At 32.9% G+C, this 137,479-nt stretch overlaps 7 protein-coding genes and 3 long non-coding RNA genes across 22 annotated transcripts; 6 read left to right on the top strand and 4 right to left on the bottom strand.

Moving 5' to 3' along the window:
• Positions 1-6,288: 6,288 nt before the first annotated feature.
• Positions 6,289-21,985, top strand: LOC118645718. The gene is made up of 2 exons (XR_004963403.1): positions 6,289-7,945; positions 15,774-21,985. It is a non-coding gene; the product is annotated as an uncharacterized LOC118645718 (long non-coding RNA).
• A 34,743-nt stretch (positions 21,986-56,728) lies between these two features.
• On the top strand, positions 56,729-60,478 carry LOC105831664 (mitochondrial inner membrane protein OXA1L). The gene is made up of 8 exons (XM_012671951.3): positions 56,729-56,972; positions 57,323-57,584; positions 57,682-57,858; positions 57,949-58,092; positions 58,174-58,259; positions 58,345-58,611; positions 59,197-59,359; positions 60,218-60,478. The coding sequence occupies exons 1-8, from the start codon at positions 56,907-56,909 to the stop codon at positions 60,376-60,378; spliced, it is 1,326 nt and encodes a 441-aa protein (XP_012527405.1). The 5' UTR covers positions 56,729-56,906; the 3' UTR covers positions 60,379-60,478.
• Positions 60,479-63,107: 2,629 nt separating this feature from the next.
• Positions 63,108-69,655, bottom strand: LOC105837020 (transcription initiation factor TFIID subunit 6). Its single transcript, XM_012681472.3, has 9 exons — positions 69,436-69,655; positions 68,867-69,091; positions 67,592-67,910; positions 66,413-66,816; positions 65,645-65,848; positions 65,117-65,299; positions 64,361-64,577; positions 63,929-64,299; positions 63,108-63,355 (listed from the first exon to the last, which is right to left on the bottom strand). The coding sequence occupies exons 2-9, from the start codon at positions 69,014-69,016 to the stop codon at positions 63,260-63,262; spliced, it is 1,944 nt and encodes a 647-aa protein (XP_012536926.1). The 5' UTR covers positions 69,017-69,091; positions 69,436-69,655; the 3' UTR covers positions 63,108-63,259.
• A 178-nt stretch (positions 69,656-69,833) lies between these two features.
• Positions 69,834-82,544, top strand: LOC105837002. Its single transcript, XM_036287521.1, has 11 exons — positions 69,834-70,889; positions 71,030-71,280; positions 77,133-77,454; positions 77,560-77,727; positions 77,832-78,050; positions 78,156-78,323; positions 79,774-80,012; positions 80,564-80,728; positions 81,043-81,214; positions 81,553-81,946; positions 82,144-82,544. Exons 1-11 carry the CDS (start codon positions 70,857-70,859, stop codon positions 82,299-82,301), a joined length of 2,289 nt encoding a protein of 762 aa, XP_036143414.1. The 5' UTR covers positions 69,834-70,856; the 3' UTR covers positions 82,302-82,544.
• LOC105837030 lies at positions 71,635-75,616 on the bottom strand. Of its 3 annotated transcripts, none has more exons than XR_001139116.3 (5): positions 75,433-75,616; positions 75,061-75,348; positions 74,772-74,938; positions 74,463-74,678; positions 71,635-72,787 (listed from the first exon to the last, which is right to left on the bottom strand). It is a non-coding gene; the product is annotated as an uncharacterized LOC105837030 (long non-coding RNA). The 3 variants fall into 3 exon arrangements; XR_001139115.3 differs by having other exon boundaries at positions 71,635-72,770; XR_001139117.3 differs by lacking the exon at positions 71,635-72,787 and adding an exon at positions 73,073-74,341.
• LOC118645547 lies at positions 78,335-79,291 on the top strand. The gene is made up of 2 exons (XM_036286848.1): positions 78,335-78,511; positions 78,700-79,291. The coding sequence occupies exons 1-2, from the start codon at positions 78,380-78,382 to the stop codon at positions 78,892-78,894; spliced, it is 327 nt and encodes a 108-aa protein (XP_036142741.1). The 5' UTR covers positions 78,335-78,379; the 3' UTR covers positions 78,895-79,291.
• A 147-nt stretch (positions 82,545-82,691) lies between the features above and the next one.
• Positions 82,692-90,671, bottom strand: LOC105837019. Of its 11 annotated transcripts, none has more exons than XM_036286843.1 (7): positions 90,288-90,671; positions 88,295-88,962; positions 85,779-86,083; positions 84,840-85,145; positions 83,844-84,033; positions 83,188-83,475; positions 82,692-83,028 (listed from the first exon to the last, which is right to left on the bottom strand). In XM_036286843.1, the coding sequence occupies exons 2-7, from the start codon at positions 88,655-88,657 to the stop codon at positions 82,828-82,830; spliced, it is 1,653 nt and encodes a 550-aa protein (XP_036142736.1). In that variant the 5' UTR covers positions 88,658-88,962; positions 90,288-90,671; the 3' UTR covers positions 82,692-82,827. The 11 variants fall into 11 exon arrangements, with proteins under 11 accessions (XP_036142736.1, XP_036142735.1, XP_012536919.1 ...); XM_036286842.1 differs by having other exon boundaries at positions 88,295-88,956; XM_012681465.3 differs by having other exon boundaries at positions 88,295-88,949.
• A 5,513-nt stretch (positions 90,672-96,184) lies between these two features.
• On the top strand, positions 96,185-107,101 carry LOC105837006. Its single transcript, XM_012681451.3, has 8 exons — positions 96,185-96,598; positions 99,302-99,586; positions 100,406-100,599; positions 100,972-101,231; positions 101,433-101,483; positions 102,086-102,207; positions 102,465-102,655; positions 103,671-107,101. Exons 2-8 carry the CDS (start codon positions 99,356-99,358, stop codon positions 103,741-103,743), a joined length of 1,122 nt encoding a protein of 373 aa, XP_012536905.1. The 5' UTR covers positions 96,185-96,598; positions 99,302-99,355; the 3' UTR covers positions 103,744-107,101.
• Positions 107,102-107,746: 645 nt separating this feature from the next.
• LOC105837018 (protein 60A) lies at positions 107,747-130,706 on the bottom strand. Its single transcript, XM_012681464.3, has 6 exons — positions 128,868-130,706; positions 122,428-122,614; positions 119,071-119,243; positions 111,842-112,030; positions 111,220-111,293; positions 107,747-111,022 (listed from the first exon to the last, which is right to left on the bottom strand). The coding sequence occupies exons 1-6, from the start codon at positions 129,304-129,306 to the stop codon at positions 110,762-110,764; spliced, it is 1,323 nt and encodes a 440-aa protein (XP_012536918.1). The 5' UTR covers positions 129,307-130,706; the 3' UTR covers positions 107,747-110,761.
• Positions 130,707-130,858: 152 nt separating this feature from the next.
• On the top strand, positions 130,859-132,948 carry LOC114254977. Its single transcript, XR_003626293.2, has 2 exons — positions 130,859-131,058; positions 131,436-132,948. It is a non-coding gene; the product is annotated as an uncharacterized LOC114254977 (long non-coding RNA).
• Positions 132,949-137,479: the final 4,531 nt, after the last annotated feature.

Below are 137,479 nucleotides of genomic sequence, written 5' to 3'. Positions count from 1 at the left end.
TCAACAGGGAGATCAATGCCTGCAAGCAATGCAATACGACGCCTAAAAGGTCGCACCTTGAGCTGCGGAAGGGACACCCGCTTTCCGCAGTCCGGCTGGCCAGTATTCTCCGGGTAGCCTGTAAGCTAAATGGTCCACCCAGTGGTCATTGTCGCCATTGTCTGCGGCCGCGGGCACGCGCGAATTTCGTGCGTGTAGAGAAGCAGGACGCGCGCGTGACAATGAGCGGTCGGGCCGGTTACACGCGGGGTCCACAACGAACCACAAGCGTTTACAATGAGCGGGACCTTATAAATGTTCGAAACGTAGTGAACATTCGCGCTCGGGGCACAAACGGAACTAAGGCGTGCACGTAGGACCCTCGATTTCTAGGTGACAGTTGCGACATAAATCTTCACATGTATCTTCATCTACAAATGAGTCGTATGTGAATACGACATTACCAATGCTACAAATTAGACGGACAGAAAAGGAAACAAATTCAGAAATGTAAGAATATTAGGAAATACTTTTTCTAAAAATTTATTACATTAAATATTTATTTCTTCGACACAAGAATCAATCGAGATACATTTTCTATAAATGTCTACTAAATGATTTGTTAATATTTAAGCAAAACTAGCAATGCATCAAATTATCTTATAGCAGTATATTTGCAAAATTAAATTTGCAAGAAAAGAGATTGTATAATAAAGAAAAAATATTTCAGTTGTATTATGTATATAAAATATTTAATATTATAATTATTATATAATATAAACGTGTTTAACAAAAATGCATAATTTATTATATTGTATAATATTCCGAATATTATAATATAAACATATTGCAACATAAAATATTACACATGTAGCATTGTAACATTTTAAATTAAAAATTAAATAGTTTTTTAAGTATCTATAAAATATTAACTTCAAACTTATCTGATTTTTTACAAGTATTATTTAGAAATTGTAATTCGACGAAATTGTTGCATTGTGGTGTGTCACCTTAACACAATTATTGCGAAATTTTCATTAATTCATGACGCCATTATTATGCAATATTAAAATATTTGGCTAACAAAATACACATATAATTTATGTTATTTGAATTTAACAATAAGACCAAATTTTAATTTCTTTTTCGAATAAAACAACTTTTTGCTATTCTTAGTGATAACATTTTTTTATATTGTGCACAATAAAAGAATAAATATATAGTAATATATAAATTAAATATATGTATATATAGGCACATTAGAGAGCGCTTCTGTACGAGCGGCAAAAGATACAAACGCGTTAATACGTAGGGGGCGACAATGATGTCACAATGGACGAGGCGCTCGTAAATGTCTAGCAAGAAAACACCGCTTGCCCATTGTGGTGGCCAACGATCAGAGAATGTTCCCGACAATCGGAAACGCGTGCTGCTGAATGGTCTCGGGGATTACATTCTCATTCAAGGCAGTGTAACATACTGTCGCCACTGCCGGCGCCGCCGCTGATCCTCACCGTTGATCCTCACGAGCACCTCTTTCACGAATTGAGGAATTTGGGAAAGAAAGCGACTTAGCACGAGCCTTCCTTTCGGGAGGATCACTGGGGATCAGTCGATTAACCATCGACTGATATTTCTACCTCTAAGCAAAACCCTACTGATTTTTCAGAACGGTTGCTATCCATTCGTGGTAGACTGCGCGTTTCAATCCTCATTGGTACCAAAACCAGGTACCAATAAAATGGTTGCTTTAAGTAGCGAGTTATTGTCCTTTTGAGGAATAATGTGTAAGCTGTGCAAAGTTGCTTTATGTCTTCAAAGAGAGCGTAAGCTGTACTCTGTTTTCCTTTTTTAATTGAAAGTACAGAGATGCGGACAAGCTGTTTCTATAATATTGTAATTTATGGGTTCCAGAACTTTCCGACTAGATTTATTTTTAAGCTGCCAATTTATCTAGAATCAGATCTTAATCTTGTATCCACACAAATTTTCTATTCCACACAGGAATACAAATGTTATAACTAACGTTACAACGGCATACTACACTGCTTTGAAACGTTTTGATTTTTCATGTCACGTTATACCTTGAACATTTTTATTTTGTTTATTCAACAATTATCATCGCGCGATATTTTTACCGAAATCTTGAATGCGAAACCAGAAGTGGTAAAATTTTCAACACCACATCGTAAATTATCCAAGTTGTGTAAACGCTTTTATTTTGCTTTATACAATTTTCGCCGTGCGACATCTTTAACCGAGGTCATGAAATAATCGAAATGTAAAACCAAAGGCGAAATCGGTCATTCTGTATGCCGTATTATTTGTAATAATACGTCACCCGGGCAACACTCACATCTCGTCTAACGCGGTCACTTTATTGGCGGGATTTCCAGGTCGTAGAGCAGCAGCGCGTGCCGATCAATGAGCGCTGTGTGGATTATGAGAGCTGGGTGATTCGTTGTCGAGGAGGCACGTGTTCCGCGGTAACACGTGCCTGCTCGACGACGGAATACACAAGGGAGTCCGACCGACTGACGGAATGGTTCTAAAGAGCCCCTTAGCCTCTTTAGCCCGGCGTATTTGACAGCCCTTACCCGGTTCATTTTTACGCGAATTTTGTTATCCATCAGTTTATAACAACGTTTGTTTACGAAAAGAACGGTACGTGTTTTACTTAAGTATGTTAGAATGTTAAAACTTTATGCAGCATTGCTCTCATCATAATTAATTATCTTGATGATCCAATAAAATTATTACTAGCTGATTTTCAAATGTTTTAGCAAACTTCGTTTCTTCATACTAATCGATTCATCTCATTTTTTCTGTATACTGCATAAATAAAAGTATTAAGATACATTTGTAAAAGAAATTTACCAGATATTTTATATCAAAATATATTAAAATATAAAATATCTCATAAACTACTAATTTTTCGATAACTCTACCCTAACACTTTTACATGCAAAACAATTAAAGAAATCACATAAAAAATCATACTAGAAAAAAAATAACGACCTTTCGTTTTCGATCTCTATATATATTCGAAAGAAAACCGGACAGCGCGCCCCTTCAATCGTTCGGCTCGATTGCCCGAAGCGTAAATCAATTCTCCAGCGTGCATTATACGCATCGTTCGCAAAGAGCTCCTCGAGAATTATCGATGCGGGAGCGGCGCTTCGCGTCTGGCGCCGTCCCGATACAAAATCTCTCGCTCGGGGCCGCCGCGCCGGTGCGGCCGTTCCGTCCACGAGTGTTCTCGAGAATGAACTCCGCGGGCGCGTCTATATTTGCGGAGACTTAATGCGCGCGATTCGTATGCGCCGGGTCCCGCAATTGCAATAAACTGCACGGCGAGCCGCGGTGCCGCTTTTGCGCGAGGGCCCCGGACAAAACGGCGGCGGCGGCGGCGAAAAAAATTGGAAATCTCGTCGGGCCACTCGCGCCGACAACGACGCGGACTCGACGCGCCGGCCGGCAGTTTACGAGAAATTAGTATGCGCGATCGTCTCGGGGCCTTTCTTTTTTGCCGGGCGCGCCGCTCTCGGCGGAGAGGATGAAAAAACCCGCGAGGGGAAAAAATCCGGCGAGAACCTGAATTGATTTCCGACGGGGGAGTTTAAGGTGCGCCTCGGAAATTTATGAAAATATTTTTTAAGACTTCCTCCCCTTTTTTTTCCTCGTTTGAGTATGTGAGAATAGAAATAAAAATTGTACGTATCGTGTTCTTTTTCTTTTTCTGGAGAGAGATTTTACGAGCTGCAAAAGATTTCGGGGGTGCTGAAACTGTTTGAAAGTTGAATCGGACGTTTGCACTTTTCGAAAAATATATTAAAATCTCTGAGAGTATCTTTTTCAATTTTATAGAAGATATTAAGATATTATTTAAAGAGGATCTGAAAACGCGTTTATTAAAGCGCTCCAAAAATTCGTGAAATCAGGAAATTGCGAGAAATTCCTTTTAACTATAAATGTGCCATTAAGAGGTCGGTCTCCATTAATAGAGGTTCATTTGACTATGAGGGATCGGGCCACCTGAGATTTTCGTAGCAATGTTAACGATTCCTTTCTCTCTCCCTCTCTTTCTCCCCCGCCCTCCTGTATCGAAAGCGTCGTCCTCTTAGGACGCTGCGGACGGATATCCTCTTACCGACACGTGGCTCGCACGTGCCCCTTTACCGGCTAGTTCCACGCCGACGTCGAAGGAGGGGTTCCTTCAACGCGATCCTATAAGGCTATTAATTAAGCGAGATTCGAGGCACGTCGGATTCGAAGATAGATTCGCGACTTCGGGGGCGTGCGTCACGTTTCCGCCATCGGCTTTGAAATCCGGCACGGGGCCAATTGACACGGCTCCGATCGCCTATTATTTCAGATTTAGCCCGGATTCTGCCTTACATATCCTCAAACTCGGATGTTTTCCCTCGTGTCGAATGCGTAGCTTCGATTTTCAGGCGAGACTGAAACGTAGAAGATGATTACTATCTCTGACATTACAAGATTATTAAAATTTTAATTCGTTAATTATTCGTTTTATAATTTGCGTCTCTCTGAATTTTCTGTTCTTCTTAATACATAGGGGGTTAAATTCAGGCTAGTAAAGTAAAGTCTTTGTTTTAATCTTAATCTAATCGTTTAAATTTTTACATTATAACTTTGATTTTCTAAAGTTCAAGTTATTCTCCAAATTTACAGCACAAGTGGCAAAATTTACAAATAAAATTAATAAATGGCATACAATTTGTTGATAATAAATCTGGGCAAAAATCAAAATAAAATAAAGATAAAAGAGCTAATGCTCGCAAAGCTATTTTATGTGACGCAAGCTGCTTGACGGTTAAATCCGCCGTGTAAAGTAACACGACACGTTGACGAGAGCTGATCTGACGTGTAAGGGATACTCGTAAAAAAATGGGTTCTACGCCCCTACCACAAGTTCACGTGCGCTATTATTGTGGGAAAAGCAGCAATATTCTGAGCACGATCTACCCTCGTACGATTTTTTTGAGAATACAGCTATTTGTAAGAAAGGCAAGCAGAAGGGGCACGAAAATGTACGCCACTTTGTAAATGTAATTTATACATCGTACATATGAAACACATAAAAAGAGATGCATTAAAGTTTATTGTAGCTATCAAAATTTGCAATGTGCAGTATTTTGTTCTCTAAAAATAATCAATTATATTGTGTGACAATACACTGTTTAATAAAAAAACGTACAATAAGTAACGGATATAATTTTTATAAATTTTGAGCGCTAAATAAGATCTTGTTCGCCAAATTACGTAATCGCACTACAATTTTAAGAAATTTAAAGTTGTAAAAACAGTAATTTTATACTTTGCCACGTTAGAACTATGATACGTAATATTCTGTATATAATGTCTAACATAATAAAAAGAATAATGATCAAATATGATTTAAGAACACTCTCTTGAAAAGCTCATGAAAAAAATTTGCTGCGTTAATGGCGATTAAAAAATTATTTATAATCAATATAAATGTATTTACCGCGTTACGACTTACATGAAATCCACCAAATATTTTTAAACTCAAACATAAGGATAAAATGTCAGAAAATATGTTTTTTTAATTATTCCTCTATAACTTATTCCGCGACAATTTGTCTAGCAATTCAGATCTGCAGCTAATTGCGGAACGCTTAGGTAAAAAAATGGGACATTTCCATGGCGTTTTATCATCCGGCTTATCGAGCGGAGGCGCGTGTGTATCCCCCAATATTTCACCTCTATAAAAATCTCATAAACAATGCGATCAGCCCGCGCGCGACAGGACGTGTGTCCTGAACCCCGTCCCGTTTCATATTACAGACTCGCAGGATTCATCCATCATACCGGAAAAAGCCCCGTCGCAATGAAACCGCCGGCATGGCAGCTCGTGATTGATAAAACATCAAATTAGTTAACCCAACCCCGACATCTTAAGCCGCACACTCTTGCGCAAAAAAAATGATATTTTGATATTGGTATGTAATAATAATCTAGTTAAATTCAAGAAAAATATTTATGTATTTCAATTTAAAAAATTCATCGTTTAGAAGATGGAACTCTTAAAAATATTTTTAATAATTTTGTGCATATTACAATAATTTTAAACTAAAGGATTTTCAACAAAAATCAAACAAGTGCATTAAAAAAAAATTTAAGTTATGACGTCAAGTTATTCTTTATCAGTACACGGAGAAAATTTTATAAAAATTACTATGGTGAATATGAAGCGCAGACCAAATGACAAATTATAAAAATTTTTACTATATTTTTATCAAATTATCGTATTATATTTACATTACTTATATTATAATTCTCTTAAAATTTCTTCTTACAGTCCAAAGCTATTTGCATGGTAATTTTTGATATAACATTTTTCCATGCGTCAGTTTGAATAATTTTATTAACATAGTTCGTATATATTCATGAAGCTCTTTTCTATATAAAATCTATTAATAACAAACCTTACTTACTCTTTATAGCAAATTTTTCTATATAGTCGCGCTACATATGTTTTATATTAAAGTAAAAAACTTTCAGGAATTCCTCGTATAAATATATTAACTTGTAAATATTTTGCAAGAAAAGAAAATGTAGCTTATCATGTCTGTTTTGGGCAATTTAAAATTTTTTGCAAATTCCTTGAGTTTTTGAACTTCGCTGCAAATACACTAAAACATATCATAAACAGAGGAAATAGCCAGTTTCAGGAAGATTTTCTGGTTTTCACCTGGGTTTTCGACAAAATGACAAGCGTTTGTACAGAAAGCGTGCGAGCCTCATCTTGCCTTTTGCGCCAGTAGAATGGCGCACGAGCTCAATGATTCCTCGCTGGGCGACACAGATTTTATTTTTAAATGAACGCTCGTGCTTTGTTAATTTGTGTGAAATCGTTCGTTTACATCCCGCGCGTTTAGCGGGTCGACACGCCCTTTTGTGCCGCTTTCAATCCTCGGCCATCCCTAAAAGATCCTTTCGGCATGCACCTGTGAGTCCTGGAGCCAGCTGTCATTCTTTACCTTCTCTCTAACTTCATTGTGTACAATTGTGTTCTCTCGCGGCGCTCTTCCACCCCCCATCTCGGAAACCCCCAAAAATCAAGTCCCGATGAAGATTGCTCATACAAAAGTTCAGAAACCTGAGAAAACAAAAACAATTTTCTACCATTTCCGAGATCGATCTTCCAAAAATCGTCAAGGTCTACATTCTTTCAGGTGATCTCCAACCTTTAGTGATACATAATTCACACAGCTTTACCTTCGTTTTATTTTCATCCACGCGAGCCAGCGTTAGCACGCAAATACAGCGAAAGAGGGTAAAAAAGAAAGAGGAGCTCGACGTGGTTCGCGCTGGTACCTTGTTCGATCTCTCTCTCTCTCTCTCTCTCTCTCTCTCTCTCTCTCTCTCTCTCTCTCTCTCTCTCTCTCTCTCTCTCTCTCTCTCTCTCGGGCACGGGTTTCGCGGGCGGACTTCGAAGTGGCCAGTTATTTATGGCTGTGTGTATTAGAGGTGGATATAAACGTCGGTTATTGCAAACACTTAACAGTCCGTATATCAATCAGACGCCAGCCTGATGCGCAGCCCCCTCGAGAAAGAGAATGAAGAGGGTGACGTTGCGCCGCACTTCTTCCCGACGCGCACCTCGCGAGGAGTGCATCATCGTCGGCGCAGTTGCAGCGACGCGTTCGATGCACTCGCTCGACCAAGCGTTACGTGAGTGTACGCAACACCGACGAAAATGCACGCAAACATCAACGATATCTCTCCCCGACGATGCTTGTTCACTTATTTATTTCTCGGTCAACTGGCCATCTCGAGATAACAGTCAGGATAATTTATGCGGGAAGCAATTCTCAACATATTAGTCGAATTAAATCAATAAAAAATTACGCATTTATAGAATAGACAAAAATAATTACTACTGTGCTCATTGGCGGAAAAGATTTCGTGTATGTGTGTAAGTGTTTTTATTTTTATAAAAACTAAACAAATTCGAAAAGTTAAATTTGTAGTCAGATTCAAAGTTACATCTTATGTGCATGTGACATCTTTTAATGAAAAAAAAATGTTTCTTTTATTCTGATTTCTTTGAAACTTCCTAATAGAATTATAAATCGCTGAATCCAAATCAGAAGTCAATATTTTAAAGCACAATTGTTGATGGAAGCTTCAAGTTCCATTTGGATTTTGATTGAAATTTTGATTTGGTGTAAAAGATTCTGTAATAAAAAATTTTTAATAAATATAATAAAAGTTTGCAAATTTCTAAAATACAAGATAACGAATCAAAATTTTACAAAAGTATTTTTTTATAAGCAACAACATTATAACATTTGTTAAATGTTTTATATTCGTAATCAATGATTTCAAAATTGGTTATATATCAAGTTTCAAATAATTGGGTCCATTTTTAATGCACATGTTGGATCCGCTATTCTTTATTTTTTAAATTTCTAGAATCCGGCTTTATATTTGTAACCAACGATCTTAAAAACCTTACTAAGTTTAAAGAAGTTTACATGTAAGGAAAAAGTGTATGCTTATTAATAATATATATATAGATGTAAAGAAATAATGTTTAAAATATAAAGCAATAATTTTTTCATAATAATAAACTAAGAAGTAGACTCTTAAGAAATTCAAACAATTATTAAAGGAAAAAATAAATTTAGCGCCAGATTAAAAAAAATTATGTTATTTTATTCTTGTGGGAAATTCTTTAATAGTACAGAACGCTAACGTAATCCTAATACATAATATACATCCCTAACTTAGTGTAGATATATCTCACAGTGAGTGAGACATAAAGTTTACAATGAACTCTGTATAATCGCTTATTTTACGGTTGACGCATTCCTCTAACTCGGGATTTATGATTTTTATCCCTGGTTCGACGAACATATAGAGTGCAATCGAGAACCGCGGCGATGCGCATCGATTGAACTATAAATGAGCATAACTGGAAACTCTCTCTCTCTCTCTCTCTCTCTCTCTCTCTCTCTCTCTCTCTCTCTCTTTCTCTCCCGCTCTCATTCAAAATCCACTGCTCAACCACTCGTATCGTAAAATGTTTTTTCGACACGTCGCCGACCCCAATAAAATGGCAGCTGCCCCGAGACTTTTCACGGTGGCATTATAACACCTGTCATCTGTGGAAAACCCAACGAGGCGTGTTCGTTTCCGCGCGTGTAACACGTGAAATACCTGTCGTCCGTTTTCAAAATACAAAAGATCCGAATAATTCCCCGCTTCTATTATGTTTACGTTTCCATCTCGCTATGGTAAATCGAATAATTGTAAAATTATTCGAAAAAATTGTGAAGATTGCGTGAAAAAAAAAATAGCAATGTAGAAATAAAGGTTCCTATTCTGACTGAGGTGTTATTTTTCGCAATAATTTCTTCAGTTTTTTAGAGCAGAATCTTATGCTTGATAGCATTAAGACTAAAACTGCTTGTAATATTATGTATTCAGATATTATGCCTTATATAAGAATTGTGTTTCAAGACCGACGAATATGTAGCGCGGAGGATTCGCACAATTATTATTCTATTTTATAGTAATTTTAATTATAATAAAATTATTATCAGTCACCAAGATCCCGTGAAGACAAATTAGCACTAAAAATAATTATAAATTACAATAATTATACTTCTTTCCTCTCGTATTTAAACATAGATTCTTATTTATTATAATAGCCATAGATTCCCTTTTTTCGCTTCTCAAAATCTTTGTTCCTTCTAAAATTAAATCCACCGTAATTCATAACTTTCTTTCTTGGTGATATATTCACGTATATTTACACAGAAGCGCACAATCCGGCTGCACGTTAGCCCGATGAAAGAATCATCCCAAGATGTAGCGATCTGATGTGTTGCGTGGCATTAAATTCCGCGGTTCAGCGTATACATGTATATCTCATAACCAAACTCTCAGCTCATCCGCCTCTCTAATCCGGCTCTAATCTCTCCCCGTAATCCGGTTCGGCGTCGATTTTCTCGATCTTGGACCACCGGTACGGCACCGAGAGAGAATCGGGAAGATCGGGAAGATCGTTCTCGGGGCATCGGCGCAGCTGCGCGCACGCTGCAGTCGCATAATTTATGGCATCGACGAGGAAGAAAAAACGGAAGGATAGGGTAGAGAGTGCGAGGAGGAAGGGGGGAGGAAGATTAACAGTAAGAGAGCGAGAAGAAGACAGGTCGACCGTACGGACATTAAGATACCAACGTTGAAGGGGGACAGGGTGAGACGCGGGGACAAGCATTCTCTATGCGCTTTATCGGCCTTATCAAACGGCCGGTAGTGATGTGACTTGAACAACTCGATGCCTCTTACTCAGCGTGTTCCCCTCTCGTCTCCTACCCTTTTCGCGCTGGAGCTGCCTGTTATTTATGAGCGTCACTGGAAAGTGTGTTTGAGAACTGGGGATTACCCCTCGCTAAACAAGGTTTATTGTACCAATGTCGCGTGCGCGCGCGTTTTAATGTTTCAACAGATGAACAGAATATAGCAGGCGAGCGTGTACCTGTTAAATGTTACATTTAGGACTTCACTTTTTAATTTCTGAACGAAACTTATGATATTACGAACGAGGAGAATCTTGAAAAGCAACGAAGAAAATGTATAATGAATAAGAAATGGAAGAAGAGAGAAATGTTGCTTCTCTAATATAAGATATGTTACACTGAGAAGGGGAGATCTGTATCTATGTATCTCGTAAATTTTGAGAAAATTCTATAAATAAATATAGGGATTGGTATCATAAAAGAAATATGTATTCAGGTGCCAATAAATCAAAACATTAAAATTACAAAATTTCAAAGTTTAGAATAAATTGTACGCGTGACAAACATAATAGCAAATAACTAAAGCTTCACAGAATCAGTCTATCTAAAGTGCCTAAGTATTAATTTTCTTAAACTTGCAGTTTTTATTAAAGAATGCAACATTAAAAAAACAATTTAATGTGTTTCAAATTGTTCAAAAAAAATTAATTTTGTTTAATTTTTATATTTTTCAAATAAATTTTAAATAATTGAATAAATTTCAAAAATATATGTTAAATTAAAACACGAGAAAAAGTTAATGTAAAAAAAAAAGAAATATTTGATTTTAAATGATAAAGAAAACAAAACTTGGTAACTCTGATTCATTGATACCCGAATATTACACATGTTACTTTTACATTATATGCAGTATCGATCTTTTCAAAATTCGTGAGACACACCTAGATTTCTTCGCTTCTAAGATATTTTACATCCTTTTGTAATAAATATAAACCTCTTATAGTATAAACACCTTTGCTGGGTTAAAATACCCTTTTCCCTACTTCTGTATCAACCCGTATAATCCATTATAAAAGTAGTAAAAGAGCATTCTAAAAATTTGAAGTATCCAAAATCTCGAATCCAGCTTTAAAAAAATAGGAGAAAAAAGTAAAAAGAGAATAGAATTTAACTTCTTTTATAACATAATCTACTTTTTTTCTCAATACAAAAGATCTGTAGTTGTTTCAGCTACATTTTCAGCTACCTGTAATACTGAAATGCAACTTTTATGACAACACAATAAACATGCATGACCAGTGGTCTTGTCAGTGACTATAACGTCTAAAACAGTATGTAAATTTAAGTCAAAACAGTATGTAAAGGAATAATTTAGATTATCCCCTAAATTCAACACAAAATGTACGAAATATCGTTAATTCCATAATCTTCATCTAGTCCATAACCACCTTCTCTCCTCTCTACTAAATAGTTCCAGTTTCCGCACATCGACGCACATCTCCGATTACGCGTCCTCTTCAGAGGACGTTCGACGACACCGAGGGGCGGCGAAAAAGTAAACCAGTCACAAGTGCTGACACAATTTTTTCGAGAGAGCGGCGCGACACACACGGACACGTGAGTTATTTACCGCGCGTAAATGAAGATATATCGTAGGGAAATCCTTTTTAACGACCGAGATCTTTCTCTCTCGCTCTTTTTCTTCTTCCCTACGTTTTTCTTTCTCTCACTCTTTCTCCTTTAACTCACTTGAAAGCCATTAACCGTCAACATATACATGTTCCTATGTTCTTAGGCCATATCATAGACTATGTGGATAATGAATGTCTATATTAAAATCACGCCGAGCCGCTCAAACAGTTTGCGTGCACGTGTCGCGAAGATCATTTTAACAAAAAATATTGAATCGTGAATTTGCAACTCGATCGAGTAAAATCCTATGAAGAAGAAAATCGTTGAATAAGTGAATATAGAAGTTTCTTGTCATGAAAATGACGGTAAAGTTCTTTCAGGAAACAATTCGAAAAAGCAAACAATACTGAATTAAAATGGACCGTTGAAAGTGAGATTGTGAATTCTTACTCGTGGAAATCAGATTACGGTAATTATTAGATTTCTTTTTATCGCTTCCTATTATTTTACCCCCTTTTTTCACATTTTTGTTTATAGAATTATATTATACATTTTGGTTATAAAATATCACGTAATTAAGAGCATAGTCAGTATAAAATCAATTTCAAATTGAAGGATTCGACTAACCAAAGAAAAGAATAATATTTATTCAATTATTATTTTCATATTACTCAGCTTTCAAAAATTTCATCAAGAAAATATATTACACAAAGGAAACTAAGTATGTTTATCTTAAATAATATTTTGATGTCAAAATGACAACTAATCAATCAAACGTCAGCTTATTATCTGGGTGGTACTTATTGTTCAAAAAGAAAAAGAATGTCAAAGAGTTGTGCTTCTTTTATCTGAGATTTCCTTATTTTCTAAAAGAAAAATGTAAAATAAGAACTATTTAACAATCTTCATATATAACATGGAACATAATTTCATAACGGTTTCGTTCTAATACAGATAAAGAATTTAAACAATTTCATATAATAATAATATATATAGAGGTCTGTCAAAGAAAAAGCAAGCAAATAAAATTACAAACTTTCGAAAAAACTAAAACATTGTTTAATAGAACATATATGTTAATAGTGTTGTAATGTTAATAGAACAAATAAATGTAATTATATATAATATTTTTTGTCAAGAATTGATAATTAAATCGCGAGAAATATAGAATTAGGATCATGTTTCAAGACAAATCACATTTCATCAAAATTCCTAATTTCTTAAAATAACGAAATCAAGTAATCGAATATCTAAAATAAATATCAATATTCGTCTATTAAATCGTATCACGTTTTAAAACTGGATTTAGCTGAGTTTCTCAGCGGAAATATGACTATAAATATGGCTCTAATATAAGAATAAAGCGTGCGCTAGCTTTGAAGAGACGTGCGATTATCTCGAGGCTGTCAAGACTTATCTACGTCTTTCGCGTCACAGATCATTGACTGAAGTATACCCGCGTATCTTTATAATTCAGATAACCGCGGGGTTGGAGAGAATTCTAGCCGTAAACGCATTTCCGTTCCCGGAAGCATATATCTTGAATGCATGTAGCAAATTGAATCAAGGCAAATGATGTCTTAATTATTTAAATATTAACATGAAAAAAAATCTTATTGATATTGAAAGGAGTAATTCATCCTTGAAAAATAAAAAAATTGATTAATTTAATATTCTAAATATGTAAAGTTAAATATTTTCCCGAGAAGTTTTATCGATATTTTATGATTTGATGACATTTAAGTATAGATGAAACAATAAAAGACGCATGCAAACCTTCCGCACTTGTAACACAATATACTATTAACAATATTGTAATAAAAAAATTTCATTATATTTCAAACGTCTTTAGGAGTTTATTTTTATAAAAAATTTTATGAACAATGTTCGAATGAAATCTTTTACCGTTAGAAAGAAATTGTAAAGACTTCTGTGAAACATAAATAAAACCTTTTTTACTAGAATATTGTTGAAAATATAATCTTTGATTAGACTTTTAACTCTTTACTTTCATGACAATTTTTGAAGAAAATATTAAACTTATTTAGAAATTTTCAAGTAGAGAAATATATATATATATATATATATATATATATATAATCAAAGAAAATAAATATTAATATCACAAATCTCTTTTTATTGTATGTAAATTAATAATATCTTTCGCAGATAATAATACACGATGCAATGCTCAGTTATAATTTAAAAGTGACTTTAATTTAATGCAATAATACATTATGCTTATCTGTTTACGAGTTTGATCAGCAGACAGGAAAGAGACAACGCTCGAAGGAGAAAAATTAGAGAGGAGCAGAAGCGTTTTAGTGAGGCGAAAATAAGCGGCAAGTATCGCGCGACCGGAATATAGATGGCCGACGATGATAAGGAAATGAATAATACAATGTTTCATTTGTTGCTCACACACACACACACACACACACACACACATACACACACACGAGGGACACGCGAAAGGGCGCATCGACAGATCTCGACGCGATTACATAAACCATCTCACCTCGTTATTGCGAAGCTACAAATGATTTTAGCACGGCTTCGCTTAAGTGATGAACGAGAAGTTGCGAACATCGCGTGATTCGCGTATTCACGATTAACTTGTTTGTCCAAGGATAATAAATAGAGACAAATTGAGCTCTCTGGGCGTTTGACAAATGGAAGGAGACGGCGTGTGAAAAAGAGAACGTAACGTTGTAATGAAAGTAAGCAATGTAAAATATTAAAATATTAATATTCAGAGAAATATTATATATATTACACCTTTTGACCGCGACGTCTGCAACAATACGGTGTTCTGCGTTTTAGTACATTCGATCTCTCAATTTGTTGAATTTTAAAAGTGTGTCCTCGGTATTCGTATGAAACAGATATTCGTGTTAGATCTCGCTATCACTCGAGATCCTGCGCGCAGCATATCGTACCGCGGCGATGAAAAATGTTAAGAGACACGCACAACGTCATTGTGTCGCCAGTAACGTGAAACCTCACGGGTTTTCTCCCTCTCTCCCTCTTTTCTTTCTCTCTCTCTCTCTCTCTCTCTCTCTCTCTCTCTCTCTCTCTCTCTCTCTCTCTCCTCCTTCTTGTCTCGTTCTTTCCTTCTCTGTCTCTTTCCGACATAATACAAAGTTCTCGCATAACGCATGGCACGAGTCCAGGGAACGAGTGTGATAAACATGTCAGCGTGACTGGACCCCCTGCAGCGGGCCCGGGTCCGCCGTCCGAGACCTGAGAGTTTGATGCCCCCGTTACCTGTGCATCTTAGCTTTAATGCTGACTCGTACGGGAATCACGCTTTTTTTCAACTTGTTTGAAATTTCGAGCCCGCTCGCTTGACCGAAAACAAACTATGAAGTTATGTTATGTAAAATTTTTATAGAACAATTTTTGTCAGGTACTTTGGTATTACGGTAATAGGATGATCAACTGTTTTGTGTTTTACGGATATCCTAATCTTCGGTACTTTCTGTGCTATTTTGCTCGTCCACTCATTCTTTCACCTTCTCGCGATTATTGTCAACAACTTCTAATCCGCGCTGTTTTGTTTGTTCTTTCGTTCCCTTACTCATTCTCTCACTCATTCACTCTCGACGCCGCTAAGCGTATCTGCAGTGTATTTATTTAATAAAAAGAATGTAAACTTACCAGGTCTTCTTTTATTACGTATTTTATGCATTTAAAAATTAAATGCAACTAAAATATTTAATAAAATGTTTCTTTGTTTATAAAAAAGGCTAAAAACATATTTTCTTTATGGATAAGGCAATATAAATATAATAGCTATATAATTTTATTTAAAACTTAATTGACTAATGAGATTAATAATTATTGTATTGCTTTGTCTTCCAGTAGATTCGCATTCGGGACTCGTCAACTGTAAGTCTGATTTTTACACTGACAATGAGCTATGCATAGATCATTGATCGCCATGATCATAAATGTTTCCACAAAAATTACGAAAATATTTGGAAGGCCAGAATTAATCACTCACTTCTTAGAAATTTCTTTCTTCATTTGTCTACCTGTATGTCCACCTATCTCTTTATCTTTACTTGTACGTATCTATCTCTTTATCTTTTATCTCTTTAATTTACGGGATTTAGTAAGCTTGATTATTTTTAGGTCCTCGGCTTCTTGCACCTACATTAATTGTCGCTTCAATATCAAGCAGGGGGAAACTTCTCGATTGCCACGGATCGCTATCAAGCCCGAGCGCGGCGAGTGCACAAATCACGACGTAACGCGCCGGTCTCTTCGGGGCCTCGTCGTATTTTTCGTCGACGTAATGTCCGATGACAGCCGTGGCAGTTAAACGTGCATCATCGTCGTATATCGACGCGGATGCCTCGTTGCCTCTGTATCTAACTTCACCGCTGGACGATAAGGCCTCTTATTAAATATCCCATAAAAAGCAGCCGTGTGTTTTCCCGTCCTCTCTCAGTCTCTCTCTCTCTCTCTCTCTCTCTCTCTCTCTCTCTCTCTCTCTCGTCTCTTCTCGCTTTTTTTCCTCTCCGTTTCTCTCTTTTTCCGTCTCTCTGACTTTCTCTGAAAGGAGGAGGAGGACAGCGATCATCCGTGATCGACATGGAGGGCCCCATAAACGCGCGGCACGGAATGTTGGTCATCGTGCCGTCCCGAGCACGGAATCGGAATCGGTGGCAGTACAGCAAATCAGACATTTTATTCAGCATAACCGCCAATCGGACCGACAGCTCTTCATATGGGTTATCTCTTTGCTGCAGTGCGTCGCCGCTCTAAATGCAGTCTTCAAATGCCGCGTCGAGTCCCGTAGTGGGAATGCGGTCCCAATAGCACAGTGATACTCAAATCGCGCGAACGTCGCCTGAATTTGGACATGGCGACACCAGCTGCGCGTGCAACCGCATAAAACTAAATTGCAAAAAAGTTTCCATTTAAAATCTTAAAGGTTTTAAAATCAGTAATCTTAAATTATACATTATATTAATCATAAATACACTTATAGGATGTCCTAGTAACTTGTTCTTTCCAAGAAGAAACTTAATTAATACAAAATTAATTTTTAGACAAAATACTTGAAAGCAGATTTAATTTCTCGATAGTGTCTTAATGTCATTTTTTCCCAAGAACTGTCTGCCAAATCGTTTTTACGCTGATCTAATTAAAGACCTCAAGATCGATCACAAGACGTACCACAAGGACCAGTTAGAATTCATAGAGTTAATTAGCTGTGCAGCAAGTATATCGATTTCCCCGATGTCGCCACTAGTTTTCTGTTCGTCAACACTCGCGAGCACGCTGGTTTGAGAAACGCTGAATGAGTCCGCCACATTTCGTCGCTGCCGCAATTATACGCCGCGGATGCAGCGCGCCATTTGTAAGCGGCAACTCCGATCCAAGTACGCGAACAACATATCGCCGGCGACATATTACACGAAGTGTTATACCGCGGATATATATTTTGCGCAGGAGAATTTTCAGCGGGACCATTGCCGCATGCCGATGACGGTCCTCGTCGAAGAATCGCACCGAAACGCTTCCTCGAACTTTCAAAAGACTGGAGACGCGTCTCGATCGTCAACTCCTTTTTATTTCTTTTGCTCTCTTTAAAGGAATGCTGGAGTGACGGTCAACTTGAACGCGGTCGATAATATAAAATTAATGCACATCATTAATAAAGTTGCAAATCTTTTATATCAAGCCAATATTAAGACGTGATAACTCTACACGCCATCTTTAACTAAGAAATGGTAAAAATACCGTGAATTATGTACCTGTCGTCAACATCTCCTTAAATCGGAGCGAAGAGACAAATAGTGTATAGGCAGATCAAAACCAAGAGAAGAAAGGTATTATCCATCGATAAAATCAAACTTTTCAAAATCCGCGAGTTACATACCTGGACACCACTTGTAAGAGCAATTATGATCATAATTAATCTAAGATCATAATTAATCATCATTTCTCTGCTATATCATCTGCTTAGCTATAAGTGTTAAGTCATAGCTTTGTTGTCATTTCCTTTCCGACGTTTATATTCGACGTCCAATCGTCCGGAAATCCCTCAACGCGACCCCATCGCCTCCTCGATCCGTCGCCGACAATAGCTCGCTGCTGGAAAAAGCTAATCGTACGATCGTTTGCGATTCGTTCGCGCCGCGAATTTACTCCCGTGCAGGATATACATCCGTACGCTTCCGCTGCAACCGCGGCGAGGATTTATCGTCTACAACCGCCTCGTTGCAGCTGTACCGTGAAATCTACGGAGCGCGTGTGTATATCGGTCGTTCGTTTTTTTTCGGCCGCCACGTGAGGAGGAGAAAAAAAACAGTTGGAAAGAAACATTTTTACGATCCTTCCGCGATAGAGGAGCGTCACCCTTGACTCTGCAGACGCAGTCCTTTCGCTTGTTCGCGGTAAAAATGCGAAATTCGAAAGACTAGGAACTTCATAAATCCCAGATGTGGGGTAACCCAAAAATCGGGTAGATCGTCGAACTGTTCGACGTAGAAAAGAGTTATAATGCAGGATGACGGTACGTTCAGAACTTTCCGGCTCCTCAAAAAGTCGGAATTCGTAAATATACACCTTCGTCGACAAAACGATTAACGCATCGCGCGGCGGTGCTTCCTCTCGTTACACGCGAATCGGAACGGTTACGTCCCCTTTTCGCCCATCCCGGTAGTCTGATTGTCTAAGCCATCCAGGGACTCTAGCAGATCTAAGCCGGACTTAAGCCGGTCGGGTCAGTGAACATTCACACGCGAACAGCACCGCGACGTTGGAAACAACGAGCAACGGAATCAGGGAGCCTTGGCTGGCTGGCTGGCTTCAGCTAGCGGTTCGTTCAGATCTAGATCCCAGATTTAACTGCAGATATTAATTAGGCGAGCACTGCTCGCGCGCGCGCGTTCGTGAATTCTAACGGCCTGCGTAACGGCCAAACGTACAAATTTCGTCTTCAGACCGAAAGGCGACTTCGCGTGCGAACGGTAGACTAACTCTCATAGTCTTAGATCTCTCTCTTTCTTCTTCTTCTCCTTCTCTTCTTTCCTTAGACAAGCGATTCATGTGAAATAAGCTCTTGGGCATTCAAAGTATTCATTCATATATCTCAGGTATTTGGTGTATTCATTGTACGAGGAGGGCATTTTAATCCTTAATCACCGGGGCGCTGTCTATAAATTTATAAGAATTTGCACGCTAAACCTCTCATTGCACGCTTCAGCCTTCATCAAGATCGGAAGCACGCCTCTGGTGCGCGTTCCTCAAAGGGACTTCCGGTGCACGTCAATCGGAGCAGACGCGCACCGCGTCCGTCGCATCATATTATCGCCCGGCGAAGGGAAAAGAGAGGGGGGGAGGGAGGAGGGAGTAGAGTCAAGAGGTGGGATGACTTTAAAGGGAGGAAGGTAATTTTCAGAGGTAATTTCCGAGCATGAACGCGAGAATGGGAAGCGCGGCTCGGGTGCGTCTACCGTGTTCCTGTCATCGACGGATCGCGCGCTTCGCTATCTGATGGTGATTATGCGAGAGCGGGGCGTGTGTACAGCTGTGTGTGCGCGCACAATGTATAATAATAAAAAGGCCGGCGTGTCTTAACGCACGGCCAACAAATATGCATTAGTTGCATTCGCGTGCACGTCCCGCGAACGCGCTATGTGAACGTATTGTGTTATACCGGGTGACTCCGGAGAATCTCGATATCGGTCGCAGGGATAGCATGTCCGTTAGAGACGAGCTGAGATTTGTCGGATTTTTCTCCGTTAACCTGATGCGGGATGCATTTCAAACGTTACATTAATTGCGAATGAACGTTTATATTTTAAAAATTAATTACACTGCCCAAAAATCTCAGTACACTAGAAATTTTCTCGCGTTTCATGAAAAACAAAGTATAATAAATCTTTAAAAATTATAGAAAAAATTTGTGCAAAAATCAAGCATGTTTAACATTCTTTTCGTTAAATTTTCTTTAGTTTCATAGTTAAGAACCATTTTATAAGAAATAAGTTTTTTCAGAAATCGATATCGTTGCAAGAAATCACACTTATTTTTAAGAAAAAAGCACTTTAAAGTTTAGATAAAAAGCTTCTTAAAACTAATTTTTTTAACTTTTATTCAATAATGTTCAATAATTTCATTAAATTCAAACAACACTTCAAAGTAAAAAGAATATTAAGAGTAAAAACACCAATTTTTTAACTCTATGTAATTTATTATAGAAACAAAAATATCGTAGAGAAAATAAAAGACAGATTCAAAGTTTTATCTTTCCTCTTTAAAATGCATTTTTAAAAAACTCCTCTGCGATTCTTTTAATCAAGATGCTTAACTCTTCGTAAGATAAGAAAAAAATTTCAAACGTGTTAAAACCTTTGAGCGATAATACATATCCTTTCTCTGTTTAAACACTCTTGATCTTTAATCAGGAAAAAGTCTTTTGAATTACAACAAATGAAATATTTCTGAATAGAAGTGAATCTTCCGTTGAACTTCTTTTTCAGAGAAAAACGTAAAAAATGAAACATGCTCTTGGTGATACACTCTACTTCTTTACGTTTCATTTTAAATTACAAATATCTCACTGATGGAAAGTACTGATTAAATTCTTTCGCCCTAAAAAAGGGAATGGAAAAAGAGGAAAGAGAAGTAGCAAAGTTGAATTTGAATTCTCATCGAAGAATGCATCTTGGCTATAAATTCTCATTTCGTCTTTCTAGCCACCCTGTATTTATCTTTCATAGGAAGTCGGCAGAAACTTTGTGGCGGGAATCAACCACGCGATAACCTGGCGTCTCTGATTAGTAATTAAACGCATGACAGCCGACCGCGTTTTCATCGCCTGCTTTTTCATGATTTTTCTATTCACTCTCTTTATCTCTTAGCCGAATCTCCTTTTCGGAATTAAAACTTTTACTGTAATTATTCCCGACAATTTGATTTAAGATTTAATTGCAATGCATTTAGCATAAAATCTCATACTGACCGCGATACCATCTTGCAATACGCACCTCGACCATTTAGACAGTTTTTTATTAATCTTTGTCTTACACTCGAATACAACATGTACATTCTTAATTTTGAATTATTAGATTTTTAATATGCTTTATACAGCAAATATAAAATTTGCCATTTTTTTAATAAGATAAAATGAATTTCTTACAAATTTCAAACCATTAGTTTTCTTTAAACCTCGTTTTTACTAATGTAATTTAATATAAGTTTAACTTACTTTTTACTCTTTTTAACTCTAAAAATCCTTAGAGCTAAAAAGATAGAAAGTAAGTCAAATCGAAATTTTAGAGTTGATCAGTAAAGGAGACAGAAGCTATATGGCATCATCACTTTAGTTTAAAACTTATTGAAAAGAAAACTACTAAAAATTAACAACGAATGCTATCCAGGAGTTTACAGAATAATCACGAATCTGCTTTCAGATTTTAAAATACAAAAAGCTGATTTAATATGGCGGAAAAACTTTTATGTTTTTCAATTAATTACTCTAAAGTTTTGATTTAGTAAGAGTTTGTAAGATCGCTCATTATAAATTATTTTCTTTCAAATTTCCAAAATAAAAAATAACAGATTTAATGCAACGAACATTGATATTTTTTAATTGCTTTTAAAACTTTGCTTTTACAGGTTTTTTAAGATTGCTGATTATGAATCTGCAATTAGAGTTTCAAAATTTAAAATGACGGATCCAATATAGCAGATAAAAGTAGCAAATTGAAAAATTACATCTTTTTACATGCTTTTTTATCATTTTGTAACGAGAAACCGCTCTGAGCGAAACCAAAATCACGACAAGAACATGCCGGTATTCAATCCCATTTTTTATTTTTCCTTGTTTTTTATTTTTTCTATTTTAAATTTTAAAATTGGAATTGCAAATTTAAATCATACATCAAAAACATTTATGGATAATTTCTGAACCTATTAAAATGTATCAAAATTTATCATTTTTGTCTGCTATATTGGATCCGCCATTTTGGAAATTTCAATAATAACCATACAGACGTAATTAAAGACCTCAAAAATTCGTATAACCAAAATTTCACAGATTTTTATAAAAAAAAGCTTCTTTACTGATTAATTTACAATAGTAGAAACAGGCCAAAGTAAACACTGTCAAATTTCCAGTTTGCTTGCTGCGTTTATGACTTCCGATTCTCCTTTAATAAATTGTTTTCCGCTTTCTGTGTGCGCTTAACGATGTTACCGTACGGCTAGACTTGAAAAGAGAGGGTTAACCGACGATAAATGAAACGGCGACGCGTAATTGCGAGAGCCACGGAACGCAACAAATTTATTCCGCTTCTCGGGAATCCGACACGCGTTGCTTATTATCGTTTACAAAAATGCCGCACGCTTCTCGCTTGGATGTCGGTATTTCCTTAATTGTTCTCTTTATCCAAAAGCGAGCAGCCGCGTGCTCATCGATCCCCAAAAAGTGGCTGGAGCGTGCAGGCCATTCACGACGGAACGAAGAGTAGGCTAAAATTTACATTTCCGATCGCGTTTCGCGTTTCCACTTGTTAGCGCAGTGCGAAATGTATGCAATAATAATTTAGATGCGATATAAAGTGTACAAATGTTTCCATTCATCTGATATAAAACTGTGACATATAGTTTTTATGATAACCTTAGAGAAAGAAAAAGAAGGGAAAGAAATTGGAGAGATTTTAAATTTGCACGACGAGATAATTTTGTCATAAAATTCACTCTCAGAATCATGATATTCATGAAATAATATAAAGAATATTATTAAAAATTTAAATTATAATAAATTAGACTGAATTTAATTAAAATTATAAAATTTTTTGAACTCATGTTGTTACTCTGTGATTCTGGAAGTAAATTCTAAAAAATTTAATGTATTTCCAATAAAATTGTTATTAAAATTTATTAAAATTATAGTAAATTTTACTAAACTGTTTTATTAAATCAGAAAAATTCTTTAAAGTTTATCCAACGCGTTATCCAACTTTACTTATTATAACAATTACAACAATTTTAAGTGTAAATTTTAAGGTAAAATTTAACAAAATTTTATTAAATTACACTAAATTTCATAAAAATTGTAGCCACATTTTATCAAAATTTGTACAACTGTTCCGTAATTACCCCAATTTTGAGGGTAAATTTTAAGAGAAAATTCTCTCTCTATAGAAATTTTAGTCAACTAGTACGTAATAAGCAACTCGAGATTTAAAGTCCCGAGATTTTTATTTCAGATTCACAGGTTCTGATATTTATGAAATACGTACGTACCCACACACCATCCAGGAGAAAACACTTGCGCTTCCATTTGTTAGAAAAATCCGCGCGGATTTCGCACGGGAGGCGCGCGTACATTAGCCGCTATCCGGACAGCGCCGTCCGACGCGCAACATATATAAAAGCATTACAAGCGATAACAATTACGTGTTTTCCCTAATTTTATGTGCGAGCCATCTTTCACGACCGCGGTGGCAATAAATACGTGCTGCCCGGAGTTACCGATCTAGTTTTGCGGCTTCCTATTAAACGGTAGTGTGAACCGTGTCCCTTGCGCCTTACGCGTTTGCATTTTATATACGTACGTTGAGCTTGTAATACGCGTTCATATAAATGCGAACGGGATGCCCGGCCGCGGAAGGTGTACATCAGCAACGGAATTCTTTTTCCCCCTCGAGGGGAATTCAAGAAGAGACATTTCTATAAAACACACGCTTCGGCGCTATCTTGGATTGGTATCTGGTATACCGAGGATATCCTGTTCATCTGATTGTACGAGGCGGTGATCGCTGTTGATAATATTCTCTACAAACTTTTTTTTCCCCTCCCCCGCAAAAGTCGTCGGTCGATCCTTCGTAATTTCTGCTTTTTCATAGGAATGCTTTTTCATAGGAGAAATTGAAGTGTCAGTTATAAATCTTGAAGTATTATTAATTTTATACCAATTATGTCACTTTAATTCCTTGATTAGGGCTTTTTAATCAACGTAAATGAATCTCACAGATTCAGAGAGCATGTCAGATAACTTGCATTATTACAAATTTCAACGTCAGTTTTGAAGGAATTAAAAATCTCCATATCTAACTAGGCATTGAAAATTGCAAACTATAAAAATTAAAATTCAACCAACTAATTCAATTCAAAATCTTCAATCTTCGGTAATTTGATGCAGGCTTTAGGACTATAATAAATGAAATAACGTATACAATAAGACTAATAAGACCTGCACTCAATATAACCTAGTGTATACCAATTAATATAACCAATATTTACCTAGTTTGACTCATCCACATTTTTAAATAGTTACACAACGAATTTTATAAATAATGTTAATATATCACTCAGGAAGTCAATATGATACATTTACGCACTGGTAAAAATCTGTTTTCTACGGTTTGTAATCACATTTTATTTAAATTGTGCTCTCCTAAATCTAAAATTTCAGAGGTAAGTAATTATAAATATCCGTTTACAAATTCATATTAATGTGATTTTTATTTATGCTTTTTAACACTATATTTACTTTGCATTTTTAAAACGTGTTGTTTATAATTAAAAAAGAAAACACTTTGTATAATGAAATTATTATAACCAGGAATTCTACAGGATAACAGAAAACATAATATATCTTAATAGTATACAAAAATTAAGATTCTGTTTATTTAGTGTTAAACTTTTGATTAATATTTCTTATCTTTCTGCAGTTAATTGGAGAATATTTTAAAAGTTAAGATAACGCCTTGTAGTAAATAAACACAGTTTTATATTTAATAAATAGTTGTATATATAATTTTTTTCCATAAATACATTAATAAATGCTTAATTAAATTTTAATTAATTTTATATTTTGCATTTCTTTAAAAATATTTAAAAAAGTCAAAAATATAAAAACAAGGAAAATATATAACTGGGCCATATTGCGTACATATGTAATCAACGTATGGCCAATTTTTTTAAACCTTTATATTTATATAAATACTTACATAAGTAATAAAAAATATTTTATATATTTTTGTTTCAAAAATAATTCCTAAACCATTACTATTTAATTTTGTATAATTCATCATAAAAATAGAAAAATTCCCAAAGCGCAGATGAGGTACAATATATTGTACAGGTACTTATAATAATTTTTTTACCTGCTAACTAGAACCGTGATAAACACAATATTGTAATAGCAAATTCAAGCTGTCAATTCCCTTATAGCTTTAGACTTACTATATATCTGTTAAAAGGACCCTAAAACTGGCACGCAGAAAGCTATAAGTGATACAACGTAAGACGTAAGTAAATCGATCAATCACAATGAAGCAGTAAGGCAATAGCATAATCAGTAGCAAATAAAAAATTTCAATTACCTTACTGCCTATGTTTTTCCACGTGTCACTAGCCCGACACAGGGAAGTCAATCCATTACACAGATATAACGTAGAAGAAGTTCAAGAATAAGAGTGAGAGTGATAGAGAAAGTAGAGAGGACGAAGAAGGACGAGGAGTAAAAGCGAGAAAGGTAATCGCTTCTCCTCTCCTCTTTACTTCTCCCTATACTAATTGCACAATTAGACGGGGAAAGTATCTGACTTACTCACCGTTTTTCACTATTAATATCCGCACGTCTCTAACGGAAGCGCGGTGTACATACAAGTCTACATAAACACATTGCAGTTCTCGTGGGGCTGCACGTATATACCTATTTACTCTTCGCAGATTCGCGGCCATCGTCGCATTTTCTCGCTCGCACGCCAAGCGTAAATTACACGGCGAGTATCATCCGCGGATCCCGCCCGCACTTCCTGCTACATTAAATCTCGAGCGGATCGGCGAATCCCATGGGGAAATTGCTGTGGGACACGCACGCGGTTGTCCATCCCTCGGCGTGTCAGCGCGTCGGGATCACGAAATCGCTCTGCTTGCTCGAGAGGGATACGTTGAACGGGATTACGTGGGTACGTGTATATAAGACCCGGGGGCTTTGCGAATCTCTCTTTTTCTCTCTCTCTCTCTCTCTCTCCTCTCCTCTCCTCGCTTCGCGCGGTCTCTTCCATGCCACCTGCGATCGCGATTAGCTCTCTATGGCCCGATGCAATTCCGCGCTACCTGCATGCGTTGCACGATTAACTGGCGCGACTAAGGAGCTACGCGCCGCATATTTGTTTCCTTTCCCGTGGGCGTCAAGATTCCATCTCGAGGACGCGAAAGTCGAGATAAGGGACGTACGCAGGAATATAGACACATTATCTGTTATATATCTGTTATAATTTAACGTATAACCAATGGACACGTTATCCAGTGTATTCTTGTTACAATATTTATAACCGGATTTAGCTACCTGGGTTCGTAGTGGCGATGAGCGTAACGCTCCTAATTTTCGGAGATAAGAATTGATTGGATGAAATTTGAAACTTTTGATTTTGTACCTTTAACTGCGAAGCGAGACAAACGAGAGAACCAATCAGCATCGCGGAAAAGAGGCTTCAAGGAATCGATATGAACGAAATTCACATAGGTGACACGGCTTTTTTAGAAAGGGATTACACTCTGATGAAATGTATTTCAAATGAATCGTAGTTCTTAAGCGTAATTATAATGTCTTGGAGTGTCGTTTTTTTTTTTTTTTTTTCTACGTTACATAACCACTTGCGATTCTTGCCGGCCATCCGCGGCGGGAGGATCGAGGAGTCGCGGAATTAGGCGCAAACACGTTGCGTCAAACGCACACTTAGGGCTATACGTTCCGGCCTGTATGGCGCTCATAATCTCGCATATTTACACTAACCGCCGTGAATAAAACTGTTATATTATGCTTCGGTATTTTCGCGCGCGCACATCGTTTTTTTATCATTCCCGGCATAAGCCGGACGTCGGTATAATACAGCGCGGTCCCTCTTTCTTCCCTCTTTTCTTTTCGTCCTACCGCTTACGCATGCCTCGCGATACGGTGGCCGTCCTCGACGCGAAATGCACGTGCAATTAAGCAAAGAAAAATGTAACAGGCGCCGCGTAAAGCGAGTGTGCGCGCGGCGCCCAGAAAGTGGCCTCAAGTATCCAAACGGCGGTTGCTTTAAATAAAGAGATAAGTCCCTCGCACATTACGATCGATAAAATAGTACATTTTCTTAATTCCCGCCTCTCTTTAATACATTACCTTGGTATTTTTTGTAAACCAAGCAATCTTTATGTGCACTTGCGCTTTCGTAAAAGTGTATCATATATTTACGGTGGCCATGTATTTTCTTAGAGAAAATAAAGAACATTGTCACAGCTTTACTATAGCTTTCAATTTTTTATACCTATTTACAATATAATTACTCTCTGTCTCGATCACTTTTTTCGTATAAATTGTAATTCGTAAGCTCTGTTGACAAAGAAAATAACCGATCGGCTCTCAAAGATATTTTTTTATTTCCTCAGAGATTTATTAGTCGTGAAAATTCATCAGACGACCATTGACACAAATATCTCTGCCACGACTTGCTTCATAAAACATGATTCGTGACGTATTCTCAATAACACGTAAGAATTTGTTCTAGTTAGAGAGAATAGCGATAACGCGAAAAACCATCTAGCTGATATTTAGGTCGGCCCGAAGTGCAGCAACACATCGCCTTGCGTTCGTTGATGTATAATAAAAAGTGAGCACAGGTAGCGTGCGTCTGACATGCATTAAGTGCGACTGGGCTCTATAACAAGTCTATCACACTGGCGAATGAATTACCCGTGTGGATTTTAAAATCCAAAATTTCCGCACTGAGAAACAAATATTGTTGATTTGACAAAATTTTCCAACTAAATTAAAATTTTGTCAGTTTAAGAATTTATGCATTTAACTTAAATGCACAAATTTCGATTCAAGTATTTATATAGTTAATTAAAATATATAAATATTTGAATAGACAAAATTTAATTTAGTGGGAAAATTTTGTCAAATTAACAACATTTTTTCTCAGTGCGGAAACACGGAAACGGAACTCGAAATGGCAGAACTGGGAAAATTCAAGAGTCCAGGATTCTGAAAGCTTTATTTGAGAAAAATTGAAGATCCACACTTTTCATCGTGACTTCTTCAAACTTTTCTTCGTATTCAAAATACGGAGGGAGACTTTAACACCGAGTACTCAACTTTTCCTATCTGATCTCTGCAAGAGTTCCACGTGTCTAAAATCCGAATTTCCGGAAATACGAAAGTCTCTCTAAACTCTGAAACTTGAATTTAAATTCTAGAATTTTGACATTCTGTGGAAATTCAAAGACTTCAAGGTTTATAATTTTAAATAAGAAAAATTTTGGATAAAAAATCTATAATTTTTTATCAAATTACTTCGAGTTTTATCTCGTATTCAAAATACGGAAAAAACATAATTAGAGCTCAATATTGTATATAAATACATATATAATTGTACTTTTTCTTTCTAATTTCTCCATTTATCTGGCTAAATAAGTCCCAGATAAAGTATATAATTTATATTGAAGAGGTTCAATAATATTTATAACCAAGTAACTCGGTTTATATAACGTCAAACAAGTAGAATATGGATTTGCACATCGAGATGTGAATCTAGAATGGGCCGGCATAGTAATTAAAACAGCATTTATTTCGGGAAATGAAGGAAAGGTCGGTGCACGCGGTGACTCGATAGAATGAATAGCGGGCATCAAAGAGAAATTGCCCGTATTAAGTGCCCCATAAAGGCTTCTATTAAAGACGGCTACGTGGACGGCTCGTTGACTGGCTCGGACCATGTACCACGTAGCGCATCGCGGGGCACCTGCCGCGCCGTGACGCACCGTGACGCGCCGTGATGAAGAAGCGATAGGTAGTGCACGCGTAATATCAACATGAAGCTGCACCGTCCGTCCCGGAGATCTGTCAAGCCACTTTTTACTTGTATACATTTCCGGAAGACCATAATCGCGAAATCGGTTGAAAAATGGAAGAAAACTCTGCGGAGCGATGCGGCGGACAACCAGAAATATTCAATCGTATCTCGCAATTTCAAGTTAGAAGATTAGCCTATTTGATGACATAAAAAAGATTTATGATTCTTCAGTCGCGTGATAAAAGTTGGTATCATTGAGTAAAACTGTGAGTCTTTATTATTTTGTTACATTTTGTTTTATAAGATGATAACAAGAGTTATCATCTTACACATCCTGGTAACACAATACATTAGCAGTATATATATTGATTGTATTGGCTAAACATTGGTGATATTGGGAATGCATTGGCCAATGTAACGCCAATATTTGTCATAAAATATTGGTTTTAAATTAGAATGCAATTAATGTCCAATATAAAAAATTAATTGGTTTAACATAGGCCCAATGTTGAACCAATATTGAACTAATCCCAAATAGCACACATAGCACAGAGAGTTCAAAAAGAACTCAATTGTATGTCACCAATTATGAATTCTTTTTAAAAGGCAAAAAGAATTATTTTTATAATTAGTTTTATAATTATTTGAATAATTAGTTTCGTGATTGCATGTAGCTGCTATGTCTTTTCGACTACAGTTCAGCGCAAACAGGTACGTTTAAGCAGAACACGAGGGTAAATTTCGCGCGCATTAATCGCGCTTTAGACGCGGTGGCCAACGGACGATACGCTTGTCGCGATGGGCACATACGGTGGACTTCATAATTATTCATTTGCACGGCGAACGAGATCAAGTTCCGGTCGCTGCGCGGAGATGTTTATCCGGTAGGTGAGTGGCAACCACCTGCCAAAACCGATACGCGATTAATACTAAACGATCAGGTAGCATGCGAGCCTTATACGCATACGTGAGTTCTTTGGAATCAACGGTCGTCCCGTTTCGCCCGTAAATTGCTCTTGCGGAAGGTACGACTAAATGACAAATATTAATAGCTCATTTAGCGCTAAAAGGAAGAGCATTGCGCGCAACTGAGCTTCGATGTCACTCCGGAATGAAGATAAATTTGTGAATAATTCAGTATTCCTGATGGGCTCAAGAATAGGTCAGGTCGGGTATCATGTAAAGATCGTATTAGATATGTGGCGCGTAATTTAATAGACGAAAATTTGAATAAATAATACGGCACGATCAGATTAAAGCGCCCGAGAGACGAATTTCCCCTTCTGGTCCGCTCCGTTCCCTAATCTTATTTTTTTTATTCCTTTATCTTCTCATCTAGATCTTGTTCTCTCCACACGCACACACGCACACACACACACACACACACACACACACACACACACACACACACACACACACACACACACACACACACACACACACACACACGGGCAGACTTTATAAACCTCAAAAACTTGTACTCGAGACTTTATTGCCAAGATATTTAATGCCGGATAGTGAAAATAGTGTGATTCCGGTGTGTACCGAGAGCGCTCACGGATGAGCTAGTAGCTGTTGATTAATTCAGGTATTGTTACGAAGCGCAGAACAAACGACTGTTCGACATGCTTTGCCGGATCGGTGCCACGGGAACTTAACAAGATCCCGGATTTTTAATGAATGCGGTTGGCACATCAGCGAGCTGGGAACGGGGAACTGCTTACATCCTGAGAACTAAATAACAGCCCCGCTTATGTACGCCCGGCTGTATCTGCCTCGCCGATCGATCATCATCGAGTACGGCCTGTATCACCTGCTTATGCGAATCGCTGTAGTTTGCACATCGCGTGAGACCGTGAAAAAAAGAATTGCATCGAAGCGTCGCTCGAGATGGTAGGAGTATGAGAAGATATCGGAGAGTGACCTTTATTCTTTACTTTCAAATTCGACTCTGCATTCGCTAATGCTTGCAAAAGTCAATTAAGGATATGATACCCATACAGCTTCAACAAAGTAAATTAAAATTAAAAATGTATTGTTATTTACATGTTACAAGTATGCGTGTAAAAGTAAATAATGTTATATTTTATTTAAACGAAACACATTTATATAGTGTGTTTATTTATATTTTTAGTGTCATTATTAAAAATTATTTTAAAACACAATGACAAAATCTCAAACCTTTTTGTATAAATATTCAAAAAATTCTGAGACTGATTGGTCTTTGTAAATAAATAGATAAATAATATTTTTCATTTATAGAAAAATTTTTCTTTGCATCGCATAGTAATATTCTAAAAAGTAACAAAAGCTAAATTTAAAGTATTGATAAAAAATCAAAAGTTTTACAAAATAGTAAATTAAAAATACTCATTTCTAGAATTATATGTCGGCACAGTAATTAGTTTATTATATATTTCATAGAAATAAGAAGTGAAAGACTTATAGACTAAGTCTCCCTAAACTTACTTTCATAAAATATTTTTTACCTGAAAATTATTTTTTTTTAATTGCTCTTAGATAAAAGCGTTAAATAAAATAAAATTTTATTATATTTTTTAAATCCTAATTCTTTAAGACATAGTTAGACCAGTAGGATTAACAAAAAAACAACAGTCAAAAATATAACCAAAGCGTGCAAGAATATTTATGATATAAAAGAATATTACGAATTTCAATTTTGCAATAAATTATTAAATATTAACTGTTTTACTGTTTATCAACCTTTTTATATATTTAATATTTAATAATACATATAACATATAATATTTATTGCAAATTGTCATATTGTATGTGTCATTTTGAATTTTGATATATTTAAAATCGACGATTTCAAAAAACTCTCTATCGACATTTCCATATGCATTCAAGATTAATCTTTGTATTAGTTTCAACATTATAAAACACCAATCTATTATTTTATTGCACATTGTAATGAAACTTTACCTAAATGATTTCGAATGCTTAAAGCAGTTATATAAAAGAATTTAATCACTGTTTCTTAATTATATTTTTATTAGAGCACATTTTCACTTCTTAAAAATAATTTTAATTTAGACTTTAATTCAAGATTGTTATCAAATCTTTTTATTACTTTCCAATGCAATATTTTATTGCTTAGAATATAATCTAGATACATAATACATAATATAACTATATATATTATGTTGAATAATCTATAATTTGTTTCATTATTTTAAAAATATATGTAATATATTCTTAATAATTATTTTATTTTAATAAAATATATATCTTGGCATCTCTCTCTTTCTCTTTCTCCTCATAAAAAATAATCTGTACAAAAATAATAAATCCTTTGTCAAGAAAAAATTATATATATGATTAACAAATTCAGTCATTTTCTGCAAAATGTAATAATTTGGACACAATTAGAACACAAACTGGAAATAATAATTTGGATACAATTAGACAACTGGAAATAATCGAAGCATTAAACTATACAAATAAATAAATTCTCTGGTTTAACGGAATCTATATTGATAAATATGTTAAATATTACGTTACATGCAATTGTATCAAATTATTAATCATAGCGTAACACAGCGTAATACGATACATTCACGAGAAGACATGCATTTCAATATTTCAAATCTGGTATTGTATTCGTCAAATTTCTATTCAATCGATACGATTCATTGCTGATTAAGCACGTTCAGTTTAAAAAAATAGCAAAATAATCAATTACAAAATTTTAGTTTACATCATAATTAGTATTTTTACTAACGTTTATCATTATCAGATTCAGATTCTTTTCAATTCTTATACTTTTAGTATTCTTAAACATCAACTCCCTAAATTTTTAGATGTTTATCTCAAATACTGCATCATTTTTTGGTATCTAAACTACACTTATTACAAATCCTCTCAGATCCTCTTTGTTTCCTAAACATTCTTGAATATAAAAATTCTCAGGCTCTTCGATCTACAAGTCGCGAAGCAAACCAAGTAGAACAACAAGTCACGATCCAAATGACATTATAATAAGTCGTGACTGATCGAAAAGTGTCTTTTAATAATCACTTCAAAATTATTTTCGCTTTTGCTGTAACGGTAACTTTTTGCTCCATTTGGAGACTTCCTAATACAAGAACGTCGGAAAGTCAACATTCTCAAGGATTGTATGGTGCACTGCCCATACAGATGTGTAATTCTTCGCGAATCAAAAGATCAGAATTACGTGCCGCGGCTCTCATCCCCCTTCCGTTTACATTTTAACGGTTCTCCACTTCCTCCCGGTCTCGATCCACCGATTGCCCCGTTGCCTGGCGTTGCCATGCCGTGAAAATTGAGAATCGCGAGCAACGCGAGCGCGAGCGCGAACGCTCGCGAGCGCGCTCTCCACGTGGGATCCCAAGCAGAAAAAAATGGTCTGCCGGATCGATAAGATCGTCTACCCGAAGCCAAACAAACTATTCCATTAATTCGTGAAAGAAGTGAATTTTTCAGTGGCGGGGAAAATAGGCACGCTTGCGCGAGCGGGCGTTTTATCGCGCCTCTAATCGCTTTACCCTAAACATGCGCAGTCATCATCAGATAAGTATTAGTTAGTATTAGCAAAAGGACGGAGGGCGAAGGCGAGAGAGAGAAGAACTTTTATGAGAGATAGGAAAAGCTTGTCGTTTCGCCGGATACAAGCTACGCGGGGGCCTGCAACCCGCGGAAAGAGGAAGAGAGCGCAAGGCTCCTAATACGAGAGATCCCAATCTTCATATAATGTAGTTTATTATATTACGCCTTTACACGACGTGCGTGCCAGAAGTCGTTGTGACGGCGGGTGGAAATTTAATAAGCGAGGAAAAGGCACACTTTGCATACCGCCGCTCTAATCTCTAAAAAGAGGAAACACGATCGGTTCCGAAAGGCACGCACGGGAACATTCTCAATCCGGAACCACACGTCATGTCCTGGTCCACCTGGTAACATAATTAGAATCGAAAATCACCTCGACCTATTGATAAGCCACCCCCCCTCCCCCGACCGTCGGGTCTTCGCGAGAAGGTGGCCGCAACCTTCTATTTCCTCAGCGGCGGCAAGAGATTATCCGGGATCACACGAGTATATACCTCTCTCCGAAAGGACGAAGAGAGAACGAACCGCGCGCCGGCCACCAGGATAATGACATTTAAGCGGGACACATTTCCGTGGCTCAGCCTGCAAATGGTTGGATTAGGGAGATCTACGAGTGCTACCGTTATAACGACTGTCCTCGCGCTTAAAAGGAACACGGAACGCTCAAAGAAGTAGAAAAGACTAAAGGGACATCGTCTACTCGCCACCGTCGCAACTGATTTGCAACCCCTTGTGTGATGAAGCTGTGTCGCCACGGATTCGTGCATCCGCTCGCTCGTGCCGGCGGTTCCTTTATCGTTCACACACGCCTCTTGCTTTCAGAAAGCGAGGCGTTAAAGCTCTTCCCACGTTGGAATTTCCCGTCCAATTGTTACGCCCGCAGTTCAATTTACCGCAGATTTTTCGTGAGCGTTTCCTCCTTCTGTTTCGAAATGTTAGATTTTTCATCATTGATAAAATTAAGTTGCTCTTCAACAATCACAGTTCTAAAAGTCCTCGAGTTTTATATGTTTGTAAAAATCTTCAGTTCTCCTCTTGCCCCCCCGCTCAACCGTAAAAGTCGACGTCCGAATGGCCCAGATGAAACTCATCGTCAGCGTTCGGTCCGAGTGCGATGAGTGTTCCTCGCTCCTCCGAAAGAATGGAACAACACGAAGGCGAAGCTACAGACAGGGTCGTGGACGTAGGCGGAACGTAGACAGAGTGAAAGAGAGACGTGTCCTCCGTGTGCACGGCTTTCCCACAGTTAATAAAGCTATTAACTTTATCTCTCCGGTCCTGAAACTCATCCGGATAGGCACCGCCGCCGGTACCGGTGAATATATTTCAACCTTGCCTTATCCGGTCGGACATCTACGACCAGTGCGAACTATGGGCTTTTAGGTCGACGGGGAGGACTTGGCCCCACGGTCGCGTGGCGTTTTTACCTACGTTTACCATACGCGCACGTACGCGGTCGCGTTCCCGCCAAGTTGGCACGGGTGCTGCTGCCTCTTTGAGAGATTTCACCTCTCTAAGCGCTATCTGATGAGCCGTCCGCCCCAATAAGCCTCCCCGTTCGCCTTTGTGCGGTGTACCTATAAGTCCGGCGGAGGCCCAGGCAGGTATATATCGAGCGCCCAACACGACTCCGAGGGCAGATATATCTATGAAGGAAGGGATCGTGTGGGATCCGGAATCCAGTTTTCGAAAAGGTGACTTTGATGGTGGAAGCGAAACATGTAAAACGAGAGGTGACTCGGAACCTTTCCACGCAAGTTTCGGCCCTTTTGGACTTTTAAAAATGTATCAACAGCTATTTTATCCGTGAAGGCGCAACGCATCAAGTTTTAAGAACAATTTGTGGTTGACATCTTACGTAAAGGTAACTGGTTATTAAGACGATTTAAGAGAAGAGATGATGATTTCTGAGCGAAGTAAAATGCATTCCCTAAACCTGCATGCAGAAATATAAAGCTGCATATTCCTTCGTATTCTCAAAAAAGTTAATATAACATTATTATTAGTTTCTTTTACATTGCACCGATATAAGCAGGCGTAAATCACGGATGACTCCAAAGTGAATGAATTAAATATTTACTTTCGGCAAGAATTTATAATTAAATAGCCGTCGATGAAATCAATTACGGGAATCTCGATACGCAAATTTCGAAACCTCCGCCATTCCCACCGCTCCCGCAACCCCTACGTATCTTCTCGATCGCAGATGTCGATCGCCGATTGCCACCATTCGCCAAAATTCCGTATTGCAGAGAGCCTTTCGCGCTAACGAACCGATCAATCCTTTCATAGAACACATTCTCACCCCGGCTGAATGGGTCGGGCGCGCCGTTCCCTCTTTCTCACTTCTTCTTTTCTCTCCTTCTCCTTCCCTCCACGGGGCGCCTCTACCGATGAATCGATACGGCACGGGAGATCGAAGGGTGATCGGCACGATAGCGACGGATCGATCTTATCAGTTTTTGCGCGTAATTACGCATGTTGGGCACACAGAGGGTCCGCAACGCGTTGCAAGCGGGCTTACGATGTAAGTGGCCCTAACTCAGATATCGCGATGCAGCGGGCCCGCGGTGAAGCGAGGGGTGAGGGGAAGGGCAAAGTAGGAGGAGGACGAAGGGAATTCCCTGCCTACGCGGTGGAAAATCAACGCGACGCCGGGTCGTCATGGGGATATATGCGGCAGCTCTGATTGAATTTCCTGTAGCAATAATTCTCCTTTACACGGGCCGCTTGGCTGCGCAAGGGTAAAAAGGCGGATGCTGTTAACGGGGCAATTAATATCCGCGCGAAATCGTACGTCGCACCGGACGGCCGATCCGCATACTCCCTCGGAGTCGAACAAAAGAGCGGAATGAGGAGACCTGAGGATTTGCAAGGCGTATCTCACGCGAGAGAAAAAAGAACCCGATCGAGGGAGGGAAGTGGAAATTTTGCACTGTAGAGTTTACGTAAAGCGAACTTCTAAATGATCAATATTTGTTGCATAATATTATTAATCGTCCGCAAAGGCTGTAGAGGAGAATATTGAAGATTTGTGCAATATATTTGTGTCAGTCAAAAGTTATTTAAAATACATTGTGCAATCTATAAAATGTTGAACTGTCCGTCAGTATTATTGCTCATTAAAACGCCAATTTATAATATTCTTTTGATTTTTAGTATCAATAAATCAGAATTGGCATTGAATAAAAATATTGAATAGTTACTTTTGCTAGTTGTTTCACTTAATTCGGAAATAATAACAGTTTTTTTTTTTAGAGTAAATAATAACCTTGGATGATTTCTACATCTCACTTGTCAATTAAAAGTCATTGTTATTAACGTTTATTATTTCCAGCTAACAAAATATTAGTAGAATGTCGGCAACAGACTTGATCTGTTTAGAAATGCAACAGAGTTTTATTATTTTTTAAAACAGTGCCGACAGATATTATCAAATCTGTGTATATCTGTTGCATTTCTGGCATAATAATTTTACATAAAGCAATCTTGCCTTTGATACCTTATCACAAAATCTTACTTTAATGAGACTTGCTTAAAATAAACAAAATTGTAGTGTTTTAAAAAGATGTTAAAAAAGACCATAAGAATGTGCAATAAAAAATAGAGAAAAATTTATTTTAAAAAATTCTAAATAATCTTATCCTTGGCGCCATCCTAGTGTCATAAAACGGATAAGATCAATGAATAGATCTTTTTAAATTCTCTCTAAAACTTTTTATCTGAAACATCTTTTCAATAAAATTGATATTTTTCAAAATTCTTGGACATTAACATTGTTATACAATTATCTAGAAGAGTAAGTGTTTCCGAATTTATTTTCAAAACTTAAAATTATAAACATATTGTGTTTACACATAATTCCTATGTCGGAAAGAGAAAAAGAATTTGGAAATATGTTTTTCAAGCGGGTCCTTCGACAATTATTACAAGCACTGAATTACATCTTGATGCATATTTACGTTTTCCAATAAATCAGCTCCGATGAATCGGACGGATAGCGGCTGCGGTTTCAACGGATCACTTACGTGGTCTCGCCGTGCATGTAACAGCTCGTAAATCCCTCTTCCTTATTTCGCATGGCGCCCTACGAGTCAGTTTGTTAGCCGATCATTATTGTCGGGAAACAAAAAGACGAGAGAGCGCGTATATACGCGACGTGTCCCGTATAACACGAACGGACAAAACGCCGAAAGGCTGATCGTTTTATTGGTTTATGGCCGGACGAAATGCCGCTTCGAAATGCGCGTGCAGCGTCCGTGATGTGCGTTTCATGGCACCGTAACATTCCGCGGAATAATAACCCTGAATTTCGTATTGCCGTCGTAAATCTCGCCCGTGACGGACGGTTTACGAGATTCACAGAAACGCGGCCCCGGTAAGGGGACCGGCCATCAATTTCACCAAATTTCATTTTTAATTAAGAATAATGGAATATCCGTATGTGTATCTCATGGTAGATGCGCGATTGTATGCAAATGAGACGTAAGGTTTTCGTTCGACTTCTCCCGTCTTCTCGCATCGCTATCGGGGAGGAGAACGTGATCTTTGATTATGTTAAAATGTAATCATTCGTTTATCCAAGCATTGTGCGTCCCAATTAGTACGGATGATCGAAATTGCTAACTGCCGCGCGCTGCGTTTCACTTCCCCCTGGAACATCGGCTTACTACGGGGATGTACCAACCCCCGTCGTTTCAACTCCGTCGGGTGCTCTATCAGAGGAAGAGAGAGAGAGAGGAGGGGGGGGGGGGAGAGAGTCCCGTTTTCAAGGGGTTGCCCATATAATCACGTATTACAGTCGGCGACCCTCGCGACTGGTTCGCCTGGTATCTGACCGAATCGACGCAGCCAAGCATCAAACTGGCTTACGTTGCCCGTCAGGGCTGAACAAACATGACCGCAAACGTTTGTGCGCGCAGCGCTAACTTCGTCCCCGAAATAAACCTAGGCGATAATAAGGGGGTGGAAGAGAAGGGAGGGCTGGAGAATCTCCCGTTAGGATCGACGAGAGAGGGTGAGATCGCGAATTTAATACTCTCGTAAAATCCACTTGAAAACGGTATTATGCGTACTTCAAAAATAAGACATTGAAACGCGCACTGAGAGAAATCTGTTTTGACACGCGTAAGTATTATTGCATAATACAATAATTACGATTAGAAGCTCCATTTTCAGTTATCAATGTATAGCTACTATTATATTATTATAATTTGTAATAATAATCTTATATTTACGGTTTTATTGTATCATATGTAGATAATGAATTAAGTGTTAACTTCAAATTAATATAATAAAATATCAAGATACAAATGTGATAAAAATAGAATAAACAATTTTATGCTACTAAATAGATTTCCATGATTAGAAAACGAGATCAAACACAAATTCCTAGATTTATAAGGAAAGGCTTATTCCTATAAAGGAATATTGTTTTAATATTCGCTATTTACATAATAATAACTAATAGCTATAATTTGCATGATTAAAACTACTAATATACACTTGACGCCGAAAATAATTATAAATTACTGTTAAATTATACAGTAATTGCAGCCACTTTTTTTTCCTCTCGGTGTATCAAGAAAGAAATCTACTAGAGTGGTTAATACGCGGATCTGTCACCCGGTAAAGCACATAAATACCTACGGATATTTTTCTCGTGTGCGCGAGAAGACGATTGATTCCCGTATTAGATCTCCAGACTCCAGGTTCAAAGTAAACGAGTCGTGCCGGCTGATTTCTGAGTTTTTGTCGGCACGTCGGGCATCGAAAATCACGGAAAGAGCCGACGCTTTCTCTCCGGCGACACTCTCCGCTCGTTTGTAACACGTGTCCCTCGTCTCGGACGAGAGCCCCGGGAACGAGCGCCGACTTGACAAATCCGGCCCGCCTTCCTGTATTTATAAACACTCTCATGCTACATGAATCTGAGCCGTCGCGCGCGGTGACGAAGCGCCGCTCGTCTCTTCGTCCGGGCGCTTCTTACCGGCGCGGCGCGGCGCGTCGTCGACGCGAGTCCGTCGTTGCGCGTCGTCTTTCTTTCTCCGCGCGGATATAAATCACCCGGATTTCTCTCCGGGCCGTTTACAGTCTTAGTTACGAGATGATCGTCCGAGAAGCGTGGATACTCGGAGAAACCTTTTGCTCCAGAAAACACCGATCATCCGCGTGCGATCCGCGTACAGTCTGTCTAATAAGAGCCGTGACCGGCATAACTGTTGTTTATTGAAAAACATTACAGACAAAGAATTCCGATGGATCGGAGAAGCAAGACTCTCTCTACAATGCATTTCAAATGAAAGATCATTTATTGTACCATCTTTTTATGAGAAAATGTTGCCTGTCGTAAAACGATTCAAAACTGTATTTTTCTGAACCACAAAAAGATTAAAAATATGCGATATATACACAGAATTCTGGTTACACGATTATTTGCCAGAATTCTAGTTATAATCTCACCAGATATTTTTCTCAGTGTAATAAATCCTGCAGAAAATGTGGCTAGAAAAGTTTTCTTTTTCCTGAAAAGGAAATAATATAGAAGTTGAAACAATTGATTCGACAGGGATTACAACGCTATTGAGAGTCACAGATTTTAAAGACTTGAAAATCTGATGAACTCCTAAGAACATGATGAGATCCTCAGATCTTCTTTTCTCGTCCATATTTAAACGTGAACATTTTTATTATATACCACTGAAAAAAGAGTCTTGTTGAACTAATTGGAAATGTGGTGGGTTCAATCAGAATTCTGGTAGGTTCAATCAGAACCTGGTTGAACATACCACATTTCTAATTAGTTTAACGAGACTTTTTTTTTCAAGTACAGTTTTTGCACGTACAACATTTCGAATTTAACCAAGATAGTATTTCTTCCATTGAATGTATTTTGCAATAGTTTCTTCTCTATTTTGTATGTTCTTCGAATCCGATTACACCTTTGCGCTGGCGCTATCATAATCAAGTGGTCTCGGCGGATCGACAATGTCTGAATTATTTCTGTACATTCAAGCGTGTCGTGTATTCTTCGAGAGACGCGATGCCGCGTCTACCGATGTTCGCTTTGTGAAACACGATCGGGTGCGTTTTCGCGCGGATAGCGAAGAAAAAAAAAAGGGGACGAATGGAGACGGGAGAAGAAAAAAGGAATGCGGCGCTCGTTATGCTCAACGTGTCGGAAGATGTAGCGCGACGGAATTGACGGTTGCATCTGACTGAAGATATACAACTGAGGTCGAAGCTCGAATCCCATTGTGATAGATGTGACAGCGAACGTTAATTGTACGAAGTTCCTTTTTAAAAGGCATTTGAAAAATACGCGATAGCATGCGATAAATAACAAGTTTTTCGCTCAAAATTGTCGCGCGTGAAATGAGAAATGTCGGTCGTTTTACCGCAAGGAAAAAATTCACAGTCAGATTTCGACTCTGATTTTTTCGACCTTGTTGAAGAAATTCAACGTATTCACGAAGAAATGCCTTCGTAACACACATTCTTATTGGCTGTCCCGATCGAAATCTGTACGCAACAGTTCCGCTCGTTGAGTCTCTCTCTCTCTCTCTCTCCCCTCTCTCTCTTTCATATCAGCTTTCCATGCTACATCTCAGCCGTTTTTACGACGCTTTGAGTCGCGGGCGTCGCGGCGGAATGCGCTAATGAGGACTTGGCTACCGTCACACTTTCCCCCTTCATCGTCTCGTGCCACCCCAACTGTGCTGACGACGGTGGCTGCAGTTACAGTTACGGTTGAAACCTTTAGGCTCGACTGAACATCAGAAGCGAGAAATAAGCAGCCGGTGGGGAGGTGAAATTTCATTGACGAGAAGATTTCTTCAAGCTCGTTCCCTTTCTTCTTCTTTTTCTTCTTCTTCTTCGTGTTCTTTTTGACGATAACAGATAAGGTTCGGCGAATCATTCCTCACTCTAAAAACCATTATATCAATTCTCTGCAGGTGTAGTAACGACATTGTAACATCTTCGTACTATATTTACTGTATAAATTTGCATAACGCTGCTTCAATTTACAGTACTCGACTGTCGACAGCTGTTAACTGGGCAACACATTCTCCATATCTTCCTTAACCTTCCATACCATGCCGATAAGTTTTTGCTCCACCCGAGCTAATGTTTTATTAGCTCGAGAGATGTTTAGCTGATACAAGGGGCGAAATATATCCGCGTCTAAGGCACAGCGTTGCTAAATATTATCGAGGTTCAGCATCTTTAGGCATCAGGTGCATTTTCCAATTCCGCCGTAAATTTCTACGCCGTCGTCGCGTGGCGATTGAGAATGAACGAACGAACGGACGGACGAACGAACGCATAATAAAAACGAACGAGCTCGGCGCATTAAGCCGAGTAATGGGCGCCTTCGAAAGGAAGCGCCGCCGTGAAGCGGGCTTATCGGGCGCCGCTGCTGAGCGTAATACCCCATGACAAAGTGGCGCGTCTGGATCGTTGCGACGAGGACGCGCCTCGTCGGTATCCTTGACCATCATCCGGTCGCGATACCGAATGGAGAACGTCGCTGCGGCGATGATGCAAATGTACCTTCGATCCTATTTCAGATTTCTGCCTTACTTTACCCCTTGTACAGTACGCACGGGGAAAGAGTGCTTTGTTTTCTATTTATTACAAACTGCGTGCGTCTCGTATTTTGTATTTTACTTAAAGAAAAACTACACCAATACACACAAATAATTAATAACGTTTGCCTATAGATACGATTTCGCACGTCACTCAAACTAAAAAGAATCACGTGATAATTTTTGTCGCAGAATTATTCCAGTGACAACTGTTGTGCGTAGAGCAAGAAACAATGAATTTGACAGTTAAATGATTGATTTTGCGTTTTATATATCATTTACATTATTTTCTAAACGATCCTTATTCCGAATTCCTTGTGTCTTCTTTTATAATGTTTTTTACAAGGTTCTAAACAAACTATCTTTTAAATTAAAGATTAAATCAAGATTTGGAAAGTTATAATTTGTCTAACTAAATTAAATTAAAGTTAATGCTTACAAAATTAATTTAATTATGTTAAAAGTTGCATAATTAAAAAACTCAGTTAAAAGTTACATTAAAATCTAATAAACTTAAACTAAAAGTAAATTTTAAAAAATATTATTTATATTAAATTAAAATATTGTAAACTTTTAAATTTAGATTACTACAAATAGTAAAACAATATTGTTATTTTAATTGTAAATTATATTCATATAAACTAAAATAGAAATATTGTTTTCTAAATAAGAATATAGTATATATTTTTTCTTTTACAAATAAGTTTTTAACTTGAAAAAAAAGCTAATAAATTAAAGTTCATATGCATTTAAAAATAACTAGTTACAATAATAAAATAACTCACTTTTAATTAAGTTGAATTTAAAGTGCTTAACTTTCAACTTTTTAAATGCTCAGTCCTGGATTAGTTTATATAGGTTTTGTGTTTTTATCGCGGTCATCACGGTCAACACGGTACAGCAGCACTGTGCTTTCTACAAAATTTCAGTCGCTGGAGTAAGAGCGACTCGTGAAATCGTAACCTTACATGAAATATCTACTATAATGTTTGCTTCCTTTATTATACACTATCATTTATAAGTTTAGAAGCAAAATATGAATATAAGTAAAACCAAAATTAAAAAACTTAAAAAATGCACATTTCAAATGCATTTTCCTTTTCCCTTTAAAATGCATTTTTCAAAACTCTATTTTTTTTACCTAGATGTCCTAGAACTTTTCATAATATATCAGACAGAGAAAATTACAAGCAATTGTATAAACAATATCCTTTGGTACTAAATTTATTTCCATGGCATCACAAATAAAATCTAAATCTGAATTAAAATTGACTTGAGAGGGAAAATTGATATCTAAAACAATACGCTTTTCAATTGTTATTTCCGATTGCATCAGACCAAAATTTCTATTTCACCGAGTCATCTTACGTCACTCCACGCGTGTCGTATTTTTTCCTTGAAAGTCGCTCATTCAATTTAATCACTAAATTAAATCCCGTTTTCCCGCATATTGCTTTGGGAAAACTTGTCGGATGCAATTTGCATTCTGCCCATTATCTCGAGGAGAGTAAAAAACGCGGGGGAAAAGGAGAAGAGGTGCCGCTTGCATCCGATCGAGTATTACGCGGCCCGAGTCAAGGCCGCGCGTTATTGCGAGGCAGCCGATGGTATCTCCGGTGACTGCCCGGGCAACGTGGTGCGTGCCCATCTCGATGGCCGCGCGCGGTGCCTTTATCATCGCCTGCCCATCGATCCGTGGCGCGATACGCGTGCCCATCCACCAGGACGATCGACGTTAATCGAGTAACGCCGCGTTTACAGCTCGGCGACATGCAACTAGTGTCTGCCCAGCGACTTCAACAGCGACTCGCCGACGAAAGGGGAAGGACAAGGAGGAGGAGGAGAAGGCAGCGAGAAGGAGGAGAGGGCAGCGAGAAGGAGGACGGCTGAAAGAAGGTGCATGCCGTCCTGATGCGCTCGACGCATGCAACCGGCAGACCCTCGGCTCCTCCAGGAAACAATGCTTATATGCTGATATGCTAATGGGTCTGCGTTGCCTTTTTATACGACCGGGGGCATGGGACCTCCGCGGGGCCCGTGAGGCTCCCCTGACCTGATAGCGACAACAGCATCGCGTGTGAACATATAGCTGCGCGGATTAGCGTATATTACACGGAAAGAGGGGCTGTGCTACAGTATTTAAAAATTTAGCCGCATACTAATCCAAAAATAACTTTTACCAACAAAATAATTTATGTAGATACACAAAGAGAAAGATTTCTCTAAATTTAATAAACCGTTTTGTTCGACTATTCTGAAGCATATATTTCTTTGTTTCTAATAAATTTTACTAAATCTAAAGAAATGTGTACAAAATTTATTAAAACTAAAGAAATATATATGTGCTTTGGAATGGTCGAACAAAACTGTTTATTAAATTTAAAGAAATTTTTTTCTCTATGTAGCTCAAACTAGTTGCTAGAATACCATATGTTGACAGCATTGCTCATTATGTTTGTCCTATACGTAATTACTTTGAACGTCCAACTAAATTATTTTCCGATCAGTATGCCGATTAAATTTTGAAATACAATAGTTCAGCAAAATCATTCATCTCGCAGTATAGAGCGATTATCTTTTAATCACTTTATAAACCATGGTCAAATATGTAATTCGTTATTTTTTGTTCTCTATTAATTAATCTAATTCGATTAAGATTTGATCGGTCTTCTTTTAATTAACATTTAACGAGTATACGTTTGAAACTTTTTCTCCTTTACCTCTTCTTTTCTTCCCACTAATAAAAGATGACCTTTAAAGAAATAATATGTTTATTCCCAAGAAAAAGCAGTATTAATATTTTCGGCTATTTCTTTTTTTTGCCGATAAAGGGTTACCGCGAGTGTGCTGCAATCTGGGCGATCTTTCGATGTGTGTGTGTGTGTGTGTGCGTGCGTGCGTGTGGGGCGGGCAACGTTGCGATTCCTCGATACGTGCATCGATCTAGATCTGACGACCGGAAATGCACGTGTTTCTATGATACACGCCGCATCCGGCGCCACGCCCCCTCGCCTCACCTGCCGCACGATGTGCACGCCGTGTGTGCACTGACGATGATAATAATAATAATAAGGCGCGCGTTCGCATCGTCGCATTGACGCAGCGCGCCGGGGCCTCACGGGGGCCCCGGTCCGCGCCTCCCCCACCCCCGTCCCCTAGTTACTCTGCGCGTCGTGTTATAACGAGCGCAAACTAGATTAACTGCTGACGAGCGGGTTACTTAGTAACAGTAGTAGGTAACTGCTAACTAGCCGCGCCAACAACTGAATTAAACGATACGCGAAATGTTTGACTTGCATGAAAGTATTAAAAAAAGAAAGGAAGGAGAAGAAGAATGAATAGACGTCTTTCCGCGTGCGCGGTTAGACGACGTGGCTGTATTTAAACGAAATATTTTACTTGCATGGAGGAACATAAAGAGGCTTGAATGGACGTCTACATAACTTCACGTTATGCGTGAATCTTAACCAGCTCTTTCCGCAAACGGGCAACGCGGAATTAAGCAGGCGAATACGAGCGAAAAGTTCGGCGGAAAAAAGATTTTAAAAAGTTCATGGAATAATAAAAATTATACATTTATACGCTTTTAAGTTATTCGATATCTCAGAGTAATAAAAATTATGGTTTATTCGATCGATCTCAATATCATACTTTTTATAATAAAGGTCTCGAAATTTATTTGCTTTTTAAAATTCTAAAATTTCTTTACCCTCTTCTTTTGACGAAAAAATAACATATGTTGCACGTAATATATATTTCAATTAAAAGTACTTTTTTCAAATATTACAAAAAAATATTACAGTCCGCGCCACATTATTATAAAGTTCTATACCATTATAATATTATAAAATTAAAAATATAATTAAAGCGCAGAATGGAATTGAACAAAAGTAACCTGCATTTTTTTTTCGCAAATGAAAAATCGTGCTGCCTGTTAAAAATGGGATTTACACCGAGCGCAGCAGTTTGTCGTTCAAACTTGGAAAATTCGTCCGCCACCATTTTAACATCGTTACCGGATTTCACTGGTTCAGCATTCTCGCCGATAAACAACATTACGGCCGCTAACGATTGCTCCTATTTTCGATCGTTAATCCCGCGTTGCGTTCATCTGGCCGGAATATTTTCCGGCGGTTCGATCCGGCCGGGTTTTGCCAATTTGTGGGAATATTCTCGTCGATGCGTGCCGACGAGGTGACTCTCCTCTCTCCTCCATGCATCAGGTACAGCATAAAAGCAAACTTACACGATTCATTTTTAATCGGCGACGAAATAAAACTGTTTCGGCAGAAATGTTTGTTAATTTTTTTTTCTTCTGTTAAATCTGCAGCGATTGCTGAATTTAAACGGCTTACAAATTGAAAGTTTCTTTATTAATTTTATCTTCATCTCTGCATAATTGCATACTTGTGATAATGTAAATATTACAGTTTCCAAATGATACATGCCCTTTTTACTTTTATTATCACATAATTATTTTCCAAAACAAATTAAATATTTTTTGCTATTCATCATCCCCATGAAAAATAAGATGACAGACAAGGCTCTGAAAATCGAGTAAAAATGTGATCACGAGCTTTACAAAGGGACTTAATTGCCCCTTGTAGTAAATAAACACAGTTTCATTATTTAATGAATAGCTGTATGTGTAATTTTTTTATAAGTAAGTTAATAAATGCTTAATTAAACATGTTTATTTTGTCATTTCACATTTTATCAAAAGTATTTACGAGAAAGAGAAAAATACATAACTATGCTACATTCGGTATATATATGTAATCAATATATGGCCCAAGTGCTATCTTTTTTTTTTAATCTTTACTATACTTATATAAATAATTAAAAACACATATTTCATATATTTTTTTAGTTTCAGAATTGTTTTCTATTTTAAAACTGACCCTTACTTTTTAGTTTCGTATTCATCAAACAATTAGAAAAATCTTCAAAATTTAGAGGAAACATATTGGGTACAGGTACCTTAATTCAGGAATCATAATAACGTCGCAGTAGCCAACCGCGTAAGTAAGGCTTAATGTGCTGTCGAAGAGACAGAGAGAGAAAAAGGTCTTGTTGGTCTCACGAGAGCGCGTTATGCTAGTTACACGCGAACTCCTCGCGACGAGCATTAAGGAAGCATTATGATAACTACGCGGGGGCGAGTCCGCGTCCCCGGCTCTCACGGACCTTCCGCGGGTATCCAGCTACTCGCGCGCAATTTTCCCCGTCCGCGTTCCTGTCAACAACAGATAAAAAAAAATCCTGTTGATACATTTAATCCTTACAATCCTATACACGACTTCGAACTCCACAAAATATAATATAAGTATAATATATGATTTCTAAAATTCCCTATAGATGAGATTGTAAATATTATTTCTCAAAAATAAATTTATAATTAATTTGGCGAAAAAAAATGTTGAGAAATTTTTAAAAATTGTATTTCAAAGAAGATAAAGCTTTAAATCTGTCTCTTCGTCTCTACGATATTCTGTTCCTAAATTACATAAAAATAGAAATTAATGTTTTTCAGTATTTTTAATTTTAAAAGTGTTGTATGGAGGGCTTGATAAAAAAATTATTTTAAAGGCGTTCTAAGCTTTAAAATACTTGTTCAAAAAATTGGTACATCAATGATTTCTGATGACATCGAACTTTTTATATAAAAACTTATTTCTTATAAAATATTTTTTTAAAAACTTTAAAACAAAAGAACTTAAGAAGAAAAGATTAAAAAATGCTTGATTTATATGCTTGACTTTCGCATAAATTTTTTCAAACATTTTTAAAGACTCTTTTCACGCGAAAAAAAGTTCCAAGCGTACTGAAACTTTTATGTGCAAATAATTTATATATGTATAATATATTTACTATATTTGTATTTAAAAAATGGACAAAATAATTAAATAAGGTATTTTAACGTATTTTCACCTTTCTATTTCCATAAATTGACGATAAATCGAAATTACAGGATTTTATTCTTCATATACGGTACAATTTTCAACGAATTGTTTTTCTCACATGCAGACCTACGTGCAGACATACTCGCGCGCAGCCACGTTCAATGAGCGAGAGCGATCGATCTGCCCTTCTCGAGCGAGATTGGCTTCTGATGTGCGCAATCGCGAGCAGAAATCGTGCGACATTCCCGATGAAGAAACTACTGAATGAAAGGAAACTAGCGGCGGTTCACACGAGGCTGCCGCACGCATGCATGCACTCACGAACAAACGCACGCACGCACTCAGGCACGCACGCACGCACGCACGCACGCACGCATGCATGCTCGCGTCGAGCATTTACTTTAAAGTAAAGCGATTTCCTTTTACACATTATGATCCCACACCGTGCCGCTTGGTGAGCTATCTCCCAGATTATCCAACGCGCTGGTATCATTACCAGACACGCGAGCCGAAAAGAGCACAGGTTGTCAGCGACGAGGAAAAATTGCTTCCGATCATACCGAGATGGACAAAGATGAAGAATTTAATATACTGGTTAACCGTTTCCATATTTTGCTTAAAAGGAAGGGGGTAAAAAACCGCGGACATGAAATCGCTTTGAAATTGATTATTGTGATCAAATACTGCATTGAAAATCAAACGATCAAAATAATCGAAAAGGATTTAACAAAATAGAAATTAATCAGATGGAAAATTTGCTGTGTCTATAAAAAGAAGAGATTGATCTATTATAGAAACAATATTATCTATAATTAAAATCTAAAGAAAGCCAATAAAAGCATTATAGCAGAATCTGAACTCTCCTTAATAATACTTTTTATGTTATTTTATATACATTTTCTAGCGGTTCAAATCGCGCGCCGTTACTTTCGATCTTCAAACGCGGTTTTTAAGTTGAACCGAAATCATCGTAATATCATAATATTAAATTGGCAACCAAATCTAATTCCTGAATAAGATTTTATTAGAAACTAGTTTCAATTAATTCAATTATTTAAAAACACATATGTATATAACAAAATGACAAAATGTTTTAATCAGATTAGCAGCAAACTATAACATTACTAAGCGGAAAATTATTATATATTCAATTTTTAATATATTAACACATCTACAGGACCACGGCATGATAGATTAGTGATAATCTTCGTTGTTAATAGTGCGTGACAAACGTCGCACCTGATAGCAAAATTGCGACTTTCTACTTATAACTTGCGCGATTTGGGCAGCAATTTTTATAGAATAAAACACGATAATCGAAATTGTTGCAAGTTGCAATCTGCTTGACATGTCCCGGAAATGACGTTAGCCATCTTACCGGCTACTTTCAACTTTCAGAAAGCAACCGCCACTAATTCTTTGAATATAATAGTGTATGTACGTAATTGGCGCACAGCTATTGTTACTACTTAAAACATACGAGTAATGCAATAATAAATTTATGTAAATCGTCATCCACATAAAAGATATAAAAGTCCATAAAAAGATATGAAAAATTACAAATCTTTTAATTTTTAACTAATTTTACCAATATCGTGTAAGATAGATAAATCAGTATTTTGCTAATCATTTATTGGGATAGATAAAGATCTGATCAGATTTATATTTAACTTAATACGCGACACTAGAGAAAAGAAATTTAGGCCTCCTATAATTAATTACACTTTCCATCTGGTATTGGAAGGGTTAAGGAATCGGTGGTGTAGATATTGTACGATGATGCTAGGACAACGCTGACGCATCGATCGAAGCTCATCAAAGGCTCTCAAGAGTTAAAAATTGATGGGGTGCCGTTTCCTGGACAGGACTACTCACTTTACGCCTGACAGGTCAACCGGTAGATAATAGGTTCGACCCCTCCTCCGAGGGAGAAGTGGTGAAGTTGTCAGGGAAAAGGGATGACACTTCGGCCCGACTCATGTCAATGGTGCAGCGCACGCTCTTTGATCGCATCGATAAACCGGTGAAGGATTTTCGTGTTGTTGTTTCCATAGTAGGTAATCTGATTATAAATCAAGGTATCCACACGGCTTTTAAAAATTATAAAACAATTATTGATTTTGCAACTTGATACACCTGTCAAGAAATTGTCTCAATTTTAAAATATATTTACTTTCATATCGCAGAAGAATCAGTGAGAATTCTTTTTTCATTTTTTCGCTTTGGTTTGCAGATTTTTTTATTATTTATTAATTGACAAATATAAAAATATAAAATTATAACATTATTGCCCTAACATGAAAATAATCTTTTTCTTCCTATTTTGCAGAGTTGTATATTATAAAACTGCATGAATTTAATAATGTAAATTATTAGGTATATCTTTATTTTTATTTTTATGTTTAAAACATTTATCGGTCGAATATTTAACTTGCTATTGTATTATACATACACATTATCTAAAAAAGGACGTTCATTAAGATAAATTAATTAGTACAAAAAATAATATTCAGAAAATGTCTATACGGAATGCGGGGAGATCCAGGCAGATCCATTGAATCATGACAAAAGTATTTTTTGCAATAAATTATTTATTGTTTTTCGCGAAAGAGAATCTTGCAGATACTTCTGAGTATTTATATCTAGTAATTATATTTCAAGCCTGATTAAAGTATCGGCGTGCAAATCACGCGCACACACACACACACACACACACACACACACACACACACACACACACACACACACACACACACACACACACACACACACATACACACATACACACACACACACACAAATACACACACTAAAAATATTAAATTAAAACAGAAATTATATTGAGTACCAAGATCCGTTGCAGACTGAATAAGCAACCTTATCTCTAACTTTATATTTATCAGCCAAATATTTATTGTGAATTATTATAATTAAATAATACAATATAAAAAAAAGTTAATCCAGTAAGCAAATCATTAGCAAATTATCATCAAATTGGCAATTTGCTTAGAAATTGATAACAAATTTGATACGAGTGAGGTTTATGTTTTCTAATCGGAAGCTGCAGTCCAATATAAATAGTTAGTCTCAAAAATCTAGTTTACATGCACTATAAATTTTCAACACTGGCAATGATTTTTGGAACTCTGCCAGAATCTGCTGTGATTCATGTGATGACATGTGACAGCAGATTATTATTGCCAAAAATTACGCAAGATCTGCTAACAGAATTTGTCCATAGATTGGCAGCAAAAATTGTGCAGAATCTGTTATTTTTATTAATTAAGTATTTAAATTTTTTAATAACTATTAATCTATATAATGCCAATATCCACTACTTTTATTAAATTTTATATTTAAGTACCTCTTAAAAGGAAAATTAAAAGAAAAGTTAAAATATTCTTTTATTTTAAATATAGGAGTGCAAAATATACAATTATTAATAAACTTAACCACAGATTATTATTTACAGATAACGTGTAAAACATATTTTTATAGTTTACATTGAACACAAAAGAAATTTGATATTTAAACGCGCGGGGATTCATGTCGCAAAAGTCAGAAAGAAATAAAAAGAATAAAGATAATTTGTTCGTAATCACAACTGTTATAAGCTTTTATGTTACATTAATATTGTATTATAATTTTAGTTTTTTATATCGTTAATATTAACGAAATTATCATAAATTGAATCGATATCTCGATGCAGTAAATAGCACAATGGTGTATTATGACCTACATAAAATGATTATTATAGAGAATATAGTAGACTCAACGATTATTTCATGATACATAAATGTAAAATGATAGTAAAGGATGGTATATATTATAATAAAATACAAATACTTAGATACACCGGTATTCATAATCGATTCTTATTTCAAAATCGTCTTAAGCAATGCGTTAAGATGCTATGTAATTCGGCTTTGTAACTGCTTGATGATATCTTGAGACAGTACTTGAAAACATCTCAAATATAAGACTCAACTATGAATAGTTCTTATATTCTTTGCTTAATATCTTGTACGTCGCACTTGTTTGGACTATACGGTATTTTTAACGCGCGGGATTAATATATCGTAATGTGCTTTAAGAGGCAACACTTGTGCCTGCACAGAGCACACGTATCTACTGCTATCAACATATTAACCTCTTCAATATTGCATTATTATTGCTTGGTATATGTATTTTTATTATCTAATAAACTTTGTAAATACATTTTATAAATTGTGATGTTACTTAACGTCCTATTTATGGGCATTATTTGCAAATTATCTACGTGTCTTATGATACCTGAGTGACCATATATCCGATCTTTCCATGAAATGGATATACATATATGTGTAGCAAAAATACAAAAATTTTTTACAATTTTTTAAAGATAAAAAAATAAATATTTTAAATTTCGCATTTTTAATACTTTTTATAGCAATTAAAAAATAGATAAAACTTTTCTTTTTTTAACTGGTATAATTTATTTTCCTTAAATATAATAAACAATATGATAAATTAAGTTTTCGATAAGTGCAGTATATATACCAAAACTACCCTAATGGATTATAGGTTATTTATGCATTAACGTCAGATACTGCTATTTTCATCTGTGATATTTGTGAGACAAAAAAGGTAGAATTTTAATATGTATTTTCACATGAATTAATATAAGGAATTAATGTATTTCTTTGAACATCCCTTTTTATTGTCAATCTTTGTAAAGTCAATGATTTTTAAAATCAAGAAAAACCTGTAAAATAAATGGAGAAAAGAAAAAAGGAAGATGAAGAAAACATGAAAAAGTGTCATCATCTTTCTCTTTCTCACTCCTTCCGCCCCTGTCTTACTCTCTTTCTCTCTCTCAGGCCACTTTAAATGTCTTTATGAGTCCCGGCTGTTAACATGACCGTCGAAACAGACACGGCCTTTTTTCAGTGCCTGATTTCCCCGTATCTGCGGGATCTCAGGTGGCTAAGCGTTTATCTATGGAAGACTGATGAAGCTATGATCGGCCGGTTTAGTGAGGCCGAACAAGCACTGCCGCCCGTAGACTGTTGCACCACACCAAAGATTTGTGTCTCGGTTGACTTCGGCGATTTCTTTGGCGTGAGAAGTCATTTCGAAGATAATTGCGAACGTAGATTAAGTCTTTTTCCTTTCTGATGGATCCTCTTGAGTATTTTCACATATATATAATAAACCTCCACAGAATTTCCTCTTCTCACGTTTGCAATTATCTTCTGGAAGATAGTTTCTAGGTTTTTAACCATCTGTGTGTAGTTTCAAGCAAATCCGGCGAGTCATGCGAATAAAATCAAAATGTATTTTCGAGTCTTCCAAAACTTCCAGGTTTTGGCCTCTATCAATCAAATTTGGGTCATATAAATTATTATAATAATATCACTGTGCGCATATTGTAAATCCCCTTGAACGATAAACCGGCTTTGCGTGTGTATGTTGTGTGTGTGTGTGTGTGTGTGTGTGTGTGTGTGTGTGTGTGTGTGTGTGTGTGTGTGTGTGTGTGTGTGAATTTGTGAAAAATAACTCAAGTGAACTTTTTCGCGCAAGAAATCTGGAGATCTCAGAATTATCAAGTTTATTATATTTGTTTCGCGTACCAATTAATATTCACCACTTACATTATGAAATAATTTTATTTTAGTTTTATAAAATTGTATGTAGGCACATTGTGAAGTCCCTTGAATGACAAACTGGCTTTACATGTGTGTGTCCATGTGAATCTGTGGAAAATAACTCAAGTGAGCTTTTTCGCGCAAGAGATCTCAGAATTGAGTGTATCAATTTTAATCGGACTGGTCGCAATCGAAAGCTCACATCAATATTATATATATATAATAAAATTGCCATTAGATTTTTTATTATGATTTTAGTTTCTAAGATATTTTAACTGAAAGTAAATTTGATAGCTAAATTCCAGATAAAGCTAGCGGCGCAACATTTGTGCAGTGAAGTTTGCGTCATGCAACACGATTCTTTATGTACATACTTGGCGCGGGGACGTTACTAGGCAGTGCGCAGTATACGCTCTAGCGTAGAGCGCAAAATTTGAAAGGGCGCAAAATTTAGAGGGTGCTATGCAGCAATGCCAGTTCAGACGTTCACGTCAGCAGGACTGCACAAACGGTGGAAGATCTGTTGTCTTCCTCCTCTTCTGGGTAACGCTAAAAGCAGGGATTTTTTAGTTTTTTTGTATTTTCAACTTTGTATTAGGATGCACGATCGATTTTCAGCGTAGGGGCGTCTAAGTAATTCGTAACGGCCCCGACTTGGCGTCGTGCCACTACCGCGTCGCTTGATAAATAATTACAGATTGGTGGCCTGTATTAATTACAAATAATTAATCCAACGCGCGAATGATGGATGAATTATTTAATGCGATTAGATAAACGAGAAAGGGAAGACGAGAGAGATATACATATATCGAAGAGACGGAAGACGATAGAAATATATAATTAAACGTACTCGCGCGTACCGGTAGGAACGAATCGTAAAATGCTACTACAGCATGGTAGTGGAATAAATAATTAAGTGCTAGGAACGCGCGCGCAGTAGTTAACGATCACCTCACGACGCGATGTTCGCGCCCTTACGTTACAGAATCATTTCCGAGTTGAGGGATGGAGAAGAGGGCAAGTGGGAGGAGGGAGACGAGACTGACAGGCGGCGATGGTTAAGGAGGATTTAAGGGGGTTCCGGGACAATGCGAATCTGTAATTATAAGCACGCCGGTCTTGTGCTTTCGCTCCTTTTTTTCATATAAAATCTCTTACAGCCCCGTATTATCGCCTTAAATCAACAAAGCCGCTCCTCCGTTCGAAGGTGGTTCGGCGAAGGCACAGCATTCGGTAAGGAACGGGGATGTGGCAGAGAGGAAAGGAGGGAATTTAAAGTCGGGAGGGAGAGGAAGGGCGACCTGTAGCTACGGCTGGGCAGCAAGAGAAAGAGAGAGGACTTTAATAACAGGTCTCGCTTAATAACCCAAGTCCCGCACACGGCCCAAACTGAATGTCATTGCAGTAGATTCGATCACGTGACTCGGCATTGTTCGTACGGCAAGAACGCGTAGCGATCGACACGGTCGATTCTTACGTGATATAGTGCAGAATCGAAGAAGATATTCAACGATTTCCAATCGATTTAGTGATTGAGTTTACTCGTCATCGGTCAAAATATTGATGATTTATACAGATTTCTATACGTACACATATATACATATGTAAACAGTAGCATATAAAAATGCTCAGTTTAAAGTTTTTATTACTTATATTTTATAAAACTATTAATATCATGGATATTAAAAATACATAATCTATGCATATTAAAAGAATATAATTGTAGAAAAAATAAAATCCTTCGATACACAGGTAATAAAAAATATGGTGTGCAACACATGCGATTACCCTTTTCCATTTGTGATAAACGCACTATCCACACTCGTGCTAAAAAGGCCGACTTTCCACTCTTGTTACAAAACATAATATCTTTTGAAACATTTTCCAAAATTATTGTCGCAATAATTTATCTAATTTTAATCTGATTGACTCAAAATTATTAGAAGACATCATTCACAATATTTTTCTTTTTCGTTCTTTATCTTTGTAAAAATAATTTTTTAATTTCATTATAAGTTTATCAAAAATTAAATTTGTATAGATAAAAATTTTTTTTATTTTTTGCTTCAGATAACTTCTACATCTCAAATCATGAGAACAGTAAGTCAGTATTTTTTATGCATATATAGATTTACAAATAATTATTAAAAAATTTTTCTTAATGTTTCAGAAAAATTATTTTTTATTAAAAAAAACATTTAATTATTAAAGAATAAATTTTGCTTTAATTACAACGTTAAATTTATTTTGCATATTATCAATCAATTTGTTCATCGCAAAATAAAAAAATATCAATATGTCCAACTTTATAAAAATTACAAAAATTAAAACATTTTTAATATAAAAATATAATGTATTATTATGAACATCCATTATGTTGGTAAATAATCACATTGAACAACAAATATATGTAAACAAAATAAATGTCGCCCATTTTTTGTTTGTTGTACATATGTAATTTATTAATTTATATCAAATAAAAAATTTTATTGAAAATAAACGCATCTTGTTTTTCATTTTACGGAAAAAAATATTCTATTATAAATTGTAAAAAAATTTTGTAAAAAAATAATCATCAGATTTTTAACATGCTTCCATTTTTTGTAGTATGTATATATACAATTAATTAAGATATAAAGCTTGATAAAAATTTACTATAATAAAACTACTATAATAAAAATATATGTAATTATTACTATAGTAAAAAATATGTAATTATAATATTTAAAAAAGCGTTAAATTTGTTATTTTGTTATATATTTTATATTTCAGTACTAATTAAATATGTACGTTTACATTAATCTACAAAAAATAATTCTACAGTTATCATTATCAGTCGTTGTTCTAATAGAATATTATTAGATCAAGAAAGAGTATTACTTTTTATTTAAAAAAAAAACTTTTAATTGTAGATATATATTTTTTAAATTATTGATTTAATTAAAATTATATATTTTCTACGATTTATTTTCTACGGTTTTAATTTAGTGGTGCCATCTAAACTTAAGTATCGCAAACTTTAATGTCGATAACTTATCTAATATCGCACAGATAGAGAGAGGTTAGATTTCATTTTTGCATTTTTTGTAATTTTGTAACTAGACCTACAGACGCGCTATTAAACTTTTTGTTTTTTACCTTTTAAAAATAAATTGTAACGACGTTATCTTTAAAAAAATCTTGTTTCTCTCTCTCTCTCTCTCTCTCTCTCTCTCTCTCTCTCTCTCTCTCTTTTATTTTACTTTATTTTACTCTTTTTCGTAGTTTATCTTAACATATATTTCTAATTTTCTCTTTTTTTCTCTTTCTATTTCTTCTCCACACACCACACACACACACACACATACACGTATGTATGTATATACTGTGAAGTTTGCAACTGCTAAGTTTTATCCATTTTGTTCCACATGCGTGAGAGGTATTTGCGTACCTCGTAAGTAGAATTACAGTGACAATTCAGTTGACAAACGTAGAAATGTTGATGCGAGCTTCCACAATCGTTTACCGGCAAGTTCTGCTAAAATCAAGTGTATTTTCACAGGTATAGTAATGTTAGCGGCTTTTTAGAGGTTAGGCTTTTATCTGAATAAGAAAGATTCAAAGCGATAATCTCTATCCCAAAGAAAAAAAATAACAAAAAAAGAAAACGAGTTAATAACTGGTTTGAATGACGTTGAATTCTCGATAAAAGGAAATTCACAAGCATAGTGACAATTTCATGCTAAATATATCGATTTTATTGGGCATGTTAATGTATAGGATTTATATTTAACTTTCACTGTTAATCTTTTTTTATTTTTTGGTAAAATAATTTTGTGCTTAGAAGAGATATAGCTAATTGTATTTCAAAATATGGTCTTGCTTCAGAAATAATTTTCTTTTTCTTTCTAGGAAATTGTTACACATAGGCATATCCATTTAGTTGCTAAGGGACAGAACATTTTTAGAGGCAATATTTTACTGGATTTGCATAGGAACTGCAGAATTACAGGAATCTCTCTAATCCGCTATGCTAGCACGGATGAAACACCATTACTAACACCATTAAAAACACCATTGGAAACACCATTGGAAACACCACTGGAAATACCACCGCAAACAACATCAACACCAATACCACCATCACAGAATAATCCATACGATGAAATACCAGGTTTAAAGCATAATGCATCCTTGAAGCTTTATATTATAATCTTTATATCATAATATAAAAAATAAAAGTTGTCTGTTAATTTGTATTTTATGTGCAGATCCACCAACGCCAATTCAGGAAATTATAGAAAATATTGTGAAAGTACATCCGAATGGAGAACCGACATTTGAGAGCCTGGGATTGGGTGGTTGGACTCCAACAGGGATTGTAGAGAATTTATTAGAATTTCTGCACATAAGTTTAGATATGCCATGGTGGTTGACAATTGTTACAGGTATATACTTTCGTTTTGCAAAATTTATAGTTATTTATTTAATAAAACTTCTGGCATGATTAACATCACTTTAATATTGCTATGTTTCAGCTACTATTTGTGCAAGGATTCTTGTGTTTCCTTTAATAATAAAAGGGCAAAAAAATACGATTAAAGTTACAAATCACTTGCCAGTGATACAAGAGATGCAGATGAGATTGACACAAGCTAGAACTTCTGGTGATCATTTGGAAAGTATGTTAGAAGGGTTTGCATTAACAGAAACTGCTGATTAGAAAGTACAATACCTAATTTGTTTTTTTCTCTCCTGAACAGCTGCACAGGCTGCGACAGAAATGATGAAATACATGAAAGAGCACGACATTAGTATGTTTAAGAATATGATGACGCCATTAATTCAGGTAATCATTCTCTTATGCATTGATACACGCGTATAAAAAAATGATATTAAAAGAATTTTTTGATTGTACAATTCCAATATTTCAGGCGCCAGTGTTTATCTCCTTCTTTTTTGCACTGAGAAAAATAGCGAATTTACCTGTAGAAAGTTTGAAAGAAGGTGGTTTTTTGTGGCTAAAGGATCTCACGGTATATGATCCTTATTATATAATGCCGATAGTTACCAGTGTGACATTTTTTATCACAATCGAGCTTGGTACAGATGGTGTCAACCTTCAAGCAATGGGCTTGTTTCGATATGTCTTACGAGTTATGCCATTTATCATATTACCGTTTATGCTACACTTTCCTGGTGTAAGTATAATAATATTTCTTTTAAGGATATTTTCCAGTTTAATATAAGAGTATAATTTTACATTATCAAATTTGGAGGATAAATTTTCGATTAATATATAGACACCCATGAATTTGTTGACTACATTTTTTTAAATAACTTTTTAAAATAGCATTGAGAGAGGTGGGAGTTTTAATTTAATTGCAAAAATATATAAAAATTTGGAAAAATTATTCATAAAAAAATTTGCAATAAAAAATTAATTGTTTATCGTATTATTTTTGTATAAGAGTACGAAATGTTCATAAATTCTCTTCAAATTAAAGTATCAGTATCAATCATGTAACATTTGCCTGAAACATTTTTTCCGAGAATGCTTTATTTTCAAAATATTTGATCGTTCCGGATTTTTGTTACACACTGTATATGAAGTAAAAATTTATGTGATTTTTAAATTGGAAACTCTTCTTAATATAAAAACAATATCAAAAAGTATACTATAATATATAATATTTAATCTATAAACGCAAGCAATAACTATTTACCTATATAATTTTAAATACATATTTTCTCTTAAAAATTTTTTTATTTCTCTTTATTTGTAGACTGTTGTAACGTATTGGGCGACAACAAATGTTATTTCTCTGGTGCAAGCTAGTATTCTAAAACATCCACGTATAAGAAAAGCTCTCGATATGCCTACTATAGTACGGCGCCAAACTCCAGCACGTACTAATAACAAAACCTTCATCAAAGAATTCAAAGAATGTGAGTATGCGTATACACATATTATATATGTATACGTACATGCATATACACTATCACTCAGAGCTTCAACACGCTAGAGATTTTTCACAATTTATAATAATTAAATACAAAAGTCATTAGAAAATTTTGAAAAAATTTATATAAATTAAACACATTATTACAAACATTTTTTCTTTTTCTTGAATTTTATTAAAGTTACAAAATATTTTATAAGAAAGAAGTTTTTACACAAAAAGTTCGATATCATTACAAGTAATCATCACACTAATTTAGAAAAAAAACATTTTAAAGCTTTATAAAAATATTGGATTAAAATATTTGGTTAATTTATGCCCGATGGTGTTTATCAAGCATTATTATAGCGCTTCAAAAAAATATTTTAATTTGAAAAAATATAAATTTACAATATTATGTAAATTAAGAACAAAATATCCTAGAAACGAAACTAAAAGATATTAAAACGTTATTCTTCTTTTTTAAATGCATTTCAAAAATGTAATTTAAAGAGGATTTCTAATTTTTTCATCGAAATATAGTATTTAAACATTTTTTATGAGAAAGAATCTCAATCATTGAAACTCTTGAATAGTGTTTGTGTGTGCGTGTGTAACAGTATCATATATTCATATTATATCTGAATACATCATGATGCATTAGAGAACAATTAATACTTTGCAAAAATCTGTTACTATACAATGCGTATACCAACTATATAGTTAAATCCACACACTATTTAATAATTCAATTTCATACAGTGAAAATATAGTAAACAATATATATAGTCAATTGCATAAATAAAATAATATGAATATATGCATTTTGCAAAAATATAATAAATTGAATATATCTATATTTTAGCTTGGACAAACTTGAAGATAACGAAGCAATTAGCTGATAGAGAACGAGCAGATATAGTACAGTTTAATAGCGCTGGTAAGGGTCCCTTAGTGAAAACATTCAAATATGATCCAACAAAACAAAAGCAATCGGCAACAGTCCTTACGAAAAATAGAGAATAATTTATAATAAATGTGCCTGACTACGCATTGTACAGCACAATAAATCAATTTGCAATTATATATTATAACTATAATAAAGCCAGTCTTATTTTACATAAAATCTTTGTTTAACCCTTTAGTGCTTGGCATGCCACACTTAACATGTTCACTTTAGAATGCATTTTAGGTGTTTTCATCCATCAGCACCTTCATGTGCACATTAAACTATGTAGTTAAATATCTATGAATCCCGTAAGTAATATGCATGACTTTTTGGGTCTCTTTTATACTACGCCCACGTTTATTTGGTTCTGTTTCATGCTATACCCGTAAATTTTACAATTATATGCATTCATATTTTAAATCCGTTTTATGCAGATGTGCATAATCGTGTTCTATAAATGTGCAATACCATATATACATGATATAAATTCAAATAATTGATTTGATAAAAACTCACTCACTGATTGCTGTCGCTGCTCCTGCTGCTGATGCTGCTGCTGCTGCTGCTGCTGCTGCTGCTACTGCTACTGCTACATTAATTCCTTTTCCGGTTTTGATTCTGAAAATGTAATAAATATTATTCCTAAACTCAAACACAAAAGCAGGTAAAGAAATGTATCACTTGAAAAAATAGTATAATATTTAATACCGAGTCGCTCCATGGATGCCGCTTTCTGCTGACATCATCCTGCTATTTCGAATCGAACCGCACATTAATAACGATCGCCCGATACTTTATTCGGCAATCCCGATATTACGGATAATAGATCACACACGAGTAAAACGTAAACCGCACGCGAGAATTTCACTTGGCGCGACCGTTACATTTGAAAAAATACGTGAAAAGGACGGCTCGTCTGATTGGCGGCGAAAATCAACATAGCATGAAAGTGGCGTGACGTCACGTAACTTCGTGGAAACGCAGGGGCCGAGGAAAGCGGTGAGAAAACCGTTTGAATAAAAATTATGCGCCGAGATACAACGAACGGAGACATTCGTTTCGAGAATTTCGTATGCTCGACTAGTAGCACTTCACATAATTGGCACTCGCGATATTCTACCGAACGTATCCCCTTCGAGTAAACACTTTGCTCGAACGTGCACGATACCGCGCTTTACACATGAATACGATCTCTGTACGATCTCACATGGCTCGCGGCTCGCGGGTCGTGTGTTAGCGCGACGACACTCTCAACACAACACTACCTGCGCACAATGAATTCCGAACACGCGAGACACGCACGGAGTCAACAGAACGTCCGATGCGTCCGACCGGCGCTGGAGCGCGGAGCAACATGGCGGCGGTAGCGGCGTACGTGACTTGGCGCGCGGCGCGCGCAGGCGCAACAAGTCGATCGTCTAGCAACGCCGAGTGGCGCCGACTACCGTAGCGCCGCGAGTCACGTACGCCGCTGCCGCCGCCATGTTGCTCCGCACTTCAGCGCCAGTCGGACGCATCGGACGTTTTGTTGACTCCGTGTGTGTCTCGCGTGTGTTGCGTGTGTCTCGCGTTATCAGAATTCGAATTGTGCGCAGCTACGAAGTTGAGACTGTTGAGAGTGTCGTCGCAAGCGATGTGAGATCGTGCAGAACAGAGTATTCATGTGTGAAGCGCGGCATCGTTCGCCTTCGGTTTCGAGTGAAGTGTTTGCGTGCGCATTCGAGCAAAATGTGACTAGTCGTCGTGCGAGCATACGAAATTCTCGAAACGAATTTGTCTTCGTTGTATCTCGGCGCGTAATTTTCATTCAAACGGTTTTCTCACCGTTTTCCTCGGCCTGCGTTTCCACGAAGTTACCTTACGTCACGCCACTTTCGTGCCATGTTGATTTTCGCCGCCAATCAGACGAGCCGTACTTTTCACGTATTTTTTCAAATGTAACGGTCGCGCCAAGTGAAATTCTCGCGCGCGCGGTTTACGTTTTACTCGTGTCGTGTGTGATATATTATCCGTAATATCGGGAGTGCCGAATAAAGTATCGAGCGATCGTTATTAATGTGCAGTTCGAGAATATCAGGATGATGTCAGCAGAAAGCGGCATCCATGGAGCGACTCGGTATTAAATATACTATTTTTTCCAAGTGATACATTTCTTTACCTGCTTTTGTGTTGAGTTTAGGAATAATATTTATCGAATTTTCAGAATCAAAACCGGAAAAGGAATGTAGCAGTAGCAGTAGCAGTAGCAGTAGCAGCAGCAGCAGTAGCAGTAGCAGCATCAGCAGCAGGAGCAGCGACAGCAATCGGTGAGTGAATTTTTATCAAATCAATTATTTGAATTTATATCATGTATATGTGGTATTGCACATTTATAGAACACGATTGTGCACATCTGCATAAAATGGATTTAAAATATGAATGCATATAATTGTAAAATTTACGGGTATAGTATGAAACAGAACCAAATATACATGGACGTAGCATAAAAGAGACCCAAAAAATCATGCACATTACCTACGGGATTCATAGATATTTAACTACATAGTTTAATGTGCACATTTTGTGCACATAGAGATGCTGATAGATGAAAACACCTTAAACCGACACAATGATCGCTCTCAGGTTCCTCTGGTTTCAGACTTAAAGGATTAATAATATAAATAACTAAACATAATCGTTTATAATTTTCTTGATAAAAAACATATTGTGTTACATATATATATATATATATAAATTTGAAAAAAATCAAAACTGAATAAATAAATTAGTTAATTCATTGGATTTTGAAGATTAAAAATATACAAAGTTTTTGTCTTAGTCTTCATAAATCTTTATTTTTTATTTAGAAATATCTTCTCTTCTATTCTAAAAAATGTATTAACTGTATTAACTGTAAAAGGAAGTATTTGGAAGTTCTATTTTCATCTCTTGTCACTTATATACTTTATATATAGACTTTCACTGAAACGATTGTTCCTCCTCTGGACTGAGCGGCCTTTCAACACTCTGCTGCGCAACAAAGACACTTTGCGGTTTTGTTGTTAAATTCCCTTGCTAAAAAAAAGTAAATTTTTTAATTAATTTTTTAATAAACTATTACATATTTCTATTATTTTTTTACAAATATCCAAAAGCAAATTATTAACATTTTTGATGCATGTTAAGATATTTTTGAATTTACAGAATTGCAATATTTTTTTATACAATTAAACTATATAAAAAACGAAAAAAGCAAAGATCGATTTCATGTTAAAAAGTAAAAATTTATTTTGTATATCAGACTGATATATATTTTAAAAATTTATTTCGAAATTATATTTATTGTAACATGAAATTGAATTTGCTCCATTGTCTAAAGGACATAGGGACAATAACATTCACATACAATAGTCACACTGTTGTTAATACAGTAACATTGTTTATGAATCATGAATTAATGCTGGTTTCTAAATGTTTTCATCTTTAGATTCAAATCAATCCCGCGATTTATTTTTGTGTGTACTTTAAACGTGTAAAAAAATCCAATTTGTAAAGACAATTCGAAAAATTATGTACCTTGCAATATCGGTAATTAATCAGGATCAAAGTATGTACATAATTTGCATGAATAAATTGAAGATATTATACCTGCGTTATTGATGTTGTATTAGTATGACCGCTAGTGGCCATACACACTACAACTAACTTCGGTGTAGAACTTTGTACATGTGTTTTTTGTTGGTTGACGTTAGTTTGCGCTAGTTTAACTTGTTGCTGTTGCTGTTGTGGTTGTTGTGATTGTTGTGTTTGTGCCTGTGTCTGCTGCTGCTGCTGTTGCTGTTGCTGCTGTTGAACTGTACTTGTATTGATAGCGGTATTTATATTAGAAATAGGTGTTTGCGAGCGGGATTGTAAGATAACGAATTTCTGTCCACCGGTGGCGGAAGTTCCGGTAGCGCTTCTACTTGCGCCAAGCATGATTGTGCGGCCAGGTTGCTGACCCGAACTTGAATTGCTAACTGTAACATAACATACAATTACTTTATTTTTTTACAAAACTGTCGAGGATGATTCACGCACCTGTCTGCACGAGCGTTTTTCCTGTGCAATTGGAACCTTGTTGCTGATTCGTTGTGAGTGCTGTAGTTGTAGCTGTGGTTGTTAAAGCGGTCGGTTGTGTGCGAGCTTTCGCAACTGCAGTGCATAATGCAGGTCCTATATATCCATAATCTTGTTTGTACTCTTCTACGTAATCTGGTGGTGATCGTATTGTTTTCAGAACTGGTGCAACTGATTTCTAGAAACATTTTAAACAAATGTTTAATATTCAAATTGTGTGTGTGTGTGTATGCGCGCGCACGTGTATGTGTGTGTGTGTGTACGCATATATAGATGTCCCTACTTACGGGATTATTATTTACATAGAATATGTACATATATACACGTAATTTTATATATATATTGTGCATATATATACACATATGTATATTCACACACACACACACACACAGAGGAAAATAAAATAATTTTTTAAAAACTCGAAACTTTTCAATCTCGTAGAAAGGATTTATACTCTTCATAGTAACGCGTTCTATGTGAGAACGATCAACTTATAGTTTAGACTTTAGTTGAAAGTCTCGAATTCGGATTCCAATCTTCATCCTACATATTTATATCTTAATCTTATACGAGATTAATTGGAGTGTTAGAACTGTATAAAATGTAGATTAAAGTAGTATAAAGTGTGTGTGAATAATATAATCTATTTCGAAAATTTATTCATATTTTATTCTATATAGATCAAATACTAAAAGTATTTTTTTAAGTTGACTTTACCACAAGCAAAGTTTTAATATGTCCTGCTCCATTTTTGTCTACACTGGAGAGCCCTTGGCCTTCGATACATGATTCAATACGCTCAGAGACGGATTTAATTTTGGGGATAACCAAAGCTTTAATCACTTCTGGTCCTAGTTCACAAAGTCCTTCAATCGCTCCATATAGAGATGCTAATGGTGTCTACAAAAAAAGACAATCTCGTAAAATAATAAGCACTTCGGAATTTGAATTAGATAGCTACACAGAAGAAAACATTTTGTATTTAGTTATATTTTTCGCGTAGCGACGTTGCTGTGCCTTCGTATAAGTATCCGTATATCTTGTTGATAGCATAATTCATAAATACATCTGGGCATATGTAACATCATTTGCGTCATGCGAAAAATATTTACATAACTGTGTGCTATAAGATACGTTTGTACTCTACTAGTATAATTAAAGGTTAGTGAGACTGATCTAATCTATGCTATTCCTTAAAATTATTTCTTCTCAATTTTAGTTTTCCATTATTTATTCAGCTATTACCTGATTATTCTTCGCCAATGCTTGACTAAACATACGCGTGACTCTAGTTTGCACATTATTCGTCGAGGTGTTGAAATTTTTACATATCTGCGCCATCAGCCGGGAAGCAAAATCACGTAATGCCCAATGATTGTCTACCTCTGGTCTCATGCACAATTGTCGAGACACTATGCAAGTTGCAACCGACGGTATCAATTCATGAAGCTAAAAAAATTGAAATATTTAATTACATAAAAATAAAATTAACACATTTAGTTTATTATGGAGGTTCTCCAGCAGAAAAGAATTATATATATATGACTTTTTATTCATATGGATCTTTTGTATATATATCTTTTAACAAAGAGATTGCAAGTATTGCTATCTTTAAAGCAATAAAAAATTCTTATTTAAAAATATTTTTTTATAATATTAATGTGAAAAAAGTTGAAAAAAAATTATAATAATTTAAATAACGTCACATTTTCATTAGTACGTCATTTTTAAAGAGAATTTATTAATATTTTATACTTTTACATAAAAATAATAACATGGTAAAATTTCTTTCTTGTTTCAAAATGTTTTTTTAAACTATATACTAAACTATAATTTCTTTTATAAATATTTTTTCAAAGTTTTATTTTGTTTGAGATAAAATTACTTCGAATTCTTTAACTCCCCCACACAAAATTATTTAAAGAAAACTGTAAAAATGAAAATTTAGAAATGCGTTAATCGTATGAAAAGACTGGAAAACCTCTTTTACATAAAAAAAAAATTTTATTTTACATATTTCTCCAAGTAAAGACTTGGATTATCGAGTAAGGCTTTGACCATCCGCATGAGGTAAATGAGCAGCGCAAGATGATTCTGTACTACATTGACCCGCACACCCTCCGCGATGAAGGTGCACATACGTGCCAACATCTCGTGTAGACCCGGATCCGCTGAGAGTGACTGAAGAGCCTCGGCTCTACGAGCTTCGTCGGATCCCACGCACGCTTCTGTTATTTCTTTGTAGTACAATTGCTGTTCCACGCTAAGCTCGTGCGTCGCAAGTTGTTTCACATGAACAGTCTCGACGTTTCGTAACTTTTGGCTTTTGCCACCGCCGCCTGGTTTACCCACGCCTATATTTTGATTCTTGCTGGTGAGCTTAGTTGTTGGATCAACGCTCTCCAATTTCTGGACCTCTGTTAGAAATTAGCATGAAATTTTGAAGTTATTTGCAAACCGTACATCCAAATCTTTTTAAAATGAGTTTTTCGTATAATAACAAGAAAATATAACGAAAACTTCTTATAAAATTGAATTAAATTGATTTTCCCACAAAAAATAGAGGAAGTCCTTTTTTTAAATCTAGATTACAACATCAAATTATTCTTTATTGATAGTATCGCATCATAAACAGCAAGAACAGAAAACCAAAAATAAGTAGTACACAGAAAATTTCTGTATGAAACAAACAAGTACATTTTTTTTACTTTCTTCTTAATAAATTCTCAAAATATTAATCAATATCTAAAACTTTATTGCATGTATTATGTCTAGACAAAAATTATAATATTTATGTAAGAAGAGATATATTAATATATTTTGTTAAGAGCAATTTATATAAAATTTTGTAAATAAAAAGTAAATAATTATTATTATTTAGACTAAATAATGTTTCCGTTTTCACCAATATCACTATTGTTATAAAAATAAGTATTATAAAATAAATGATATAAAATTCCCGCAAAAACCAAACTGGGTGTGAAGTTTTTCACAAATGGATCCTCAAAATATTAATTAAAGCCTACAACTTTGTTCTTATACCTATTATATGTTCAGAAAAAAATTACTATTTTTATATAATAAATTGTTGAAAATAAAATATTTTATTTCCTGAAAATTTAACTTTTGCGATTTGTTAGGTTTTGAAAATTTTAATTGTATCCTGTAAAAATAAAGGAAATTAGATAAAACCTTTTGATACTGGTGGTGGATTTTCTGGTATAGTAGGTTGTACTCCGTCAATGCATAGCCAATGGGCTCGTAATGTAATTTCCAATGGGAGCTTTGGCCATGTCTGTCCACCAGCCATAGCTACAACCTCGTTAAGATCAATTTCCTTCTCTTCTACAAAATGTAATTCTCTACCTCCACCTGATGCAAAGCGGAATGGTATGTAATCCTTGGCAAAAAATCCATACGTTGGCTCAATGTTCTTAATCTTCAACGCATGATCTATGTCGTGTGCAGTCATTCGTTGGCGTTTCCCATGTCTCATGAATTTTGCAGCATCCTATAAGAAAATATTATGTATAACTTCATGAAAATAAAAATGAAAAGTTAACAAAGATATAATCTACATATAATAAATTTGAGATTAATCTTCTTTCAATGAAACTTTAACAGATTTATGCAGAGTGAGAAAAACAAACTGTTTCATTTTTAAAATTTTGATAACTACTTGTTATAATAAAATTTTCTACATATTTTTCATACATATGTATTAAAAAAATAAAATTTTTGAACTTAATATTTTTAATTTTTTAAGCTAAGCTGTTTCGGATATATGGTTATATAAAGTTTTTGTTCTGAATTAATTTGAGAAATCATTCTCTAAAATTTTTAGAATACTTAATGATAAAGTGAATACCCTTATGATAAAAGAAATATTATATAGGCCCCAAAAAACTAAAATTCTCAGAATAATAAGCAGATATCACACAAAATATAGATTTACTATGCGTTAGGTGTAGATATTTAAGTATTTCAAATTTCATGCACTTTTGTCTAAGATTGTATGTCCGATACACCCTTAAATTGCTAGTCAATTTAATTTGTAATATTACATATTTCAGTTAAGGATTGGATGTTTTATGACTGATGAATTTGTCAATGTACAGTTTGTATATGCTAATAATTGTAATTTTAGACAATAAATTATATACATAAACATTCTAGTTTTGGGTTGTTGTAGTAGTGGTTTTAAATATTTATATTTCTAATTTTAAAAGTAATGTTACATAAAAACATTTTTACAATACATAATTAACTTCAAAGGATTTTACTAATTAATCAAAGAATTTCACTAACTGATCAATCAAAAAAATGCTTTAAAATACCTGTAGTATCAAGTGCTTTAAAACATCATAGATCTAATAATAAAATATCTAAATTAAACATATTAGCAGTTAAAGTGTAGTCACTTGTAATTAAAATATAAAACAATATATTAGAAACTCGTTTACTAACCTGAATAATTTCTTTTAGCCTATAACTGACATCTTCAGCAAGATCTTTTGCAGCTTCATCTGGAAAGTTGCCAATGCCAATACTTTCCGCTATTACTTTGATAGACTCTTGGGACAAAGTTGTCCCATACATTGATTCATTTTCACTCATTTTAAAATTGTTTTGCAAATATTAGTAGACAAAGTTTTACTTTAAGATTACTGCTCAACTTTATTCAACAGCTTCCTATAAATAAATACAATGCAATTATAATATCGAGATACAGGTAATAGCACTGAGAAAAAATTAACAACATTAACATAAATAATTATAACTAATCTGCCAGTTTAGATATTAACAAGTAAAATATAAAATTTTATACACTTTTTTATAAATGAACAATGAACATGTTGTAAACAATGTATGTGCCAATTGCCTTGAAAAAATATAAATAATTTACAAGCAGTCCCTATAGGTTAAGAATGCAGAAATACAAAACAGTAATGTTGCAGATTAAAAATATTATAAATCTTTTGATGCAATTAGAGAACATATGCATTACAATCGCAATAATGAAAAAATAATCTCACATTATCTGCAAATGCCCGTTGACATGAAATGCAGTAAATCCTTGAAGGTTAAAATTATAGGGACAATACTCTTAATTCGTGTCTTTGACATAGTGAATACTTATTCACAATTATTCCGAGATTATCACGTTAAATTATACCACTTCGACTAATATTCAGATCATTTGGACTGTAAACCGTTCATTACAAACAGGTCAAAAGCCGCTGTATAACATTACACACGCGTAAATATCGCAAGCGGTACGTTGAGAGTGTTGATTGGTCGTTAGATAAGAAACTGTTCTTTTTCGCTGTACTAATAATTAAGGCTTCCGCACAGACTTTTGAATAACGCACAACATAAATGCATAAGAAATTCGATTGGTTGAATTTCCTATGCACTTGCTTATGACCAATCATTTGCTTATGTACATACGTTATGCGTTATGCAAAAGTGTGTGCGGGGGCCTTAACAATAGCAGAATTTATCTTCAAAAGTCCCTAGGAAACCAAGTTTCTTATTGGATATCTGTGACAAACGTCAGCTATAAAATCAGTTTCCACTGAGTGCGTCATCCGCGGCATAAGTTAATCAATCAAAATATCCCATTATTGTAATATCAAATGATACAATAAAATGTTCCAATAGAATAGATGACTCAATGTTGACGCGCATAGTAAAAACTCACAATTAGAATGGGAAATTTTTATTAGTTTAAGGATACAAGCTTTTTTTTAACGCATTACTAAATACTCCATAAAACTTAGAACTTAAAAATCAACTTAATTAAGTTAACGTAAAAAACTTAAAAAAACTTAAAAAATGTATGACTATTAAATTTTAAACAACCATTATAAAATAATTAAAATACGCTTAACACGCGACAAAATGACACAAATTGGTGTATCAACCATCAAATTAATTATTATTTTTAATATTTTTTATTTAAGAAAATGTTAATACATTATTAATAATAAATTATTTAATTATAAATAAAAAGTCTCTTAATTTCTTAAACAGAGAGTTCATGACAAATTTAAAATTTATATTACGTCTTTGTGGCAGTCTTTTTGTGACATGTAAAAATAAATGTTAAATACACATCACATAATCAGCCATACACATCATATAACCAATTATAATTAAATATTGACATCAAAATAACGATCTAAAAGGTATAAAATAATTTTTGAAAATTTTAAGTTACACATGAACAAGTCACAGACTTTTTAATTACATTTTTAAGTTTTTACGCGAAATACAAATAATTTCATAATTCTCTTAACTGTTGGCTAAGTTCATACAAATATGAAAACAAGCTAAAGGTATTAGTAAAAAATAAACTTTGAATAAATGTCTTTATATATTGAATGGTTTTTTAAAATCAGTCACTTTAGATATTGTCAACAGAATTATAATTAAATATTAATATTTTAATTAAATGTCATATATAATGCAACAACACGATTTAAAGGTAAAATGTAATTTTCTTATTATTTGGATTTAAAAACAAAATTATATAATCATGTATATAAAATTATACAATCTTCTCAAACAAGAACTGTAATATGAAAAAACATTTTATTACAAAATTTTGTATACTTACATATAAAGAACGATGGACAAGACGAAAAAGCAACAGAATCTTTTAAATACAGCCTATTCCGTTCTATCTCTGAAGCTAAAGATGCGAAAACAGCAGTATTGCTGTTACAATCTGCAGATAAGTCTATTTTATTGGCAATTGTAGAGGCCCTATCAAAGTATGCTAGTAAATCAAAAGACAATGCAAAAATACTTTTTAATTTCGGCGTCATAAACAATATTCTTCCCATTATTGAACATGAAGATACATATATTCGAAGGTTTGTTCAAAATTAGAAACTATAAATTTTAAGAATTAATATAATAATACTAAAGCTAGTGAATATTGTTTGTTGTATAGAAATTACAAGTAAAATTCATGTTATTAGTCAAGTAGACAGTTTGATAAACAATAACAGTGTCAGAATCTATGCGGCAATCTCATTGATATTTTTAACTGACTTTTCTCATAATATTCACATAGATATATTTCACAAATAAATTTCAAATTAAATATTAATTATTACGTATTCTATTTTAATTAACACTAAATAGGTATTTCTAAAATATTAAAAAAAACATTTTACTATTAAAACATATTATATTTATTTTAAATATATATTTATTTAAACACAATATAAAATATCTTAAAGAGAGAATTCAATTTTGGAGATTTATTTTCAGGAATCCTTTCTTTAAAACACGAGCAAAATACCATAGCAAAAGGCCATAAAATAATGTTGAACCTTTTATTTTATTTTATATTTTTATATACATGAGAAATATAGTTCTACTATATATGTTTATCTGTCGACAGGCCTGAGTACTATTACTATGTGGATTGCATTGAATAAAATCAATATGAATTTACTTACACGTGAATTCCCCGTTACTGTCTCCTATTTTTACCTTCGTTAAATTATATTAATGATATTAATATGCTTCATACGCGTTAATCATACATAAATTAAAATTGATATGAAATTGTCCATGTAGAATTCACGTTAAAAGGAACATTTAAATCTATCGATTTAGAAATGAAATCACAACGTTACATTCATGTGGACATTATATAATGATAAATTCCTGTCCACATTGTCCATATAACATGTGCATACAACTTGAAATGTATCTGTTCTCTTAGAGTAATCTCTGGAGAAAAAATTTCTTATGATTCTTCATATAATTTTTTAAAATTTTTATATTTTAATAATATATTAAGAAGAAAATTGCCAATAAGAGTCTGGAAATTTGTGTACAGAAACTTTATTTAAGATAATGTTAAACGCATTGCAAATTATCTGTAATTTCAATTTACTTTGTCCTCTAAATTAAAAGTGGATGTCTAAAATGTAAAACTGTTGCTCGTAGTCAATATTTGTTTTATATTTTAATTTCAGATTTTCTTAGAATACCTTTTGTGTAATTTTATAACTTTTTAAAAAATTGTAAGATTTTTTAATATGAATCAGATCATTGCACTAAGACATTGGTTTTTTGTGCACAAGATGTATTCATCCGCACAAGTGCAAAAGACCATGTAGCCTACTATATTTTTTGTTATCCGTGCGTCAATGTGTGGTCCTTTGAGTGTCTTAGTTCTCGCAAATTAACAAATTAGCCAAGATTAGGTTCGCAAAAGTGACGAAGCATCATTCAATTCTGCGAGAATTACATATGTGTCGCGAAACGATCACGCATGCGAATGTTGAAATGATCAAACGTGTTGAAAAAGTTGTGCTGGAATGTGTTTTGCTACAATTCACGCCATCTGTTAAAAGACAAAAACTGCAATAATGTTGAAATGCTGAAATCGACTTTAACACAAAAAATAATACGAAAGGGACCATTTTTTATCCACGCGAAACAAAAAAACTTTAAAAGTACTGAGAAAACTTAAATTCTTTTTACAACAGAATTTTACATAGAAAATTTTATATAAAAAGTAACACGTTACAAGTAATAAAAGTCACCGTTTTTATTTTTTTTATAATGATAATTTGACAATGCTTCCATAATTTTTTTTAAAGATAATAGTAACACCAAGATTGGAATAATTAGTTTTGACAAGTATATTCGTTATTTATTTATTGTAAAAAGTAACTTATTAGTTGACTTGTTACATAACAGTTATGAACTACTTATTAAAAGTGACTTTCCAAGCTTTATCATTACTATTATGAAAAATGAAAGATAAACATTGTTAAGATGTTCTTAACGTAATTACTACAGCCTTCTCTGCTAAAAACGACTAATTAAAACCAATTAAAAAAAATGAATCGGTTTCGATCCGGAATCCAGAAATCCCGGATTCGTGCCGATTGAAATGATTAAAATCGATTAGTGATATATGAAATAATTTTAATTGGTTTCTATTTGTTCGAGTACGATTAATTTTCAATCGTTTAAATTGTTTCTTATCCAGAAATACCGGATCAAGATTCCAGATTCAAACTGATTAATTTTTTAATTGTGTTCAATTGGGTGGGCACTTTAATCAGTTTTAATCATATTTAATTGTTTTAATTAATTATATCTATAATCATTTTTTAACGTTTTTAATTGGTTTCAATTGTTTTTATTTTACAATTTATTCTACTTATAAATACTTGATTGATTTCGATTAAATCCGATTATTTTACATATTAAAGCCTATTAAAAGAAGTTTTAATGTAATCGATTTTAATTGGTTTGAATCTAGAATTATTGTACTTTTATAATTATGTTTATTGTTCTTTTACAGTTATTGTTAATAAACCTATTTTTTTCGTGTTTTATTTAATGTTCTTAGAACATGTAATCATGTGCTGGCTTGTAATGGGAAACAAAAGCATGACTTTTACAGAAATTGTGAAGGTATTCTATGGCCTTTAAGTAACTTAGGCTATCACCAAAGTGATAGCTTAAGGGCCCCTGTACAAACTTTTGCATAACGCATAGTGCATGACGCATAAAAGAATTAATCAATCAGAGTCATCTATTTCCCTCCCCAGGATAGAAATAAAGATCACTGATTGATTAATTCTCTTATGCATTATGCATTTCGTGTTATGCAAAAGTCTGTGCAGGGGCCCTTAACAAGCTTGAGAAATTTCCATAAAACATTGACAAAATAGGTTAATTATCAATAACTGTAAAAGAACAATAAAAATAATTATAAATATACAATTACAATTTAACTACAAATTTAACTAAAAAATACCAGTAAATATATTAAACTGATGCAAAGAAAATAAAAAGTAAAATATGGAATGATGTGTCGTTCCATATTTGAGAAGTTGACTCCTAGTCTCTCCTCATTTTGTAGTCTTTTGTCTCATGTATGCCTCAATTTACCAAAAACTAAGTTTGAAAATCAAAAATATAAATAAAAATTTTGAATGTGATTTTTGTGAATGTATGAAGAGAATTGTATTAATTAGAATAAATTGTGTCGGGGACAACAAAGTACTTAAATACTTACTTTTTAGTTTTCGATTTGACTAAGAGCTTTATTGGTATATTTCTGTGCCATATATCTAGTTCACATAGAATGCATGATCCTTGGCATCCATATAAAATCTCTGATATTACAACCTGTGACCACATCATTGGTAGGCCAGTTGAGTGACATTATAGTCTGTATATTTGTTGTAATTGTTTCAAACAAGATTTCACACTTTTTACCTGTTTTAATAATCTAAAAAGAATGGTTGTATGATATCTTTAAAAACCATACAGTTGCAATATATTTTTTAAAATAAAATTATAACACTTGTAACTATTCTCTTACCTGGTCTGTCATAAGATAGTGACATACTTGAAGAACTAGAAAGTACACCTTCAGATAATTCTTTTGATGTGTATTGCCCTGTCAATTCTTTATATGATAGTTTGCTGCATTTAAAAGGGGATGAACCTCGGTAAACTTTTTATCTATCAACAACAGCATACACCACTCTAGAAGAGAATTTGGTGTAACAACCAATAATTTTTTATAATAAACTTTCTTACTGTTTCTTTTTAATATTCAAATAATAAATATAATAATAATAATAATAATAATAATATAATAATCTCACCAAATAGCTTGTTTTTTATAAATCTTTTGCAAAAAATTTCTCGGAACAAGTTAGATCTTGTAATACAAATACTTTCTGTCACAAATAAATTGTTTACTTCATCCTATCACTTTTTTGATAAAATTACTTTATTTGATATCTTCAAAGTCCACATATTTTGTCGGGCACATTGTAAATTCTGAGCTTTAACGTTAATTATATTTCTCTTTCCTTATTTCTCTTTCCTTTTTCTATTCTTCTACTTTAGATTCTAATAAAGCGTTTCTTGCTCTCTTTCTTTTAATATAGCTAAAAATAAAATATAACACAAGGTATTAATCTTGTCTCAGAATATTTATTCCATACAAAAAATGAAAATTTTGTGTAATTTACCTGATTATACGACGCATAGTGTTATACTAATGTTAAATTAGGCACAGCCGTATTTCTTCCTACGATGTGATCCACGATGTAATATGCAAATTATGCACAAAACTAATTCGCCGGTAATAATCTCGCACACATCATCACGTTACTAATCTCGAACTATCGGAACTCGACTACCAATCAAGATACGTAACTTCTGTAGCTTTTTGTGTCTGGATTTCGCTGGCGACATCTCGCGTAAAATAGAGGAAGCGGTGGTGTCTCGCTGTGCGTAGATTTTTTTATGAGTATAGTAGATGAACAGTCATATAGTTTACAAATCGATAGCACATCCGGTTAAAGTCAATTCGGAAAGATATTCAATCCAATTCAAGATTGTGCACATAATTCAACAACTAAAATAGATAGCGTCCAATCGAACTTAATTCAATAGCTATTTTGTAACTTTTAATGGTAATTTTTGAGATCATACGTTACATTGTTGTTGTATAATTTTTTTATTACATTTAATACTTGTACAATTATTAATCAATGTCAGTATTGTTATATATTAATATATAATAATACTGACATTGATACAGAATAGGGCTCTAAAAGCACTATTTCTCATATAAGATAGAGACTTCTATTAAAATAATTATGTTTAATATGTAAGCGCACGTCACCGAGAGCAACACTGAATCCAGTTCAAAATTGTAGGTATTTTAACAATTGATGCCAATTCGGAAACATCGTATTGATTCCAATTTAAGGTCATCTCAACAATTTAACCCAATGGCATCCGATTAAAATTAATCCGAAAGTATACTATAGAATCCATATACTATAGAATCCAATCTCAATTCATATTGAAACCGATTGAAATTCAATTGAGTGTTTGATTCAACCAATTCGCGTTGATAACAATTAAAATTTATGAATTTTAATGCGGTATTAATCGATTGGTTTTAATCGATATTTTTAGCAGAATTTATTACAAAAATGGTAATGGTTAGAGAACGTCCAGAATGGCCACGTTCGGATTGACCATAGCTATTCACAGATGAATGGTGCTATATATTTTTTCTCGTGTATCCATATCCACCAATTAGAACATTGTATTTTAAATTATTCAATCAATGAATGTGACCATTCTGGTGTCATCCTTTCCAAGATTTATAAAATTTTTTATTTTATTATTTTTAAAAAACTTAGTAAATTTAAAGAAATTTGAATAAATGTTCTATAAAAAAATAGCTTTTGAAGATAAACAATTATTTAATATGTTATTACATTTCTTAAATACGTGAATAAGTAATTAAATCTCGTTAAATTTCACGTTAAATTTACTTTGAAAATGATAAAAAATGAGAAATTAAAAAATTTTATAATATATATATGTATATATATGTATATTTCAAAATTTTAAAATACATATAAAATTTTAGAAAAAAATTATAGATTTTTTTATTATCTTTAAAAAATATTTTGTTTTATATAAAGAAATTTCGAGAAGTTACAAAATTGCACTTATAAAAAATTTAAAGTTTAAAGTATTTTTTAGAAATCTTTATAAATTTAAAATATTAAAATTTTTTAAAAATATAAGATATTAAGGACGCTTTTTTGCTAAGGATATTATAAACTTAGAATAAAAGCTAACATATAAAAACTATTCTATAGTAAATCAAACGTAATTGTTATCGCATATGCTTATTGCAATACAGATTTGCCGGAAAATTATTAACAGAAGTGATAGCAGTACCAAATGTGACAAGCTATTTCATCGAATCTGATTATGTAGAATATTTAGTCAAGCTATTAATGACCGAAAAAGATATCTTTATGCAAGAATATCTTTCTGCAATACTTGCACAGCTATCTAAAGATCCATGTGGTAATGTTCTTTTAATAAAATATTGCTCAAGCTTGAACCTTTTTTTTGAAGGATTACAATCACCAGATCCGGACATAAACAAGCATAATCTTGAGATTCTGCAAAATTTAATGCAGGATCCTGTAGGAGCGCGTGAAATTTCGAGAAACGAGGTATATTGCACACTATACACGATATCAATGAAGAATTTGAAATTAATTCATATTTTTTATTTCATATATTTTTTGGTTTTAATTTACAATTTTTATTGACTTTAGAAATTTAATTTCCCTTTATTGTATAAACACTGCAAATCAATATATCCAGAGATTCAATGTCTTGCGTTAGATATAATTATCGATGTGATTGCTAGGAACAAAGATGAAGATATACAATATTTATTTCTCGAAACAAACGGAGTTGAAGTGCTATTAGATTTTTTAAAAGTAAATGATATTTTATACAGCCAATTATATTCTTCAATAATAAATAATTTTAAGCTATTTTAACTTTAATTATTAATATTGATATTATTAATATTGTTATTCAGAATGATGATTGGAATAATTTACACATTAAAGTTCTAAAAATATTAAGTTTTGCTGCCGAAAATCCAGTTGTCGTAGATAAACTTATTGACAGCGAAAGTATTCCACAGATACTAAATTACATAAAGCGTGCAGAAAATCCGACATTTCTTGCAGAAGCACTTAGAATTATTGTACATGTCGCAAATACTTTCAGGGGAAGAAAAGTAATTTTGTGTAATATAGAACGTATACAAAATTAATGCATTTTTCTTAAAATTTAATAAAATATTATATTAAATTTGTACACAATTTATAATTAATATAATAATATAATGTTTTAATAGGTTTTACATTCTTATGAGATTACTGAATATTTAATAGGCACTTTACGAAAATCGATACAATCTGATGTTGTTGAAGTTACTTGTTATGCATTTGGAGAGATAATGTTCTTCAGTCCTGCTGCAAGAGAACTTACAAACACGGAATCTGTGGAAACTATTTTAGGTTGTGTAAATAAATAACACAGATAAGATTTATACAAAAAAGATGTATATAATTAAGAAAAATGACTGTTTTAGCCTTTCTGAAAAAAGAGGACTTGCAATGGTCTGCAAGATACGCTGCAAGTTTTGCAATTAAACGATTATTGATGAGTGATATTGAAAATTGCAATATCTTTTCACGTATCCATGGCCCAGTAATTATATTTTATAAATTATATTTTATTCTTTTTTGTAAAAATATAAATATCTTATAAATACTTATTCAGAGTAGACAGAATTTCTAAATAAAATGTAGAGAAAAGTACGTAAAATATTTCTAAAATATTTTTAAAAATGTGTATTACAGATTAATGTATAAATAATAATGAATTTGTTCTTTAAGGATTATCTGTGGCAATTGTTAAAACACTTTATAGAACAAGTTCCTATAGAAATTTGTACTGTTGCTCTTGAAGCTCTACTTGCCATGGCAAGACATTTAACTTTTAGAGAAACATTAATTAACTTTGAAACTATTGACACAATTTGCTTATTTTTAGAGGTAAAAATAAAGTTCATTACATTATCTTATAATTAATATACTGAATGCTGCGCTGATTTCGATTAATTGTTCACAAATTTGATTAAGCTTATATATCTTTAACAATGTTTTAGTTAATAAATTTTATTATATTTAAAACACTTTTTAAGATTTTATTTATATAAACAATTTCATGAATAATGTTCTAATGAAATCTTTTACTTTTAGAAAAAAATTGTAAAGACTTCCGAAACACAAATAAAACCTTCTTTATTAGAATATTGTTAAAAATATAATCTTTAATTGGACATGTAATTTTATACTTTTATAAAAATGTTTGAAGAAAATATTAGACTTATTCAGAAATTTTCAAGTAGAGGGAAATAGCTAATCTAGCATAGGCCTTTCAAAATAGCATTTTCTTATTTTGCAAAAAACAAATATTTTGCACTGTATTAATAATACTGATAAAATCATAAATGGCTTAGATAATTAAAGAAATAAAAATATAGTTTATACATTCGTGGCTTTTTTCTATATAAAATTTAAATCTGTTAAAAATAAATGTTTTAACAAAATTTGCATAATTTTTTTTGCAAGTTGCATAGTTTAAAGATTAGTAAGAATATTATTGGTAACATTAGATCACTTTACATGTTTGTAGTTTTCTAAACTATTTATATTTTCAAAGTTTTAAGATATGTTATCCAAAAACGAAGTGGTCATGCCAGTATTAACATTTCTCTATTTTTTTAACTGTAAAATAAACGTAATTTTTTAAACAAATATGTAACATATGTGTTGTTTTAAATTTAACTGATAAATTAAGTCCAATAGAAATTCAATTATTACAATGTCTATCTTTGACGATTCATGAAATTTATATAAAAATATTAAATTTCGAAATCCATACAATAAAAAGTATTTTTCTTTTAGTCAACTTATCCATTTATCGACGAATTCAAAATTGTTTGCTGCAATTTGCTTTCTATACTATGCTTAGAACAGAATGGAAGACATTATTTTCTCAAAGCAAATGGACTCCGAAGAATGTTCGCTCTTATTACTGATGCTCATTCAATTTCAGTAAGGAACGCTGCATTACAGTTTATGCAAGCAATTTCTACGGATTTAAATGTAGCAAAAGCCTTCGTAGAAAACAAATATCTTTCATAGTAAGTTTGGCTACTTCTTTAACAATTTTATGACTTTTATGTATTTTTTTAGGAGAGAGGGAAAAGAAAAGATAAAGATCTTTTTTTTAACGAGAAAAGAATGTAAATCTCCAAAATATACAATTTGGAATTATTATATTAAATTTTCATAATAATTATGCTTGTGAAAAAAGTCTTACAATATTTAACAAATTTTTTTAGAGATCTTAGATTTGTATATAAAAATTTTTGATAGAATTTTTAATCTCTTTTTAAAATTTTCTTTAGAAGTTCTAAAATCAAAACTTTTATTTTCAAATAAAAATTTCAAATATATTCAGAATTATAGTACAAATATAAACTTTCTTAACATTTTTTAAAAATATTCGAATTTGTATAAAAATTCTTTTCAGAAATTTTTTACAAAATTATAGAATTATATAAAAATTTAAAAAAATTGTATATTTTACGTAGAATTTCTAATAAATTACATAAAGAGAATTCTAAAAAAAATTGTCACTAAAAGATAATGTAATTACTTGATTGACTGTCACTAAAGATGTATTTTACAGCATGTTGAATAATCGTTCATTTTCAAGAACGATTATTTTATGGAATACTTGCATTGAGACTCTTCTTAAATCACATTTACCAATCAAATTTGCTCTTACGGGACGCTTGTCTCTACATGATCTTACTCAGGATGGATTTTACATCTCAAGAAAAAACATATACCCGTATGTAAATTTTTCCTACTAAAAAAAATTGTTAACTTGATTTGAATTTTTTAATTTAATTAATTTCTTTAGTTCAAATATTTACATATTGAACTTATTTTATATATGTATAATAGATACACATATGTAAAACACTTGTACTCAATTTAGTGTTTTAATGTGCTTAAAAATTAAATATTTGAACTGAAGACATTTCATTTCATTGCAAAGTTTTATCTTTTTATAAAGTTAAGAACTTCTCAGTGTGCATAACTCGATTTAATAAAAATTATTTTATAACACATTTTTATTGCTTCCATAATTATTTTGACTAGATTTCCTATGTTGGATGATGCCTTTCGATCTAAATTTAGCCTGTTAGAACCCATTTACATGATAAATTGCATGCGTCATAAAACATCGAAGACTTTTCAAAACAATGCAGCTTTCGAAAGTAACAAATGTTTTGTTACTAATACTAATACTAATACTAATCAATTTTATATTTAAATTTTCTAAAAAATTGTAATAATTAGTTGCAAAATTGATTTTTGCAATATCTTTTATAATTAAAAGGTTTTTTAATACTCCTGTCTTATTTCCAAGTATTATTATTATTATGTCTTTTTTTGCTAATTTTGCTAATTTTAGCTATCAGGCTTAAAAAATATTTCAAAAAGTCGATATTATTGTTTACAGAAGACCCAAGGTTTGAATCAAAATTCGGTCGATTGCAATACGATCCGCATTTAGCCGAGTACGTGGAACTCTTCAAACGTATGCTTTTAGCAACAGAACTGAAGCACGAGTTAGTAGCTTCCGCAAATCTGGTTTAAAATGATTCATATATTTCTTTGCTATTTGTACAAACAAATTCTTATATACATATGATATACAGTTCGGCAGAGAGAAATACAGATATTGGATCGATAAATATCCAATGCGTTTTGTCGCGTGTAAAAATGTTAGCTCGTTTCGTGGCGCGTCAAATGTCTGGTGTCGATTCAACGGGGACTAAATGCATCGACCGGCAACTCGAAGTTCATTTGAAGCAGATCAAAGAATCTTTAGAAACGAGTGTGATACCGCTCGGACAACTTCGCGTAGGCTCTTATCTCGAGCGGGCTTTGCTGTTCAAGACGATAGCCGATAGGATATGTCTACCGACAGCTCTCGTCCGTGGGGAATATGGTGTCTCGTGGATTGAAGTAGCTATACCCCAAGTAATAAGTACTATTCGCGTTCTTTTCATTGATTGCATCATTATAATCGAATACATGTCTTGCAGATGAAAGACTCAAATGAAGAGAGACTATTTAATGCTTTAAATAAAAATAATAGATATTATGAAAAAAAAGTTACGACCGAATTGTCAGGCAAATCGAATCTCATTATGTATCGGAATAAACATAAGAAAGAAAAAATATCTCCCTTAGAAGATTGTCGATTGACGACTTATCCAATCAAACTTATAAAACCGAATTTTATCGTTGATTTAATGGATTCACCAGGAGATTTAATTCCAATTGGAAGTTCTCGCTCAAAATTATATTGTATTAAAAAAACCACTTGTAATAAAACATGCTGTTATTAAAAAAAGATTGATATACTCTTATCTAATACAATTATCTAGTACAATTATATTTATATAATTGTCTTATAATTATATTTTAATAAAAACGTTATAAAAAGTTCTAGAATTTATTAGTACAATTTACAAAAATTTCGTCCGTATATAATATAAAAGAATATATGTTTTTATTTTTTTTCTTATATAAAATATTTTTTATATATAGTACCTGTCTATACATATGTAATATTTTATAAATGAATATTTGTTGTCATACTCTCTCTATATATAAACAAAAATAAAGTCTAGCGCGATAAATGTAATTAACACGTAATAGTAAAACATAAAAAAAATTTATGATAAAAATCATGCAGAGCTTACAACAAAATTACTAGTTGTAAGAAATGGTACGACTTGCGAGTTAAAAATGTATTATAATACATTAGGTACAAATTGTGTAAATTACAACTAATTTTTAAAGACATGGTAAGCTGATGACTATAAATCGCATATCACTGTTTTAGCGCTGATAATTCTACAGCGTTTAAAATTACTGATGTGTCGATGAATGTCTCTGCTGTTGTCTCACTTCACCGACTTTTACTAAGCCAAAAAAACTTTTATCATGCTGGAAAAGAGTGTACCTCGCTGATCCAATATCTTTCAGTACTAAGTGATCGCCTGCTTGAAGAATGGTTATTTGGGCAGAAAAACACGAGCGACTTTTGTGCCCAACCCCTGGACTGTATACCTAAAAATTATGTTTATTATTTCATTTTTCTGTACGTGCAGGTAAACGCACTCGTGCTAAAAAACCGATCTTCCACACTTGTTACACAATGTAATATTTAAAGACTTCTTTTACATATGCGTGCTGGTTTTAATTTTATTTCTTTATTCCTTAACTTACCATGCACTGCAGTACAGGCCTGCCATTCACTAGCATGTGAAAGCCATTCTCGTCGTGCTCGTCCAAATAGTGGATCTGCGCGTACACCAGGTACAATCCCGGCTCGTGCACGGTGAGTTTGCCGTCGCTAGCAAGCGTGAAGTGCCTGCCCATACCAAAATTGGCGACCCATTCGCTCGGTTGCCACGCTCTGAAGATGCCATTGTAGTGTCGCGCCCTTCCATTACCGGTGTGCTCGTCCTGCGTTGAGAAAAGGGTGCTGTCCGCCCCATAATGGACCGCATAAACCTGCCGTGGTGCACGTAAATGCCTTTGAGTCAATCTCCGGCGAAATTCCTTTGCAGTCACTTCGTGATTCTAATTTAATGACAACGCAGTCTGTGTTGTCTTTAATGTCATGTCTGTGTTCATTCGACTACTGTAAGGAATTTAATGCGCGAATTCCAAACCGAACAAGTTACGATAATTTTTCTGTTGCAACATTTTACATAACAACATTTCGTAGGTTTTTTCAGAATTGTTGTACATAAAATGTGAAAGGTTGAAACCTTCCTAAAAATTTTATACCACAATTGATACTCTGGGTTTTGATGATTTGTCATTCTGCTTAGAATTTTATCTGCGCAGTGCGACACCTCTTGACAATTATTACCCACCTGAACGGGCCGGCGAATTTCAGTTCTGTTTCCCGAAATGTCGCGATTTCGCCAGCTGACCCTTCTGTCACCTGTAGTTTCCGTGCTTTCAGTCCCATATCTATCGGATTCAGTGATCTCCTCATTTAATCGATCACGACGCACGGAAATCGTCTCCAACGAATGGGCGTGATACTTCTTCGGAGGATGTCTGTTTCAGAAAATAATCGATTTAATATAAGATAAATCAATTTGACCAGAAATGTTAAATTTATTTATTCCGTGTCACACTGTTTATTTCTTGAATTCAATTAATCTAATTCATGTCATGTGTTCTTGATAACCGCGCGTTGTCATACATTACACACACACACACATACACATATTTTAGAATTTATCTTATTAAATAATAATAAAAGAATATAGATCGCTATGTAAAAACACAACTAATTAAAGAGCCTTAGTTCTATCTGGATCTTCTGCTGATACTTTTTGTGTCATATACTTTTTCAAGTTTTCAGAATTTCTTGGAAAAGTAACGGCCAGGAATTACATCTAATCTGGACCTTCCGACTTTCGACGCTGAGGTAAAGTGGTCAAGACGCTGAAAATTTGGGAGGTCTCTGTGGTTTGATTCCTGATTGAGGTGTTATTTTTCGCAACAAATTCTTTACATTATTTGAAGATAAAAGGATCACAGATGCAGTTTATTAATTATTATTAAATTAATTATCGTAATACTACAATTCTTATTCAATTTATAACTGTGTTTTAAAACTGAAAATTTATTCAACGTGCAATTTAAGAAACTTAAGAATATGTATAAAATTACACAAGAAAAATATCAGCACAAAATTCAGTGAAAATAGGCTGAAACTTGTCTTAAATTAGCTAATTAAAGTCAGAAGGAATTCGCTAAAAGATTTCTCGAATTCTACCTGTGCAAAAATATCCTCACTGGCTCGACCAACGTTTGGACAAAAGGTTCGTTCACGTTTTACCTGCTCGGATACTTACGGTGTTGGATCTGTCTCAGAATTGTTATTCGCGTCGCTCTCGCCGCTTGTATAAGAACGTGTTCTAGGCACGATAATTCTCCTAGTATTGTGTCGTTTGCCATTTGTTGTATCTCTCATGGGGTCGTCGGGCAAACCATCGTTTACGGATCGCTTCGATTTGTTGCTCTCTTTAATGAATCCTGAACTCCTAGGTCCCCTGACGATAACGTCGGACTTGTGTCTGGTGCTGTTAGCATCATTCGTTTTCTCCTCGTGACTCGATTGTCCCTTGTGTTTTCCTTTAAGACGCTCCCGCTCGATATTTCTACGTACAAAGTGAACGCAATTCAAAGCGAATAGTTAACACATTAACTGCTCAGCAAGATTTATCTTCGAAAAAAATATATCTTTTTCATTATACTTTTTGATATAATTGAAGGTACAATAATTAAGACTGTAACACGACTCCAGTCCAATTCGTGGAAAAATAAAATAAATATTTAAAAATTATTTAAAACATTGTCTACTAATTGGGTACTTTTTCCTTTATGTTATCATCTAGCAATTTATGTGGTTCACAATTTTATATTAAATAGTATTCATTTTCATAAACGTTTTAAAAAATTTTGATGACGCCAACCTTTATAAAAAGTGTAATAGTAGGCCAGTAATACTAATACTTACTTTAGGTACTGTTTACACAACATGTTTAAAATTCAAAGTAGGTAATAATTACTGGCCAATTTAATACTACCCAGTATTACATTTTTAGTAAGAACTATTAATGATTATGAGAGCTAACTATTAAAAGATCAAATGCTGATTGGGGATAAGTCGTATTAATATCAGGTCTGAATCAGAAACCGCGAATTGAGAGATTACAGGTCTGCTCGTTCTTTCTTCATTTTCTCAATTATTTTATTATAAAATATACATTTATATATTGCCAGCATCTTACTTGTGATTTTCTCGTACGTTCTTCTCGAAGTCCTGTCCGTGCTTCGCCTCGACCTTGCGTAAGGCTGTCAACAGCTCGACCATATCCTCATTGACACCGGGTTCCGGTGGCGTAGGTATTGGTATCGACGTTGATGTAATGTCGCGGAAATCCGATGATCTGGCACCGTAAGTCAAGGGAGTATGATAGTCACCGGAATAATCGTGCGACGCTGAACCGTCGTCGTCGTAATTAGAGTCGTAATCAGAGTTGTCGATGTCCGTCTCGCTTGGATCATTATCCTCGGTAGATTCTTCGGCGTACAGCTGCAACACGTTGTACATATTCACACATGAAACGTTTCACAACAAATAGGATCACGTACATAACAAAAATTTTCCGTCGAACGATGCATCCGTACAGTCACATTGTTAAATCGGTATTATCCATTAGTGACGAATGTCCGATACGAGGAAATGCATCGGAAATAAGCAATTGCGGTGTAGTTTCCCTTTAGGCGACAATTAAAGTAATTGCTGCGTCTAAAAGCGGCATGAACAATGCTCTGTATAATGGAAAAATTTTATTAAAGATAGAAATTTTGTTATTGAAAGCAACTTCTACTGGCAAATCTTTCTACACCTTTAATAATTTAACCTGGCAAAAATAAAAATTGCAGCGTAAATTTAAAATTAAATTTTAGAAAACTTCTAGAAAGTGAAAATTTAGATAATTGAATGTGAAATAAATGTTAACTATATTTATACACAGTTAAAGTTTTATAAAGTTTTATAAACCAAGCAAATTTTTATCAACTTTTGTCGATAAGTTCATTGAATACCAAATTATTACTAAATGATACATAATTACGAAAACAATTATTAGGAAAATTAGAAAATTTTCATGTTTTCTTTATTCATATAAGTTATTCTGACGATTTATTTTGTTTTTTTTTGCTGAAAAAGTTTTACACTGCTTTTATATATATTTTTATAAAATTTTTTTTTATTATTAAATAACTAATCGCTTGAATAATTTGTGTACACGTAAGACATGACGGGTCATTGTCCTGATGACGAGTGGCTCGAGTAATATGTATTCTTAATATTATAAGACAGGAAGTGAGACATTAAAGAGTATAAAGACCTCAAGAGATCAAAGTCTTTCTCTTTGTAACATCAAATAAATTACCATTTTGTATTATAATTTTTTACATTTTAAACTTCTTTAGATTTCATAAATTTTTTTCGGTAATTATAGAATGCGAAAGCTTAGAATATTTAAAAAATTACATGTATAAAAAATTCTAGAAAAGACGTAGATATCTGTAGGCTTCTCAACATTTCCGCAAATTGTTTTAATTTTTTTTTTAAATCCGATTAATTGCATCAATTACTTGTAATATTTTATTATAATTAAATATGAGAGTCAGTAACTTGTAATACTTTTCAGTTGACAATTTCATAATTAGTGACTGTATATGATAGTTACTTGTAATACTCTTCAGTAGATGTTTAGTTTTAATGATAATTATCAGTCTTTTTATCAGTAATTGTTAAAATTGTTTTAATATACTGATAATTATCTATCAGTTATCTATCAGTTAATACGGTTTTCTTTTAGATTTAACATTTTTTCGAGAGTTGTACAAAAAATCTGAGAAATTTTCTAAAAAATTATAAAATTTATATAGAAATGGATTTCCATCATGAACAAAATTATTCTATAATGAGAGTTATTAGTTTGACAAAAAAATGATAAATAGGATGATCAAAGAATGATAAATAAATTGTCTTATTCCAGTACTAATTAAATGTTTTATCAATCAACATGTTTTTATAAGGCTTTAAGGACCTATAAATTTTTTTCATACGTTATATTTTCTTTATTTTTTTTTGTTTACACACTTAAGATTTTAATGTGTTTTTTTTTTTCAAGATTGATCAATAAGTATTACCTTAAACAAAATGCTTGCTTCTTAACCGTCTTCCCTCCTTTCTGTTTTATAATCAATTTTACATGGAAAACAACCTAATTTGTTATTAAAATCAGCATAAATCACGGAATGCTTTATAATTACTTTTTATTTAAATGCGAAAACCATCTTTTAAAACAGTGGAAAATTGCAAGTCTAACGCTCTGTTTATCTTTCTTTAATTTAAAAAAGACAAGATTATCGCGGAGGATCAATCGCGGTAAAGGTCGGAAAGATAAGACACGTGTTTTGTGGATATGTGAGAATTTACGAAGAGTTCAATGTCTCATATTTGCTTGAATTTCCTTATGTCGGGCAGCACGTCGCGAGGTGCATTAATTATTGTCAAATTTAGCGATTTATATTATATAATCATTTTTCGTTGTTATATGTGTATTTCTATGTACTTTATTGTATATTAAATATTCATATAAAATAATAATTAATGAAAGTAAGTTTTTATTTATGTGCATGTAAAATTAGAGAAATACAAAGATTTTCCCTAGAATAACTTCTTATCAATTTCACGATTTTGTGTTCTACCTTGGGTGGAAGAACCTACCTGTTCCTCGAAAGCCTTGAGCTTGTCCATGAGTTCCTGTTCCAAAAACCGATGTTTGAGGATGTCGACGTCTCTTCTTAGCTGCTCGATTTCGCGCGTGTTCAACAGCAGTTTCCAACTCTGAAGACCGAGGCAGAGAACGACGGCCATAAGGGCGGCCACGCTCAGGATCGTGTTCCTGCTCGGTTTCGCAAATCGCGATCTGTTGAATCCTTGCTCGAAGTCGGAGTGCGAGATACTCAGGTTTTCTCGCGAGAAGTTTAGGAAGGACCTCGTGTCTTCCTTCGTAGCAGGCGCATCTCTCATCAGTTTTTGCTTCATCCTCGCCGCGCTGCTCTTTTCTCCGGACAGTATGGACGTCATCGCGAAAATTGAACGGTTCTTGGCGGGATTACTTCGTCCGTGCGTAAGTTCGATGGGAATATGACTTATACGTTTGTATGCATCTTCGCGATTTAACTAAATGACGTGTGAAGAGTACAATTCATCTTGCATTGATATATTTCGCGATATGTCAGAAGATCAACATTCTATAAGAGATTCCCATTTGTCTGTAAATTCTTTGCTCTATAATTCATGTATACTTTCACCCTATTTGAAAATTAGTTTTTCTTTTATTGAAGCGAAGAGAATTTTCTTTGAAGACTATAGTAATCTAAAAACTGTATCTTATGTACACACACACATTTGAAGTATTTTTGATTGTAAGAGTAGAAATACGCAAAGTTAATCTAAATTTGATCTAAACTTGTATTATCAGTTATTTATGTTATCAATTTATATTCTCTAAAAAGTATTACATTTACAGTCAGAATTAAGACAGAAGCAGAGAGAGAGAGAGAGAGAGAGAGAGAAAGGGAGAGAGAACAAACTGTATCTATAGTTGTATCTATAGCGTAACGAAATAATTTAACAATCAGTATTTTATTGTGGTCAATTGGCAATACACAAGATCTTTTCTTATGATGCATTCGTATTCGGATAAACACTTTAATCATCACAGAGGATTGCTAATCGTATTTCAATCAATTGGACTTAGATAGGAGACAACTGAAATATGCCTCATCTTTTGTTTGTACTAAAGTAACATTGTTTCTGCTTACGATGTGGCGTAATGCGAAAAGGAGTAAAGATATTCTGTTTAAAATGTTTAAATGATCGATATACCCGTGAAAAAGGAATATTGAATGTCGAAAGAAACCCATGAGAAGCTTTCCGCATTCGCGGAATAGACGCGGTTCATCTAATTGTACGTTTTTGAAGATTTATGATGTACGGAGACGTTAAATATTCCACACCGGTCCTCTGTCCCGCTTTAAAACCTGTCCAGCGAGTTTTTCCCCCCCCCTAAAGGCAGAGAACTATAAGAGGACCTCCACTATCCTCACTCTTTCTCTCTCCCTCTTTTTGTCTTCAAGCCCCATCATTTTTCCGCACTCTTGTCCCGCGACAAGAGTGGTTACAACGGGCTGATAATGTTTTATTTCAAAATTAAAATAGAAAGGTCGAGAGGAAACTTTGATTTAGTCCAGAAAGAAGCTCTGAGATCTTAATCTTTACAGAGAGAATCAGATAAATGTTGACAATAAAACATATATTCGATTGACACTTGATATATTTGAGGTTAAATTAATTAATTTAAGCAGATTACATTCTATTACTTAAAGGCTTACATTTGCAGTACACGAGATTTTTGTTGAATAAATGTAACGTTAGAGCAACAAAAATTTACTTTTAAAATTTAATTGTAAATGACAAATCTTAAATCTATTCCCGCTAATTAGTGGTTTTACTTAAAATTCGTATCTTTCTTTAATTATTTAGCTTTTGTGAACTCAATGCAGCTCAAAGATTCTTTCGCATTTAACTGTTTATTAATTTTTTACGGTTTTTTAAATCAAAAGATAGTATAATTTTAAAACTTAGAATCTCAGTTGGTAAACATATAAAACATTCATTATCGATATTTTGTTTACAATTTGAAAAAACATACTTCATTCTGAGTAACTCTGCCTTCACAATTTAATTTCTGAACTACGAAAATTTTTATATACTATTACAATTAACATTATTTTGTCAATTTAAATTACACTTCGTCTTACTGAATCAACACTTTATTTCACGTTTATTCTGTAAACTTCACTTTTTAAATAAATTTTAATGCTTGGCATAAAACAATGTTAGAATTAATTTTTCACAGGATTAATAAAAATAGTTTATTTCGTAAAGGGAAATTTATTTATTTCTCTCTTAATTGATCATTGTCAATATTTCCGGATCACCCGCAGAGTTCAGAAAAAACACGCGTACGACGATATACATCCGTTGCCTACGATCGACACAAGCGTACTGAAGAACAGAATGAAGCACGTACACGTTTATCACCGCGACGCCTTCATCTCTTGTCAGTCGGCACGATATTACGCTGCAGATATATTTTATCATTAGCGTTAAACTTTAAATGGACTTGTATGTATCGTTTGCGATAAATTAATGTGTACGTAATAATGATATTTACAATATTATATAGAATATTCTATTTTGACCCTAGTAAGTCTGTTTAAGAATTTATAAAGACAATTATATATTTCTTATCTAATATCAAGATATAACGCTCGGTTATACTAATTAGCCAAAATATTTTTGGTCTTATTTTTTATCCACTATTTAATTATAAATGCAAATAATACGGAATAAAGCTTTAAGCTTATCAGAAACTGAAAATAGTACAAGAGAAAATGTGAGTGCGCAAGTAATCTAAGTGTTCTGTATGTGTGTATTTGTGTGTGTGTGTGTGTGTGTGTGTGTGTATGACCACAAGATGAAGAAATGAACACAATATATGACGACCACAATTAAGAACTTTGCACTGACCACGTCTACAGGTTTCCAGTTACGCTTAGTCTGCTCCAGTTAATAATAAACTTGAAAAATGCACGGTGCAACTGCGAGTTAATAGAGGCTCGGCTGCGATGATATTTTTAAATAGATAATTTACCTCTATTATCGGAACAAGAAAGTTATGTATTTGATTGAGTAATATCTTCCATAATTGCATCCATAAAATATTTTTATCTTTAGTTATGAATCTATCATCTTCTTCTTTCTTTCTCTTCCTTTATTTTGGATCATAAATCTTAAAGCTCAAGTTAACTTTATTTTAACTTCGTTAAAATTTATTTGGAATCAAATAGAAACAATAATAAAAGATAAAAAAAGAATAACTTCTTATTTACTTGAACTTTTGAAGTTTATTTATTAAAATGTTATTTCTAATTCATGTGTAATACAAAACATTGTTCATCATCTTAAAAATCTCTGTGAAATAGATTTTGAAAATATTTCGCTGAAAAAAGTTGTAAACATTCGGTACATACAATTAAAATGCAGGTATTCATAATTTTATTATCATCATTAAGTAATATTGCATGTAAATATTTTTATAGTAAACCAACTATAAAATTTTTTCTTTCTTTTTTCTTCGGTATTCAGTGACATCATATTAGCTGATAAAACTCCACGCTGAAAGAATCATTCTTGGAACATGCACAGTTATCTGTCTTCTGTGCATTATACTGAGAAATTAAATAATTCAGCCATGACATCACACAGGCATCTTCACTCAAAACTTAGTCGCGGCTTACCGGTTAAAGGATAAATTAAGATCATAAAATAAAGGCTTCTCAGAATTATATAATGCTACTCTCGTTATCTAAACCTAAACGTGACGCTTGCTTTGTTATTGTTGATTGTTACAGCTTGAACTGTCGCATTTATATATTAGCGAATGCGGTACATTAATCAATCCATAACAAAAACTAATAACGATATTTTTTTGTAGATAAACAAACGTTTGATCAAATATTTGCGCAATTAAACATTTGGTTAAACTAAATAATTTGTTTCAGTAAGCAAACGATCAAGAAATTGTAATTAATTGCATTACAATCGCGACACGTTCAAATAATATCGGATAATATCAACTTGGAAATCCCATGACTAACCGGCAGTCATCTAATAAGCGTGCGGTAGTAATGAACGTAATTGCATCTAATCGTCGTTATCATCTATACTCTTCCCACTATCGTAGTTAATTTTATAAAATTACCGAGTGTACCATGAACTCTTTGTTTTGCTTGCAAAATACAGTTTATATCATATTTTAGAAATCTGAGAATTTCTTAATAAAATAGCAAATAAAATAGCTGCATCTTCATGTTAATAAAAAATGAAGAAACTTTTTATTCCTAATTTATATGTTCTAATAATGCGCAAAAGATTTTGAACAGATAATTTAATTCACGTATTCAATAGAAGTATTCAATAAAATCACAAGAAAATTGTCAAAACGGAAATTGTAAATAAAGTTCTCAATTAGACAAGTATCCTGTATATTAGTTGAAAAAAATCGATTTCGAGGTCCGCACTGGACAACGATAGACATTCGATTGAATATCATTTCGGGCGTTTAATGATAAGAAAGCTACTAATGGTAAGTAAATAATATTTTCGCAAATTTAAACATCGAATTAAACAAAAATCTTTAATTAAGACTATAAATGCAGAATGTGTAAATTGTAATTGTAAAATTTCATTGTTGAAAATGGCATCAATTTTTTTCAATTAATATATATAAGATTTGTCTACTCCAAAAATTTACGCACGCTTATAATTTTCATTTATAATTATTTTTCAGCAATTTGCGACCTTATTATATATTTTCGTGACCGAAAATGGATGATCGTGTCATAACTACATATGTATTCTGTGTATGAAAAAATAAAATTATTAGTAAATAAATTTCAACAGAATATATATAATGTATTGAAATATTTAAGCAATGTATTATAATAAATTTATTTTGACAGATATTGTGAAGGAAGAATTCTTTGATGTCATAATTTGACACGACGATTGTGAGTTCAGAGCATCGCATGATGACTAATTAGTATTATCATTGTAGAATTTTTTCTAATGGTATTAATAACGAGACTTACGTGAGTGTTCGAGACATTAAGTATAAAAACGTGATAAAATGTTCCTTTATAAAAGCTATAATAAAATTTACTATACATGAAAGAGAAACACAAATATATATCGCATATTTATTTATTTTTATTTATTTATTTTTATTTATCTGTATATTTAATATTTTTATACCTTAATGCTAGATAACATTGATAATTAATTTAAATCTATATAAAAGTAGGACAAAAAATAAAAAATTTATCAAGTAATATCGAATAAATGATATAAAACATGAACTTTCCTAAAAAAATAGAGAACGAAATTTATTCACAATTTTCATTTTTGTTTTTTGAAAACTAAAATTATTGATATACTAAGATAACTTACAAGGGAACCTCGCGAAAATTCAATAATTATTTTCCGCAATGGTCAGCCTATTGCAGAAATTATTTTTTAGAATCCTCTGTGTATTGTAAAAATTCAATAATTATTTTTCGCAATGGTTAGCCTATTGCAGAAATTATTTTTTACAATCCTCTGTGTATTGTAAAAATTCGATATTTTCTGCAATTGTCAGCCTATTGCATTAATTATTTTTTACAATACTCTGTGTATTGTAAAAATTCGATATTTTCTGCAATTGTCAGTTTATTGCATTAATTATTTTCTACAACACTCTGTGTATTGTAAAAATTCGATATTTTTTGCAATTGTCAGCCTATTGCATTAATTATTTTTTACAACACTCTGTGTATTGTAAAAATTCGATATTTTCTGCAATTGTCAGCCTATTGCATTAATTATTTTTTACAACACTCTGTGTATTGTAAAAATTCGATATTTTATACTGTAAAACTTTCGTATGAAACATTTTTTTATATTTTGTTTAATTTACGAGATATATCGAAAAACCGCAAAAATTGTCTCAACTTTGAAGGTTGGTTTTACACCTTCAAACCGTTTTTGGGCACCAACTAAAAATTTCTAAGTTCATGTATTTACCCCCTCTACATTTATGCCAAGTTTCATTAAAATTTGAATTTTTGAGTTCGCAAGGTTTTTTGTTAGTTTTGAAAGGGATTCTTGTGATTATTATTTATACTTTTTCCGCCAATTATAATCGATCAGTAAATAGTGAACGACACACATTCTTAAGTGAATAAAAAAAAACATAAAAAAAGTATATCCGTAAGTGAGCGAGAAGGACAAATTTGAAGCTATAATAATTTGATTATCAAAAATCGCAAGGAATGTGTTACATTTTCCATATACTTAGCATATTTTAATCAAAGAAACATTGTTTTAAAACATCTGAACGTACAAAATTTAATTTGTACCTTGACGAAAATTTTAACACGTAAAATATTTTTGAACAAGTTCATAATTTGCAACTCTGTTTATCGATTATTAAAATATAAAAAGATATAAAATATAAAAAGGGAGAAGTAAAATTAATTATTTTAAATACGTTTAAAAATAAAATATTTTATAACTTAAATAATTCAAAGTACTTTAGCTTTAGTTCATCGAGCTGTAAAGAAGATATACGTATTGTAAACTAAAAATAAAAATAAAATATATTTACTTCTCAAGTAAATATTGCATTTTTTTTATTTTGTTTTCTTTATAATAATTGATCATAGCCAACATTTTACATACATATAATTTCAAAATTACGAGTTTTATGTTTCAGAATAGTGTTCACAGAAAAAACCAATCTTGTTTTAACAATATTTTGATTTTTAAAATGTTAAATTTTGAAATAAGTTTACATGAGATTGGCCATAACTTATATTATTTAATAAAATTTTATATAGTTTTATTAAGATATATATTTTTATTATTTCCTCCTCTCTCAAACACACACACACACACACAAACGCAAACACAATAATAATACTTGAGTTGAGATAAAAAATATCAGACAAAAAAGTAACAATATCTTCAAATTAAAAATTATAATTTTTTAACAAGTATTATTAAAACAATAATATTGTGCACTTTAAATGACTATTATAATATTGAAATAAAAAATATAATATTGTGATGTAGTTTAAGATTAAAAATAAAAAATGGCAAAATATGTTATTTGTTTAAGTTTGGTAATAAGGTGAAATGATTTCAAACGTTGAAACATTGTAAACAGGTTTATAAAAGTCATTTTAGAGACTACTATTCTGCATTTGTCTCCGAGATTAAATGCAATTAATATTAGTACCGTTCAATTTAGTAAATCAAATACGATGAAAATACATAGATTTTCAACTCCTTTTTGTGAAATATAATTACGAAAACACCTCAATAATTTATATGTATATAAAATTGTAATAATATTATAAATCTTTTAAATATTTTGTATTATAAAGTATTTTATCTTTGGTATGTATTAAAATATAATTTATGTATATTGTTTATAAAAGTGAATGGTATCTGATGAAATTAGCGAATACTGGTAAACTTGAGATGATGTTTCACTAATTGATTCTCAGCGTGGCGTTGTCATCGCATTACTATAAGTTAGTGGAAGGCTATGCAGTGTCCAATGCTTTAAGATTATAAGAGAAATCTTAACTGATGGTTTGTGATGCGCATGCGTAAAAACGTCATCGATCACGTGATCGAACAGACAGACTCGTACTTTGAATTCTGCTTAGAATGTTTCTCAAAATTATATAAAAAATATTTATGTTTCTTAAAATTATTTTTCTATACTAAAAAAATATTTAGCATATATATATATTTTTTTATATATCAATATTATATCTAATTTTGAATATATTAACGTTTATGTGTAATGTGTTCTGTAAATTATTATTAAAATATTTATAAAATTAATATTTGTATTTATAAAATACTTATTGTTTATATAATTTATATAATTTTATAATACTTTACATTATTTTTATTTACGCATTACTAAGATTTTCTGTAACTTCTTTAACCTGTATTAAACATATATTTGTGTAATGAGTCACGTATAGAATAATAAAGATTAATTGTTTTTATTTATATATAAACAGAATTGTAAACTAACATTTATTTCATAGGAATAATTTCTACTATTATTTTTATCATTTTTTATTCTTTCTTCATGAGGGGTGGTCTAACTTCTTTATATTACAATAAAATATGTACGTGACTGACGCTTAATAGCGTGTGCTAATATTGCTCCACTGCGCATGTCCGAGCATCAGCTAACTTTGCGAGGGACACAAGTAAACAAAAGATCTACCGCGTCTCACTCGGGCGGGTCAGCTTCTCGCAGGCAACTGCTGATCAATGATCTACCACTAAACAGTTATTCCATCAATAAACTCAAGCAAAAATATCTTTCAGGTAAGTATATAATATAAATTACTTGTATTTGTGAATTGTTGAATTATTACATTTCCATATAATTGTTTATTAAATTGTAGATATTAAAAAATTTTTAATTAAAAAAAATTATTTTTAATTAAACATATATTTTTGATATTTCAACAATTTGTTGTAAAAAATAAATATGCGTGATAATTAAATTATTTTTTTTAACTAGTGTCAAATTCAATAAAAAATTATTATTATTACTTTATGTAATCATACAACATATTATATGATTATACAAAGTAATAATAATAATTTTTTATTAAATTTGGTAATAAGTATATTTATTACCAATTATTAAATAATTATTAAATTGAAGAGTAAAACCACACGTGGTCTGGAAATATTTCGTGGAATTTATGGGAATTATTTCAGTATGCAAACAAGGGATATTTTATAAAATAAATGAAATGTATTTTTAAATAGCATATGAAAAATGTGTAAACTGTCCAATTACAATTCGATTTTTACGTAAAAAAGAGTGTATTTATACATATATAGTAAAAGAGCGGGAAAAAGGTGTCATATGCCCGGTGAAAACAACGCGTCTTGTACAGTGTTGCCTACCTAAGATGCGTTCCGAAATTCATTGCCAATACTGAAAATCTAGAGTATACGTAACATAAATTATAGATTTTCAGTACTGACAGTGAATTTTGAAACACAGCTCTAGTTGGAGTGAACGTTTCAAATAATAATTTTTGATAAAATCCATCTCAGACTACGCAAAAAAGAAACAAAATAGAAATTGAATATTACAAAATGAGAAGTGGAATTCAATCAATTAAAACAAGACAAATTAAAATTAAAATCATTTAACATTTGTCTCGGAAAATCGGAAGGTCCCAGATTTAATCTAGTTGTTATTTTTCGCAACAAATTCTTTACAGTATTTGAAGAAAAAGAGAAACAGATACTTGTTAGCATAATCATTATTAAATAATAATTACAGTATATAATAATAATTTATTATTAAGTTATTATTAATAAATTATTAATTAATTGATTATCAATTGATTATTATAATATTAAAATTTTTGTTCAACTTATAATTATCCGGAACAGAAAAATCAAAAAGGTATCAATTTGATTGAATATTGTCAAATTTACTTATAGGTCATTTTTAAATCACCTATGATTTTATTAATGACCAAAAAATAACGTAAATTTAAAATTTAAAACATTAAATTGACATTATTTTGACTTTTTTGTTTTTCTTTGGTGTGTTTCAAGATCGACAATTTATTCAACGCATAATTTAATGAACTTAAAAGAATGTATATAATTACGCAAAAAGTATCAGTACAAAGAGCCAATTATGATCAAATAAAGCTTGTCTTTAATTAATTGTATTAAAATTATTTAATCAATTAAATTCTGATTTTTAATTCGTAACCTCCAATCTCCAAGATCAATCTCCAACTTCAATTTTTACTTTAATACGAGCTAAGAAAGTATCTTGCATTCTTTTGAATATTCGAGCTACCTTTACCTGTTCACAATCTTACAGTTGCGTTTCCAAGTAACACAATCATGCCTGTGAGTTGCTTATCAATACTACTAAACGATGCACTCTCGTAAACTCAGCCGGTTTCATAGAGTAGGACGTATGTACATACACGTGGTGATAGTTATTTAGTATTCTGAAAGATTTTGAGGAATCCCTAATTTAAAACGAAAACTTTATATGAAAATGAAATGGAAAACTTGTATCTGAAACGACTTACAATTTCAAAGATGCAGGGTGACAAAATAAAACAGTCTTTTTTTTAATGACTCCAAAAAATAAGTCTTCATCAAAATTGTTTTATATTTTGTAATAATATTTTTATAACATAATAATAAATAAATATCTGAGAAAATTTGAAATATGCTATTGAAATTTTACTCTCTTTCCGCTCTTTACATTATTTAGAAAAATATTTGATGCTATTAAAATAAAATATAAAGTACTTTTTTTTTTAGATTTAGCCATATAAAAACAATATATACTTGTGGAAAAGAATCTATTTTTTTTCGCAGGTGCGTACTATTGTATCTGCAAAAGAATTTCGCAAGAGAATGCAAGAAAAATATTTTTTATAAAAAAATTTAATAACAATATTCAAGGTTTTAATTATAATAACAATATTAATTTACAAAAGGACACTGATCATTTAAACACAATTTATAATAAAATCATTTAGTTAATATATTTATGTGACTTTTGTAAATTTATAAATACATTTAATAATAACTAGAAACGGCTGTTTGGTGGAAACATTCAATTTAATGAAGATTTTCCCGATTGGACATTGTTTAAAATTTTATGTGTAGTTATTCACTTGCTGCCAACGTAACATAACCGTTGGTTTGGAATAAAATTATATTATTAATTGTTAAATAATAATAAAGTATTAAATGCTTAATCGAAAAAATTTTTCTGTAATATTTATAAAGTATATTTTAATTAATTGACGTTTAACTATTCTAGTCTTTTACAAGAAGAACAAAAGAATAAAAAGATCAGTGTCATAAAATATGCTTATAAATTCGCGAACATATCGCTCATTAATCCTCAAAAGATATTAGTTCACAAAATTATAAAATGAGTAGTAAATACATACATACTCATAACAATTACTTACAATAATAAATAATTAATTAATTGTTGATAAAACTTTAAATGTATTTCAGACAATATGACTTTTTATCTATGAAGAGATTTCTTCTCAGATCTCTATCAAAGAGATGACACAGGCTTACATAAAATTTTATAAACGAGGAATGCTACGGATAAAAGTTTCTGCGCTTATACCTAATGTAAGAAATGATTCACAACCTCAAACGTACGTGAATATCAATGTGACAAAATCCAAGCTTTTACCAAGATGTTTCATGAGCATGATTTTATCATCTTTAATTACGATGTTGATGGCAACACCATTAATAATTTACCAACTAGATAATCTACAAACACAGGTGAGATTGCATTGACTTTAATAAGAAACTAATTTTTCAGATGCTTTTCGCGCCGAGAATTACCGGTCTTATATCTCTTTGTCTCTATCTCTCTGCGTCACCTGCAACGTGTTTATTACTTAAGTAGAACGCATCTGAAACCTAACGATTCTGAATAAGCACAATATTGTGACATGCTCTGACAATTAATCATCCGTTCCTTTTATCGTGCGAAATGTGCATACGACGAATGTTACGTGTATGAATTTTTTGTAGCTTGCTCTACATAGCAATCGCGTTAATTTAATCATCATGTATCAGATAACAAATCATGGACGTAAAAGGATATTTAACGTTTTCTCTCTATGCGACTTTCATCTTTTTTCAAAAGTACTTATATATTACATATCCTTAATAATTATATTTTTGATGGAAAAACCTTATCATGATGTTTTATAACATAATTTTTCAAATGTAGAAAAATTTTTTTAATTATATTATGTAAAAAAATATTTCCGTTTAAAAAGATAGCAATAACTTCACTAATCTTAAAAAAGATAATAATCTTAAGAAATATATATTTTTTAATACTGATTTCATTATTATTTGTCTTGTCTTCTATCTAAGACCATAAAACTTTTGTTGAAAACATTTTTTGATAATGCTTTTTTTTCGAGATATTTGACTAATTCGGAATTTTTGGGACATACATTTTATATTTATAAAATAAAATAAAGCCAAAGTTGTCTATCTTTTATACAATATATAACTATACATAAGCTTCAGAAAGCACGATTATTCAATATTTAACATAATATCTTTATCTCTTTCATATTTCAGATAAATTCCCTCATGTCGATGTATCAAGACAACAATGAGAGTAATCATGTTAATGCATCAAATCGATTCCGTCGATCAGTAGACTATAATGATCCCGTTAGCCCAGTTACACCTTCTACTCTCGAACACTCCAATGAAACGGAAGTCAGAGATGATAGAAATTCCCACATCATTATGTCAAAGTCTTATAATCAGTTAGTTTCGGTCGATTAACAGAGCATGAAAATAATATAATTAACCCCCTTACAATATGAAACAGAATATCTTATTGATCCAATCATAGATAATTTGCGTTTGATCACTTTTTTATTTATTTAAAATGGTTAAAATTATTTTTTAATTTATGTAATATTTTCAAGTTTCTAGAATAAACGTTTGTACTTTATTTTAGAAAAAATAAAATGTAATATAATTTAATTTAATTACTCTTGAAATTTCGAAAAACTTTTATAGATAAGTTGAACACGGAATACTCATGATTGGTTCTCAAAAGTTAAAAAGAATATTCTTTTAAATGCAAGGTAGCTGAGTAAATTAATAATTAATTCTTTTTTTAATTTTAACAGGCCAAATTTTCTACGCACTGAAACGCAAAATTATACAATGCAGGAGGATGAAACAAGTCGCAATCGCAAGTTGATATCATGGAGTGTACTGCCAACGAGAAGAATGCGAAGGAATCAGAAAGATAGTGAAAAACGACAGAACGAGAAAAAAGATGAAAAACATCGACAGAATAAGGAGAAAGTTGAAAAACAAGGACAAAATGATAAAGAAAATAAAAAGCGATTACAGAACAGAAGAGGACGCAAACATAAGCGATCGAGTATATTTATATTTTCTTTATCAACTATTAACTTTAATATTTTCTATTCATAATTGAGAAATAAACTGAGGATTATTATTGTATCGGTTTGTTAATTTTTTAAATCAAAATCATTAATGCTCAGTTAACTTACTGCAATTTATAATATATTTAAACGAAGCAGATTAGATTAGAGAGAAATAATTTTAATATATCTTATAGGACCATTAGTAGCTACATTTATTGGTGCTGTATCAGAAAGTAAAAATACAGGTATGTATCTAGTAAGCAAAATGATAACAGATTTGAAGAGAATATTTGGCCAATCAACTGCGTTTGCATTAAGGAAAAACTGAAACAAATAATTGATATTTTTTTTCTTAGAAAATATTGCATTTAAATATTGAATTAAGTTTTACAGACAGTCCCAAATTTGTCATACAATTAAAAAACGTATAAATGAGCAGGGCAATTTCATATTAATAACAAGACAATTTTTTATTTTTTAAAACTTAAATGCGTTTTAAACAATTTTCTTTGTTATAACTATGGAATTGCATAAAGTAGGCTTAATCTTTTTAGATGTATACTCTCTTAAGCTCGTGACCGTCATAGTTTTTTAATATCTAATAGCAGACAGCCTCCAAAAATCGAACAGAATCTGTAATTTTGCAATTATTTAATGAATGCAATGTATTATTTAAGCTTGGTTTAGCTATTATACAGTTAATCTGCTATTATATTAATGAGAAATGATAATGGAATACGTTAATTTTTTTAAACTATTGACTTTTTTTTAATACACATATAAATAAATATGAGATATTACAAGTAGCATTGTATACTAAAAATATAAAAAATTGGTTTTTTTTTAGTTATTGGACCTTGGTTAAAAAAGAGTGTGAATCATAAATATGATTTTACAAAGTTTCATTTGGTGGATAATAATATGGCAATCCAAATTGGCATAAGTGGTTTATACATTATCTCTGTACAGGTAGAAAACTGCCCAATGAATTATAATAATCATTAAAAGAGCACTATATGTATATATTTCAGCAATACAAAGTCTTAAATGGGTTTATAAGATGTTTGTTTTATAGAACGTCTTTAAATTGTCTTATGATCCAATTTTATATTATATTCTACCCGCATTAGAAGAGTGCAAGTTCAGTGGTTCTGTTTAAATGACATTTATCAAATTAATGTTTATGGGTATCTTTTTACAAATAAAAAAGTATATTATTATTACAGATTTATTATATAGCAAATGTAAAGGATCATTCCTATTGGGTGCTGTTAAATTCTGAGGGTGCGTCGACAAAACAAAGGCTGGTTACATGTTCTACTGCTTCTTTGAATGCAGAAGTATCGTGTTATACGAGTTTAACTATGTATCTGAAGAAAGGTGATAGATTGTCTGTGCTGCAACAGCAGAAGGATAGGTAAATATAAAGATGCAATACGTAATTTTTTTAGAAATCCAGTAACCTGAAAAATAAATTTTGAAAATAGTAGAATGTTTAAACAACTTAATGACGTTTACATGTAATATTCTTTTATCCATTGTAAAAAATTTTTATTTATTGTAAAAAATATTTTTATTTTTACTTTTATATTTCTATATGTGGGGTGTGTTTGGGGCAACAAATGGAAGAAAATTTGAAGAGTGATTCTAGTTCTATAAAGATGATAAAATAAGATGAAAATTAGTAGAGTAACGAAATTGCGATTAAGGTTTTATTTCTTAAATATAGTTTGTTAAATATTCATGTGTTTTAAACATTTTTTACTCGTGCTTGTAAGCGTCAAGCGATTTAATAGTTTGGATAGCTTAAAACTCAAGATTGAATATAAAATAATTCATATCTTTTGAATTGAAAGTATTTCAATGGTTTGAATTTATTTAAGAATTTGAAATTATTATAATTTAAACCTAATTTTTCTAAAATATTAACATAGAAAAGAAAAGATTTTTGAAAAATTTGCTTTTTTGTTTCCAATTCATATCCGAATCAATTCCATCCGAATTTTTTTTACTGTATCTTCATTTAAAAACAATGCATTTATTACAAGTTCTTCGTCGTTGAAGTCCACTTTTTGTCAAAATCACTGAACGAATGCATTACGGATACTAAAAAAACAAATAACTGATATTACAATTACGGGATAGCATACAAATATCGTACAAACACGTGAGAATAAGCATTGCTGACGGAATAAATATGATACCGATACCGTACGAATATGGAACGGTTATGTCTAAATTGACCTTTTTATCATTCCTTACATTTTTTCTTCTACCTGTTTTTCTCTCCGCTCTCAAACATGATTGTAAATATTTCAGGGATTTTTGGTAACTTTTTTTACTTTAACAGTGGTTAAAGCAGTTCTCTCTGCACAAAATGCGACATTTCCAAAATACAAAATGAATTTCAAAATAATATTTTGCACTTTTAGATTTATTAAATTGGAAGAGGGTTATAGTCAAATACAAATTACGCTGCTTGACAAGGACAGACGTGCAACGTAAAGTTTATGTAAATTTTAAATTAGATTTATATGTATATTAAGTATAGAACAACTGTACGTGTTAAGTGACAATTGTAGAATTTATAACGATTATAAGTTAATGGTTGTGATTAGTAGAATGAAGAAATTTTAAGCTTACACAAGTACATAGGATATATGTGATATCGCTACTAAATTCAACGAACTGTATGTTATTGGCAGAAGAGTTACACAGTAGCGTAAATTATCATTAATTACACTATAATAATCGCGGAAATCACGGTTATAAGAATATAATAAGACACGATGAGCCATTCATTTCGGAAAAGTAATGTAAAGTATAAGATTCGTATCTGAGATAAAGGATAAGAAGTATATAGTAATCGTATATTTGTAAAAAGTTGTGATTTGCTCCCTCTAAAAGAAGGATCAAAAGTAAAAACGCACTTTTAAAATGCAGTTTACGAAAGGCACTCTTTTTGATTTTATAAATTCTTATAATATAAAATTTTATCTTTAAATACTTTTTTATTTTTTATAAAAAAGTTAATAATTAAAATTTTGAATTTGTTGGATTTAATCAAATGGTAAGACAATTTCAGAAAAGGAGAAAAAAGTTAAGACCTTTAATAAGAAAGATTCTCTAATATTTTTATAAGTTCTTATATTTTTTATTTATAGGGATTTCTAAAAGAAAATGTATCTTAAATTTTTTCAAATAAGTTTTCGAAAGTTATAAAAAATTAGAAAAGGTGTAAACTTTTTTAGTACTTCTAAAAAGTTCAAATTATAAAGAAATCTGAGAAGTATTGAAATTTTAAAAGTTTAATTTATATAAAACCCAAGAAGTTTTAAAGAAATGATAAAATTATGTAAATATTATGAAAAATTTTTACCAGAAGTTTTACAATATTTTAAAATTAATTAATAAAAAGTTACAATAAGTATTACGTACGTACTCTATACGTATGTAATTATAAATAACAATTTATATAATACATTAAGATTTATAAAGTTTATTGAAACATTTATAAAATGGGAAAACACATTGTTTAAGAAGTTTTACAATAAATCTTGTAAGATTAGATATCGTAATATATACACACTGTATGTGTATATCATGTTCCATTTAACTGTAGCAAACTGTACTCGAATGCGTTGACCTGTGTCGATTTGTGTTTCCTAAAAGAAAAGCAGCCTATATTGATACTCATGCTGTCTATTGCATTGTTAATGATGAATATATCCCAGACAACACACAACAAAATTTGATAATGAATTGATTTTTATTTTTATTTTGTCCAAGTGTCCATAGATATAATAAAAAATTTTTTTAATATACATTATTTAACGTTTAATGTATATATATATATATGTTTGAATATTTAAAAAGTTTTTGTAAAATAATTATCAAGTCTTTTAATGTAGAATAAAAATAATATAATTGCGATTCTAAATTGATCCAAAAATAGCGACCAAAAAGTAATAGTTTTAAAATTATATTACTTGCTTTTTTATTACTTTCTATCTAATTTTTTAATCCTATTTTTGCATTACAATAATGTATTTTATCAAATATGCCATATGCAAATATGACGTATGATATAACTTGCATAAAATAAATTATATTACATATAGCTTGTTCTATACAGTATAATTATATGTATAGAAGAAAGTAGAGGAATTTAGCTATATAGTTTTCAATAGATACATTTAACATTGTATATTTAAACAAAAAGAAAAGCTATTTCGTATGTAAAAATTACTAAAATTATACTTTATGATCATATTTATGAAAAAAATACATATATTTTGTCATTCTCTTTTTAAAAATCTTTATCGATCTATCACGGATATATATTCTTTAACAAGACGTATTCATGAATAATAACGAAGTGTCAGTTCCCGTATGGTCATAAAGTTAAGCAACACTGGACACGGTTCTTAGATGGGTAACCGCTAGATGTAACCAAGCTTTGAAAGGATGATCGCTTGGGAATATCATAAAATTCTTTTCGTAATTTTGTTGTATGTATTCTGTGGAATATTATGCTAATTAATAAAACTTTATTTTGTAACATAAATATATTTAGTTGAAAATAACGTCTTTCAAACAAATTTGAAAACCGTATTCTTGTATGTACCATTTCAATGCTATTTTCACATTTTATTGACGTTATGTTTTAGTTATTAGTGATATAAGTAATTGCGAGAAACTCATGATAAATCGATTTCATGTTTGCAATTATATTTTTCTCGTTAATTTGTTGTTTATGTATTAAACGAACAAATTAGGCTATTTTATATTTATGTGAGGGTTTCTATTTTGTATTTTTTATATAAAGAATTTTTATATAAAGAATTTTTCTTAAAACATATTCATAAATTGCGCATTTCTCTTCAGAAATTGAATCTTCTACAAATGTGATGTTAGTATTATCGATATTCAGTAAACGATAACTAACAATAACTTTTTAAATAATTTTAAACTGTTTTTAACGTATTTTTTCTTGCTGAATGCATTTCAAATTTGGTTATTAACCTTAATCCTACATATCATTAAATAATTCAGTATTCTACATAAGAGAGGTGTAATAATTAACCCTCGGCCTCTTTAAATGATTATTACTCGAATATTATCAAACATTTTGGATCAAAACAATTTTTTAACATTCTTCAAACTTCCAAAAATAATGTCCAAAAGTTATTTTGGGGCAATTTAAAATTTAAAACGGTGAAAAAAATTCATAAAGCTAAGCAGAAAACTAAGTCTAAAACTAAAACCAAAAACTAGGGATTTATTCTACCCCAGATGTAGGATAATAACCAAATTTGGACAACAAATTCGTATTTAGTACACAGAAATACAAGTTAAAAACAAGTTGTTATATTCTTAATTTCTCTGGTCTTTGTTATATTACACTTATATTGTTAAATAGAAAATTATAATATTGATGTTATGTTATTATTAGTTGAATGGTTATGTTCACTAGATAATTAGTGAGATACGTGAAATTGTGCTCATTGCTCAGTTATTTTAAGACATATATAACTGCCAATACTTTTTATTCTTTTATAAATGATATAAGTTAAAGAAAAATTTTGTTATTTTTTTATATTAAAACTAAGTATAAGATTTTTGATAATGTAGCAAATACATAAAAAGTCCCAATGTAATAAACAAATAAGTATATATATACATATACAATTATAAAGAATTTTAATAAAATGTCGAGAAGATTTATACTATTATTTGTAATAATAGATATTTTTTATTTTATAATCCAGCTCATAATATGTATGTATTTATTACCCATTAAACATTACTCTGTACAATACAAATTATTTTGTATTTGTATTAAAGTCGATTCTTGTTATAATTTTGTTGAATTTTTAATATACCTAATTGTTAATTTAACATAATGTGATTTTGTCATTTAAAATGTTAAATTAATATTTAATATTTCTTTGGGTCAAAATAATTTTGGGTAAATTAATAAATAATAAAAAAATGTTGTAGTTTTAAAATATATACTCCAACAATAAGATAAATGAATAAAATGTGTTAACATATTATAAATATTAATTTTATTGAAGAAATATGTCTTCATAGTTTGATTCGAAATTCTTTTAAAATCTTATTTGTATTAATCTTTTACATATCAATATTTAAGATACTTATGTTATCGTCTATCTAACATATTTATATTGTATTAAACTTCCTGATGAAAATATATTACTGAAATATATTACTGAAAGTCTCTTAATTATCCCTTTTTCATTAAAATTCATAAAATTTTTTAATTAAATAACAATAAAATAAATTTTAAGAAATTTGTAATAAAATTTAATGAATTTAATTAATTTCAATGAAATAAATCAATAGAGAGATTTTCAATAAAATATTTTTATCAGGATTAAAACAAAAACTTCGATGAATCTTTTAAAACATGTAAAATATGTCAAATTTAACACATGTTTTATTGTGTGATTTTATTAAAAGATTATGTGAAGAAAAATATGAATTTTCTTGTCCCCGCATTTCTAAAATTTATTTATATGCTTAAAATATGAAGTACAGAAACATAAGAAATATATACAAGAATGTATTTACAATGACGATATACAAAACCTACAAATTAACAAGAGTATATAGTAATTGTCCGTTTTTATACATGCTTATATGACTAATACGCGCTAACGAGCGCGTCATTAATAACTTATGCCACTTACGTTTAAATACATCTACGCGCTCACAGCTTACACTATAAATACAAAAACTATTTGGTAATTGTTGGTACTACCAAGAAAGTACTGATCTTTTTTATCAAGGATTATCAAGAATCGGTACATATAAAATATTAATACAAAAACAACTTTTCCTTTTATGTTATTTCTATACTTACAAAGTTTGACATCTGTAAACTTATTACGTGTTGTATCTGCATAGTGAAATATTCTGTGAATTATAGCAAATTTGATTAGACTGCACTATATGTATAGTGCACACTAATCTATATTAGCTATTGTTCATTAATCTATTCTAATTGTAAACATAAAACTAAAAGTAAAAATCTTGATGTAAATATGTTGAATAAAATACATATTTTATTAAATAACACAATAGAGAATATCTAAATTTTGTGGTTAAAATTTATTTATACATTAATATTAAATCAATTTACATATGTATTATGGCTTTAATGTGCACCAGAGTGTACTCAATCAAACAATACAGCCAATCAAATTCACTATTTGCTAATTGTAATGTTCTCCTTTTGCACGTTGCTTTTTTAATTTTTAAAAAATTTGAAGAATTACTTAAAGTATACAAATAAATAGGTGTTCAAAACCTCAAGCTATAGCTCTGATAGTGATTCAGTTCCTAAAATTGACCTCAAAAACGAGTTTCTACACTAGAATATTCCTTTAATAATAACTATTAACTCTCCGTGGTCACATTCCAATTTTTTAATAAATTGTTTACATGGAGTGTGTCACATTTTACGCACTAAAAATCTTATAACTAATTCTTTATATTACTGAAATAGAATTATATAGAAGATGGTCCATAAGATCATAACAACGCTTAGGAGAGCAGATTTCTCAGATTATTTTGAAAAAAATCTTAATATCAAAACGTTGAGACAATAATAGTTTCTGAATCATAAGCATTAACAAATCAGATTATCTCAAGTACGCATACTCAACTGATATAGAAGACATTATTGATGCCTTTTGTAGTTAATTTCCTCCGGTTGTTCTAGCCAGTTGTTCCGACTTTTTGATAAACTTATCTATCAAGTAAATATGTGTCTGCATTTATTCATTAAAAAAAAAAAATGAAAATAAACATATGCATACCTGACAAGTAAATTTATTAAGAAATTGGAACACCCCCTAATCGAAACCCCCTAAACACAAATTTTTTGCACTCAAGCTATTCTTTTTTTCGACGTTTTTCGAATAATAGAGATTTTTTAAATACTAAAAATGATAACTGAGATTTTCTTCACAAAGCATTCTTTAAGGGAAGGCTCTCTCTACTTGGTCCGTTGGAATTTCCTGTTCCTAACGGTTTCCAGGTAAAAGTTTCGCTAGACACGCTCTTATCAAATAGAATGTATTTCTCATAAGCAAATAGAGACCGTAAAAAATTCAGCTCTCATTCGAGTATTTTCATTAATTATTGTCTCATTAATTATTGCGAAAATTGCAAAATAGTACAAAACTTTTCAATTTAATTTAGCCAGTCTACGGAAAATGATTCATGAATTACGAGACACCCTGTATACATATATGTAGTACATCTGTATACTACAGCATGGTTGTTACTCTAAAAGATTTTAAGAGGTGATCCCCACATTAATTCAAGGCATAAACTTCGTATATCATAACTATATGTCCAAAACAACTTAATTTCAAAGATACAGAATGTCATTTTTATCTTTATTAAATCTGAACATTTTCTAAAAATACACTATGAATTAGTTTGAAAATATCAGAGAGTGTCTAAATTCTTACTTGAAAAACTCTAATGGAAAAGCATCAATAATGCCGTTTGTACAATGTACAGTATCAAAGACGAAAGCTGATCATTATTCCTCTCGATATAAAAAATACATGTATAAACTCAGGTAGCGAGCTGATGTTATTTGTTGTCATTTAAAATTTGCTTTATTCAATGAAATAAAAGTACCCTACTTTATTTCAAAATTAAATGTAGACAAGCGTGAGAAGTATCAGAGTATGGACTTGGATAGCTTAGTTGGAAAAACAGTCATCCGACGAGCAAAAAGTCCAAGATTCAATTCTTGATCTAATTTCCTCGCTCTGATATTTTTCTCCCTAAGAGCACTGTATGCGGCGCGTTCTAGCAGCAACCTCTCCGAATAAATATACCTCTATTCTACATTTGTAATCTTACCATCTTTATTCGTGCAATTTTTATATTTATATTAATAAAATGGATAATAAGACAGTTTCAGCTTTCGTCTTTAACACCGAATTGTAATACCACACCTAAGCGTGTAGACGACTCAAGTTGCTAACTTTGAATGCGATTATAACACAAACTCTACAGATTGTCACGATATTTTGTTATTAAAATCGTCGTTTTAAAATTAATCTTAATAAACCTACCTCTAAGTGTTGTTATTTTAATGGAAGACCTTGTATATCATTTTTAAACAACACTCTACTTAGGCACACACAAATGTTAAGATTGTCCCAACACACAAAAATGTTACTTTTTCATAACAATTTGTCAATATACTTATTAATTATTTTAGAACAGAAGGTCATGTATTGCCTTTAACGCAACCTTAATCCCAATCGATTACTTCAGTTTTTCAAGAATTACGTTGGTTCCATAACTTTAGGCTTTCAAAAAATCCTAAAGATTACATTTGAACAATAGAATTCGAGAGGCAATGCGAAAATATTATCTCATTATTAAATTATCATCTAGTTCTGTGCCAGAGAGTGCTGTTTTCATTTATTTTTTCTTTTTCAATTCATCGTCAACCAGAAGAAAAAATCTAGTGACAGCCGCAACTTTTAACGACCATATTCTTGTACTTCTTCAAGATGACATTGCTCTCATCCAAAAAATATAATACGGAAATAGCCGAAAGTTTAGTGGGCGCACAGCACGGCTTGGGTACCTTGCCAGGACTCACCAAGTGCACCAGCGTTTGAACAATCGCGTGGTTGGTCGCATTCATATGAGCATTCAGCGGGAAGTTGCACTCTCCGCTGCAGTAATATGCATCATACCCATCCGGCGCGATTATCCAATCCTATGTAACAAAATAAATTGTATAAAGAACAACGTACGGTGCGATCTGAGGCGTATCTGGTCCCTCAAAGCACACGTAGTCGGATTCGCAGGAAAAACATATGATTCCTCTCGTCTGTGACACCGTAATCCGATACGACTTCCGCGCGCTATGAGGAACTCCGAGCAGACTTTAAGACACGTTGATTAATAGCTCACCTGCCACTGCAAATCGCGAAAACTGACGTATAACGTTTGGATCTTGCAAGTCCGTGAATACTGCACTCCAGGATCTACAGAAACGTATCATTTGTCACTGCACATGTCATCTTCATTTTTTTAATTTTACCAATTAATTAAAAAGAAGAAACAGAAGAGAAAAAAGGAACAGAAGAAATCAAGTTTATAGTATTCATAGTTATAGTATTCATAGTTTATAGTATTCAAAAATTATATGTTTGTTGCGAATAGTTTGTTCTTCAAAATTTTCAGAATGTTATTACTCAAAACTTTACTAAAAAATCTAACATTTCCTTATTTTATTATAAACTATAAACGATATAAGAAAAATTTAAGCAAAAATTCGTTTTTAAAGACCTGTCTAATGAACAATACCTATGTTTCCATTTCAGACCAAGCTTAGCAGATATGATCCATTTACCCTACTTTCTGTAGTTTCCAGACAACCTGTTAGATAGTTTAGATAAGCTTTGATATTGAATTTTTTTCCCCTAACTTCTGACAATTATTCATTGCCGAGGAAAAAAGCGTGGTACAGGTGATCTGATACATCTTGTACATAATTTAAATTAAGATTACAATATTTTTCAAACGGATTTACCAGTGTAAGGATTATTCTTGTAATCATAACTAGTGACTTCACTCTTCTTCTTCCTCTTGGCGTCGCGTTTCTGTCGAACCTTGGACTCCCTTACACCCGAACTCTTGAGATAACCCACTATGAAGGGTTGCTTGTTTGGATCACCTCGGAAAACTATAATCCCAGCATCTTCCGGTCTCACTTCATGCTCTACAATATATCAATTGAAGGAGTAAACAGATAAAATTGTTAGTTGGCTTTCAGTTAAATTAGCAACAATAATTGACTATGTTTACACGACACCCTTAAACAGGTTTAATATCTAATACTTCTAGACCTAGCCAATCATAACCATTCCATTCTTTCTAGGAATGGCTGTAGTTGGCCAGTTTTATAATTTCGATGTTGTTAAACCCGACGTGTAAACGTAGTCATTGAAAACCATTTCTTCAAAAAATAATATAGAGATGTGATTAAATAGAACAATGCAGATTAATAAAATAACGACATTCGAAACAAGTACATATAAATAAATGGAAGAAGAAGCAACAGAGAAGGAAAATATAATATCGGAAGCCGCTAGAAATATCGATGGCATCGTTACTCTTGACGCGCTAGAGGCGTTCCGCGAAAATTGTGTTGCAAAAACAGGAGACTCTCGCTTACATATTTCGAATCTCTGTTCCGTAAGTAGAATGTATCGGGTATAATACGTGTTTATTAGAATGGTCTGCGTCTCTCGGGATTATTAATAGTCAACCTTCATGAATATTGAATGCTCAAGAATCCCGGCGCAAAGTCAAGCCGGCTTATCTCAGACATTCACTTCCAATGCGCGTTTCAGTCGCCTCGTTTTTTTTTTTTTAATTACTCTGGAAAATTCCAGGCGGAGGAAATTTGGCGATGCCCGCGAAATTCGTATCCGCATCGAGCGCACGCGCATATGTTCATCTTCGTCCTTTCAATTGCACGATCGAAATTCGGGATCCCTCGATTTTCTTCATTGCAATTTCACTACGCCGACAGCGCGATCGTTAAAAAGTTTATCGCGCCCATTTATCCGGACTTCCATCTCGCAATTACAGTTATAAAAGAATTAATTTTAATATTAGTATGTTTTATTTGTTGTCGCCGTTTTTTGAGTGCTTTTAAACGCACGGTGATTAATTTTAAATTACTAATTTATTTCCAACAATGTAGACAATTTTCCAGAATAACTTTGACTTCAATTTAATTTATTCTTCCTCGTCTTCTAGTTTTTATAAATTAAAATTAATAATAAGTTCGACTGAGATTAAAGATACTTTGTATAAAATAAAATGTTTAAAATTAAAACACATTTTTAATGGTTCTAAACGCTTGCAATTAATTTACAATTAGATTAACTTTAAATTCTTTTTTTTATAAATTGGAAAAGTTAAGGCTACACAGTGCAAACGGACCTTAGTGCTTTAGTCCTAAATACCGTTTAAATCTAAAACATTTTTAAGTATTTAAAGAACAAAGACAAGAAACAAAATTTTTTAAATATCTTGTTTAAAATTAAATACTTCCTCTATAAGTGTATCTCACTCTTATTTCTCTCGGTGAATAAAGTCTTAAGGCGGGAGACGAGTTTCATGATAAATCGTAAATCGGGCTTGCGAGTGAGATCGGGAATGCGAGTCGGCGATCTAGACGCCTAGGAGAAGCCTCGCAATTCGTATGCAAATAATCCGGGCGCTCGCGCGGGCGTATTATTGCGCTTGGCAGTGTGAGGCGCGCACCGAGTATGTGCGCGAGTCCGAGAAAGCTAGTAAATTAACCGGTAGGAATGCGCATTTGTGCCGTGATTGCGGCAGACACCTGCCGCAGTTGTTGCACTTTGCGCTGCTCCTGAGGAATGCGCCAGGTACGCGGTGATGCACGCCTCTCCGTGAGAGACGACGTATTCAAGTTCTGTGTCAAGTAATTCTGTCCTCCTTCCCGTTTTCGTTTTCCGGCATCGGAGAGCCAGCGCGACTGGTGGCTGATTATTGTCGGCGCGACAATAAATAAATAAATAAATAAAAGAATGTATTACACATATTTTAATATTTATTTTCATCAATGCAGATAGAAATGTGTTTTAATAAAGATATGATAACATATAAACAAAAATCTAATTTTTTTAAATAGAAATACTTCAATATTTATTTTTATCAATGTAGATTGAACTTTGATCTTGATTTAAATTACTTTTTACCTTTTTCTAATTCTTAAATCTATAAAATAAACATGAATCTGCAAGGTGCTTTATGTAAAGTTTCATTTCAATGCAAAAATTAATTGTTATGTAAATAAATAAAATATATTACACACAAAACAACTAAGCTCATAATTATAACGAAACTTTGCATAAATCATCTTGAATACTTAAAATACTTATGCAAAAAATTCAGATTCTTTGTCATTATTTTTTAAAACAATTTAAAATTTTAATAATAAATAAAGTAACCAAACTAAAATGTGTTACTAAATAAAAATGTAATATTATTCACACAACATATGAATGTAGTTTATTTAAGATATAAATATTAACATATTTCCAGTTTCAATTTACTTTGCAGGGACTATAGATAAGTGATACATCCTTAAATCTACGCCTACTTCCGTATACATGTACAATCGCAGAACGTAATTATGGTTTTCGAAAGCGGGCACGCGATCTGCCACCGATTTGTTCACGGCTGTAAATTAAGTCATTTTATTTGGTGAACGTCGTCGGGATTACTTGTGGACGATCTCTTTTCGTTATTTAATTCAAATTTAATGAGGTAGCGGTCTTGAGCAGGATACAGTCTTATGGCACAGAATATCAGACTATTTTAGCAATGTTGCAATCACATTTGCAACATTCGGCAATATTGTTGTATATTGCTACAATGCTTCGTACGACGTAAGACAGCAAGAGAGAAAAAAAAGAGAAGATTTTATTATCGCGATAATGAACTAGAACTATAGGATTACATGGACATATAAAAGTAAATTTAAAATTACAAAATTTTTCTTCCTTTAGCTTTATACATTCTCTTTACGTAAAGTAAATTGAATACGGAAGGAGAGAAAGTTTTATTTGATACTTGAAAAAAACTGACGTAAACATCACCTCCAATTTACAACATTAAAAAAATAATGTTAATTTGAGTTAATTTTTCAACTTGATTAAATTTATTTAGTTCAAGTATATTTAACATACTATATAAAATACTTTTTTTAAATATATAAAACACTTAACTTTAATTCAAGTATTTATATATTTTAATATAAAACATAAATGCTTGAGTTGAAGAAATTTAATCAAGCTGAAAAATTTAGTTAAATTAACAACTTTTTTTCTCAATGTATTAATAAAATGTTTATGAAATAGATTGTAAAAATAAATCTTTGAACTCACAATTTTGAAATAGCCATTTGAAAGCCATGCTTTATTACTAGTAAGTAATAATTATTACTAATGTCTGATCTATTGATACTGCTAGCTTTTGTTTCTATGTACTTATTATATTTCATATATCATTCGTATTTCATATCATATTTCTATAAAAAATTGCTGCACAAGTAGCTCTTTTAATCGTGCATTCGGAGAAACTGATGTGACTAAAAGATGTATATTGGTTTATATTTAGGATTAGTTTATATTTAGAGACACAGGTGGGGTGTCCTTGGAGGTTATTACAGGAGAAACACGTGGCGAGAGAAAAAAAAGAGATAAACAAAAAGAGAGAGAAAGAGAAAGAGAGAGAAAGGCAAGAATCAGGCGTAAAGATTCGTGAGAGGCATGTGACTCTCCGATCTTGCGTTTTATATTGAACGATCAAAGGTAAACCGGTTGCGAGTTCTGAAGAACGAGACAAGAGGAAAGAGGAAAGAAGCTAGATGAGAAAGAAAGAGAGCAAGTAATGAAATAATCTAGGCGCGGCAAACAAACCACATACATACAAAACACACACACAATTTGTATATTTGAGTTCATATTTATCATTATTATTCATTTTTATTATCTATCACCATTGTATTATAACAGTTTATACAGAATGTGCCAAAATTTAAGCAGATTTTGTTAATATGCTTTAACTGTATTGCCGAAATAAAAATAATTTAATATTTAAATAATAATTTTAAAAAATTTAAGTTAAGATGAATAAAGAACTGCCTTATTTCTACATTCAATAACTTTACATTAAGCTAAAACAATCAATGCTTCCGAACACAAGTTCTTTGATTTGGCAGTTGTTTTTTGTTATCAAATCAACAAGCAAAAGTCTGATCTTGATTCTGATCTAACAAACCGATAAACTTTAATATTAATCTTCTTTAGCAACATTTTCCGCTTAGTAATTCAATGAAAAAATTGAGTTCTATCCTATATTGTTTTTTGTTCCTTTTTCTCTCTAGTCAAAAAGGTCTATATTTTTATTTAATTACGTAGAATATAGTATAGGGGAGAGACCGGGAGAGACAGGGAGAGACAGGGAGAGACGGGGAGAGACCGGAGAGACGGGGAGAGACGGGGAGAGACAGGGAGAGACAGGGAGAGACCAGGAGAGACGGGGAGAGACCGGGAGAGACGGAGAGAAACGGGGAGAGACCGGGAGAGACGAGTAGAAATGGGAAGAGACGGGAAGAGACCAGGAGAGACGGGGAGAGACCGGGAGTGATGGGGAGAGACGGGGAGAGACCGGGAGAGGCGAAGAATGTTTCTATTGTGTTTAAATTAAGCCTTAATTATTAAGGTAATAAGAAAAATAAAGCTGGCTGTTATTTTATTGAAAAAAAGGAACTTATTTAAAACAGTCTTTTGAATGGATTTCTAAATCCATGGCAGCTTTTAGAAAAAAAAGTTAGAAGTACGTGAATAAATGAATATTAGATTTATTAAAAATAAATAAATGCTTATTCAAAAAAAAATAAAAAGAGCAACAGTAAAGTAAGACTCTTGAAAGTTAAACAACGAAAGCAAAGAAAATTTGAAAAAAACGTAGCATAAGAATAGAGAACCACAGCAACGCGTGGCAGGGCATAGCTAGTAATTAAATAAAAATATAGAGAAAAGTCACTAATAAATATACCGATACACTACTTTGTCTTACGATTATATTTTTTAAAATAAAAATAAAACTTTGAAAACATAAATGTAAACCACAAAATGTCTTTTTCCAAATGGTATAATAATTTCTATTTCATATTTGTAGTAATTAATATTTTCGCATTATAATTCAAAAAGAACGTTTGAGAAATAGCGTTTTAAAACTATGAAGTAGAGTTTACGGCCCCGTAATAAAGGAGTCTTCAATCTAGTATTTCAATAAGTAGAACACATCGAATTCCTTTTACTGTCTATTTTTATAAGGAAAGGTAGCGAAACAGGCAAATTAATCGATTTTATAATCATAAGCAGATATTACTTTCTGTGCTGGGTGTCTCAGATTCACATGTACATACAGTCGAAAAGATTATTTTTTGACGATTGTTTTGCAGGATTTAGCTAACAAACAAACTTTTTAACAAGCAAGCTTTTTATATGTAATACATATATTTATATTTCGTTATACAAATATTTTTTTATTGGATTTTTTTCTCTGTCTTTCTCTTTCCTGTTCTACCAAGCTGATGCTGTCCTCTTGAATATAACGTGAGCATACACCTCTCGCATTCATAAGCATATTTCATCAGCGTGGGAAGACAAGGCGACGCCATCGCAGATGATGTATCCCGAATGATAACAAGATACACGAGCAAGATTGAGAATACGAGAAAACATAACACTTTGACTTCTCCGGCTATAGAATACTGTTGCACTTTTTTAAATGTAATTGTACTAATTTATATATTATAGAAAACAAAAAAAATAAAAATATCGTAAAACCACAAAATACAAATGTTAACTTAAGCATGACAAAACCAAATGCTAATAAAGTTTCCACGAAAACTTTATACTGATTGTACATTATTTCGAAATTATATAGTTTTATTTATATGCAAACCTGTATTATATGCTGATTTTAATGTATCAAAGACTTTGATTAATAACTTTAATCAATGAAAAATTTTATACTGCGATATCATTGAAATCACTAATTTCCTTAATATCCCTGATATCTTCGATTCAGCGAAATGTAATTTTTATTAATCTAAATTATAATAAGATGCAAGATGTTGAGTAATTACCGTCTTTCTTCCTATAAATAACAATCACGGAAAAATGAGGAAGAGATTTGAAATTCGAGAACTGTTAACTTGTTAGATACTAATCTTTCGTGTCACGCATACATGCTTTAACACAAAGCTATAGCGGTGAGAGCGCTGAACAGGTGTAGTTAAAGAAACAAACACACGTGACGACCAGGCATGTGGAAACCAAGGATACGCTCCTCTAATCCAAATAAAATACTAAAAACCTATCTTATTTAAAAAATATTATATAATTTTGGGGAGGGGGGAGACAGAGAGTTTATTAATCTCATGAAATAAAAGATAAAGAAAATTTTACCAAAATTTTAAACTACAAATCACGTTTAAGTAGAAGAAATAGAAAGAATTTAGTAGAAGAATTAAGAAATTTATGAAAAGCACATGACTTCTTGTATTTGTAGATTCGTGTATAGTTGATAAAGAAATCGCAATTATTTCAATTATTATTTCTTTTGTCGCCTCAGAAGATGAAAGATATAAAAAGCGCATTTCCGGATAACTAAGAGGTAAAGAATTCTTTTATACTTTGTATGCGAGCCGCAATTTTGATAAACATTGAAGTGTTTATTATCAAACTGAAAACCGTTCTATATTTAGCTATTCTTAAGAAATCAGGCTGAGAAGTTTGGTTGAAAATACATTTAATTTAAGAGATTTGCGATTTAATTCGTTATATTTGATTCGTAAATGTTCTTGCTTTGAGCATTCTATTCTTTTTTTCTTTCTACGAAGGTCTTTTTAATAATATATCACCAGTTACAATGCTCATTTTTGCGGGACTAACACGATAAATCAGAGGAAGGACCGATTATTCCAATTTATTGGGAAGTTTTACCCGACAAGCATCTGTTTTACAGTTATCTGTCTTTATTTATTTAGAAAAAAAGATAAAGATAGACACATGTTTATCTGATGGGTAAGTTTATCAAGAAGATGGAATAATTTGCCCTAAATCTTTATTCTTACGTCTTTCATGTTACAGCCGTGTTCCTCGAGACAAAAACAATGAAAGAAACGAGAAAAGATAAAACACTTACCTGAACGATCAGCAGGATGTACAGAGAGATATAACCCTAGATTTCCGTCCGGATTGTTCACCCAGTGATCAAAAGCCTCGCTGATGTTCAATGTCAGCCAGCCTTCCTTATTGCTCGTAACGTTTATGGCATCAACGTACTGTAATTCTCGAAATTGAGACGAAGGATAAGTCCTGAAATTCAGACGAGAGAACTCTATAATTGTAATGTAGCTCTATAATTATGCTTCTAGATGCAATAAATAATAATAAGAATAAGTACAAGCATATAAATCATCAATTTTCTAATAAATAATTTGCCGAACTTATACGAATTTTCGAACATTATTTCAAAACATGATCGTTAAAAAATGTAATTTTCAATAAAGTTTAAGAAATTGTAATTAGTAGCCTATTTAAAAAATGCGATTTTTTTAATTTTGAAAGAAGTCAATTTTGTGGATGATTCGAAAAGATTGATTTCGTTACTAAAATGAAAACAAATGACTGAGAAATTATAGACTTAGATTTTTTCTTATCTGTTACTGAATACCCAATATAGAAAAAAATATTTAAAAATTAAAGAAAATTAATGTAATAATTTTAATAAGTATTTATTTTATTTTATAAAAAGTAAAATTTGAGAAAATAAAAAAAAATTGTCTATATTTTTAATCATGTATAAATGTAATAATTGAATGTAAATTTATATAAATTTATGTATAGAAGTATATATGGTAAACTCTAATTACAATATTACTTTTTGTTTAAAAAATGCTATTAAAAGACCAATAAATTATTCTTTTCTATTTATTTTTTAATTGTTGACAAAAATACAAGACAAAGAAAACATATAATATAAATATATTTTACATACAATCACATATACATTTATTTATAAATAATTTAATATAAAATTTTTTTGCCGGATTTGTGCAAGAAATGCAAGTTTTAATTTCGATTGTATTACATAAAATCGCCAGGTACATGGACATGCATTACTGATTATGGTACAACGACAGGTATTCTTGTTTAGAATGAATTGACAGTATTCCTTGCATGCGAACACGATGGAAAGCAAATGCTGATGTACGCACAACACCGATCGTCACGCACGACGTGTCGCCCGAATGCTTTGTTGTGATTCTTCGTATTGTAATTTCTAATTAATCGCGAAGCCGCGCGTGCCGCGCATCAATAAGAGCCTCAACGGAGGAAACACGCCGATCATTGTTCATTAAGCAAATGATCTTCGCAGCATCTAACTCTTATCGTTTTTCCACAAATCGATTATCGTAATTGAATGGGCTGTGAGATTCCCGTGTTCTTTGGAATCAAGCCTCACTGGTTTCCTACTCAATAAAGCTAAGATAAAATAAAATTGATTTACAAATTTTGTTGGAAATCGCGATAAATCACAATCTACACAATATACTTTGTTGAATAAAATGACGAAAATTTTTATTAATAAAAACGTTACATTTATCCATTCACATCTCGGAAAAGTTTACAAATTTAATTTCAACTTGATTTATATTTTAGTCATTTTTACTAAGAATTTCAATATTATAAAAAACCAAAATTCTGTTTTTAAATTAAAAGGATTCTAGAGAAATTTCTCTCGAAACTCTGTTTTAATTTTTAAACCACCAATTCTATCGTTTCAATTTTAAATACAATATTTCTCAATTCAAGAACACTTATCAACGTTTACCATTAGAATTCCGTATGTTCACAACAATGTACCGCGAAGAGGTTTTATTACGAAAGCAACGAGTCGCCAGCTTGTCTCGCGACGAAGAAGAGGCAGGGGGAGAAAAAGAAGGAGGTGGAGGATGCGTCACGCATAGTTTGACTTTGATGGAAAGAGCCGAAAGAGCCGGCAAGGTGGGTGAGAAGAGAGAGACGCAGAGACTGAGCGCAACTGCGTAGGCAGAAGAGACGAAGAAACACGCGAGGAGAGCCTGTTAGTCCGTCTCCATGGCTAATTTACCTCAATTTACGGAATAGCGTTTCCTGTCGGGGCCTGTATATCGGTCAGGCTCAGGTCGCCAGTGCTAAAAGTCTCGGGAGAGAGGGTTGGAGGAGAGAAACGTACGGGAACGATGCGAGACACGCAGTCGACTGTGTCTCTCCTCAATCGCCCGGTAATAAATCAGAAGGCTGACGAGCACCCGTGCTAGGTGGCCGAACTTGCGAAAGATCCACACTTTGGATAACTGAAATCACTGGCCCCTGGTATCTGATGTGTTAGAAGTTTAGTGCGAGCTTGGGGCCTCGATGAGGCTGATTACACTATGCTTCCTCAGAAGCGGACATCGTTCCCTTAAGTCTTCGATGCAAAATTTCGGAGAAAGATTAATTTGTGGTCTTACAAATTTGTTGTAAAACCATTTCTCGAGCTCTCCGGAAAAAGCCGCTGGTCTAATTTTCGGTCACGCGGACCCCTCCACTCTCGAGACGAGGTCGATCTTGAAACACTTAGGGACTCGCGCGATTCGAGTAACAGGAAATGCCGAGTGGAGTAACAATCTGTAAAGACGGGCAATTCTTTTCGAATTAACAAAATGGGTGCTTAAAAGTGTACTTAAAAGCATAGTTACGACGGCCATTAGCGGCGACGGTGCGTCTCGTGACTCACAGGTTTGTAGGACGGAGCGGCACATTCATTAGATAGAGCGCCTCTAGACAGACCGTCGCCATTTACCGCCGGCATGGAAGAGGTTTGCCCTCACGGATTAATTCACCACGCTTTCCTTTTTACGATTCAGTTCCCACCGGGGGCGCAATAGTCCCCCGCCGGTGGCCCTATGGCCTATACCCTATATCGCGATATATTTCTAATTATCACATCCTCTCTGCACATCCGTGCACGATTGTTTGCTAAAAACCGCCGAACTGATAAAATACATCTTGTAATACAATAATATGAAAAGGAGTTAAACTATCTCTTGTCCCGTGAACAAGGAAGATGTATGAATGAAGAGGATGGAGCAGGATATCGAAGATATACGAAAAAGAACGTTCGGCGGAATATTCGGTGTTTTTTCCCCTGCGTTCCAGGTAGAACAAATGCCTGAGACTCTTTCGGCGAAGGATTAAGGACCTCCTAATTAGGGGTACGATGACGATGTCAAAAACCGCGAAGGATGCCCGGAGGAACATGAAATTGGTCTAACCTAGGCGTCCTTGGCACAAAAGTGAACGAAGGACAAGTATTGTCTTTCGTTTCGGCTTTATTATCGTGAAAGTGTTCTTTTAATTTTCATTGTTTATTTCCATATCTTTCCAAACTTTTGCATTAACAACCTTTAAAATCGCCCAAATATTCCAGCACGTGTTTATTCTAAAAATATAGAAAATAAGCAATTTTTCTTACCCGTTCTCAATATTCAACACTCGATACGCTGTGATCGTATGGGAGCTATGGCTCTTCCGATTCTTCGTGTGTGCGGTGTGATACAGTCTAAGCTCAGCCCCGATCATGTATTCTTCACGTGGTACATCAGACACATCGAACCAGAGCCTCTTCCCACGTTCGTGTCTCACCCCCGGGACATGATGATCTATTTTAAATTATAAGTCTGCGATCAATTCGAGCATTATTCAGAGTAGCCGCTCAAATAATAATCACGCAACAAACATCATATATCTCACTTCAAATATAATTTTTATAAGTCATAATTTAATGAACAAAAATATTCTAAAATTCTTTGAACTATTACACTGAAATACACGATAATGCTATTGTTTCCTTAAGATAGCTAAGACAGAGATAACAATCTCAAAATGATTGAATTACAATAAATGCAAATGCAAACACACAAGAAGAATAGATATATTTTAAACGTTTAACAACATTGAGATTTTTAGTGCATATTCATATCTTGAAGAATTGTTTCTCTATCCTTACTGGAGAATTCTACTTGATGTAGTCCATTTTAGAAATGATTGTGTAAATGGGTTAGCTTAGATTATCGGTGCGGGTTTTGGAACTTATGACTCAGAGTTCGAACCATTCTATAGAAACATCTACGACAACCCAATTAGTCCTTTTTTCAACAAGGAGATAATGTTCCGTTATCGCAAAACGAAATTTCTCTGAGAGAGTCCGGGTTGATAATCGGGACCCTTGGTGAGCCCACCTGAATTCTCCGAGGAGGCCAGAGGAGGCCTTTAGAAATGAACCGTGGACAATTCGCAGCGTGAAATCGAGCTCTTTCTTACCGTCAAAGTGGACGCCGCCTTGCGAGCGAAAGAAGGGTGGTAGGGGAGACGTACCCTTCCTTCGCGGTAGACTCGGGGGGGCTCTAAGTAATGCCTAATGCCTCCGCTGAAGTGGGCGGCTTTGGATCCGAACAGGGATGCGAGGCGAGGGATGGTAGGGAGGGGAGACATAAAAATTTGTTTTGTTTTTTTGTTCCGACGGTCGCATTCCAACGGTACCAGATTGCCGGGCCTCCTCGGCTCTCGGGGTGGTCCCAAATAGCTTTTGGGACCGTCCGTGGAGCGTTCTGTGGCGAGCCGCGCTTTTTGTTTTTTACGCCGCCGCTGTTCCTTCCCATCCGCCTCCCCCTACCGCGTCCTTCCTTACGCGCGTGTGTGTGCGTGCGTCGGTACACGCACGGCGAGAGAAAAAGGGTAGGGTAAATCTTACCATGCGTTTTCTTAATTTTTGAGAAACAAGCAGAAGTAATGATAAATATGATCTTCAATTTAAGAGAGAAAAAAATATGTAACCGTTTTTTTTAAGAATGTACCATCTGGTGTTCCACACTTAGACTCAACATGATGTCAGGATTTGATACCTCATAATTAAGGAATGGGGGAGAGGTGTATTAATACTCATATATTAGAATAAATAGAAAGAAGCGGAAAGTTCAGACGGGCATCGACATCACTGAAGAAATCCCTCCGGTCGCACGGATCCGTTACATTCAGTTCCGCCGCAAATCCATCCATTTCCAGGATCCAGCATCCTAATCTTCATAATTCGTAGCCGCGCGTTTCCCTCCGGGCAACTGGCCGTCCCGTTGTCCACATGGAGAAGAAACAGAGGGAAAAAAGAAGTAAAAAGACGGAGGAGGACGAGAGAGCCCAGGCCCTCAAGTTGAGACATTTTAACCTGCCCGTGGCTTCGCGCGCGAGGAAAGAGAGATGCTTATTGACTCGTCTTTCCCAGGGGGGTATCCCATGAAACATGGCGGTAGAAGGGGAACAGAAGGAGGAGGGGTGAGAGAGAGAGAGAGAGAAAACAGACTTTGTATATAAGATGTATAGCCTATGGTTGGGTCCACGTTCATGTATGCAACCCGTGGCGATTGATGCACACTGAATCAACCCTTTCGATCCTTGTTTTTTTAATCTCGATTTTTATCCACCTGTTTCTACGTTCTCTTAAATTTTGTCTTTGCTTCGCATTCTCATTATCTCACACCCGATGTCAATTATAGTTATAACTGTTCATTTATATGCACACCGCATTTTGCGTCGAACATTCCTCCTATAGAACGTTCTCTCGACGCGAAGATGACAGCAAAATAGAAAACATATGAACATACGAATATACGAACACGCAAAGAAAAAAAGAGAGGAAGAAAAGGGAGATAATAACGTTTCCGGAGAATTTGATGAATCGAGGTTCTTAGATTTTCCTCGTTGGGTTTGAATTTTTTCCATTTCGAGTTATAGAGCCTCAAAACGACGACAACCCAGTCGCGCGTTGAGTTCGCATTTCGCGATTTTCGAGAAAAAACGTGCGTCACATTCCTCTTCGTGACTTCACACCTCAAGAACGTGCCCAAGAAGGAAAAGTATTCCTGTGCTTTAATCTTCTTTCTCAAAAGACTGCCGCTGGAAAATTTCTTGGGACTACTTGGCACGAGGAATTTGGAGACCGTAAAGGAAATGCACCGTGTTTTAGCGTTTGGAAAACTAATGGAGCGTTAAAGAGACCTTTTCTTTTGCGGAACTAAACCTAACGTCCGTCACAGATACGATCATAATATTCATGTAAAAAAGAATGATTTAGAAGCTTCCCTATCTTTTCTACTTCCGCATTAGATCTGTACAACTTTCCACCACAGCGAATGTTCATCTCTTAGGAATAATATCATTACCGAAACAGTGTATAAATGTGTATGAAGCATAAATTGTTTCGCACTTCACATAATGTAAATAGAGAATGACGACAGATTAACGCCAAGAAGATATTTATATGAGTCAAATGTATATTCCAGTAAAAAAAATTTTTAATTAATGCCGATTCTTCAATCAATTTAGCGCCGACTTTATCTCGGATAAAAACTTGATTTAATTTTTTTTCTAATTCTTCAATGTTAATTATATACGTAAAATTCGAAGTGTACTTAATTTAAATTTTAAAATAAAGAACAGCTCATTATAATTTTCTGATTTAAATTATTAAATTATTGTAAGATTTTCACAAAGTGAAAAAAACCAGCTAATGTTAAATGCATATATTATATATAGATATTGATGGAAAATGTTAAAAACAATTTGAAAACAATTATTCCGATGAAAATTAAAGAAACTTTAGAAAAACTTATAGAAAAAGTGTCAGAATTAATTAAACATACTTTATAAGAAATAATTTTTTTAATAAAAAGGTTTGAACTTGATAAAAGAAAATAACTACTTACTTTTTACTAAAATAAGTTAAATTTAGTGTTAAGTTCATGTTTTTTTAGTTAATTGTCTATTTCACTTAAGGCCGGTTGTTCCAACTTTTTGCTAAACTTATTTATCATAAGATAAACATGTATCTATCTTTATTTTTTTTAAATAAATAAAGACAGACACATATTAACCTGATAAGTAAGTTTACTAAGAAGTTGAAACAACCGGCCATTAATTTAAATATTGAATTGTTAATTTTGGTGTCCGGAGACTTTTGATTGACAGACTACGTATATAATTATATAATATAATAGTATAAATACATAAAGATAATATAAAAATATATAAAAATTTGTAGCATATAATAAATTTATTAAGTCCCAGAAAGTTCTTAAGGAGATGCTGGGGACAATTTATTTTACCGACAAAAAGACAGTAATTTTTGTACCGCAAATGTTTATTTTTTTTTTCATAGATTTAGAAATTCTTCAGAATAAAAGTATACGCATTACCACCATCAGTCTAGATTATGGAGTTTATAAATAGGAAAAAAATTATTTTAAAATTCACGATATTTTTAGTCGAGTGTTGTATCTGGAGCTGTCACATCCATGATAGAAATATTTTTATAATAATTTACGTATTTCTATGAAAAATTAAAACCCGTGATGAGTTGTAGTAAATTGTAGTGAGTTGTAAGAAATATTTATAAGCTTGTACTACTATTTACAAACATTTTTATGAGTAATTTGTAGAATTTATAAATTTTTGTAAAAATCGCAACTTTTTACAATATTCCATAAATATTTCTATGATTAGATGTAGTTAATTGTAGGAATTATAGATTATTGTAAAAATCATAACTATTCACAACTGTCTACGACTATAACATTCTACGAATATTTTCATGACCGGTATAATTAGTTGTAGAAGTTGTAATAAATTTTCACCTGATTAATTTTTACTTATCGAAGTATTTTCATAGAATTTTTAGAAGATAAATAGATTGTAAATTAAATCATATGTTATTCATTCTAAAAATACTAAGAAAATTACAAAATTTAATTTATAATTGTACAAAATATAATTCGGTATTATTCAATATTAAATAACCATAGAGAATTTTACTTACACATGTAAAATCATTCATTTACATAAATATATGTGGCCTGATTATATTTGGCTTATGTATTGTAAAAACACTATGGGTCACATCATATTTTTGTATATGTTCAATATTGACAAATAAATTTTATATTTTTAATCTAAAAATATTTATAAATAATATTATTTTTCATGTTTTCAAATTTCATCAAACTAATTTTATGAGTGTAACCAATTAAACCATTATCAATTTTAACTACAACTACAACAATACTACTACAACAACACTACTACACACACACAACTATTACAACAAAGCTACAATTATTACTGATTTTTCAATTACAACTTTTAGATTATATCTATGTAATTTTGTTTATAATTTTTCATAGATTTACATAGAAAATTATGATTATCGAAAAGTCGATAAATAAAGCAATATGAAAAATTTTTTTGTTTTCAATAAAATTTAATTCACAGACTGATAACGTGTGAACTTTAATTCTGGAAATGGATTTTCAAATCTATAAAAGAAATACATACAAAATCTTATTACTAATGTGCATGAATGATTCTTATCGATCCCGATCCAGTTTAAAAGACATTCCAGCATCTCCTTATAATTAATTAACGCGCTTCTCTGTTTTAAAGCTTTTTTGTTGTTGTTCTACAATACCAGCTAAAAGTTACAAAAATTAAAAAATTCTAGCTTCTTAGATTTATTTTTTATTTTTGAATTAATGAGAAAAAACTTTGATCATAATATCCGAATTTTGGTTCTAAATCCAGCTGCAAAAAAACAATGAAAAATTTAATGTACACTGGAACCCCGCGTTAGCGTACTCCGCGTTAGCGGAAACTATCCCCTCCATATGCACTCGGCCCACATGAGTAGCGTGTGTGGGGATAGCAATGAGCAATGCAGTCGCGTATTTCACGGAGTGGGAGTGAAACCAAGCAATAGGAGATAACCCCGCGTTAGCGGACCAAAGCCCCGAACAGTCCGCTAACGCGGGGTTCCAGTGTATAGTTAATGGCTTATGCCATACAAAAATAACTTATTTATGTAAAGGTTTACGTAAATAACTTTTAAATGAATAAGTGAATTCACACACAAATAATCTTTTGCATGAACATTTGTAATAGTTTTATTAATATATGCACAAACTTCAATTTAATTCGTACCACTATTTGCCCATTAAATTTTCAAATAAGTATTATGAAACGATTTTGCATAAAAATCAAGAGTAAACAAAAAATTAAATAACTAAAACTAATTATGTGCAAATTTATAAAAATATTCAAAAATATTCAAATGTAATAAAAAAATCATTAAATTTTTGGTAAAATCTTAAAATATAGCATACATTCTTAAATTATCTTTACAATTTTTCAAATTTAATTATTGTAATAAAATTTGCTAGTTAGATCAATATTAATTAATCTTAGACATTATTGTAATGTGATATTTTCGCTTATCTTTTTTGAGTACAATAAATTATATACTATTTAAATAATCTGCATAATAAAAATTAAGATTAAATAGGTAGAGAAACACATAAAAAATTTAAAAAGTTACAATTTTACCTTCTTTTACCCCCTTTTTCATTTTTTTAAATCCATAATTTTTATTAATATTATTTATAAATTACTCAAATAATAATTATATCAGTTTATTCTGATAAAAAAATAAATAAAATAATTTATTTATTAAATATTTATTAATAAAAATAGAGATTTCTTATTTTTGGTCTTTAACTTGTCTTTCAATATTTTTATATATTTTTTAAATATCTTATTCAATCGTCAACAAGATTTTCACAAAGAGCAATTTTCTCTTTTCATCTTTATGTATTAATTATGGTCTAAAAATTTTGCACAGGATACGGAGTACACGATTTTAAAACAGAAAAGCGCATAAAGACATTCTAGGACTTAATTAAGAAACAATTGATGCTTCGACATTCGAGTTATTAAAAAAATCGACTTCAAAGTTGATCGATAAAGTTTTAATAGCTCCGTGTCATTTTTCAGTTTAAACACTTTTCAATTTTATTTGATTTTTTTCAAACTCACTGTGAGCCGCAAAAGTCATGATGACATCACTTTGATCGATCGCCTTTAGATCCTGACCACTGAGGTCGAACTCCCCGGCTTTGTGACGATGCACCACGGGCTTCTCGTCCTCATCCTCGCCGAGGGCGTTCTGATAGATGTCCAGCAGGAACTTGGGCGCTGATCTCTTCACTTGAGGGGGTGTGCCGATAGTGTTCCGCGGACGATCCGGGAGTCCCAGCAGATTCAAGATCTCGTGTTCCACCTCGCGTTTCTCACGCTGGCTGACCACACGATGGACCACCGTCTGATCGAAGCCGTTGTCCACGTACAAACCGCTTATCCTCTCGGCGCTACCGATGGTCAGATCGCCGAGGATTGCTGTGAAGATCAGTAGGCTGAAGAAGGGTTGGACCGTCATGATGTCGAAGAGAGGACCAGTATCTTTTAATCGCAACATCCTTTTCCTTCCTGCCTCCCTTTTCGATCTCTCCTTCCTGTCGACTCTTCTTCCTCTCTCTCTCTCTCACTCCTCTTTCACTCTGCAAGATACTTCGGCTCGTGCGGTAATTACTGAACAGTGCGGTAATTACTGAACAGAGTTCCCCGACTTCTCTTCTCTTTCCCGTCTCGCAAATTCTTTCTTCTTTTCTTCCCTCACTTTTCTCTACTCATTTATCTGCTGAAGAAGGGAGGTTCTTCACCTTTCTCCTCATTCGCGTTCGATTCTATCTTCAAAGTCACGGATGCTCGTATTATCTTCGTTATTTAAGCGACAACACGAAAGTTTTGGAACTACTTAAGTATCATCAAGTCAAGGATCAAGTGAATCAAAAGTATTTGAATAATCGGACGTCTTCAGAAGTCTCACGATCTAAGTGATTGAAAATCTAGGGACTCGACGCGAGTAGCCGACGGTCGAGATTCTTGAATAACGGTGATTTTGATCGATGCGGATCCTGGTGAACGGTGATCTGGATCAACGACGCTCCCAGCACGATGATTGCGCGCGTTGCACTTTTGTTGTCAGGAATGGACATTGTGTGCGCGCGCGCGCGCACATATACACACAACTACGAAACGGCGCTCCTCGTCCTCGAGTGTCCTTAGCGGCTTGGTGACCTCGTGCTGTGAATCGCTCCGCTGTTTCGTCTGCTGGTACCATGAAAATCTCGGTGGCGAAGGTCGTTCCTCTCGGCGCGTGCCGAAGACTCTATGTCGCTACGATTATCCCGGAATTCAAAGACTTTGACGAGGGAAATGGGAAATTTGCCGTGCATCGCGGTCTCCCTGACAGTGCGCCGCACGTCAAGCACACTCTTCGCGTCACCCCTTTTTTTTCAAAAATAGATCAAGTTTACATTAGAAATTAATCTCGCTGAATTTAGTTTTTACGTACAGCTGTAATCATCATTTCTTTAACGTTAACGCGACGGTTCTTCATTTCTCTTCATTCGCGACCAAAAGCACAGTGTCAACGCTATAACTGTCCAAGTCTCTATCAAAAATCCAACTGTTATTCTAATACTAATAAAAAATAAAAAATAAAATATAGCTGTTTTGGCTGGACACTTTTTCGAAAACTTTGCCACTACACAAGACACTCCGAGATGGTCTCTATTGCCGGAGCACGATGCTCGCAGAACTGATAATCGTCAGGGTTGATTATCAATCGTTGACGCGACGAGGAACAATTGTGCTCGTCAGGATCGTAGACTCCAGGATTCGAATCCGAATGATCTTGCTAGCCACGATAGAGCGTCTGTCAACGTTGCTGTTGCACAGTCGGAAAATCAGCGCGAACGTCTGTCGTCGTAAGTGACCGTGGGTCACCGCGGGTGACTCCTGGCGACTCTCGCGGTGCCAGTGCCAGTCTGTTTGTCTGGCTCATACCAGTCGTCGTCCCGAGTCGTCTCTCTAGCGATCTCACCGCCTCCCAGGCCCGTATCCAGCACTCCATTCTCCGCAGCTCGATCTCCAACGTCTACTCTTTTCTCTTTCTCTTTCGGCATCGATCTCTTCCTCTTCGTATAAATACGCACAATCCTATTATTTCCTTATTGATATTGATGTGATTCTATGAAGATAAACTTGCAAGAGTCAAAGTTATTTAATAATCTTTACAATTTTAAAGATTTGTCTCTTAAAATCTTTTGCGTGCTGACTAGGAAATCATATTTTTGTGATATAAAAAACAAGAATTGTATATGTTGTAAGTACCAATTAGATTTTTACAATCTTTCCCTTTTTTTCTCTCTTTCAGAGTAATTTTTGGTTATTTGAGAATTAAATTTGTTTTCTAGTACAATTTGTTCTAATATTTATATCAATATTAAATTAAATAATTAATAATGTTACAATTTTATAACATTTATTGAACCTGTAAATAATCTGTTAAATACAAACTAAAGTTAATTATTAAATACAATTTTTATATATACATATATATATATATATATATATATATATATATATATATATACACACGTATCATGTAATATTACAATCATATAAAATATACAGCTTAATTTTGATTTTCGAAGCGCAACAGTGTTTTTGACTCATTATTCATACGTTCCTGGATCATAGAGGTAGGACCGCCCCTGACGAACAAGTAGGCGGTTAGTATTGGCAACCAGGACTGGTCGCCGATAACTCGACTCCTTAACGAGTGGTATCGTGGACCAGGACTAGAGGACGCGATGGCGGCTTGCGAGGTTATAAAAGATTTTTCTACGTGGGTAACTAATATCTTCAGCTCGCAAATCATGTTTTTATTATCAATAAAAGATACATAAAGGCAATCGAGCTTAACATATATTCAACACTTAAAAAATTAAATATATAAAAACATTAATAATACAGTCGACACTGAGCATCAGTACATTACATCTATATTAAAATTTTACACTTAACAATGTAAATGTAATATAACAATACGTGTTACATTTGTATATTCCTGAATGTGAAATTTTAACACAAATCTAATGTAACTGATGTATTAACTGGAAAAATGATGATTTCATCACGACTTTTATCTATGAGACATTTATCTCTCCGAAAATGTTATATCTCTTGCAATTCCATCACATTAAATCAGAATAATTTAAAATGTCTTTAAAAGGTATGTATTGAAAAATGATTATACATTTTAAAGTCGTACTTAAGACAATTCAAGATCGTCGTAAGATTTAATCCAGTCAGTGAAATGATTATATAAAGTCTCGAGATCATTAGTTGATCTTAAATGAAAAATCCGGGGGACTATATGAATACCTAAAACTATACCAATTAGCAATATATATTTCAGATCAAAGTATCAATACATTATTTATATAAATGTGATTAGTGAATAGTGTACGATATGTATTCGCATGTAGTCGACCTATCTCGTAAAGTGTAAAAGGAACGGCGAAGCTGAGATTAGTGGCCGGTGAAAGTGAATTCAAGCCGCAAATATCAAATGAAGGCGATATGAGCGGCGTGAATAAAAATATCGAACTCCCGTTAACTTTTGCCAGCTTTCTCGACGTTTATTCAAATCGAATCGAGTTATCCCCTCGAAATGAATCCGACACACTCGTACCATCCTCGACGGTTTCCGTTCGAAATCGAAAACTTTGAAATCTTAAAGCCCATTTTAAGCGGTTCAGAATCAACGTCGGATCTTAGGACAAAATTTCTATTTGCGATTTTATATTGATAAAACGCATAAAGGCGATCAATTTTAAAAAATGTTCAGTAATTAAAATATATACATATATAATTGCCAGTATACAAAGAGTATTTGATTTTGAAATAATCTTATTTTTTAATAATCTCCTTTTAGCTTATTATACATTTTCCCAAATGACAGTCCAACTTCTTTAAGCCTTCAAAAAAAGTACGATTTCTCCAATTCTACAAAATAAGCATTTGTTTCAGTGATGATTCTTATTTGATGTAAATCTTTTTTTAGCGTGCCATTTCTTCATGTTTGAAAAAAGAAAAGTCATAGAAGACCAAATTCTGGAGAATAGAGGGTGAAGAAGGAAACAGTTCATAGCGCAATTCGATAAATTTGGCCGAAATTTACTTTTTACTATTATAGCAAAAAAAAAAACACAAACTTATTCGTTTCTGAAACGCCCTTAATCCTATTATAAATTTAACATCTTTTTAACGCTTGAAAATGGTATTCATAATGCAACATAAAATCAATTTTAAATATATCTTTAAACTTTACTATTTGACTGCTTGAAACCTTCGTGTGTGTGCCTACAAAAAATGTCAGAAATAATATGAAACTTGTGGTTTGAGCAGTTCTGAACAAAGTTATCAAACACTTTACATATAAAAATAATGATTTTTTTATTTCATATGGTTTTTACGAAACGTCTCTTTGAAAATATTGGGTGCTTTCCATTTAGTGACACAAGTCGACACAAGTATCGTTCTATCTTTATTACTCATTGAACATAAAAAGAGATAGAACGATGCTTGTGTCGACTTGTGTTACTAAATGGAAAGCATCCTTTATGTTTGTTATTTCTTACGTGTGCAATTATCATATTAAATCGAAATAGAGGAAATTGTATACTGGCATAGACTTTTTAAAGTAACATCCTCTTTTTCGGAAACTATACATTGTACTGTATGAATATTGATAAAAGCATAAACTGCTGATACAATTCTCAGTGAGAATAAATCATAGGTCTAAACTTTACCTAAGGTAAACCTTACCCAAGGTTAATCTTTAATGTCGCACTGTATAATCGTATTTCAATGATATACGACGGAAAATGTGGCCGTAGCTGAATTCACAGAGCTGTGAATTCTGTCTATTACCAGTTTGGGACCTAATTTTTCAAACGTTCTTTACGCTGTGTATTAATTACTAAAAATAGAAACAATATTATAAAAACTACTGTACCCTCCAATAGAAGATACTTTTTAATTTGTTCTTGAAGTTTTGTTTTTAGCTTTTGTTTAAAAATAATAGTAAAAAAGTGGTGTACTGATATTTTCCGGCAATTTTCCTCTAATAATAAATTAAGTTTTGTGATGTTTCGAAAAACGGTTCTTTTCAATAAAAACGTGAAAAATAACTTTGAAAAATTGTCATATAATATACATTAAAAATTCTGTTATACGTATAGCAATGTTTACAGATATCAGAAGTAAAATAAGAATATATTTTATTTAAACTTATGATATTTCTACGTTTTCTTAAGTACGGACACTAATGTATCTTATTAAAATCTCTCTCTCTTTCTCTCTTTTTTCAAATTTTTATTTTTGAGATGTTATAATATTCTGATAAGATATATAAAATCTCACTTTTTTTTTGCTTAATATTAAATTTGTTTCATATCATATTCTATTATGTAATTATTAGACAAATGTTTTCTCTTCTTCTTTAGTCCTTTAGTGTTCATCTTTCAATTTTGAGTTTAAATTTTAAATCTTACGTATTGAACGACAAGAAATTATCACGCATACTATTTCAGGCAGGATATATATGGAAAAATGTTCACACTTCACCTTTCCGCACCTACAGGAAAGTTACGCAATCGATCTCCAGTCTCTTCGAAAAGTGATATTTTTATCAAACCCAAACGTGCATTTCTTGCATTCTATGTAAGCGTTCGGAAAGATCTAGATAAGAAAGGTGCACAATGTCGGAATGGTGCTAACAGATAATATCTTAAAGGAAATTGTTGCTTTATTAGACCATCAGCTACAGGAAGTGTAAAGAAATCCATTTATCGCATACTTTTTTTTTGTACCATGCTTATCTCTTTGACTGAGGATAATAATCAGATTTATCTAGAGACAGAGGTCTCAGGAAGTATAGAAAAAGTTCTGAATAAGTTCTGAATAAGAAAAAGACCTTCAAATTATTTAACAAACTGTTATCTCTCGATCAACACTCGAGAATTCTTTTTTTCGCCCAAACTTTTTATCTCGTACTCGTACTGTATCTTACCATTGTACGAACAAAGGTTTTTGGAAAATTATTTGAAGCAGGTCATGCAACTCAGATATTATGTAAATAGAAGTTTTTTCTTTCTAATCGTTTTGTACAAAATATATTTCGTAATATTTAAATATCTATATTTTAGTATACATATATATATATATATATATATATATATATATTGTATTTCACCATGTGTTTTTCTTACACATGAAACGATAAATAGAATTCTAGCACGCGCATTATAAGTCATCCCAAATGGGGTGTGCTTCCGATTTTTATGGACGATTAGGTATTCTGCCGAGCGAGGACTGCCCGCGTCGATCCGCGTTAATTTCGGATACGCTCTTCGGGCTGCGTCTCTTTGTAGGATGGCTGGGCGCGTCAAGTTGGTTGGGGCCATGTCTGTCAAGTTGGTGCCAAGAAGTCTACCGGCGCGCGTGATAACCAGCTGCACCGGTAGACTGCCTGCTGCCCGGGCGCGCGAGCCCCGCGGGGCCCCGCAGGGCCCCGGGACCGGTTATACTTGACCCAGCGCGCGATTCGTTGCGCGCTGCGCTCGAGACCGGATCGCGTCGTCCGCTACCGAAAAACATACCCGCACAACAAGCACGGCGGCTGGAAGGCACGCGGATCGCAGACACGAGTCACGGGAACGGTAAGACGGGTGTGGACGTCGACTCGGTACAGGTAGAGAGAAAGAGGAGGGAGTAGATTGGCAGGAATTCACAGTCGAGGATATATGAAACTTCGCGGGACCTGCAGAGACGGGGGAGCAACTTGCATTTGTATGCAGATGAACCATCGAGGAGAGATGTATTCCCTGTCTTTTAATTTATTACCCGACCGTACGTGCCGCGTGAGCGCCTCTCGAAAAAGTTACGGAACCAAGGATATATGCGGAAGCAAAGATTCTTTTTTTCCTCTTGTCCTTTCTAGTCTCCTTTAGAGTTTATTCTTTAGAAATTATTCTCGCAAAACTGATACATGATATTCTCTAGAAAAGTTAACGTACAAAACTTAAAATTTTGTTGAAAATAAGAATATTTATATTATACACATTAATTGTTATAATTTTGTGAGGATTATTTCGTTCTTTCTATTCTCATAACAATCTTTAATAAGAATAATATCACATTCTCTATTAGTTAGATATTTATATATAAGATATTTATTGTAAATTAGATAATTAGATATTTATATTAATATAAAAAAGAAAAGAGAATAAATTATTAATGTAGTATTTGAATGTTAATGTCAATGAAAATAATTAAATCAAGATATGCAGTAGTGTTTCGTGTTACGTCTTTTTTAATTATATTTTTTTATTCTTTCGTGAAAGAGATGCTGTAACGTGCACACATTATTTATAAGAAATACTCTTTTTTAAATAAATTAATAATTAATAAATATTAATAAATGCATATATAGGAGAATATAGATTTTTTCGATTACAATGTTAAGAACAACAATGCTTATATGTATATAAATGCATTTGATGCATAGATACAATTATGCATGTATTTTTCTGCTTAATTAATGTTATTTAGATTTAAGTATACAGGATGTCTAATAATAATTACATCACTTGTGGATTGTATTACTTGTTGACAGGTAAAGTGAAACTTGTTTGTAAAAGTTCTTCAACAATTAATAAAGTATTAATTAAGATCTATTGGCGGATCTTTAATTTCATTATACTTGAGAAAAATCATAAAATGGTAAAACATTTTTATTCAGTTCAACTAATTCTACTAATCCTATTGACTGAGAAATAATGTGATTATTACCAATATACACATCTTATATTATACATTATTAAATATATAAATGTACATAAAGCACAATATCAATATATATAATAAATTATTTACAGTTTTTTGAATAAGGGAATCTTATAAATGGTTTTAAGAATGAATATCATTAAATTGCTTATCAATTTAATTTGTGAAATTATGCATTCTGATTTTATGTAGTAACTATGTTTCAAGACCGACAAATGCGCAGTGCTCAATTCATAAAAACTGAAGATATGTAGTGAAAAATCACACAAAAATTATTTGGCACCAAGATCTGTTATAGACTGATATAGGCAATATCAACTTTATGTTCAAGTTTTATATATATATAAATATATAAATATATAAATATATATATATATATATATATATATATATATATATACATATATATATATATATATATATATAGAGAGAGAGAGAGAGAGAGAGAGAGAGAGAGAGAGAGAGAGAGAGAGAGAGGATTCAAATTTGGATCTTCCTAAATACATAATTTAATATTCTTATTTAACTGAATAATTATTTAATACCTAGAGCCGGTTTTTTCAATTTCTTAGTAAACTTATCTATCAAATGAATATGTATTTGTCTTTATTTATTTAGAAAAAAATGACAATAGACACATGCTTACTCGATAGGTAAGTTTACTAAAAAGTTGAAACAATCGGCCCTTAATGTATTAAAGTGTTTCTTTTACAGTCATCTCGCTTTCAATAACAAAGAACATGCAGTGGGTTATTTGATAAATTTGATAAATTTTTATGAAATTACGCTCATTCATTTGTTGGGACATATGAAAAGTCTCATTCTTTAACCTCCCCTCTGCCAGACCAAATTTTAGCCGAAAGTGATTGTTTACGTTCAGTAGTCATTTA

Source organism: Monomorium pharaonis, chromosome 5, assembly GCF_013373865.1.
Source record: "Monomorium pharaonis isolate MP-MQ-018 chromosome 5, ASM1337386v2, whole genome shotgun sequence".
NCBI classification, from domain to species: Eukaryota; Metazoa; Arthropoda; class Insecta; order Hymenoptera; family Formicidae; genus Monomorium; species Monomorium pharaonis.
This window is presented reverse-complemented; position numbering and strand designations above follow the sequence as displayed.

Coding starts and splice junctions, on each gene's coding strand:
- LOC105837006 (XM_012681451.3), top strand. CDS start 99,356: ATGACACAGGCTTACATAAAATTTTATAAACGAGGAATGCTACGGATA. Junction 99,587..100,405: donor TAGATAATCTACAAACACAG/GTGAGATTGCAT, acceptor TTCATATTTCAG/ATAAATTCCCTCATGTCGAT. Junction 102,208..102,464: donor TATACATTATCTCTGTACAG/GTAGAAAACTGC, acceptor TTATTATTACAG/ATTTATTATATAGCAAATGT.
- LOC105837019 (XM_036286843.1), bottom strand. CDS start 88,657: ATGACGTCCATACTGTCCGGAGAAAAGAGCAGCGCGGCGAGGATGAAG. Junction 84,034..84,839: donor TCTGAGACAGATCCAACACC/GTAAGTATCCGA, acceptor TTTCTGAAACAG/ACATCCTCCGAAGAAGTATC. Junction 83,029..83,187: donor GGCCTGTACTGCAGTGCATG/GTAAGTTAAGGA, acceptor CATAATTTTTAG/GTATACAGTCCAGGGGTTGG.
- LOC105837018 (XM_012681464.3), bottom strand. CDS start 129,306: ATGTTGCGATTAAAAGATACTGGTCCTCTCTTCGACATCATGACGGTC. Junction 119,244..122,427: donor GTGTTGAATATTGAGAACGG/GTAAGAAAAATT, acceptor TCTGAATTTCAG/GACTTATCCTTCGTCTCAAT. Junction 111,023..111,219: donor TTCGCGATTTGCAGTGGCAG/GTGAGCTATTAA, acceptor TTTGTTACATAG/GATTGGATAATCGCGCCGGA.
- LOC105831664 (XM_012671951.3), top strand. CDS start 56,907: ATGTTGATGCGAGCTTCCACAATCGTTTACCGGCAAGTTCTGCTAAAA. Junction 58,093..58,173: donor TTCTGGTGATCATTTGGAAA/GTATGTTAGAAG, acceptor TCTCCTGAACAG/CTGCACAGGCTGCGACAGAA. Junction 58,612..59,196: donor TTATGCTACACTTTCCTGGT/GTAAGTATAATA, acceptor CTTTATTTGTAG/ACTGTTGTAACGTATTGGGC.
- LOC105837020 (XM_012681472.3), bottom strand. CDS start 69,016: ATGAGTGAAAATGAATCAATGTATGGGACAACTTTGTCCCAAGAGTCT. Junction 66,817..67,591: donor TCCACCACCAGTATCAAAAG/GTTTTATCTAAT, acceptor AATTTCTAACAG/AGGTCCAGAAATTGGAGAGC. Junction 65,849..66,412: donor GTCTTTACTTGGAGAAATAT/GTAAAATAAAAT, acceptor CAATTTTTTTAG/CTTCATGAATTGATACCGTC.
- LOC118645547 (XM_036286848.1), top strand. CDS start 78,380: ATGACTGTTTTAGCCTTTCTGAAAAAAGAGGACTTGCAATGGTCTGCA. Junction 78,512..78,699: donor TTTCACGTATCCATGGCCCA/GTAATTATATTT, acceptor TTGTTCTTTAAG/GATTATCTGTGGCAATTGTT.
- LOC105837002 (XM_036287521.1), top strand. CDS start 70,857: ATGTCATATATAATGCAACAACACGATTTAAAG. Junction 77,728..77,831: donor TGCTATTAGATTTTTTAAAA/GTAAATGATATT, acceptor ATTGTTATTCAG/AATGATGATTGGAATAATTT. Junction 81,215..81,552: donor ATACTAATCAATTTTATATT/TAAATTTTCTAA, acceptor TAAAATGATTCA/TATATTTCTTTGCTATTTGT.